Below are 121,896 nucleotides of genomic sequence, written 5' to 3'. Positions count from 1 at the left end.
TTGCTGGAGAGAATTCCACTGTGTGAATACACCATGGCTTATGCATTCCACTGTGCATAGACTTTTGATCTGTTTACATTTGGGGCTATCACACACAGTGGACATGAATGGGGTTAAGTTATGTATGCCTTCCTGTGGACTTCCTGGGGTCCAGGTGTGCAGGTGGTCAGACTCATGTAGATGCTGGTAAAAGGCTTTCGGGCATAGCTGTCCTGATTTATGCACGTGAGAGAGCTGCAGCTGTTTTGCATGTGCACTAATGCCGGTGCTGTCATATATTTTAATGTTCCCCATTCTTGCGTTAATGTGGTATACCTAATTGTGGGCTGGATTTGCATTTACTGATGATTAACGAGATGGAGCCATTTACACGTGATTGCTGGATCTCACTTTGGTAAGATGTCTCTTGTCCTCCACACCATAGCTTGCCTATGCGCTGGGTCTCAGGTGTCTGATGAGCAGAGTTTGTGAATTTAACTCTCAGTCCCAGAGTTTCTGTTATCTTCAATGCTGGGTGTGTCCTGTTGCTTAAAGCTTGGCCTCACCTAGGCCGGACAGAAACTCCCCCAGGGGATTTTCCCCGGGATGCTTTATTGCTATTGAGCTTTTTCCTTTAGGATGACATCTGCAGGCTTCCTAGAATGGACTTTTGAACATGAGGTGAGGTACAGGTTACAATACTCTTAAAATTGATATTTGATTTTTTTCAGGACAATTCACAGAAAAAAAAGTTTCTCATTATGTTTCAGTGTCAGATTTACCATAAATCAAGAGATCTCAGTGCTAACCTGTTTTTGTGTCATGCTCTGCTGACCTGTTTGTCTATTTTTATGCTAATATTGCATTGCCTTAGGTACTGTAGTTTCATAATCAGCCTGACATCTGGCGGTCTCAGTTGATTCTTTGCATTTACACACAAATTTGATCACCATCTTATTTGCCATAAAAGTCCCTTTGAGATTTTGATTGAAATCTGCATTGAATTTTTAAAATGTTATTTATTTATTTTTTGAGAAGCAGAGAGAGGGAGAAAAGGAGAATAAATAGAGAGACAGAGCTGTCATCCACTGGTTCACTCTCCAAATTGTCCACAAGACTGGGGCCAAAGACAGGAAGCAGGAAGTTAATCCAGGTCTCCTTGTGGATGGCCGGAACACAATCACCCAAGTATCAGCACACAGCTGTTTCTGGAGCCAGGTATTTTGAGCCTGTGAGAGGCCAGAGGCAGGCCATGACAGGCTTCTCTCAAGACAAAGGAACTGGCTAGGCCCAGGATGCTTCTTTGAAGATGAAACCTGACACTGGGCAGTCCTTGGTCTGGTAGGGCCAGGTGGGAGCAACCAATGAGGTGGGCCGTCCTTGGTCCGGCAGGACCAGGGGAAAGAAGGAATGTGGACATAATACTTGTTTGCCCATGGACTATAAAAACCCTGGGGAACAAAGAGAAGGGGGTCTTGGTCTCCCAGCACTGCATTGCATAGAAGGCCAGGCCCCAGCATGCTGGACCTATAAACAAAGTCCCTTTGTTCTTTGCATTTTGGTGTGTCTCCTGGTGCTTTCTATATGGGTGATCTGGAACACAAGCCTAGGTACTCCCACATAAAACCTGGACATTTAACCTGCTATGCTAAGAGCCCACTCCTATTATTCTAATTCTACATACCTTGTCAACAAAACAAGGAGTTATCACTGGAGAAAAAGCCATGGTCCTTGTCTTCATGCAAGAAAGAATTCAGGTGTGAGACAGAGAGCAGTGAAAAGCAAAGTGGCAAGGTTTATTAGGGTAGGACAACCACAAGAATGGACAGGCGACTCTGCAGACAGAACCTGAGAGAGTGCCCAGCTTACATTTCCTGGCATCTTTAAGGGGATATGTCTTGCCTTCCTGCCTTTTCTCCCCACCCCCCTTCTTCTCCTCCAGAACAAAGGGTGAAAACAAGATAAATTCCTTTCCAAGTTTTCTGCTGAGGTTGTCAGACAGAGGGAGCCTGGCTGGCATGGGTCAAGGGGCTTCTCTCTAGGGTGCCCACCTTAGAGGAAAGATGTTTATTAGGCCAGGTGGAAGGGGATGGACCCCCTGGATGGTCATCAGGATCTGGGCAGGACTTTGAAGTGCTAAGTGCTGGCCTGCACCTGGAAGGTTCCCAGGGTGACTTCGAAATGCAGATGCAGGTGCAGATGCTGGGCTGCTGTAGATGTCAGTTTCCTTAGGCCCTTCTCACACACACAGCTAATTTCCAACTTCCTGCCTAACCGTTGCTATGGTTATCAGCAGTCAGTAATCATTTGTGCTTATCCTTATATTTATTTTTTCTGTGTCTCTATTTCTTCCTCTCTCTTTCTTTCTGGGAATTCTTTTTCCTACCAGAAGAATCCTGTTAGGACTTCCTTTCACATTTGTTCTCCCAGTGATAAACATCACCCTGACTTTTTGGAGGAAGACCAAACACATATGAGGGTCTTCAAAACCGTCATGGAAAACCGTACCATGAAGAAACATGGATTGCAAAGAAGCCATACATAAAAAACTTTTGCATCCAAATAACTTATCTCTCTTTTCTTTAAAGATTTATGTATTTGAGAGGTAGAGTCACAGACAGAGAGAAGGAGAGACAGAGACAAAGTCTTCCATCTGCCAGGTCACTCCCCAAATGGCTGCAATGGCCAGAGCTGGGCTGATCCAAAACCAGGAGCCAGGAGCTTCTTCTGGGTCTCCCACATGGGTGCAAGGACCCAAACACTTCCACTGCTTTTCCAGGCCAACAGCAGGGAGCTGGATCCAGCTGAAACACAAACAACGTTCTATATGGGATGCCAGCACCACAGGCAGAAGCTTAACCTACTGTGCCAGCCCCTATAAACTTCTGACTTCTGGTTTTTTTTTTTTTTTTTTTTTTTTTTTTTTTTTTTTTTTACTTGACAAGCAGAGTTAGTGAGAGAGAGAGAGACAGAGAGAAAGGTCTTCCTTCCATTGGTTCACCCCCAAATGGCCGCTACAGCCGGCGTGCTGCACTGATCTGAAGCCAGGAGCCAGGTGCTTCCTCCTGGTCTCCCATGCGGATGCAGGGCCCAAGGACTTGGGCCATCCTTTACTGCCTTCCGGGGCCACAGCAGAGAGCTAGACTGGAAGAGGAGCAACCAGGACTAGAACCCAGTGCCCATATGGGATGCTGGCACCACAGACCAAGGATTAACCAAGTGAGCCAAGGCACAGGCCCCTAAACTTCTGTTTTAATTCAATTTCCTCAGAAGCTTTTTCAAGTCCCTCCTGTCTGCACACTGTTTTTCCCTCTCTAAGGGACAAAGCATTCTAGGCCAGCACTTTCTCCTTTTTTCTCTGGCCTCCAGCCCTCCTGCTGAAGTTACTTCTTAACTCTAGTGTTTTGCCTTTGAATGATACATGCTTTCCTGCCCTCTGGCTGATTTTTGGTTTCCTTTGGTTTTCAGAAGTTCTACTACAGCACCTTTAGTTGTAGGCTTGTTTGAATTTCTCATGCTTGGGTTTTTAGAATTGCTGAATCCATGAGTTGTTGTCCTTTGTCAGATTTGGTAAAATTTTAGCCACTCTCCCTTTCATTCCCTTTTATGTATCTATGTGTATTTAGAATTTTTTTTAAAAACTGTGGTCTTGGGGCTGGCTCTGTGGCACAGCATGTTAACATCCTGGCCTGAAGTGCTGGCATCCAATATGGGCGCAGGTTGGAGACCCTGCAGTTCCACTTCCAATCCAGCTGTCTTCTATGGCCTGGGACAGCAGGCCCATATCCTTGGGCCCCTACACCCTCCTGGGAGACCCGGAAGAAGCTCCTGGCTCCTGGCTTTGGATTGGCACAGCTCTGGCTGTTACGCCAAATTGGGGAGTGAACTAGCAGATGGAAGACCTCTCTATCTCTCTCTCTCTGCCTCTCTCTGTGTGTAACTCTTTCAAATAAATGAATAAATCTTAAAAAAAAAAAAACCTGTGGGTCTTTAGATCCCTTAGGATCTCCATAATATTTTTCATTTTTAAAAAATCTACTTGATTCAATGTATTTTCCTTTTACACACTGATCATATCTTTGTTTTTTTCTTTGTCCAATGCTCAAATCACCCATAGGACCATTTTCATATCAGTTATGTTTCTATTTTGTTTTATATTATTTTAATGTCCACGTTTCATAATATTCATCCTTGCCAAACTATGAACAACATTTGAGAGCACTTTGAGATTCACAACAAAATGACAGAGAACGTCCATCTGTCCACTGTCCCACGTGTGCGTAGCCTCTGCAGGTGTCAGCATTCAGCACGGGGTAGTACATGGTGAGAGCTGATGAGCACACAGTGATGCCTCCTCACATAAGGTTTCACTCTTGTGGGGCTGGCACTGGGGCGTATTGGTAAAGCCGCCACCGCTTTCAGTGCTGGCATCCCATATGGGCGCTAGTTCGAGTCCCAGCTGCTCCACTTCTGATCCAGCTCTCTGCTATGGCCTGGGAAAACAGCAGAAGATGGCCCATGTCCTTGGGCCCCTGCACCTGTGTGGGAGACCCAGAAGAAGCTTTTGGCACCTGGCTTCAGATCAGCACAGCTTGGGCCATTGCAGCCAATTGGGAAGTAAACCAGCAGATGGAAGACATACCTCTCCCCTCTCTCTCTCTGCCTCTCTTTTTCTGTGTAACTCTGACTTTCAAATAAATAAATAAATCTTAAAAAAAAAAAAGAGAAAGCTTTCACTCTTGGTGTTGGACCTGCTGTGATTTCACAAATGTATAATGTGTATAATGACATGTGCCTTAGTTTGTACTGCTATTCAAAAATAACTGAACAGAAATTTATTGCATTAGAATGCTCTGTTGTCTGCTGAGAGCCATACTCTTTCCTTTTTTTTTTTAATGATTTTTTTTTTAATTTCAAAGAGAGATAGAAAGGAGAGAGAGAGAGAGAGAGAGAGAGAGATCTTCCATCTGCTGGTTCACTCCCCAGGTGGCTGCAACAGCCAGGACTGAGCCAGACCAAAGCCAGGAGCCAGGAGCTTCATCTGGGTCTCCCACGTGGGAGCAGCAGGGACATGAACCAGCACCTATCGGGGATGCTGCCATTGCAGGTGGTGGGTTTACCTGCTATGCCATAGTGCTGGCCCTGCCATGCTGTCTTTCCAAGATGCCATCTTGCTGACTCATTCTCCAGAGGAGAGTGACCATATATCTTCACACGGCAGAGGGCAGACTGGCAAGAGAGCGAAACGCTGCATAAGCCCTCTTTGAAATGGGCTTAAATCCACTCCCAGCTGTAGGGAGTTTCACGACCTGGTCACCTCTTAAAGGCTGTCTTAGTTATATCACGTTGGCCATTGAATCTCAACATCTGAAATGCTGGAGGGCACACATTCAAAGCACAGCAAGGTCTGTGTCCCCTCCCAGCATTAGGGAATCATAAGGAGTCGCTGCGTAGCCCCAAATCCTCCTGGTACTCCCAACCCATGGAAACCACTTCTCTTTTTGGTCTCCATAGTTCTGCCTTTTTCAGAATGCCATAAAGGTCACAACACTTTAGGACTAGCCTCCTCCACTTAGCGATATGCGTGTAAGATTCTCCCTTATCTGCCTGTGGCTTGATAGCTCATTTCTTTGTAGTACTGAATAATGTCTCATTGTCTGGAGGTGCTACAGCTAATTTATCCTTTCACCCACTGAAGAATATCTTGATGCTTGCAAGTCCCAGAAATTATGAATAAAGCTGCTTGGAACATCCATGTGCAGACTTATTTGTGTGAATTTCTCCCTCATTTGGGTAAATACCAAGGAGCACAATTACTGGATTGTATGACTGTGTTTGTTTTGTCAGAAATGGTCAGAGTGTCAGACTGTCTTCCAAAGTGGCTGTGGCTGTGGTCAACAGATCCAAGTTCCTATTTCTCCATATTTGGTGCTGTTGCTGCCTTTGTATTTTGGTCATTCTAAGAGGTATGCAATACTGCTATTGTTATTTTTCAAAGATTTCTTTCTTTGGAAGGCAGAGTGATGGGGTGGGGGAGTGGGGAGGTATCTTCCATCTGCTGGTTCACCCTCCAAATGTCTGTAACAGCCAGGGCCAGGGCAGGCTGTAGCCAGGAGCCAGGAACTCCATCCTGATGGCCCACATAGATGGCAGCACCCAAGCCCTTGGACCATTTTTTTTTTTTTTTTTTTTTTTTTTTGCTGTTTTTCAGGCACTTTGTCGGGAAGTTTGATCAGAAGTGGAGCAACTGGGACTGGAACTGATTCTCTGATGTGGGATGCAGCATCATGAGCTGTGGCTTGATCTCTTGCCCCTCAACATCAGTTCCATCATGCTTTTTTTAGTTTGTAATTCCTTAATGAGGCATGATGAAGAAAATGACATTTCATATGCTTATTTGCCTGCCACTCCTATATCTTCTTTGGTGAGGTGTCTTCAGGTATTCTGCCCCATATTAATTGGGTTGTTCATTCTTATTGTTGAATTTTTGTTTTATAAATTTTGTAAAGATATATTTTATTTATTTGAAAGGGAGAGAGAGAGAAGAGAAGAGAAGAGAAGAGAAGAGAAGAGAAGAGAAGAGAAGAGAAGAGAAGAGAAGAGAAGAGAAGAGAAGGATCATCCATTTGTTGGTTCACTCCCAAAATATCTGCAAGAGTCAGGGCTGGGCCAGACAAAAGCCAAGGGCATGGAACTTCATCTGGGTTGCCCACATGGTTGCAGGGGCCCAAGGACTTGGACCACCTTCAGCTGGCTTCTCAGGTGCATGAGCAGGGAGCCAGATTAGAAGCAGAGCAACCATGACTCAAACTGTTCCTCATATGGGATGCTGGCATTACTGGAAGTACCCCAACCCTTATTGTTGAATTTTTAAAATTTTATTTATTTTTGCTTATCTAAAAGGCAGAGTGACAGAATGAGACAGACAGAGAGAGAGAGAGAGAGAGAGAGAGAGAGACCATCTTCTTGTTCACACTCCCAAATGCCCGCAATAGCCTGGCTGAGCTCTAGCCATTGCAGTCATTTGGAGAGTGAACTGGTGGACATAGGTAGATCTTCTCCCCTCCCCTCCTTTCCTCCCCTGCCCTCCTCATCTCTCCCTTCTTCTCCTTTCCTTTTTCTTTTCTCTTCTCTCTCCCTCCCTCTCCTCTCTCTGTAACTCTTTCAAATAAATCAATCTCTTTTGTAAAATTCTTAATATTTTGTTGAAGATTTTTGGATCTATGTTCATGAGAAATACTGGTCTGCAGTTTCATTTTCTTATAATGACTTTGGTTTTGGTATCAGAATAATGCTGGCATTATAAATAAGGGAGCATTTTCTTTGCTTCTGTTTTCTGGAAGATCTTGTAGGTATTGGGGTAATTTTCCTATACATACTTGGGAGGGATACATCTGTTTCTATTGACTGCTTATTGATTATTGACTCAAATTCCATTTTAAAAAATTTACTTATATTTTGAAAGGCAGAGCTCACAAAGAGTGGGAGAGACAGAGAGAGAGAGAGATAGATCTTCCATCAGCTTGTTCACTCCCCAAATGGCTGCAATAGCTACAGCTGGGCCAATCCAAAGCCAGGAGCCTGGAGCTTCTTCTGGGGGTCCCAAGTGGGTACAGAGGCCCAATCACTTGGGGCTATTTTCCATTGCTTTTCCAGGCATATTAGCAGGGAGCTGGACTGGAAATGGAGCTGCTGGGAGTCAAACTGGTGACCATATGGGATGCTGGCATCACAGGTGGTGGCTTTACCCACTGTGCCAAAATGCCAGCCTCAATTTAAATTCTTTAGTAGATGTAGGTCTACTTTTTCTTGTGTGAATCTTGAAATTTGTGTCTTCCAAGAATCTGATCTATTTCGTCTAGGGTTATCAAATTTGTTTATATAAATTGTTCACAGTATCTTTTTATTTTGTTTTTCATGTCTATAAAATCTTTAGTTGTATACCTTCTTTCATTTCTGATATTAGTCATTTCTACCTTCTTCCTTTTTTTCTTAGTTAGCTTAATAGAGGCTTATTGATTTTATTCATCTTTCAAAGAACAAATTTGTTGTTTCACCGATATTCTTTATGAATTCCTGGCTATTTAAAAAAATTATTTATTTGAAAGGTAGAGTTACAGAAAGAGGAAAGAGAGAGAGAGAGAGAGAGAGAGAGAGAGATATCTTATATCAGTTGGTTCCACTTCCCAAATGGGCACAACGGCCAGGGCTGGGCCAGGCCAAAATAGAGCCTGGAACTTCATCCAGGTCTCCCACAAGGGTGCAGAGGCCAGAGATCTTGGGCTTTCTTCCACTGCTTTTCCCAGGTGTGTCAGCAGAGAGTTGGATTGGAAGTGGAGCATCCAGGACTTGAACGGGTGCCCATATGGGATGCCAATGTCACAGGTGGTGGCTAAAGCTGCTGCACTACAATACCAGCCCTGACCTTCTGTTTTTGAATGCATTGATTACTGCTTTAATTTTTGTTATTTCTTTCCCTCTGTTTGCTTTGGATTTAATTTGTTGTTCTTTTTCCTGTTTCCTTAGGTGGAAGCACTGATGACTCACTTATGAACATTTTTTCTAAAGTAGTCATTCAATGCTAACAATTTCTCTCAGAGCAGTGCTTTTGATTCATGTTGCAAATTCTGAAAAGTTGCATTTTCAGTCCATTTATTTAAACATATTTCTTTTCTTTTCTTTTCTTTTGACAGGCAGAGTGGACAGTGAGAGAGAGAGAGACAGAGAGAAAGGTCTTCCTTTTGCCGTTGGTTCACTCTCAAATGGCCGCGGCGGCCAGCACGCTGCAGCCAGCGCACCGTGCTGATCCGAAGGCAGGAACCAGGTACTTATCCTGGTCTCTCATGGGGTGCAGGGCCCAAGTACTTGGGCCATCCTCCACCACACTCCCTGGCCACAGCAGAGAGCTGGCCTGGAAGAGGGGCAAGTGGGACAGAATCCGGCGCCCCAACCAGGACTAGAACCTGGTGTGCCGGTGCCGCAAGGTGGAGGATTAGCCTAGTGAGCCGCGGCGCCGGCCCAGTTAAACATATTTCTAAATATTTCTTTTGATCCCTTCATTGATCTATATGTGTTAGAAATGCGTTGTTTAATCTCCAAGTAAGTTTGATATATAGATGTGAATAATTTATTCAGGAGGAAAACATACTAACTTATAGAATTTTACCCTTGGTTATCAGAAAATATATATACTTTTCAAGTACAAATGTTAACATTCCCAAAATTGATCATGCACTAGGATACAAAGGAAGCATCAGTACATTCTAAAAAAGTTATCATCATGAAAATTATGTTCTATGACCATAATGCAATACAGGAAGAAATTCAAGTATTGGGGGATGTACCAGATATCTTTTGGTCACCAACTAACACTTTAGTTCCATTTGGTCTGCAATCAAATATTGTATGATTTCCACTTTTTTAAAAGTCTTCCCAAGAAAGTGGGCTATGTTAGTGAATGGTCCCCCAGACTTGAGAAGAGTGTGTGTTCTAATTTGGTTGGATGCAATAATCTATACATGTGAACTACATCCAGTTGATTAATGGGGGTGTTGAGTTCAGCTGATTGTCCTGATTTTCTACCTACAGGACCTGGCCCTTATAGATAATGGGATTTTGAAGTTCCAGATATAATAGCGGACTCATGACTTGGAGTTCTATCAGTTTTCATTTCACGTATTTTGATGTTTTGTTTTTAGGTGCACACACAGTAAGGAGCGCTATTTCTTAATTCAAGTCTACCCACTTTCCAGTGACCCTCTTGATCCCTGATAATTTTCCTTGCTCTGAAATCTATACAACCTGAGATTAATGTAGTTTCTCCCTTTTTCTTTTATTAATATAAAGCTTTTCTATCTTTCTCCATTTCATCATCATTGATCTATATCTGTCAGATACATTTTTAATCTATAATTATTTTAAACATTTACAACTAATTCAGTCCATTTCCAAATAAAAGACTTCATAAATAGAGCAAATACCTTATAATAACAAAGTAGTCCTATTTCTTCCTTCTCATTCTTTGTATCACTGTTGTCATTCCTTCCATTTATAAAAGCTATAATCATTGAAAACATTGTAGCTCTTATTATTTTGAATCAATTGTTACTCATTAGATCAATTACAAGTAAGAAAAATGAAAAGTGTTTATTTTACCTCTGCCTGTTCCTTCTCCCATGATCCTTCATTGTTTGTGTAGTCTGAGGTCTGACAACATCTTCCCTCTCTCTGAAAACTTATTTTAACATTTCATGCAAGGCAGGTTTACTGGCAACAAATTCCCCCAGTTGTTTTTTGTCTCAGAAAGTTTTATTTCTCCTTCACTGTTGAAGGGTAATTCTGTAGCGCACGGTATTCGAGTTGGGTGTTTGTTTTCTCTCAACACTTTAAATAATTCACCCTTTGGCTGGATGGCTTGGCTTCCGAGGCAGCACAGTCAGATGCGATGTTTATCTCTGCTCCTCTGCATTCTCCTCTCTGGCTTCCTTCAGGATTTGTTCTTTATCTTTGATTTTCTGCATTGGAATATGATGCTTCTAGTTGCCCTCCTTTTGGATTGAGGGGGGAATGTTGTCCTTTTCTGTATTCTTTGAACTTCCTGGCTGTGTGGCTTGGTGTCTGACATTAATTCGGGGAGGTTCTTCTTCATGACAGCTCTAAACAGCTCTTTTGTTTTGTGTATATTTCCCCCCATTACCTATCTGTTACACCTTTTGTGGTTATCTGACAGTTCCTGGATATTATGCTCCATTGTTTCAGTCTTTTTTTTTTTCTCTTTGCTTTTCACTTTTGGAAGTTCCTGTTGCCACAGCCTCTTTTTCTCAGCTACATCCAGGTAACCCATGATCTCATCAAAAGCAGTCTTCATTTCTGCTACCCTATGTTTTGTCCCCATTAGTTTCTGTCAAGACTGTCAACATTGTCATATCTCTGCTTACTTTCTCCTATTTATACATGTTATCAACTTTTAAAAATATGCATTTATTTATATATTTGAAAGGTAGAATGACAAAGCAAGATGGAGAGAGAGAGAGTCTTCATCCACTGGGTCACTCTCCAAATGGCTGTAATACCCAGGGGTGGAATAGGCTAAGGCCAGGAGCCAGGGACTCCATCTGGTTTCCCATGTGGGTGGCAGGAAGCTAGATCAAAAGTGGAGCAGCAGGGATTCACATTGTGACACAGCGGGTTAAGCTGCCACTTGAGACTCTGACATCCCATATGAGCACAAGTTTGAGTACTGGCTGCTTTGTGTCCAATCCAGCTCCCTGCTAATGCATCTAGGAAAGCAGTAGATGGTGGCCCAAGTGCTTGGGTCCCTGTTACCTATGTGGGAGGCATGCATGGAGTTTCTGGCTGCTGGTTTTGGTTGGGATCATCCCAGCCTTTGTGGCCATTTGGGGAAGTGAACGAGCAGATGGAAGATTCACTCTCTTTCTCTGTCTCCCTATCTCTCTGTGTAATTCTGCTTTTCAAATATATAATTTTTAAAACAACCACACCCACAACCAAAAAAAAGGAAGCAGAGCAGCCAGAGCTCAAACCAGCGCTCTAGTATGGAACACCAGGGTTACAGGTGGTGGCTTTACTCAATGTGCCACAATGCCAGCCCCTACAATATCTAGTTTTGTGTATTTATCTTGGTTGTTTCAAGTCCCTGGGCTGGTAATTCCAAGATCCCTGACATCCATCAATCTTACTCCAGAGCTTGCCCTGTCTCTTCAAACTGTGTTTTCAGTGGGTAGTATGTCCTGTGATTTTTCTGTTGCAAACCCGACCGAATGTACTCAGTAAGGGAATGAGATGAGCATGCCTTTAGCAGCGTGGCTGTAGGTGTGGGGACAGGGAGGCATTCTGCAGTCCTATGGTCAGGTTCCATCTCTTCCTGAGCCTGTGCTCCTGGACTTCGGACTTCACAGATGCTTCTCAGTTCCCACGCTGCCATCCCAGTTGGAACAATATGGGGAGTGGGGGTGGTACCATGGCGCAGTAGGTAGAGCCTCTGCCTGCATTGCCAGCATCCCATATGGGCAACGGTTCGAGTTCCATGTGCTCCACTTCCAATCCAGCTCCCTGCTGATGGCCTGGGAAAGCAGTGGAAGATGGCCCAAGTCCTTGGGCCCCTGCACCCACATGGGAGACCCAGAAGCAGCTCCTGGCTCCTGGCTTCAGCCTGGCCCAGCTCTGGCCTTTGTGGCCATGTGGGGAGTGAACCAGTGGATGGAAGACCTCTCTCTCTGTCTCTCTGTAACTCTGCCTCTCCAGTACATAAATAATTTAAAAAAATATATGTATGGTGAGAGGGGAGCTAGAGCTGGATATTTCCTTTCCCCCAGGTTAGTTAGGCTCTGAGGGAAAAAACAAAAAACCCACAAAAGCTTAGGCTTTGTGAAGAACAAAATGCTTTGTGGGGTTTTAAACGGTTGCTTTCCCCCTCCCATTGCCAGAACCCATTCGGGGAGTTTCCTCCAAGACTCACTTGGAGAACGCAGCAGTGAGACGGTGTCACTAGTCAGGGTTAGGGGCCTGGAACTCTTTCCTCTCCTGCAGTGGAAGGCTATGTCTTTAACTGTCAGTGTGATACACCCGCCTTCCCAGAATGCACCTGTCACATCCGGGTCCTGGATGCGTGCTCGCACCCCACAGGTTCCTAGAGCCAATCAGAGGGCGCACCAGCCGGAAGGAGCTGCACCTCCAGCGCGGATGAAGGCTGCTGTTTTCTCTTTTTCTCCGCGGAGCGCTCCACGCGCGGAGTGCTCCACGCGCAGAGCCAGGGACCGCTTGTGCGTGCTTTTCCCCGCGCAGAGCCGTCCACCTTGGTGCTTTCCTGCTCTCTATCTCCGACGCGTGCACGGACACCCCAACTGTAGGTACCATTTTCGTTTTTTTCTCTCTTGCCCACGGGCAGTTCTTTGGCCCGCTCATGTTGAGCATTTCTCTGTGAGGGGCGGCCCACACTCAGGCCTGAATGTGTGTTTGTTTCCCGGGTGCTACGTAACCTCCGTTCCTATTTGTGCGTGGGACCGGTCTGCGTTTTGTATTTCTGTCTCGGAAGTAGACAAGAGCCTGCACCAAAATTAATACATTTGGGGTTCTGGTTGGAGTCTCGGCTGCTCCACTTCCTATCCAGCTCCCTGCTAGTGCCCCTGGGAAAGCAGCAGAGGATGGCCCTGGTACCTGGGCCGCTGCACCCATATGGGAGACCTGGATGGAGTTCGAGGCTCCTGGCTTCGCCCTTGCCCCTGGCCTGGATATTCTGGCCATCTGGGGAGTGAACCAGCAGGTGGAAGACCTTTCTCTCTGTCTCTCCCTCTCTAACCACAACTTTCAAATAAAGAAATAAATATTTAAAATTATTAATATGTTCATGCCCACATAGTAGAACTCTGGGAAGTAAGCTCATGAAGAGTGAGGAGACTTTTCCTGTCCCGCTCCTCTCCAGAGCCCCTAATGGAGGTTGGGATTCTCTGCCCCTGCTGCTTTGTTTATAATTTTGTTTGGTGGGTTTTACCCTGTGAGCTCCTTTCTCTGACCAGGTTAGGAAGAGTTTTTCTGTTTTTTGAGTTTGTCCAGTGTTTTTACTTGTTATGTGTATGAACTGATGATCTACCAGCTCCTTAGTGTGCTGGACTAGATGCCAGCGAGTTTATTTTATTTTCATGCCTGGTAATATTTTATTGAAAGTTGGACATTGTATTAAAAAAGTATGAAGGCTCAGAATGATAATCTCATTGCCCAGAGATAATTCACTCTATCATCGACCAGGCAAATAGCATGAGGGTCATAACTCAATCTTTCGGGGTGGACCTGGCTTGAGTCTGCATTTCCTTTCTTAGAAGAGTCTGGCTTCGTCTCCACTCCTAGGCTGTGGACCTCCAGGGATCCCAAGTGAAAATCAGCGACATTTACCAACACCTCCTGATGGCTGATTCTCAGAACCCTAAGTCGGCCTCTTACTAAAATGACCAAACCCTGCACTTTTTCCCATTCTTTCTTCCCCTCTACTTCTTAGTCTTTTTAACCTAATGTTGTAGTAGGAAAACTGGCATCTGGTCTGCTTGTGTTTTACTGTGACCTGCTGTTCTCCGGGATTTTGGTCCCTCAAGGTCTAGATGCTAGAAACTGGCAGTTCGCCTAGTGGCTCAGATGCCCACATCCCACGTCACGGTATCTAGTTTTGATTGCTGGCTCTGGCTCCTGGATTCAGCTTCCGTTCAAGGCAGACCCAGGGAGGCAGCAATCATGGCTCAAATAATTTTTTTTTCCATTCACAAGGGAGACTTGGATGAAGATATTGGTTCCTAGCTTCATCCTTGGCTGCTGTGGACATTTGGTGAATAAGCCAATGGATGGGAGTTCTCCCAGCTCCCTGAAATAAATAAACATACACCATTAAGAAGATCTGGATGTTTTCATTGTCCCAAACTCCACCTTTTGTTCCCCTGGTTCTGATATGTGGAAAGCTCTGCCTGGGTAATGATCTTCCCTTGGCTTCTGGTCCATTCTCTGGCTGGCTTCTCAGCTCCTTGCTGCAGACCAAAGTGGCTACTGCCAGTGGGAAGCACCTCATACCATTCTCCACAGGACTGTGGCCCTCAACTCCTGGATCTTTCAGTAGCTCCCAAATAACTTGCAACCAGATGCTTTTGTTTTATGCAGTTTTTCTGGTTGTTGTTCTTGGAAATGTTGGTCTTAGTAGAAACAGAAGACCCGGGGCAACTTGCTTATGAGAAGTAAAGTTGCAGACAGGTGCTCCTAGCAACTGTGAGATAAACAGAAGTGGTATAAAGAGCCCAGAGGGCAGTGTTGGCCATCCAAGTAATGAGATGACCCCTGGCTATAATTGAGGTTGTGTTTCTCTGTCCATCAGAATTGTTGGCATTCCCTTGTGTCTAGAGATGACACTACTGCCTCCTTTACCCAGAGTCATCCCTGGGAGAGAAAAGGAGGCAGCTTTCTAACAGATCATGGTCAGGTGGCCTCTTGGGCATGGGCTAGTAAGGAATTCTTAGGAAAGGGCCAAGGCAGGGCTTAACCTGTGGCCCAGGGTAGCTCCAGTGTCAGTGCTGGAACCTGCTCCTAACAACTCACAAGAGCCTATGGTGTGTTTATGTGTGGTCACTTTAGTACATTGTACGGGCCACGTACACCATGGAGATCCACAGGCACTATAAACCAGGGCTTTGTTTTACACAGATGCTGGTTGTAAAACTTGAATCAGGGAACGGCCACCCAGGAGGGATGTGTGGCAGTGGGGGTGGGGCCAGATTCAAGCCCTTTGGGTCAATAGATACTGGGGGCTGACTCAATAATGATTGTCTCTGTGTTCATTTGTGTGTGTGTGTGTGTGTGTTTTATCATTTAGTTCTCACTACACCATGAAATCAGATGGTAGAGACTAGGAGATTCTCTTTTCCCTGCTTAAGTCCACATTGCAACCCGGGTTGCTCTGACCCCCTTCATCTTCATCCTTAACCACAGCACCTGTAGCAGTGTAGGGTGGGGGGACTGAGCCCAGGCTAGTTTCTGGTCGCTGAGTGCACACTGACCTATAGTCAGTGTGGCGGAGTCCAAGGACCGTGTGGCCCTGAGCACACACTCGGCCCATATAAGAAATGCAAACAGGATTCTGAGCCCAAGCAGCATGGAGAGAACAGAGAGGGATTTGAGAAAAAATTGTCCTTGGTTGCTTATTGTTCTTGCACCTTGTTGTCATGCCCCTGTCCTGGACAAACCCCACCACCTGTTTTCTCCATTTCTATACCAAGACAGTGCAGCACAGGTAATGAAAGCTGGAACAACAGAGCAGATTGCCGCATTCTAAATTCCTGATCACCAATCTCCAAGACAGCAGGGGTCCTACCAGAACTTGTGGGCTGACTTTTCCTTTACTATCCCTAGAAAGTTTTCACACTTTTAATGTGCGGAAGCATGCCTCTTCTCCCTCACTCAGTAATTCTAAAGTCAAACTTTCCTGTTTATTTTGCAGTATCTATAAATTCATGTAATGGGGTGAGACACAGTACAGAGAGGGTCCCTGGACCCTGTATCCAGTCTCCTGCAGAACCAGCATCTTGCAGAGTTACAGTACAGTTCCAAAGCCAGGAGGCCACAATGGGCACAGCCAAGGGAGAGAATGTTTTGGACCTCACAAGACTTCATGTCACCCTCATAGAGCCACACCCATTTCCTCTGACAGGCTGCAGTCTGTCCCACAGCTCCATGACTGAGTCACATCCTGAATGTAATTTGTGTGCAGTCACACAGAGTAGGTGCCCTGGGGACTGGGTTTTATCAGTCAGCATGGTTCTCTGGAGATTCCTATAGGTCACTGTGCATACCCATAGTTCCTATAGGTCACCGTGCGTACCCATAGTTTCTGTAGGTCACTGTGTGTACCCATAGTTCCTATAGGTCAGTGTGAATATCCATAGCTCCTATAGTCACTGTGCGTACTCATAGTTCCTATAGGTCACTGTGTGTACCCATAGTTCCTATAGGTCACTGTGCGTACCCATAGTTCCTATAGTTCACCATGCATACCCATTGTTTCTATAGGTCACCATGCATACCCGTAGTTCCTATAGGTCACTGTGCATTCCCATAGCTCTTATAGTCACTCTGCGTGCCCATAGCTCCTATAGGTCACTGTGCGTACCCATAGTTCCATCCTTTGTATTAACATCTGTGGGATGGATGGTCTGGTATTACCCACTAAGGTCCATCAGGGTTGATTCCAGTTCTTGCCTATTAAAAATTAAGCTGCTATAGATATGAAGTATTTTATATGAATGTAGGAATTAATTTTCGAGGGATAAAAACCTCTGGCACTTTCATTTAATTTATTATTAATTTAGTGTTGAGAGACTACCAAGCTGGTTGCCCATGTAGCTGTACCATTTCATAGTCTCATTAGCAAGGTAGAGTTGATCCAGTTTCTCCACATCCTTGCTAACATTGCATATTTTAAGTGATTTTTATTTGAGCCAATTTGATAGGTATATACTGATGTCCCAGGTGGTTTTTATTTGCATTTCCCTCATGGAGAATGATATTATCATGGGCTTATTTCCCAACTGCATACTTCTTAGGTGGAATGCATGTTTCCTATCTGGATTCTTATTTTAGTGTTCAGTTGTGAGAGCTTTTTACATTTTCTAGATAGTCCTTTGTCATCTGTGTCTCTTTGTAAATACATGTCTTAAAGTATTTACCTCATTCTTTTAAATTTTTTTTTTAAATTTATTTGACAGGTAGAGTTATAGACAGTGAGAGAGAGAGACAGAGAGAAAGGTCTTCCTTCCATTGGTTCACCCCCCAAATGGCCGCTATGGCCGGCGCTGCACTGATCCGAAGCCAGGAGCCAGGTGCTTCCTCCTGGTCTCCCATGTGGGTGCAGGCACCCAAGCACTTGGGCCATCCTCCACTGCCCTCCCAGGCCACAGTAGAGAGCTGGACTGGAAGAGGAGCAACCGGGACTAGAACCCAGAGCCCATACAGGATGCCAGTGCTGCAGGCAGAGGATTAACCAAGTGAGACATGGCGCTGGCCTCTATCTCATTATTTACTGCTTTATAGTTTTATGGACATTTTGTCATTTTATATTTAAGTTTGTGATTCATTTTGAGCTCCATTTTAAACAAGCTGTGAGACTTAGGTTGAGTTTAATTGTTTTCCTCTGGGTAGCCTATTCCTCCAGGACTATTTGTTAAAAATCTTACCTTTATCACTTCTTGGCCTTTTTGCTGAGATCAAGTGTAAAAAGTCTACCTTTCTGCTGTCGACTTGCTCTTCACTATTGTCAAAAGAAGTTGAACATCTTTGCTTTGTTTTTTAGTTCCCTATTCTCTTCTCATTGTCTATTTGTGTACCCATCTACAAATATCACACAGATCTCTTAAGCTATTTCTTCCTATTTATTTATTTATTTATTTATTTATTTTTAAAGATTTATTTGAGAGGCAGAGTTACAGACAGAGAGGTCCTCCATCTGCTGGTTCACTCCGCAAATGATCGCCATGGGTGGAGCTGGGCTGATCAGAAGGCAGAAGCCAGGAGCTTCCTCTGGGTCTCCCATGTGGGTGTAGGGACCCAAGCACCTGGCCTATCCTCTACTGTTTTCCTAGGTCATCAGCAGCGAGCTGGATCAGAAGTGGAGCAGCTGGGATTCGAACTGGTGCCCATATGGGATGCGGGCACTGCAGGGAGACTTAATGTACTATGCCACAGCACCTAAACTGACAGATTTATTTATTGCACTTTTTCTTCAAAGTTGTTTTAGTTATTCTAGTTATTTGCCTTTTCATATACATTATAGACTAATCTCACCCCTATCTCTAAGATTCTTATAAATTTAGTTGCAATTGCATTAAGCTTGTATCTCAATTTGGGGATAATTGACATAGTTACTATATTATGAACATAGGATATCTCTCTAATTAGATGTTATTTGATTTATTTTGTGAATATTTTGTGGATTTTTAGCATACTAAAGTTTATCATTTTTAAAATTAATGATACTTTATTTTAAATTATTGTATTCATGTGCTCACTGATAGTACATTCAGAATTTGTTGGTTTTTTGTGTATATTGACCTTGTATCCTGCAACCTTACTAAATTCAGGTAAAATGTATAAAAAGTATTTTTGGAGGCAAGGGGTAGATTTCCTGAGATTTTCTATGTAGAAAATTATGGCATCTGGACATAGGGACAGTTTTGTTTCTTCCTTTGCAACCTGTATGCTTTATTTTCTTGTCTTATGCTAGATTGAAATCCAAGACTGTATTGAATAGGATTGCTGAGAGTGGAGGTTTTTGCATTCCTGTTGCTTCTTTGGATTTATTTTGCTCTGCTCCCCTCAGGCTTTTGAGATGGGAGCCTATATTATTGTATTAATTATGTATAATTACTTTTCTTATATATATGTGTATATTTAGTAATATACATTTTCTTCTTAGCACTGCTATAGCAGTGTACCACAAATTTTGATTTTGCAATTTGGAGATTTTTAAAAAATTTCCCTAGAAACTTTGTCTTTCATCTATGGATTATTTCCAACTGTGTTGCTTATTTTCCGAGTGTTTTGATGCTCTCCCCATTTTATTCCTGTTACTGATGTCCAGTTTGATTCCATTGTGGCAGAAGAATATACTCTTCATGACTTTAACTCTTTTAAATTGGTTGGGGATGATTTTAGAGCCTGGAATCTGATGTAACTTTGTGAATATTTTGTGAGCATTTGATAAAAAATGTAATCTGCAGTTGGATGAGGTGTTCTAGAAACATTGATTAGATGCTATTGACTGATAAAGTTGTTGATTCTTCTATCCTTGCTGATATTTTTGCTATTTTTTTCTGTTGTTTGTTGGGAGTGGGGTGTTGAAGTCACCAACTGTAATTATAGGTTTTTCCATTTTCCCTTTTACTTTATCATTTCTGCTTCACATATTTTGCAGTTTTGTTGTTTGGTATACACAAATACACATTCAGAAATGTTGCAGCTTCTTGGTATATTGAACCTTTTGAAATATGTAACTCTAAGCCAGGTACTCTGGTATGGGGTGTGGGTGTTCCAAGTGGCATCCTAACCACTGTGCCAAACACCCAAACCGATGGTGTTTTTGGATAAATCTCTGTGCTTAGCTTGCTAGTGTTTCCTCCAGATACTACATTATACACACATAACTTCTCACTTTCTACAAGAGTTTTCCTCTTAACACTTACAGTGAAATATTGGGCTGCTTCCCTTTCTACACTTTTACCTTTCCTTTCTATAGTAAAATTACCTTAAGTGTTTTCTTTAAACATCTTTACAATCACATAAAGATGTGTTTAATTCTTCCTTCAACCATGAAGCATAATTTAGTAAAATCAGTGAGGAATGCTTATTTGTTTACTCATATTTTTTCTCCCTGTATTCTTCCTTGCTTCCTGATCTTCCAAGATTCCTTCCTTGTTCTTTCTGTTTAGAGAATTTCCTTTATCCATCTTTTAGGATCAATCTGCTGGTGACAGATTCCCTGTTTTCATTTGTCCCAGACCGTTTTCATGTCCCTTCTTTTGATGAAGTATATTTTCACTGAATAGAGAATTCTGGGATGGCATTTAACACTTGAAAAATGTCATTATTTACCATTTATTTTTATTTTTATTTTTTTGACAGGCAGAGTGGACAGTGAGAGAGAGAGACAGAGAGAAAGGTCTTCCTTTTGCCATTGGTTCACCCTCCAATGGCTGCCGCAGCCAGCGCGCTGCGGCCAGTGCACCGCGCTGATCCGAAGCCAGGAGCCAGGTGCTTCTCCTGGTCTCCCATGGGATGCAGGGCCAAAGCACTTGGGCCATACTCCACTGCACTCCCTGGCCACAGCAGAGAGCTGGCCTGGAAGAGGAGCAACTGGGACAGAATCCGGTGCCCTGACCAGGAGTAGAACCCAGTGTGCCAGCACCGCAAGGTGGAGGATTAGCCTAGTGAGCCGTGGCGCTGGCCCATTATTTACTTTTCAAAGCATTTTAAAACTTTATTTTAAGATGTAACAATGTTTTGGCTGGTGCTGCAGCTCACTAGGCTAATCTTCCACTTGCAGCGCTGGCACACTGGGTTCTAGTCCCAGTTGGGGCACCGGATTCTATCCCGGTTGCCCCCCTTCCAGGCCAGTTCTCTACTGTGGCCCGGGAGTGCAGTGGAGGATGGCCCAGGTCCTTGGGCCCTGCACCCACATGGGAGACCAGGAATGGCACCTGGCTCCTGGCTTCAGATCAGCAGAGTGGTGTGCTGGCTGCAGTGGCCATTGGGGGGGTGAACCAATGGAAAAAGGAAGACTTTTCTCTCTGTCTCTCTCTCTCACTGTCCACTCTGCCTGTCAAAAAAAAAAAAAAAAGAATATGTAACAATGTTTTAAAGGTTTATTTATTTGAAAGGCAAAGTTACAGGGGGCGGCGGGGGGAGAGATCTTCTATCCACTGGTTTACTCCCGAAATGGCTGCTGGGCCAGGCTAAACCAGGGGCCAGGAACTTCACCCAGGTCTCCCACTTGAGGAGCCAATCTTCTGCTGCTTTCCTAAGTGTATTAGCAGGGAGCTGGACCTGAAGTGGAGTAGCTGGCACTAAAACTGGTGCCCATATGGGATGCGGGCATCAGAGACAGTGGCTTAACCAATTACACCACAACAGCAACCCCAGATTTAGCAATTTTTAACATTTGTGCTGTTTTTGCTTCATATGTAGATATTCTACGCGTACACATATATATTATTTTTCTTGAATACAGGGATATTAATATCACACAATGTGGGATTCATGACTGGTTATAAAATGAAAAAGGAAGGGTATATTGTCATGTAGATGGCATAACTCAGAGGAGAAACACATAACTATATATACACTAAATAATATGACATCCATATCATTTTCATTTTTATACTCTTTCTATATAGTAGCTTCCACAGTAAGATAAAATGTGGTATTTGCCATTCTGTGTCTGGCTTATGTCACTTACCATAATGACCTCCAGCTTCAGTGATTTTGTTGCAAACATCAGGATTTCATTTTTTTTTAATGGCTGAGTAATATTTTGTTGTGTATATATACCACATTTTCTTTATCCAGTCATCGGTTGATGGGCATCTAGGTTAATTCCATATTTTTGCTATGGTGAATTGGGCTGCTGTAAACTTGGGAGTGCAGTGTCAGCCTCCCCGTTTTCTTTGAAGGATTTGCTGTTATTGTAATTATTGTTCCTTTATAGGTAAGATGCTTTGCTTTCAAGATATTTTCTGTGTATTTAGTTTCCAGATATGTGAATACAATGTGTCTTCCATGGCTTTCTTTAGGTTTATCCTGTTTTGGTTTCACTCAGCATCTTGCATCAGTTTTATGTCTTTCATGGAATTTTAAAAGCTTCTAACTATTACTTTATGAGTACTTATTTTTATTCCTGCCTTCTTTCTCTTCTTTCTGGGACTCTGATATCATGCATGTCAGATGTTTTTGTAATGTCCCACTGACACCTGAGGCTCTGTTTGTTTTTAAAATCCATTTTATATTTTCATTTTTCAGATGATCTAATACTAATTGCTCTGTCTTTAAGTCCACTGATTCTTTCCTCTGTGTTCTTCAGTTTGCTTTTGAGCCCATTCTGTTTTTACTCTTTTTTCCTCACAGTTGTATTATTCACTTCCAAAATTTGTGTTTGATTATTATTTATGTTTTCTGTTTCCTTACTGAGACTTTATATTTTGAGTTCCCCCCAGTCTTTTGTTTCAAGTATGTTCCTAATCATTTGTTGATTACTTTTATGATAGCTGCTTTAAAGACCTTGTCAGATTAATTCTGACATTGATGTTATCTCCATGTTGACATCTGTCAATCATCTTACTTTACACCTTTTTAAATCTTCCTAGTTCTTGTTATGATGAAGGATGTTAATTGAAATCCGAACATTTGGGGTATTATGCTAGGAGATGCTGGATTTTTTTTTTTTAATTTAACAGGTAGAGTTATAGAGAGAGAGAGAGACAGAAAGGTCTTCCTTCCATTGGTTCGCTCCCCTAATGGCCGCTATGGCTGGCATGCGCCGATCCGGAGCCAGGAGCTTGGGTACTTCCTCCTGGTCTCCCATGGGGGTGCAGGGACCCAAGCACTTGGGCCGTTCTCTGCTGCCATCCTGGGCCACAGCAGAGAGCAGGACTGGAATAAGAGCAACCAGACTAGTATTCGGAGCCCCAACTGGGACTAGAAACTGGGGTGCCGGCACCACAGGCAGAGGATTAGCCAAGTGAGCCACGGCGCTGACCAATGCTGGATACTTTTAACATTTGTGCCTTTTTTCCCATTTATTAAGAGGCAGAGCAAGAGAAGGAGGGAAGAGAGGAGGGAGAAACAGATTGAAAGAGATCTTCTATCTGCTGGCTCACTCTCCAGATGGTGGCAATAATCAGGATTAGGCTGGGCCAGGTCATGGTCATGGAACTGGAACTCCACCCTGGTCTCTTTACAAGGGTCCAGGCACCTGAGCTGTGATCCTTGAGCCAGGCTGCATTAGGAAGCTGGACTGGAGGTGCAGGTGGCAGAACGCAAGCCTGCCCTCTTATATGGGGTGGCTGTGTCCCTAGCGGCGCCTTAACCCACTGTGTGACAAATGTGCCCTGGATTTTATGAAATCCTCTGTGTGGTTGACCTCTCTGCTCTGGTAGGAAAAGGTGTAGATGCTGCCTGGTTACTGCCACATAAGGAGTAGAGATCCACATTCCCCGCTTAGCCTCCATTGAGATCCAAAATTGAATTCTTTGTTACTTCTGCTTGGACATGGCAGTTCCAGCTCCTCACTGGGTCCTCACAGATACCACGATGGGGGTGGGGGTTGCTCATTACCCATGATGGGTAGTCATAAAAGTCTGGTTTCCCACCACAATGCCTCTGATACTGCCCTGGCAGTTATGGATGGAGAGGGCTGATTTTCATCCTTCCCTTCTCTGTGAGCGCCTTAGTTGGAGACAAGCCTCACTCGAGTGCCACAAAGATGGACGTCTAAGCTTGCCTCTTGGTTTCTGTTGGTGCAGGTGAGGGTGGGTCATGTCCTTTCTCTGTAATTTTTGCTGTAGTGAAACAGTTATTACCCAGTTTTCTGTCTTGCAAAACTGCATGTTTCCTAGCACTTTGGAGACAGAGAATAGTACTCTGCTGCTGGGGCTGCTTTGTGCCCCTTGGTGTTGCCCAGTTGTGTGCTTCTTCAGCTCCGAGTCCAGGGTATAAGAGAGAAATAGGAAACCTGGGGGATTCATCCGACATATTGTTCCTCACAGCCCAAGGTCCAGCCAGTCTGCTGCCATCTCTCCACCTTCCAGAGTCTTCTTCTATTTTTCCTATGTGATATCCAGGGCTCCAAGTTGTCATTGGTGGGGGGGTGGGGAAAGAAAGGCACATCTACTCTGCCATGTAGAAGCAAAAGTCCTGGCTCAAGTCATTTTATTCCAGATCCATTTCACAGGAAAAAACCATGTTGAAATAATAGCTTCCATGTAATAATTTGCTTGTCTTCCCAGATCTGCCAGTGACTTGCATCTGCATTCTCTCTCTCTCTTTCTCTCTCTTTCCTTGTAATATAGGAGACCCCTCTCGCAGGAGCTAAGGCCACAGCTCATATTGAATAATAGATTCTATTCAGTTCTGCTTCCTTGGGAGCATTGGAACACATTAATTATATGTACTCTCTCTTATTCATAGCTTCATCCTGTTAACTAGATTTTCCTATTGGCTTTTTAAATTGTGTTCAAGCTCTTCCATTAAGTACAAGTCAAATCCTAGCCACAAATTCCTTCTAGCTATTGCAGTGTCTCCCTTCTTCGTTCATTGAACTTCTTAAAATGTTTTCATTTATTTATCCACCATTCATCCCTCAACCACTCCAGTGTGGTTTTGGTTCCCATAATTTCACATCCAGTTAACTCTACTGAAGAGTGATATTTCTTAGTGCCCTCTTTCTTCTATTAAATGTTAAAAAATGTAGATTTTCCATTTGCTGGTTCACTCCCCTAAATATCTACAACAGCCAGGGCTGGAGCTGGGTTAGGCCAAGTCCAGGATTCAGCTGGGTCTCCCTTGCGGGGGGGAGCAGGGGCTCAAGTACATGACCCATCATGTGCCACATCCCAGGGTGTGGGTGTGTGTTAGCAGGGAGCTGGGTGGGATGTGGAATCGTCAGACTTGCACCAGGCACTCAGGTACAGCACACAGGAGCCTGAAGAAGTGCCTTGACCAGCCCATAAAACACCCACCCGCTCTGCTTCTCAAACTCTCAGCAACATCTTTGTTAACAGTGATCACTCCTGGTTCTCAAAGCACTCTTACCTTGGCTTCCACACGACAGCATTTTCCTGGTATTTCCTCTACTTCTCTGGACACATCTTCTCTGTTTATTCACTGAACTCCTTTCTACGCAGCAAGCGGACGTTGGCATTCTCAGAATTCAGTCACAGCTCTCATTTCCCAACTCACTCAGATTTTTCTTCCTGGACATTCTCTTACACACAATGACTTTTGGTTATCATCGATACACAGACAGCATACACATTTGTACGCAACCTCATCTCTCTCTGAGTTTCAGACTTGAAATACATATCTCCTCTTAGAAGCCTGCAAGTCCCTGCAAACCAATCTGTCCATAACTAAGATCAAGATCTCCTGAGTAGACCTCCACCCTCCTCTCCATCACATACCCTTCCCCTGCTCTCTGAGTCAGTGCATGGCTGCATCACCCACTGAATTACAAGAGGAGGAATCTGTGTAGGGATCTGATTCAAAGTCCTCCTCTCTGTTGTCTCCCATGGTCAACACATCATTGCATACGGTTGACTTCTTCTAAATAACTTACCAGCCTGTTGCCTTGTCTCTCGTCCCAGCACACTGACTCAAGAGATCATCCCCCTCTCCTACCATGGACATTGACATAGCTGCCTCAGCTTCCCCTGCACCTGCCCTTGCTCCTCGCCAAGCTGGCTGCCACTCTGCAGCCAAAATATTTTTTTTTTCAGAATTCAGATCTCTCTTTCTCTCTCTCCCCCTCCTTCCCTCTTTCTGTCTTACCAATATTCTTAGAACAGAGGCAGTTCCTTTCTGTGGGCTAGGCTCTGCATGAACTACTTGGCTCTAAATTCCCAGTCTCATTTTGTACAATTTCACTGCAATTTCTGCTCCAGCCACTCTGGCCTTTCCATGACCATGATGCCCCATGATACTCCTGCTCCAGGGCAGGGTTCTCTGTGTGAGACCGTTATCTTCTTGTACTCAACTCTTCATCTTTTTCTCATCCTATAATTCTTGACTCAGTCATCTTTTTTTCTGGATATCTTCTGGCAATTTTTCACTTATTTGATGGTTATCTTACCCAGGTCCATGCCCCTGTATTAAATTTTAAGAGCCATAAGGGCAGGCAAAGCCGTGCATTGCTTATTTGGATGTCTCCCATGTGTAACACTATGGCTCACATAATGCATGGTGCCCCTGGAGCTGTGCATCACTGCAGCTGGGATTATTTACTTCACATGGAGGGAACTTTAAATCAGTATTCTAGAATGAACAAGTGAATGAGATCAGGTCAGTGGGACTTTATATTGATTACACAGATGTAGGAAAATAATGCATAAGAAGGGTTAAAATGAGTCTTACATTTCTACCTTGGGATATTTGATTGACAGTAACCTTAGTAACTAAAACAAAAATTATTTTTTCAAACAACCTGCTTGAAGAGGAAGAGACTGGGCTTATGTTTTGACACCTACTTTCTGTTTGGTAAGTGCAAAAATACCTAGTAGTCAGTTATGATCTGGACTTGGGAAATTGGGTTCAGAATCATCAGGGTGTAGATGGCCTTTGCTTTCGTGCACTCCTACGTGGATAAAATCTACTCAATGGAGGAGGGGGGTAGGTGGAGTGAGAAGAGAGTCAAAGAGAAGTTCCTGAGAAGCTTCCCAAATATTAGCAGTGTGTCCTCCCAGAAGCCAAGGGAGGAGGGGGTGGGGGAGACATTTGGTGTAGTGGCCAAGACGCTGCTTGCAATGCCTTAATCCCAGTTCTGAGTGCCTGAGTTGGAGTCGTTGCTCTGCTCCTGATTCTAACTTTCTACTAATGTCACCCTGGGAGGCAGCACTGATGGCTAAGTGTTGGATCCCTCATACGCATATTAGAGACCCAGGCCTGGTCTGGCTGTGGCAGGTGTTTGGGAAGAGAACCAGCAGATGGGAGATGTCTCTGTCTCTCAAATAATAAATTAATGAATTTTCTAAGGGAGAAACTTCAGATTTTCACTGTGATGAGCTGTGGGGTAGGAACTGAAGACTTAATGTTTCCAGAGGACTCATACAAAGAATGCTAGGAACTCAAGAGATAATGGCACAGTTGCTGATAAACATGACCCTATGGACACTTAACCATGATGTCCATTTTAGCTTTGGGCAAAGTGTGGTCCAGCTAATGATGAGGAAATGTGAACTCTAGCCAACAGGTGAAGACAGAGGGAAGGCACAGGGATTTCCAGAGGGAAGTGGAAGGTGTTCATGCTTAATGTTCCCAGTGACACAAACCACGTGTCCACCAACTGGGAGGAGGAGAATGAGGCCGGGGCCTGGTCGGGGAGCCTGAGGCCAAGACAAAACTGGAACTCATCCCTGTGGGGGGAGTGTGGGAAAGGGAGACCACAGGGAAACCTCAAGGCTTTCTGAGCGAGACTGAGAGCTCACAGAAGGCTGCACGCAAATGCGTGGCATGGATTTGGTCCAGCAGCCTCTGCCTGCCTGGGGCAGCAAAGGGAAAAACAGGTTGCCGTGTTAATCCAGGCCTGGACACATGAGAGCCTGTGCAAGAAAAAGAGTTGGGGGCCGGTGCAGTGGAGAGAGCTGGTAAACATGTCATTAAAATGATTGACAACAGCAGCTGGGCTGACAGGCAGGACGTGAAGGACTGTGGAGAAAAGGGCAAGCCTGTGAGGCTGCAGCGATCCACACGGCTCACACTAAGGCAGCCGGGAGGAACCTGAGCCGGACGCTGAACCGTTAACTTAGAGACACTGGAGAAGGAAAGGGAATGCGAGATCGATGAACGTGCACTCCACGATGTCAGGCACACCTGTGGATGAGTCCTGTCTTTTTAGTTATTAGCTGTGTGAACTTGGAGCTCAGTGGCTTAATCGGTAAAGCAAAGGTAATGATAGCTCCCATGTCAAAAGCTTGTGGTGTGAATTACACGTGAAAATGCGCAGAAAGCACTCGGCACGGTGTAGAATGGCTCTTGGCGGAGCAGATGGGTACTTACACTCTCATCCTTGGGGTCATCATTTCAAGACCTCAGGGTATGGCCATGACTGTGGGAGGATGAAAATGTGCATGACTGTAGGATTTTGGAATAGAGGTGATTTGGAGCTGAGACCAGCGTATAGGAAACACTGTTCGTATGGCTGTTTTTGGCAGGCACCGATACTGTTTTGTCTGTTACTGAGTCAGGTGGCATGATTGTTCTCCAGAGATGGTCCTGTTGCCTCCTCTGGCCCCAACACTGGCACCTGGCTTAGGCAGCCCAGGTTGGGACTTTCCTATGGCTGGGTGTACATGTGCACCTGTGTTCAGTTTTGTTTGGTCAGAGAATATCCCAGGATGTTACATTGCTTCATCTGCATGAAAGGATGCCCAGGTTTTAGTAACGAGGCCTTTTTGATTGTTTGGTTTCTGCACATAAATTAGTTTGGAGTCATCCAAATATGCTTACAATTAGGAGACAAACAGCAGAGGCCAGTCAGTGGCATTTCCCTTTTGCTTATTTAGATAGTTTTCTTACTTGGAGTCAAGCCATATTGATTCTGAGAAGTTTCATTCAATCAGGCCCCACGTGTGCAGTCAGTGCTGTGAAATCAGTGGGGACTCAGGTGGGCTTGGGGGTGACTCCAGAAGCTTCCCAGGGGCGTTGGGTCAATATGTGTCCCACACAGGTTAGAGGGACTCTGGCTGCTGCAACATGGCACTCATGCTGTCCCTGTGAGCGCCAACCACACCCACACCCGCAGGGCCACAATAGGCCTGGAAACCTATTAAAGCTCACAAAATCTCAGCCCGAAAGACCTAGAATAAAAAGTCATGGCTCCTAGCTTCAGAGAATGAAGGAAGCCGGCAGTCAGTAAGCACCTACTGTGTGAACACACTGTATGTTCTAAGCTGTTACTGAGAATAAATCATTAACCCTAATTCCCTCTCACAGCAAAAGGAAGCGGCTCAAAGAAGCAAATGTCTTATCTAAAAAACACACCAAGGAGCGGGCTTTTGGCCAGGATGCCCATGTCCCACATCAGGGTTCAGTTCCTGGCTCTGGCTTGACCCCAGCTTCCTGCTAATGCAGACCCTGGGAGACAGCAGTGATGGCTTCAGTCTTTGGTCACTGTCACTCAGTCAGCTCTAGCTGTTGTAGGCATTTGGAGAGTGGGACAGCAGCTGATCACTCACTGTGTCTCTTTGTCTCTCAAATAAATATTAAAAAAAATCATACTAAATTATAAGGACCCAGGCATTAGGGAATCTAAGGCCTGCATGATCCATGGTCTGCTAGTGTGTTTTCCTAAACATTTTGAAATTCATGTGTGTGTATGTGTGCATGTGTGTATGATCACATACACTTGTGTCTGTTCTCTAGGTTTTATTCTCCCAGGGGTTATTAGGAAATTTGAATAAGTTCCATAAAGGATTATATATTTATGCCCCGAAATAGCACCTCTGCTTGCACTATCCAGGACAAGGTGAGGCTGTGACCTGCAAGAGCTGAACACTGGGTATTCAGGGCCATGGCTGTTGAAAAGCCGCTGACGTATAGCACCAAGGCTGAAGGCCTCCCGGGTCTGAAATATTTCTATGAAGAGGAGCCACAAGGAGCATAAGACCCCTTTGGGGTAAATTTCAGGATGGCAGATGTGAGATCATTCAGTGTTTGTCTCTCTGTTCCTGCCCAGTTTATTTCTTGTAGCACAGTGTCCTCCAGGTTCACCTGTATTGTCATAAATGATGGGATTTCTTTCTTTTTCAAGGCTGAATAGTATTCTAAAGAGTTCTATAGCTTATCATTCATTCCTTCCTACAGCAGTTATACCTTAGCAAAGTTAGTAAGGCTGTGTGGGGTAAGTTTCAAGATCCAAGAGCAAGTTCTATCAGCCTTGGGCCCAGCAGAGATTGCCACATAGCGTAGGTGCAGTCATGCACCTCTGTAGCTTCAGCAAGCTGAAATTTAATGAAAAGACTGGTGAGGAGCAAGAAGACACAGGGATGCTGTCAGGATGGAGTGCACAAGAGTCACAGACTTTCTGGGTAGAAGAATTTCATTGGGAAAACACATACAGCCAAAGGGATGCCCCATCTGCAGGGAAAAAAAAATCAAGAAGGAAAAATAGTAAAATCCTAGAGTGGGAATTTATGGTGATCAATGATCTGTGTTTGCCCAGGACTCTCTGGGGTTTTAGCATGGAAAGGCCTACTTCAGAGAAATCCCTCGAAACAGAATGATTTGGGGACAGGTCATCAACTCGGGGTCCATGATAGACTCTGGACAAGGGCCAGGGCAGACGGCAGGGCAACTGAGTGCTTCTCCTTGTGATCAACCAACCCTCGCAGCCCCAGTGGCCTGTCTTTTGTGGGTGTGTGGTCATGTGGGAAATAAGCCTTGGAGGAAAAGGGACAAGGATGTGAAACCATGGAGCTTTTTCTCTGAACCCCTCACTGTAGAGATTAAACATACAAATTACGGGGATTTTAGGTCACTTTTCCCAAGGTGGAAAGTTGTGGAGTGGCATTTGCAGACCGAGTAACAGGGGCAGGGGTTAGAGGCAGCTGGGAATCTCCTTGCCAGTGGGCTTATCTCCCCTGCCCCCAGAGTCTCCTCTGTCTGGATGAATGGCCCAGGAGGCAGTGACCTCAGTTTGAAGCATCTGAGCCGTGGAAGCAAAATGATTCTCAGAAGAACTGACCCTCCTGACCTCGGCATTCTTTTTCTTTTTTTGAAAAGGAAAATATCCACTCTAGATTTCTGTTAGGGAGCGAGTTGACCACTGCAAGCACACAGGCAGAGATAAGATGGAATGGGTCCTGCGTTGTCAGGCCCGAGAGTCCTTGCCAGGGATTTGTTCCACCTGACATGAAAGAGGAGAATCAGCCCAAGAAAGAGAAGGCTCCATGGGGGATAAAAATCTGTATTTTGAGAAGAAGCCTCTAGTCCAAGGGCAGACATACATCTTAGAGTCCACCATGGCCCATGAGCCACATGCCCCGCTGAGAAAGTAGTCATTTCTAGCAGAATTAGCAAGGAACGGCTCTTTCCAGAGCCAGCTCCACAGGAACTGCAGAACCACATGCCCATGGGAGGGCCATGGGTCAGGCTCTTGGAACATCATGAAGGCCTGCAGCTACCATATTACCTTTATTTAAAAATTTTAAATTATTTTTTGTCTATTAGAGAGAGAGAGAGAGAGAGCACTATCATCCTCTGGTTCACTTCTCAAATGCCTATAACACCTGGTGCTGGGCCAGGAACTCAATCTGGGCCTCCCACTTAGACGGCAGGAACTCAATTACTCAAGTCATCATTGATGTCTTCCAGAGTCTACCTCAGCAGGAAGCTGTTGTCAGGAGCTGGGCCTCCAACCAGACACTCCAGTGTGGGACGCAGATGTCCTGACCACTAGGCCAAGCACCTACTCCTACATCTTGCCTTTGGTGCGAGTAGATTCAGCCAGACTGGCCTTGTCACCTAGCACCCCCCTATACCCAGGACACTGCAAAAGGAAAAAATGACTTGTAGCTGCTGAATTCTGAAATGTTAATTTCCTAATTCTTAATAATTAGCTTTTAATATCTTTAACTGTGGAATAAGGGTAGATAGTTCTAGGGGCCAGCTCTGTGGCCCAGCAGGTTAAGGCCTTGGCATGCAGTGCCCACAACCCATATGGGCGCTGGTTTGAGTCCTGGCTGCTTCACTTCTGATCCAGCTCTCTGCTATGGCCTGGGAAAGCAGTGGAAGATGGCTCAAGTCCTTGGGCCCCTGTATCCACGTGGGAGACAGAAAAGAAGTTCCTGACTCCTGGCTTTGGATCAGCTCAGTTCTGGCTGTTGTGGCCATCTAGGGAGTAAACCAGCAGATGGAAGACCTCTCTTTCTCTTGGCTCTGCCTCTCTCTGTAACTCTGTCTTTTAAGTAAATAAATCTTATATATTAAAAAAGGAAGATAGTTCTATACAAAACAATGACAGTCAGTGCAGAATTAGAAGATCACCAATCTGGGGACAGCATTGTGAAGCAGCCAGTTAACCCACTGCTTAAAATAAATAAATAAAAACAAAAACAACTTGAAACTCTCCATATAAATACTCATTCAAGGAAATATTAGCAATGGTTACAAAAACCTTTGGGTGAATTCTTTTTGAGGAAAAATAAACCCAGGGAAATCACACAGTGAATAATATCACTGCTTGATTACTTACCAGGCATAAAGGAGAAAATACTTTCTTAAAATGGGAGATGGTGATAAACACATTAAGCCAAAATATCGTATCCAAAACTGGTGACATATACAAGATCTGGAAAACTGTCTCACAACTACACACAATTGATATTTGTAGAAAATTTCATCTCAAAACTACAGAATATTGACTATTTTCAAAATAGTCAATATTTTCAATATTCCAGAATAATCATTATTTTCATAGGGACCAGTCACCAAGATAAACTAATATTCTGGGTCATGAACCAAGTTTCAATCAAGAGAAAACAACTGATTCATGCAGAATACATTGCCCCACTGCAAGTTTCAAATTAGAAATCAATAACATCCAAACACAGAGAAAATCCCCCAATATTTGACAATTTAGTAATAACTTTTTAAATAACCCAGTTCAGAAGACAATCTAAAAGTATTTCAAACTAAGGAATGATGAAAACATAAAACATCTAAATGTGTGGGTTGTAGCCTGAGAAGTTCTTTGAAGGAATTAAACACCTTCAAACAATTTTATTAGAAGTAATACATTAACAAAGAAAGAAGAACTGAAGCCACTTGTCTTTGCTTTCACCTTAAGAAGAAGGCACTGTGACATAGCAGGTAAAGCCACCACCTGCAGTTCTGGTTCTAGTCCCAGCTGCTCCACTTCCCATCCAGGTCCCTGCTAATGCCCCTGGGAAAGCAGTGGAAGATGGCCCAAGTCCTGTGGGCCCCTGCACCCATGTAGGAGACTTTGAAGAAGCTCCTGACTCCTGACTTCCAATCAGTCCAGCTCCAGCCATTGGGGCTACTTGGGGAGTGAACCAGTGGAAGAAAGAAAGACCTCTCTTTCTCTCTGCCTCTGCATCTCTAACTCTGCCTTTCAAATAAATAACTCTTAAAAGAGGGGGGCATTGTGGCTCAGTGATGAAGATGCTGTTTGAGACACCCACACCCACAGTCACAGTGCCTGGGCTCAAGTCCATGTTTTGCTTCCGACTACATGTTCCTGCTAATGTGCACATCCTGGGAGGCAGCAGTTGATGGCTGAAGTGCTTGGGCCCCTGCCACCCACACAGGAAGCCTGGATGGAGGTCTGGACTCCTGGCTTTGTCTTGACCCAGTTTAGGCTGTTGCAAGCATTTAGGGAGTGAAACAGTGTCTCTCTTTCTCACTCACTCTTGCTCTTTCAAATAAATAAAAATTTCATTAAAAAATTTCAAGAATGTTTTAAAATCCCAATATCTATTGAAAATTTAATTCATGGTAATGAAGTTTTTTTTTGTGTGTGGAAACACACAGAAAATTCCAGGCTCAGATGACTTCATAACAATTCAATGAACTTTAACAGAGGAAACCACAAATCCTACACAATCCTTCCAGAATTAAAAAGAACGTTTCTACACAAACATTTTAAGAAAAAAAGAAGGGGACTATTCCTAACATATTTTATGAAACAGACAAAATACTGATACAATCTCACAAAGATTTCAAGAGAAAAACACTCACAAATCAATAACCCTCATGAACATGGAAATAAAACCCTTAATAAAATATTACTGAACATTTCTCAGCAATGGATGATAAAAAGAATGATAAATCATGACCAAATACAGTATCTCAGGAATGCAAGATTACATTAACATTTGAATACTGGGCATTTGGGAGCCACATCCTGGCACAGTGGATTAAGCCGCCGCCTGTGATGCCAGCATCTCATATAGGCATAGGTTTGAGTCCCTGCTCCTCCACTTCTGATCCAGCTCTCTGCTAATGTGCCTGGGCAAGTAGCAAAAGATGGTCTAAATTCTTGGGTCCCTACCACCCACGTGGGAGGCCAGGATGCATTCTAGGCTCTCAACTTTAGCCTGGCCTAGCCCCAGCCTTTGCAGCTATTTGGAGAGTGACCCAGGGGATGGAACATCTTTGTCTCTCCTTTTGTCTTTCTCCCTCTCTCTGTAATGCTGCTTCCTAAATAAAGAACTCTTCCTTAAAAATCAAGCAAGGTAACACCCCACATCAACAAAATAAAAAGAAAAAAGCATCATCTTGGTTAAAGCAGAAAGCATTTGATTAACCTTACAACCTCTTTATGCCAATAGTCTTGTGGTTCTCAGTTTCCAGGGAAACACAAGAAAAATTCCTTATTCTTAAAAAGGACATTTGTAAAATGCAGAAATAAAAACACTATAGTTAACATCATGCTTAATGGTGAAATACTGAATGCTTTTCCACTAACAGCAAGAAGAAGGTAAAAATATCTACTTTCCTAATTTGTATTGAACAATGTTTTAGCGAAAAAAAGAGGGGTTGGGAAGAAGGGAGGAAGAGAAAAGATGAACCTGTTAACTGTTACTGTTTGCTGGTAAGGATTGTGTATGTAGAAACCCCGATGGAATCTGCCAGAAAACTATCAGAAATAAAATACAGATTCAGTAGGTTCACAGGAGGCAATGCCAATCTACAGGGACCGAGTACATTTCCAACGTTAACAAGGAAGAATTGGCAAGTGAAATGTAGAAAACAATAATGCCATCCACAATCTACCAGAAAATGGGAAAGATGAACAAATAATATGCAAGACTTGTGCATTGAAAACCATAAAAGTATTCCATTTAGTGGCTGTTATAGGAATTACAGGAAAAATCTTCCAAAGGAAAAGTTCATATTACATTACTTTACCATGAGTATAAGAACTTTGCCATGGTATTTCATTTGTCCTTGTACTTTCTCACTATTATTGCATGAGAAGTTGCAACTCTTAAAGAAATTAAGAGAAGAAAAATTACATAGGCTTTTATATTTCCCCCTATGTTGTATTACTTTCTTGGCTTTTCATTTCTTCCTGTTTATCTGAATCTCCATGTATTGTCAATTCCTTGCAGTCAGAAGCAATTTCTTTAGCTTTTTGTAGAAAAGAGATGTGGAGACAGATCCTCTCAATTGTTCCCCTTAAAATATCGCTATATGCTTCTTATTTTGAAGAATAGCTTCTCTGGATATAACTGTGTGTGCACATGTGTAGACACATGTGTGTATGTACATATATAGACATGCATGTGAGTGTTTCCCAGCACTTCTTTAGAGATGATATTTTACCATCTTACAGCCTCTCTGGTTCCTTCTGGTAAGTCAGCTGTCATTCAAATTGATGTAGCCCCTATCTATGTAGTCTACAGTTATCTCTGGCTACTTTACATGTTCATTTTCTCTCTCTCTCTCTCTCTCTCTCATTCTGCCATTCAACTAACTAAATGAATCCTAAAATGGAATCCTTCAGGGGTTGGCATTGTGGAACAGCAGGTTTAAGCTGCATCTGTGGTGCTGGTGTCCCATATGGGCACTGGTTCAAGTCCTGGCTACTTACTTCCCATCTAGCTTCCTACTATTGGCCTGGGAAAGTACTTGGGCCCCTGTACCCACGTGGGAGAATGGGGAGAAGCTCCAGGTTCTGCCTGGCCCAGCCCTGGGACACTGCAGCAATCTGGGAGTGAACTAGCAGATGGAAGATATCTCTCTCTTTGTCTACCACACCCCCACCTTTGTTAACTCTGCCTTTCAAATAAATAAATAAATCTTTTAAAAATATATCATAGAAGATACTGTAACCCTTGTATAACATTGTATCAGCAGATAAAATGTCATAGTGTTCCACTATAAATGTTGCTAATTTTTGCTTAGAATTGATTGTAAAAATATCCAATTACAGTTTATCTTAGTTCTTTCTTTTTTAAAAAAGATTTATTTATTTATTTGAAAGGCAGAGAGTGACAGAGAGGCAGAGGCAGAGAGAGAGAGAGAGAGAGAGTGAGAGAGGAGGGAGAGAGAGGAAGAGAGAGAATCTTTTATCCTCTGGTTCACTCTCCAGAGGGCCGCAATGGCCAGAGCTGTGCCCATCTGAAGCCAGGAGCCAGGAATTTCCTCTGGGTCTCCCACATAGGTGCAGGGGCCCAAGGACTTGGGTCATCTACTGCTTTCCCAAGCCATAGAGAGAGCTGGATCAGAAGTAGAACAGCCAGGACTCGAACTGGTGCCTATATGGGATACCGGCACTGCAGGCGGTGGCTTTACCCACTATGCCACAGCGCTGGCCCCTAGTTCTTTTTTTTTTTAAGACTTATTTTATTTATTTTAAAGACAGTTACAGAAAGACATGGAAACACACACACACACACACACACACACACAGAAAGAGAGCGAGCAAATGAGAGAGAGAGGTCTTCCATCCACTGGTTCACTCCCGAAATGGCCCTACCAGCCAGGGCTGGATGAGGCCGAAGCCAGGAACCAAGAACTTCATATACGTCTCCTATGTGGGTGCAGTGTGCCCCGCTGCCTTCCCAGTCACATGAACAGGGAAACAGGGAACTAGATTGGAGTGGAGCAGCCAGGACTGATATCCTCTCCCACATGGGATACATGTGCTGCACCACAATCTGGCCCCTCTCTCTTAGTTCTTTGGCTCCTGTCCTCAGCCATTTGGTTGTTGACAGCCTGGCTGGCCCTTCCTACCCCTGCTGGTGCAGGGTGCTAGCCTTGTATACCTAGGGGAGGGCCCTGCGCCTCTGTGGGACCTCTCAGCAGTGGCGGTGTGTGCAGCCTTTGGAGCACCCAGTGAAGGTCCATGGAAAGACGAGGTGGGTGGTGCAGACTTATTCTGTGCCTAGAGAACTCAGAATTTCAGACTAGCTCGCGGGCCTGCACATGGCTGTGGAAAACTTATTAGAAGTTTCTATTCTCTCTTCTAAAACACAGCCATGATGGAGTTTTCCTCTTTACATCTCTGTATAAGTCACCAGACTCTTTCATCCTGTAGTGTGTTTATCCTTGCCTTTGACTTAGTCCATATGTATTTTTACATTTCTGATAGGTTTTAAAAAATCCATAATTTTTTCTTGACAAGCATGTTTTGGTTGATTGTCCATACAATGGTTTTTGTTCAACTTTCTGAATACTAACAGGAAGAGAAGATTGTTTTGTTTTGTTTTGTTTTGCTGTTGTTTGTTTGTTTTGGGGATTACTTTTTAAAGCCTGTTTTTGAATATGTGAAACATTTACTTTTAAATCAATTGTTTATAAAAACTATGCTGTGAGAAATTTATTGCAATTATTTTCTTCTGAAAATAACAGTTGTGCATGACGTCTTGTTTATTTTTTGTGCTTCATTTTTTAAATATAAGTGTGTGTGTGTGAGTGTAGGTAGGCAACATAGGAAGCAACATTCCAACAACTGTTTGGTGCCTTGTCTCATTATAAATGTATTCTCTCATGCAGAAAGTGCACAAATGATAAGTATATCGCCTCGTGTGTAATTTTAGATGAGCAAATTGGTGTGATCACTACATTTTCCAAGAAATGAGATGTAACTAGAAACCCATAATCCTCATGTCCCCTCTCAAGCATGGCATTCTGCTCTCTCCTCAGATAGAAGCACAGTGCGTTGTCAGCCATTAGTCCTGCCATCTTTTGAAATTTTACAGGTTAAATTACACAGGCTGCCTTCTGTGTCTGGTTTTATTTACTCAAGAATTATTGATGACATTCAACTGTGTTTTTATGTAAAGTCTTACTTCATTCCTTGTTTAGAGCTGTTTAATACGGTATTGTGTGAGTATCATGAAATGATACTTGGAATTCTACTCTTCATGGGTAGTTGCCATTGAAAATTGTACTTTTAAACTCATATCATCTACAAACAATTAGAGTTTTATGTATTACTTTTTAAAAAAGTTATATATTTATTTGAAAGGAGAGGAAGGGAGGGAAGGGAAGAAAGGAGGGAGAGAACCATCTCTCTTTTTTTCAAGGTTTATTTATTTATAAATTTATTTATAAATAAAACCTTGCAGAGCAGCCTCTGGCACAAGTCTGGGGATACAAACCATACTCAAAACCTAGCAGAATAGATAACAACACTGTGGTATGGGTTTATGGTAACTGTGCCCACCATATTGCTAGAACTCCTGGTTGTCAGCTCCCTCTGTAAGTCAGACTGGAATTTGATTCTTGCATTTCAAGTCAGGTAGTGAGGGGGACAGTACTCATCTGGGTACTGTGGTAATGTAACAATGCTTTTGGATGATCAGGAAATAAGATGAAATGGATCAACTGTGAACACAAATTTTATTCTCTTTGCAAAATGGATGGCATAGAAAAATACTACTCCTGAGACAGCATGGCTATCAAACAAATTGTAACAAAAATGTGCCCGTGGAATTGAGCATAAATAAATTAGAACATGAAATTATTCTTTTTGGTGCTGCAAATGCATGTGAGAGCGGAGGTTGAAAATAAGTCCACTCTGGGGGTTGGGGGAAATCAAGCCCATCAGCACTTACTGGATTTTAGTGAATTTGGCTTTACCTATCCATAATTTAGAGTGTCTCAAAGTTTGTAATTAAAAGCTACAACTGAACAGTGGCTGAACACTGACTCATTAGAAGGGAGTTTCAAAAGCTCAACCAAAACCACCTAAATTACAGACCTCAGCTGTTCACAAAGCTTCTTCTGTGTTAGCAAGTCAATGTTTTTAAAGGATAAGTGTGTGTTTGGGGATGAGAGTGCGTATTTATTGATTAGTACTGTGTGTTTATTTATATCGGTCTTTTATTGAATCCCAGATATAGACATGTGCCTTAATAGAATTTCACCATTCAACCATCCAGTGCAAAATCCTTTTAGTCCTTTTTACCTACCCATCCCTAATTCTGTTTTGTTCTCCCACGACAGTGACCACAATGTGTAAAATCTACATGGTTTGGTTATCTAGATATTCTTAAAAAGAGAATTTTACACACCACAGTGGTTAATATTGATGTCTTGTCCCCTATCTTAACTTCCTTGTATGCTGGCCAGTGACACTGCCTTTGTCCCTTCTCTTGTCTGCAGTAGAGACCCCCTCCCCTGCCCTACCTTGGTTGTTGCTTTGCTCATTATTTTTGCAAGAAAAACTCTCTTCCAAGAAACCTTCTTTCAGGCTGTCCTTTTAGAGAATGCAAACAAAGACACAAGTTTGTTATAGAAATTAACAAATTGACTCATATATGTGAATGATAAAAACTCAAGAAATAGAATAATTTGAAAAATGAGGATTAAGGGGAGGGTAACTCTTTTTAAAAATATTTACTTATTTGAGAGGTGGGAGGAAGCTCCCATCTGCTGGTTTACTCCCCAAATGACTGCAATGATCCCAGCCAGGAACTCAGTCCAGGTCTCCCACATGGGCCAGAAGCCAACATTAACCACCACCTTTGCCTTCCTAGGATTCTTGTTAACAAGAAGATTGAATCAGGAGCTAGAGCTAGGACTTGAACCCACGTGCTTTAGACCTGGGATGTAGGTGTTGTGATAAGTGTCTTATCTGCTAGTCCAAATGCCTACAGTGAGTTTTTTTGATACCATGACTAAGTAAACATGGCATTGTAGGTTTGAGTTTGTTAGTCACAGAGATATCAACTTAAATAAGGGAACATAATGGAGACCCAAGATGAGATTCAAGAATAATATTTTGGCTGGCGCCACGGCTCACTAGGCTAATCCTCTGCCTTGCGGCACTGGCACACCGGGTTCTAGTTCTGGTCAGGGCACTGGATTCTGTCCTGGTTGCCCCTCTTCCAGGCCAGCTCTCTGCTGTGGCCAGGGAGTGCAGTGGAGGATGGCCCAAGTGCTTGGGCCCTGCACCCCGTGGGAGACCAGGAGAAGCACCTGGCTCCTGCCATCGGATCAGCGTGGTGCACTGGCCGCAGCGTGCTGGCCGCGGCGGCCACTGGAGGGTGAACCAACGGCAAAGGAAGACCTTTCTCTCGTCTCTCTCTCTCTCTCACTGTCCACTCTGCCTGTCAAAAAAAAATAATAATATTTTATCATTGACATATAACTAGTTCTTAGAACAGAGTCGACTATGTGATAGAGAGCTAAAGCGTGTTGAATGAGTGAAAAAATGATATGTGACAGCATTGCCATCACAAATGAGTTAGGAAGAAAGGATTATTCCATAAAAGTTTCTGGAGAAATGCTTTATTCATATGAAAAATAAATATTGGACCCCATGTTCATACTATTAAAACAAATCAGTTCCATGTAATTAAAGGTCTGTGAATGTGAAATGTAAATTTTTTTTAACTTTTATTTAATGAATATAAATTTCCAAAGTACGACTTATGGATTACAATGGCTTCCCCCCCATACCGTCCCTCCCTCCCACAACCCTCCCCTTTCCCACTCCCTCTCCCCTTCCATTCACATCAAGATTCATTTTCGATTATCTTAATATACAGATGATCAGCTTAGTATACATTAAGTAAGGATTTCAACAGTTTGCTCCCACACAGAAACATAAAGTGAAAAATAATAGATGATTTTTTTTAAATGATGATGAAATCAGATCAGACCTATTGTCATGTTTAATCCCAGTGAGAGTCAAGTTGGGAATTGCTAATTTTTTTTTTTTTACAGAGGATCAGTTTAGTATGCATTAAGTAAAGATTTCAACAGTTTGCACCCCCATAGAAACACAAAGTGAAATATATTGTTTGAGTACTCGTTATAGCATTAAATCTCAATGCACAGCACATTAAGGACAGAGATCCTACATGAGGAGTAAGTGCACAGTGACTCCTTTTGTTGACTTTACAAATTGACACTCCTGTCTATGGCATCAGTAATCTCCCTATGCTCCAGTCATGAGTTTCCAAGGCTATGGAAGCCCTCTGAGTTCTCCGACTCCTATCTTGTTTAGACAAGGTCATAGTCAAAGGGGAGGTTCTCTCCTCCCTTCAGAGAAAGGTACCTCCTTCTTTGAAGACCTGTTCTTTCCACTGGGATCTCACTCACAGAGATCTTTTGCCAGAGTGTCTTGGCTTTCCATGCCTGAAATACTCTCTTGGGCTTTTCAGCCAGATCTGAATGCCTTTAGGGCTGATTCTGAGGCCAGAGTGCTATTTAGGACATCTGCCATTCTATGAGTCTGCTGAGTATCTCACTTCCCATGTTGGATCACTCTCCCCTTTATTTATTCTATCGGTTAGTGTTAGCAGGTACTAGACTTGTTTATGTGCTCCCTTTGACTCTTAGTCTTTTCATTATGATCAATTGTGAACTGAAATTGATCACTTGGAATAGTGAGATGGCATTGGTACATGCCACCTTGATGGGATTGAATTGGAATCCCCTGGTATGTTTCTAACTCTACCATTTGGGGCAAGTCAGCTTGAGCATGTCCCAAATTGTACATCTCTTCCCTCTCTTATTCCCACTCTTATGTTTAACAGGGATCACATTTCAGTTAATTTTCAACACTTAAGAATAACTGTGTATTAATTACAGAATTAAACCAGTCATATTAAGTACAACAGACAAAAAAACTACTAAGAGGGATAATATATTAAGTTGTTCAAAATTTTAACATGTTTAGCACAAAATATAGCCAATTCTTATGACTTTGATATTGGAGAATTCTTAAATATTTCAAGAAAAATGTGAACAGTAAAGAAAAGGTGAATTTTAAATTTTTAATTAACATAAGCAGATTGAACAGGTAACCTACAGGAAAGATATTTGCAATACACAAAGCTTTCTCCTTTCCCCTCTGCCCTTCCTTCCTTCTTGATTGTATAGCTTCCTTCTTCAGTCAGTTTCTTGCTTGTCTACTGGGGTAAACAGGAACACAGAGATCAATAAGACAACATTTTAAAATGGCCCTGAAGAAGTTCCACTAATGTGAGAGCAGACAAGGAACCAGCCATTACAGCATAGTGTGACAAGGGCTGTGAGAGAAGAGTAAGCACAGCGTTGAAGCAGCCCTCAACTGAAAAAAAGTGCAGGTGATAACTGACCTGCGCATGAAAGCATAGACAGAAGTGAGCATGCTTTCCAGAGAGAGTTCAAGAGCACTCGGGAAGGTCAGGGTGCCCTTTTCAAGGCCTAGAGGCAGGGGATTGAACAGCCGGTTCTGCCGCTCTGGTGCAGTTCCTAGTTCAGCTTTGTTGGGAAACAGAGAGGGAATGGGAGGTGCTGAGCGCTGAGTCAGAGAGTTGTCAGGGGGTCTAGTTGGGGGAGACCCTCAGCTCTGGCACAGAGATAGAATTTTGGCTCAAACACAAGAGGAGCCATGAATGTATTTTGAGGAGTGGAGAGGTATGGTGGGACCCTTGGGCAAGACAAATAACCATGATTACTGTGTCAAAAGTCCTGCAAGGGGCATCGAATACTGAAGCCAAGAAAGAGTCAAGGGGTGAGAATCCTAACCTCATGAGATGTAGGTTGTGACTGACATTGGAGAGTAGTATAGTGTTCAAGAGAGTTGGGTGGAAAAAAGAGTTTAGTAACTGGCAGAGTGTGAAATGGAGGTGGCACCTGGGTTTTGGCTCGGATGACTGCATAGATAATTAAAACAGAAACAGTTGGAGAAGAATAGCAGAGAAGCATTCATATTTTTATTTTAAGACATTTTTGAAAATATAAGTACAGGAGACTGGGAGGAAGTTGGTTCTAAAACTGAAATTCAGGAGAGAGATTTACCCTGGAGGTAATGATTCTTAATTGGGTCTTCAGGAGTGAACAAGTTGCTCAGAGACTGTATAGAGTAGGAAGACCAATGCTGCAATGAAGGGTGAAACAATAGGAGCTGACAGCGGAGTCTGCGGAGGCACAACCAAGAAAGGAATGAAAACTGGAATATGAATACGAAGTCACAGGAGCCAATGGAATGGAGATTTTAAGTGCTGAGAAGATAAAACTCAAAATGGAAAAGAAAAAGCTCATTAGAGTTGACATTGAACAGTTCATTCATTCCTTTTTGGAATGTGACTTATGGAGACATGAAAAAGCATCAGATGACATGGGTGGAGAAGGACATAGAAAGCAAGAAACCGGAGATAATACTAGCAGATAGCCTTCCGTAAGGGAGGAAAGCACAGAACTCCAGTGTTTATTTGAAGAGGAGTCTCCCCAGCCCCTCCACCAAATTGGGAAAGACTGATGATGTATAAATGCTGTATGGGAAAAACTTGCAGAGAGAAATACTCTGAAAGTGATAAAGTAATAACAATGAGAGAAGCAGTTGGTAGGATGAGATCCCGAGGGAGCAGGAGCAGGCCTGCAGGAGAAGCATCCCAGCAGAGAACAATGATGCTGGGTGGAGCTACGTTGTCTGCAGGCATAGCAGGGACAAGTTCTGGTAGCTCTCCCACGACACCTCCTGTTTCATTAGTGGTTAAGTCTCAATTGTTGAGAACAAGCAGGTGGTAGGGACAGATATTTAAGAAAACTGGAGAAGGTTGAAAGTCACGGCCATGGAGGAAGATCTCCCAGGAAGATATAGCACTGATACTGAGTAGTGCCATGCAACTCCTCGAAACTAGAGAATGAGTGACCATCCCCCAAGGACCTGCTTATGCTGTGTGTGATGTTGCAGTAGGAGGACAGTTGAATGGCTACACACTTTTCAGCTGATGTGCAAATAGGGACAAGAGAGGCAAGAGAGTGGAGAAAATGATCAACCAGGAAACCCAGCTGGCTGTGGGGGAAGGAAAAATGCTCCACAGGAGTGGAGTCACAGGAGATGGAGATTAAGTGACACTGAGTGACAGGAGAAGAAAGAAAGGTTACTACTTGGAGAGTGAATATTTTACTGTATTATTTTAAAAGATTTATTTTATTTGGAAGGCAGAGTGACAGAGAACGAGCGAGAGACAGAAGGAGAGAGAGATATATATCTTCCATCCACTGATTCACTGCCCAAATGGCCACAACAGCTGGGTCTTGGCCAGGTTGAAGCCAGGAACCAGGAACTCCTTCCAGGTCTCCCATGTGGGTGGCACTGGGGTGATCACTGCTGCTTTCCCAGGTGCCTTAGCAGGAAGCTGGATTGGAATCAGAGCAGCTGGGATGTAAATGAGCACTCCAATGTGGGATGCTGGTGGCAACATGTGGTGGTTGAGCCTGTTAGGCTACAACACCAGCCCCAAGTGTTTATGCTAGTATGTCATAAAGAGTCCATATCTGTTTAATGATGGGTGAGTCTACATGCCCATAAGTACACATAAACTTTCTCCTGTTGCCCGCACAGATTGCTTTTATTTTCAATGTGTTTTTGAAATCATCAATACAGTAGAATAGATTTTTGTCTGACAGTGTACAGTTCTATCCCTTTTTAAATTAATGGACCACTTTCCAGAGCAGCTTTGCTTCACAGACAGAGCAGAAAGTAGAATGTTTCCATCATTGTTTTCTAAACCCTGCACACAGCTAACACCTCACATTAATGTGTATTTGCTGTATTGATGAATAAATATGGGTGTATCATCATCAATTAAATTTCATACTTCCCAAAGGACTCACTGTGTGTTATATAGTTTTATGGATTTCAGCAAATGCAAATATTATATATCTGCCATCATAGTGGTATCATACAAAACATTCCATGCCTTTTTAAAAAAGGTTTCTTTATTTATTTATTTGAAAGTTGGAATTACACAGATAGAGAAGGAGAGAGAGAGAGGTCTTCCGTCTGCTGGTTCACTCCCTAATTGGCTGCAAAAGCTGGAGCTGCGCCGATCTGAAGCCAGGATCCAGGAGCTTCTTCCAGGTCTCCCACGCAGGTGCAGGGGCCCAAGGACTTGGGCCATCTTCCACTGCTTTCCCAGGCCATAGTAGAGAGCTGGATCAGAAGTGGAGCAGCTGGGACTCAAACCAAATGGGATGCTGGCACTGCAGGCGGTGGCTTTACCCACTATGCCACAGCTCCAGCCCCATCATTTCATGCCTTAAAAATCCCCTGTGCTCCATCCATCCATCTCTGCCTCCTCCTTCTCATTCCTTAGCAACTATTCATCTTTTCATTGTCTCTATAGTTTTGCCTAATTACTAAATTCATAGTTTAAATTATAGGAGGGGATCTTCAAAAATTCATTGAAAATGCAAATTGTAGAAAAACTATGCATGCATTTTTCAAAAATTTTAGCACCAAAAATAAGCCTGTTTTTTAACTCTCTTTTTTTAAAAAAATCTGTACTTAGTAATTCGCATTTAAGCTTCCTCCATGTTTTTGTGGTTTGATAGTTCATTTGTGTTTAGTATGAATAATATACCATTTTATAGATACATCAGTTTACCTGTTGAAGAATGTCTTAGTTGATTCCAAAATTTGACAGTTATGAACAAAGCTGCTATAAACATTGATGTACAGATTTGAGTGGAACATTAGTTTTTAGTTCATTTGGGTAAATTCATTTGGTGATTGCTGGATTGTATGAAAAGACTATGTTCTTCTCTGTAAGAAGTTGTCAGACTGTCTTCAAAATGCCCAAACCATTTTACATTCCCACTGTCCATGAGTGGAGTTCCTGTTGCTCCACATCCTCATCAGCATTTGATGTTGTCAGAACTTTGGATTTTAGCTAACAGATTTTTGACAGATTTGTTTTATCACGTGTTTGCTTTTGTTATTTTAATCTGAAATTATCTAATATCATATTTTTCTGAGTATCTTTTCAAATGCTCACTTGTCCCCTGTATGTCTTTGGTGAATGTTATCTTCAGATCTTTTTCCATTTTAATTGTTTGCTTTGTGAGTTTTAAGAGTCCTCTGTATGCTCTGAATGTTAGCATTTGGATATTTTCTCTCACTTTATGGCTTGTCTTTCCATCCTCTTAACAGGTCTTTCACAGAGCAGAAATTGTTTTAATGAAATCTAGCTTATCCATTTTTTCTTCCATGGATTGTGCTTATGTGTTATATCTAAAAAGGGCATCACCGAAAACTCATAGCTCCCTAGAATTTCTCCTGTGTTATCTTCCAGGAATTTTATAGCTTTGTGTTAGGTTTAGGTTTATGATCCATTTCTACTTAGTGTTTGTGAAAAGTGTAAAGTCTACATCAAGATTCATCTCTGTCTCTCTCTGTGTGTGTGTGTGTGTGTGTGTATCCAGGTTATTTCTGCACCCTTTAATGGAGAGCCTGTCCTTTCTTCACTGAGTTGCCTCTGCTCCTTTGTCAAAGATCGGTAAACTAGATTCATTTGTGTTATATTGGACTCTCTATCTTGCTCCATTGATTGTCTTTCTGCCAGTGTCAGATGGGTCTTTATTACTGTCAAATCTATGAATTATAATGCATGTATGGCTTTATGTGACTACCACCATAACCAGCCTACAGAATTCCAGCACCCCAAAACTCCCTCACTCTGTCTCTGTATACTTGTACCTCCCACTCAGACACAACCTCCAGCTACTGATAATGCTTCCTGACACAGTAAAGTTGCCTTTTGTGGAATGCCAAATGAGTGAAATTTCTATGACATGTAACCATTTGAGATTGGTTTCCAGCAATGAGTGTCCTATTTTCCTTGCATCAGCACTTTGTATTTTTCAGCACACTTGACTTTTTTTTTAGACAGTTTTCATTGGCACTATTGTAAATGGTTTTTGGCTTGTTTAAATTTCTAATTTTATGTAGAAAAAAGTTTGTTTTTCTGTATTGTATTTTACGACCTTGCTTACTTTACTGTTTTTAGAAGTTCTGAATGCTTATTTTGTTTTTTATTTCCTAATAATTTCTATGCAGGCAGTCATGTTGCCTATGAATATGGGCAATTTTGTCATTCATTACTAGTCTATTTTTTAAAAATAATTTCTGTTTCTTCCCAATTACATTGTCTGAAACTTCCAGTATTATGTTGAATAGGAGTATTGAGAATGGAATTCTTATTTATCCTAATCTTTTTTTTTATTTAGTAAATATAAATTTTCAAAGTACAGTTAATGGATTACAATGGCTTCCCCCCCATAATTTCCCTCCCAATCGCACCCCTCCCATCTCCTGCTCCCTCTCCTATTCCATTCACATCAAGATTCATTTTCAATTATCTTTATATACAGAAGATCAATTCAGTATATATTAAGTAAAGATTTCATCAGTTTGCACCCACACAGAAACACAAAGTGTAAAATACCGTTTCAGTACTAGTTAGAGCATTACTTCACATTGGACAACACACTAAGTTCAGATCCCACATGAGAAGTAAGTACACAGTGACTCCTGTTGTTGACTTAACAATTTGACACTCTTGTTTATGGCGTCAGAAATCTCCCTAGGCTCTAGTCATGAGTTGCCAAGGCTATGGAAGCCTTTTGAGTTGGCCAACTTTGATCTTATTCCGACAGGGTCATAGTCAAAGTGGAAGTTCTCTCCTCCCTTCAGAGAAAGGTACCTCCTTCTTTGATGGCCCCGTTCTTTCCACTGGGATCTCACTCGCAGAGATCTTCCATTTAGTTCTTTTTTTTTTTTTTTTCCCAGGGTGTCTTACTCTCATGGGCTCTTCAGCCATATCTGGATGCCTTAAGGGCTGAATCTGAGGCCAGAGGGCTATTTAGGAGATCTGCCATTCTATGAGTCTACTGTGTATCCCACTTCCCATGATGGATCATTCTCTCCCTTTTTGTTTCTATCAGCTAGTATTAGCAGACACTAGACTTGTTTGTGTGATCCCTTTGACTCTTAGACCTATCACTGTGATCAATTGTGAACTGAAATTGATCACTTGGACTAGTGAGATGGCATTGGTACATGCCACCTTGATGGGATTATATTGGGATCCCCTGGCATGATTCTAATTCCACCATTTGGGGCAAGTCTGATTGAGCATGTCCCAAATTGTACATCTCCTCCCTCTCTTATTCCCACTCTTATATTTAACAGGGATCACTTTTCAGTTAAAATTTAAACACCTAAGAGTAATTGTGTGTTAATCACAGAGTTCAACCAATAGTACTAGAACAAAACAAAGAGAAAATATAAAAATGGGTAAAATATTACATTGTACGTCAACAGTGCAAATGGCCAACAGACACATGAAAAAATGTTCAAGATCACTAGCAATCAGGGAAATGCAAATCAAAACCACAATGAGGTTCACCTCACCCTGGTTAGAATGGCTCACATTCATAAATCTACCAACAACAGATGCTGGCGAGGATGTGGGGAAAAAGGGACACTAACCCACTGTTGGTGGGAATGCAAATTGGTTAAGCCACCATGGAAGTCAGTCTGCAGATTTCTCAGAAACCTGAATATAACCCTACCATTCAACCCAGCCATACCACTCCTTGGAATTTACCCAAAGGAAATTAAATTGGCAAGCAAACAAGCTGTCTGCACATTAATATTTATTGCAGCTCAATTCACAATAGCTAAGACCTGGAACCAACCCAAATGCCCATCAACAGTAGACTGGATAAAGAAATTATGGACATGTACTCTATAGAATACTATACAGCAGTCAAAAACAATGAAATCCGGTCATTTGCAACAAGATGGAGGAATCTGGAAAACATTATGCTGAGTGAATTAAGCCAATCCCAAAGAGACAAATATCATATGTTCTCCCTGATCGGCGACAACTAACTGAGCACCAAAGGGGAAACCTGTTGAAGTGAAATGGACATTATTTATCCCAATCTTAAGAAAGCATTGAATCTTCCATTGTTACATATAATAATAGTTGTAGGTGATAATTGTAGATGCGTTTTATCATACTGAGGAAGTTTCCCTCTCTGCCTTGTTTTTGAAGAGTTTTTTTTTTTTATTAAAAAAGTGCTGTGGCCCAAGAGTGTAGTGGAGGATGGCCCAAGTCCTTGGGCCCTGCACCCACATGGGAGACCAGGAGACGCACCTGGCTCCTAGCTTCAGATCAGCATGGTGCACCGGCCGCAGCAGCCATTGGAGGGTGATCCAATGGTAAAGGAAGACCTTTCTCTCTGTCTCTCTCTCTCACTGTCCACTCTGCCTATCAAAAAAAAGTTATAAACAGATGCTGAATTTGTAAAATTATTTTCCTTCACCTGTTGATTTATAATGTATTTTATTCTCCAATGGTATTTCACATTGATTGCTTTTCAAACACTGAACCAGCCATATTCTGTTGCGATAAGTCCCATCTGGTTTGCTATGATGATTATGGTTGTATCACTTCATGTAATATGTTTTTTGATGGTTTTTGTAAGTTTTAACAAAGGGTATTGCTCTATTGGTTTCCTTTCTCTATTGTGTTTGTGTAGTTTTGGCACAGAGTGGGAGAAAATCATTTAGAAAGTGTTTCTCTTAGTTTCAGAAAGACAGTGTGTATAATTGTTGTCATTTCCTTAAATATTTGGCATAATTCACCTCTAAAACCATCAGGGAATAGAGTTATTTTTCAGAAGATTTTGCCAAACTAAAAATTCTATTTCATTGATATTTGTAAGAATCGTCAATTTATTTCATCTTGTTTGAGCTTATAGTTTATAGCTTTCAGGGAAATGCATTATTTCAGATAGAGTATTGAGTACATAAAGCTCAGCAGAATTTTAGCTTACTATCTTTTCTTAAAAATATTTATTTATTTATTAGAAAGAGTTACAGAAAGATCTTCCATGTGCTGATTTACTCACCAGATGGCCACAATGGCCAGGGCTGGATCAGGCTTGAGCCAGGAGTTTCCTCTGGGTCTCCCACATGGGTGCAGAGATGCAAGCACTTGGGCCATCTTCTACTGCTTTCCCAGGCCATAGCATAGAGCTGGATCAGAAGAGGAGCAGCTGGGACCCAAACCATCACCTATATGGAATGCCAGTGTTGCAGGCAGCTTTACCTGCTTCACCACAGTGCTGGCCCCCACTTATTATCCTTCTGATGTGTGTGTGTGGTGTGTGGCACCTCCATAATTTGTCTTCTCTCATTTTTCTTTATCATTTCAGTAACGATATATCAGTTTTGCTGACGCAGTTTTTGTGTTCACTGGTTTTTTGTTTTGTTTTCAATTTTATTCTGTTTCACTCTTTGACTTATTGGTTTCTCCCTTATGCTTGGCTTAGTCTATTTTGCTGTTTTTTTTTTTTTATTTTTTTAAACTAAGAATCATTGTTGAATGGACAGCCTTCTTTTCTAATAAACACACTTATTGCTATGAATTTTACTCTAAATACTGCTTAAATTGCATCTGTATAACTCTTTGATACATCTGCATTTTAAATTTTTTAAAGTTATATCCTTTTCTAATTTATCTTGAGACTTCCTCTTTGACTTAGGGATTTAGAAGTGTATTGTGGGGCCAGTTCTGTGGCTGTGGCACAGTGGATAAAGCTGCCACCTGCAGTGCCGGCATCCTATATGGGCACCACTTTGAGTCCCAACTGCTCCATTTCCTATCCAGTGCTCTGCTATGGCCTGGGAAAGCAGTAGAAGATGGCCCAAGTGCTTGGGCCCCTGCACAGCATGGGAGACCTGGAAGAAGCTCCTGACTTCCTTGAATAAATTGGTTTTCCTTTTTGGGAAACCAGGTTTATTTTCCTGACACACAGAGGGAAAAGGTCTTCCTTTTGCTGTTGGTTCACCCTCCAGTGGTGGCTGCGGCCAGCGCGCTGCGGCCAGCGCATCGCACTGATCCGAAGCCAGGAGCTAGGTGCTTCTCCTGGTCTCCCATGGGGTGTAGGGCCCAAGCACATGGGCCATCCTTCATTGCACTCCTGGGCCAAAGCAGAGAGCTGGCCTGCAAGAGGGGCAACAGGGACAGAATCCGGCGCCCCGACCGGGACTAGAACCCGGGGTGCCAGCACCACAGGTGGAGGATTAGCCTATTGAGCTGCAGCGCTGGCCCTGTGCCACTGTCTTGACCAAGTCATTTTAACATCTGTGTTATCTTGGCATCTGTATCTGTTAATAGCAGTCTTTTCCCATTCAAGTTGAGAGTTTCCTGATTTTCCAATGCTGCACAATCCAGTATTGTTTCCTGAATATTATGAATATTATATTTTGTACTCTGGGTCATTTTTTAAAGGCAGATCACCAGGCTACATTTCTACCACAAGCTTCAACTTATTTTCTTTGGACTGTGATTCAGATTTGGCCCACATGTGTGCCACCTTGTGGTCAGTCTGAGACTTGGGCAATGATTCGTTGGTTGATTTAGTTCTAAATCTCTTGTACACTCAGCAGAATCAGATCCCTTCATGGCCAGCTTGAAGGTGAGTCCATGAGTTGCTGAATAATTTTATGGAGTTTCTTTTCTTCCTATTTGCTCAATTCATGGTCTCTCAGATACAGTATATACATTTTTAAATTCATTTATTTTATTTATTTGTGAAATAGGGAGGGAGAGAGAGAGGAGAGAAACAGGCAGACATACAGAGAAAAAGCTCCCATCTGCTGCTTCACTCCCCAAATGTCCACAGCAGCCAGGGCTGTGCCAGCCTGAAGCTGGGGGCCGGGAACCCCATCCAGGTCAGCCACATGAGTGGCAGGGACTCAGCTGCTTTGAGCCACCACCCACTCCCTTCAGGATGGACATCAGCGAGGAACTGGCATTGGAGTAGAACTTGCACTCAGACCCAGGCACTCTGAATAGGGGTGTGGACATCCCAAGCAGCATCTTCACCTTTGTACCAATAGTGCACTTCTGTTTTGCATTTTTAAAACTTTTTAAAAATTTTGAGCTAATTTAAAACCCTTTAAAGTGGCAAAAATCACATAGGAATTTTACATGTGTGCCTCATGCAGCTTTTCCCAGCAACACCTTATATCCCCGAGCGTATTTTCGAAGTCAGGAAATGGGCAGTGGTTAAACTGTAGCACTTGTTTGGTTTTCACCAGTTTTTGTTGCTGCTGGTGTGTAATACTGTGGGGTTTCTCCACAGGTGTAAATCAGTGTTGAGACCTCCACAATCAAGACACAAAACTCTCCATCACTGCAAAGGAACTCTTTAAGTCAACCTCTGTATAATGACACCTTCCCCCTGTCCCTAACTCTGGCAACCACTGGTCTGTTCTCCATCATTAAAATTTTATCATTTCAAGTCTGTTCTAAAAATGGAATCACAAGTAGATCCATTAGTTTTGAACAGAACCCAGTTTTTGGCCCCATGCGTTTTGTTGTTGTATGGCATTCAGACATCTAGCCAACATGCCTTTGCTGGAACAAAAACTGTGAAATGCTTTCCCTCCCCTCCAGTTCTTTGAACAAATGCATACATTTTAAAAAGAGGCATTATAGCCAGGGTGTATGTAGTGATGGTGCTAAAGGCCTCCCCCGCCCCATTGTTGTCCACTTCCAAGAGCCAGACTACTGGCCTGTGGCAGAAAGAGTGAAGTCAGCTTCACCTGGACAAGTCATGGCTCCAGGTCACAAACAAAGGCAAGGGGACCGAGTGCCTCCTCCTTGGCCCCAGCACGGTCCCTGTCTGCCTCCATGTGAGGATTGGAAAACAATATGCTGGCACCACCGAGTGAAGCTATGCCAGAAAGGGCCCATTTAAACACACCTATTATCCCTGCGGCTTTGTCAACAAAATATTTCAAACCCTGATGAATCTCTCTGTGTTCCTAGATTTATTTTTAGGTGTAGCACAACAGATTGTTTCTTTGTTTGTGTTTCTGTTTGCTCATGGTTATTACTTCCTTCTGAGTGGTTCATCATAGCTGCAGTCATAGAGTGATCCTCTGGCAGCATGAGTGTATTATTATTTATTATGTATTGAGTGTCATAAAGGCTTATAAAACTCATCAGGTGCCCTTGAGAATCCAAGCCATTGGCTGCCATACACACAGACATGCTGAGGGACTTACTGGGGCCCGGACCTGGAGCCACAAAGACAGAATGGCAGTTTGGGAGAGCAATTAGTCCCTTCCAGCTTCCTCCTAGCAGGGGAAGTGGCTGCAGAGCGCAGGAAGCTCCAGGAAATAAGGAAATGGAGAAGAGAACGGACAGACCATGCACTCCTGATGCAGGTTTAGTAGGTGAAGGTGGCATGGGGTGGTGTGGCTCCTTCACTTAGGAGAACTCAACTCTGAATTTCACATTTTCTGAAATGAGATGCTCTAGTCATGAGAGAGGCTGGGGGCTGATAACAGGAGGTCAAAGGAACTTTACATTCATTGATTATCTATGTGTGCCAGCATTGTTCTGGGCCTTGAGGACTAGCAGACTGGACTTTACAGTGTGGTATAAGAAACACAGAAGGCTGGCATTGTGGCACCAGGGTTTAAACCACCTTCTGCAGTGCCAGTATCCCATAAGGGCAGTTTGAGTCCCGGCTGCTCTACCTCCTATCCAGCTCCCTGCTAATGTGCCTGGAAAGGCAGAGGGGAGGGCCCAAATGCTTGCACCACTGCACGCATGTGGGAGACCCTGAAGAAGCCCCTGGCTCCTGGCTTCAGCCTGGCTCAGCCCTGGCTGTCTTGGCTGGTTAGGGAGTGAACCAGCAGATGGATGATCTCTCTCTGTCATTCCCCCTCTATCTGTAATTCTGACTTTCAAATAAATAAGTAAATCTTTTTATAAAAAATTATTTAAGTTATACAAATTTTGTGTGTTTCCTAGATACAGATTTAGGAACATAGTGACACTTCGCCCCCTACCTTCCTCTTGCCCATGCTCCAACCCTTCCTCCTCCTCCCTCTCACATTCCCACTCTTAATTTTTACAAAGGTCTATTTTCAGTTTACTTAATTATTAAACAAACAAAAATTGGTGTCTTTTAAATTTTTTTAAAAGATTTATTTGTTCACTTGAAAGCCAGAGTTAGAGAGGAGAGAGATAGAGAGAGAGAGAGAGGTTTTACATCCACTGATTCACTCCCTAGATGGCTGCAACAGCCAGAGCTGCCGCAGTCTGTAGCAAGGAACCAAGAGCTTCTTCTGGGTCTCCCACGTGGGTGCAGGGGCCCAAGGATTTGGACCACAGCAGAGAGCTGGATCGGAAGTGGAGCAGCTGGGACTTCAACTGGCGCCCATGTGGGATGCTGGCACTGCAGGCAGTGGCTTTACCCACTACACCATAGCACCGGCTCCATATTTTTTTTTTTTTTAGATTAGGAAACAAAAGGAATTCAGAAGGAGGCAAATCAGGGCTATTTTCCATCGAACCTCTCATAAAATCGCCTTCTTTGATGAGAGGAATGAGTAGGAACTTTGTCATCATAGAAGATTCTCTTGTAAAGCTTCCTGGGCATTTTTCTGCTAACCTTTTGGGTGACTTTCTCAAAACAGCCTTGTAAGAAGATGTTACCGGGCCGGTAAAAAAAAAAAAAAAAAAAAGATGTTACCTTGATTTATTCCCCAAACAGTCAACAGCACAGTGCCTTGAGCACCTCCAAAACTGTTGCCATGATCTTTGCTTTTGATAAGTTCACTTGTTTTTCTAAATCTCATGTTTTTAATATTCACTTTTTAGCCTTCTTTCTATAGGAAGTAATGTTCCATTAGTGCAGAATTACTTTGGGTTATATAATGTATTCAAGTATTCTTTTCCATTTTTGCTCAAGAAATCATATGTGTGAAGTTCTGTTTCAGTACCTTGGAAGGGAGGAGGAAAATCTCACAAATTATGAATTTTTTTTTCAGTAAACTAACTCACTGGTGTCCTCTTTTAGAGTTAATAGGTGAACACATGAATAGAAAAGTTGAGAGTCGCTGCCTTTACATACACAACCTCTCCTTTCATGGCTAATATAGCCTTAATTGGCAATTCTGTACCAGTTTTAAATGTTTATATAATTTTGGTGAATGTAAATAAAGGAAGCTAGTGATCTTGTATCACCAATTGTGTTGGACATCGAAGAGTTACTGGTTTTTATCATGCTGTCATTCAGATGAATCCCCTGAGATGTTATTACACACATGTAATCAGTTGTCTATAAATGATGCATGTAAATGTTCTGTACTTGTCATATCCTATGAAGGATCCCTTCATCAACTGTGAGCCTGAAGACACCATATCATCTGTTCACACTCTGGCCCTTGTCTATATGTGTATGTACATATACACATATATATATCACTTTGTTTTTGTTTTTAAATATTTATTTATGTATTTGAAAGTCAGAGTTACAGAAAGAGAATGAAAGACAGAGAGAGAGAGATCTTTCATCTTCTGGTTCACTCCCCAGATGACCACAATGGCCAGGGCTGGGTCAAGCTGAAGCTAGGAGCCAGGAGCTTCATCTGGGTCTCCCACATGGGTGGCAGGGGCCCAAGCACTGGGGCCATCTGCTGCTGCTTTTCCTAGGCACATTAACAGGGAGCAGGATCAGAAGTGGAGCAGTGGGGACTTGAGCTTGTGCCCATATGGGATGCCGGGGTTGAAGGCAGTGACTTTACCTGCTGTGCCACAATTCCAGCCCCACCACCTTGGTTATAAGGAAGAGTAAATGGAGATTTTGGCTTGTAATAATCACCTTGAGATGCAAAAATGTAATGTTTTGGTGTGTGCTGTATGTAATCAAACACAAATGAAACAGAATCAGCTATAACTAAAAAATTGGGAAAATCTAGATCACTTTCATTACATCAATCTATGTATTTTAAAGATCATATTTATGTTCTTAGATTTAATCTTTTCAGCATTTTCCCAAGTTCACTTCGTATGTAGATATCCTATACATGCATACTATTTTTTCTTGAAAACAAGGATATTGATATCACATGATGCAGGATTCATAAAAGTTGTCACAAGTGAGGAAATAATGGTGTATTATTTCTTTTAAAAGTATTTATTTATTTACTTGAAAGGCAGAGTTATAGAGAGGCAGAGGCAGAGAGAGAGAGAAAGAGAGAGAGATCTTCTATCTGCAGGTTCACTCCGCAGATGGCCACAATGGCTGGAGCTGTGCCGATCCAAAGCCAGGAGCCAGGAGCTTCCTCTGGGTCTCCCATGTGAGTGCAGGGGCCCAAGGACTTAGGCCATCTTCCACTGCTTTCCCATGCCATAGCAGAGAGCTGGATCAGAAGTGGAGCAGCCAGGTCTCAAACTGGCACCCATATGAGATGCTGGCACTACAGGTGGTGGCTTTAACTGCTGCACCACAGCTCCAGCCCCAATATGGTATGTTATTAAATTGTAGAGATTATAATTTAATGGAGTTATAACTATGGACCAAACAATATGATATCCATGCACTTTTCTTTCTTTTATATGTGTGTGTGTATTAACCTTTACGTATGAGAGGAAACATGATATTTGTCTTTCTGGGCTGCATTATTTCCCTTTGCATAGTGATCTCCAGTTCCACCCAGAAGTTGGCATATGAAAGCACTCCCATGTTTATTGTAGATCAATTCACAATAGCAAAGCAATGGACTCAACCAAGATGTCCATCAACTGATGACTGGAAATAGAAAACGTGGTTGGCTGGTGCCGCAGCTCGATAGGCTAATCCTCTGTCTGCGGCGCCAGCACACAGGGTTCTAGTCCTGGTCAGAGTGCTGGATTCTGTCCCAGTTGCCCCTCTTCCAGTCCAGCTCTCTGCTTTGGCCCAGGAGTGCAGTGGAGGATGGCACATGTGCTTGGGCCCTGCTCCCCATGGGAGACCAAGAGAAGCACCTGGCTCCTGCCTTTGGATCAGCACGGTGCGCTGGTCGTAGCGGGCCAGCTGTGGCAGCTGTTGGAGGGTGAACCAATGGCACAAGGAAGACCTTTCTCTCTGTCTCTCTCTCACTGTCCACTCTGCCTGTCAAAAAAAAAAAAAAAAAAAGAAAAGAAAAAAAAAACAAAACATGGTCATGTGCAAGGTGGACTGTTAGATACGGAATACACTGCTCCCTTTTGCTTTGACTGGACCACGTCCACCTCTTGGTAGCCACTTCTCTAGCTGTGCTTTGTCTTCAGAGTCCTTCAGGTAAAGCCAGGTTTCATCTCCTGTTATAACTCTTCAAAGAAATGCTTCGGAATCTTGGTGTCGCTTATTTAAAGTTTCCACTGAAAGTTCTGCTCTTGTCTGCAGCCGAGTTGGATGCCACATTCTGGCACCTGTTGAGTGGAAAGTTTGCTGCACTTTCTTTTTGGGGCCACAGCTGTTTAAGCTGAACTAGTTGAGGTGTCTGTGGTGTTGGCTGCTGGTTCTGCTGTCATTTGTGTTTCTTCATCAAGTAGGGCTTGAATAAGTTTAATTGCTTCTTTGCAGATTGATGTGCATAGTCTTCTGCTGCAGGCTTATCTTCAACATCCTCTTGTCCCTTTTTGAAATAATTTACCCATTTGTAAATTGCTAATTCCACTGGAGCATTGTCTTAATTTCAGCATTCTCCCCAACCTTCCTAAGTTTGGTGTTTTCTCTTGCCTCAATTTTAGCAGAATCCATGCTGCTCTGATTGGGCGCCTGATTCAAAGTGATGTTTGATCTGAGTACAATCTTTCGAACTAGATTGTACTCAGACACAGTATAATAAGTTAGTATGATTTTGGTGCAAATAAATTTTGCAGCTTATGCATAGTTTTTCCTTGAAACTTACTTTCCATGTCCATGAAAATTTTGAAGACCCCTTGAATATCTCACTACAAACTACTGGGCAGTTACTTATGTCTGTGCCTCAGTCTGCCTGTCTGAATTGAATTACATCACTGGTAGTCCCTATGGAGTGTGTGCTGGCTGGGGGTCCTCCTTGCTGGTGCTGCTGTTCACTGCCTGTACAGACTATTTTCTCCAAGTTCATGGCCCTGGGGGTGCATAGTACAGAAAAGAAACAGAACAGGAGAGCTGCCTCTAGCTGTTCCTGCCTCCTAGGCTTGCCTCTCTCTGTGGTGGTAAGGGGCACGTACTCCAGCCTCATGAGGGCAGTTGCGCTTCATTTCTGGGCATGGGGGCTTTCTTTACCCTTCTCCCTCTGGTGTGAGGCTCAGGACAGCATCTTACAGCTGCTTCCCTATTGGTGCTCTTTCTCTTGGAGTCTGCAAATCCCAGGCAGCCAAGATGTTGTCAACACACTCTGTGAAGTTTGTTTACAAGCTAATGCTCTATCAGCCACGTGATGCCCCTGTGCAGTTGCAGGCTTGCCTCTTTATTTTCCCCTCAATGACAATAAGATGTAGCTTGTAAATCTCTGAAGTTGATTTTTCACTTTTGATTGCAACCCAGGGCTGATGAAAATTTTCTGCATGTTTATGACCCATCAATCCTTCTAATGGAATTAATGGAGAGAAAGGCATTCGACCCCTGTGCTCAAGTCAGTATCCCACTCAAACTCCTATGCAGGACAGAAATTTGTTATGCATTTTAAATGATATGGAGCTCATATACACCCTAGATAAAACTTGATGTCTCTGGTTAAGTCTTCCTGTTTAAATTTATCTGTCTTCCCAGAGCTGGCTCCAGTGAACCCTGAAGCTTGAGGAAAGCAGCAGAGCACTTTCCTTGGGAAAGCAGGGGTGATGCCCTAGTGTTCACCTTCCCCTGACCTAACTCTGGACCTGCCCCATGGTGTCCAGCAGCTGTCTGCCGTGGGCATCACTCCTGATGGTCACACACTTGGGACATCTGTACCTGTGCAGCCACTCACTTCCCAGGGCTGGAGAGTGTAAATTCTGTGAATACAGGTATGGGCACAGCTAGTCTGCTGCTGCTTCTCTCATAGCCACATCGGTGTTTAACACATGATGAATCCTCAGTATTCCCTGAAAATGAATGATTGCAATGAGTAATGGAGATTTTGTCTACTCACAACTACCACACGCTGTAGCAAATATTTAAATATAAATAAATAAGATAAATTTATAAATAACTATATAAAGAAATAAAGAGTTTAAATTAAGAAACTTCTGGCCTGGTGTTGTGGTATGGTAGATTAAGCCATTGCCTGCAATGCTGGCATCATATGTGGATGCTGGTTCAAGTCCTGGATGCTCTGTTTCCCATCTAGTTTCCTGTTTTTTTTTTTTTTTTAAGATTTTATTTTATTTGAGTGGTAAAGTTACAGACAGTGAGAGGAAGAGACAGAGAGAAAGGTCTTCCATCTGCTGGTTCACTCCCTAAATGGCTGCAACAGCTGGAGCTGTGCCAATCCAAAGCCAGGAGCCAGGAGCTTCTTCTTGATCTCCAATGCTGGTGCAGGGGCCCAAGCACTTGGGCATTCTTCTGCTTTCCCAGGCCATCGCAGAGAGCTGGTTTGGAAGAGGAGCAGCTGGGACTAGAAGTGGTGTCCATATGGGATGCTGGTGCCACAGGCAGAGGAGTAACCTACTGGGCCACGACATTGGCCCCTAGTTTCCTGTTAATGTGCCTGGGATAGAGTGGAAGATGGCCCAAGTCCTTGGGCCACTGCACCTAAATAGGAGACCCAGACAGAATTCCAGACTCCTGGCTTTGGTCTGGCCCAGTCTCAACCATTGCAGCCATTTGGGAAATGAACCAATGGATCGAAGATCTCTCTCTCTCTCTCTCTCTCTCTGTTTAACTCTGCCTTTCAAATAAGTAAATTTTTTAAAAAAATTAAGAATTTTCTTACTGTTGACTCAAGTTCTTATTGCTGGAATAGTTAGGAAACAACTAATGAATGCCAACTCCAGCCAAAGAAGATTCTCAGGGGTAGGGGTGAAAGGGAAGCATTCTTTCCTTCCTGTGAAGGTTCACTGAGAGGAACTGAAGATAGACAGATACAGAAGTTGTCACCTGCATGGAGACCATCATGGTGATGACCCACTATCCTGACATGATTTATCTGTCAGCTTTTCTTGACTACAGCAAGATACCGAGAGAAGCTCCTCATGAAGGAAGTAGGTTTATTTGGCTCCTGGTTTTGAAGATTCACAGTCCAAGACTGGGTGGGCTGTCAGGTAGAGCATGTGTTCAGGATAGTTCACATGTTGAGCTAGAATACAGTCAGCAGCACCCATGCCAAAGCTGGAGCCCTTTGCTGCCTTCCAATGGCGTCTGCAAATGGATCCACGTCTTGAAGTTTAGCCTTCCACACAGTATCAGGGTTGGGCACAGTGAGGCTACCAGGGGCCTTACTGCAGTTCCCTGCTGCATCTTCATTTCCTTCTGAAACCTCATCAGCACAGCTTTTGTTGTTCTTCCAGGCCCTTGTTAAAATTGCCCTGATCTCAGCTTTTAGCACTTGAGGCTTTCTCTGGTTGGCTCCCCCAAGCTCTTTTTATTTTTTTTAAATATTTATTTGTTTATTTGAAAGACAGAGAGAGAGAGAGAGAGAGAGAGATAGGTCCTCCATCCACTGGTTCACTCCCCAAATGACCACAATGGCCAGAGCTGTGCTGATCCGAAGCCAAGAGCCAGGAGCTTCCTCTAGGTCTCCCATGTGGGTGCAGGGGCCCAAGGACTTGGACCATCTTCTTCTGCTATCCCAGGCCATAGCAGAGAGCTGGATGGGAAGTGGAGCAGGTGGGACACAAACTGGCACCCATATGGGATGCCGGCACCACAGGCGGTGGCCTTACCCGCCACAGCACAATGCTGGCCCCTCCCCCAAACTCTTTTCCAGTAAACCTTTTCTTCCCCCAAACTTTTTCCAGTAAACCAATTCCAAAGCTTCCCCCAAGTTTTTGGGTTTTAGTTACAGTGATGACCCCACTCCCACTCTCAGTTTTCTCTACTGGTCATCTTATTACTAAAAGGAAAGGCAGCTGATTTCAGCTCACAGTCTCGGGTTGGCCATGTGTCAAGGCTGGGGATTCAAGATGGTGACACGGAGAAAGAGTCCATCACAAGGTGAACCAGGAAGCAGAGAGGGAGCAGGTAGGCCCAACCTGGCTTTTGTAGCCAGCACTCTCATGAAAACGACCTGAAGCATGCTCACAAGTGATCCAAGGATCCCCCAGCAGGCTCACCTCTCAGACACCTTAGTGGGGTCAGTCTTTTACTCTCTCAATACCATGAACTTACAACCATGGAGCTTACATGTCTGCATGAATCCTGGGAGCCCTGTCCCATCAAACCATAGCATTTCAGAAGCCTGTATATCCCTTGTCCCCAGGGGAGGAGGAGAATGGAGCAGATAGACAACTTAGAGGAGACTAGTAGATGAGTTTTAGGGAATTCATAGGGTTTGAAGACACACACAATTGCCTGGGACAAAGTCTACCCACCGAACCTGCAGAATAGACAAGGGGTAACACAAGATTCTTTGTGATACTGAATGGGCCCAAGTAGAGACAATGGAGTGTGACAAAAGTCACCTCAGATAGGTTGACAGACTTCACTCTTTCTTCCTGCCATATGAGTTTCAGTTGATGAAAACTCAGCAGAGGGACCAGAGGTAATTAGATTCTTCTTTGGGGGTCCAGAATTTAGCACAATAGGAAACATGAGAGGAAGTCTCTCCTGACACCCGCTCTGCTCTAGGTCCCTATAGTTTAAAATAGGCAGCAAACCAGGACACCATATTTAGGAGTGATAGTTTCTGGACTCCTTCTTGGGCACTGTATATAATGTTGCACTTCACGGGGATTATTCCAACACTGGGGAATGTTGACTCTGGGTTTATTCCTCCTCAGTCTCAGCCAGCTACTTCAGAACCTGAGTTCAGCCCAACCTCTGAAGTTTCATCTTTCAGTGATGTTAACTCCAGAAAATCATCGAGAAGTCCCTATGTCTGATTTCTCACTCTGCTATGGTGCTCAGTTTACTTTCATTTGGTTTCCCAGGCTTTCTCAGTAGGGATTGGATTATGCTTCAGAAAGTTCAGGGGTGCTCAGGGAGACCAGGGAACACATGGAATGTGAAACCAATTTGCTGCAGAGAATTATCAGAAAATGAAGTGACAACACATTTGGTTAAAGTCTTAACTGGTGTTAGACTCTAGAATTAGGCAGTCCTTCCTTCCTTCACACAGAGTGAGTTCTTGGGAGCTGATCAGAGGAGATTGGTATTGTAGACCAAGAAGGGCTGAAGAACATGGAAACCAAAACCAAAATGTGGCTTAAAGAACAGAAAGTGGATAAATATTGGATGATGATAAAAAATAAAAAGCGATTTGTTCTTTTTAATTTTTTAAAAGATTTACTTTTATTTATTTGTAAGGCAGAGTTAGAGAGAGGAAGAGACAGAGAGGGAGGTCTTCTATCCACTGGTTCACTCCCTAAATGGGCACAACAGCTGGGGCTGGGCAGGCCAAAGCCAGGAGCAAGGAGCTTCTTCTGGGTCTCCCACGTAGGTGGCAGGAGCCCAAGCACCAAGCACTGAGCTGTCCTCTGCTGCTTTCCCAGGCATATATGGGATGCTAGTGTTGCAGGCAATGGCTTAACCTGCTGTGCACCACACCAGCCTGCACTGTTTCTTTCAAAGCGACTTTCCTTGTAAAGTGGGGAAAAGGAGACAGAAAATAGAAAAATCAGGTAACTTGTTTTTGTAAAGGGTGAGGCATGCATAGGAAACTTTATTATCTTGCCAATTTCTTTTCAAATATTTATTTATTTGAAAGGAAGAGTTACAGAGAGAGGAGAGAGAGACAGAGAGATCTTCCATTGGTTCATTTACTTCCCAATTGGCTGCAACATCCAGGCCAGGCAAAAGCCAGGGATGCCAGCATCACGGGTTGTGGCTTAGTCTGTAGTGCCACAACCGTGGCCACTTATCTCGCTGATTGACACTGGACTGTGTGGGAAAGGTGGCTGTTAGCTCTCTTCCCTGCATGCTATGGTCTGGTTAGATGACCACTTAGCTTCACTTTGGTAATGTGGAACTTTAGTATGAGTGGCTCCACTGTGGTCTTCAGTCTGTTTTTCTGGGGGGACCCAGTGCAGGGGCTTCATCTAGAGACAATGATCTTTGGTAAGATGTTCCTGTGGGTGGACAGAATTCCTGGGACTGGCACTCAAGATTGCATGCCCACATCCCTAGAAGCTGTGACTAGTGAGAGGTATCATGCCCAGACTGGGTAAAGTGGCACGGTACAGTTGCCCTTGAAAATGAGAAATTATTTGGGTAGATCAGATCTAATCACACATCTTTGAATGAACAAACTTTCTGTGTGATGTGATAGTGACTGTTTTCTTGACCAGACCTTACTCAGGCTCCTGAAACTTCCCCCAGGCCCATCTATGCCCGTACTTGTCAAATCTGGTTTCAGCTAAGAACTCTGCTAAATCAGTTTAACCTGAAACCCCAGCTGCAGTCTCTGATCAGCCTCAGCATCTGATCAGATTCCTTACCCTCCATTGTGCCTAGGTGACATCTGGTCACCCTGTGCTGTTCACAAGATCCTGGGAGGGTGGTGTGGCCAGAGTCCCTTCCACTCCTGCTGTTGCCTCTTAGTGAGTTCTGGTGCAGATACACCCCTCACCATGCTCGTGCACTATAAACAGTCATACTGTTCTTACAGCTGAGTCCAGTCCTTGTCCTGCTGCAAAGTCCCACTGTGCTCTCTGCACCTGTTGCCATTGTGGGGTATGGTCTCAGCTGGACTTAGTGTGAGTTCTTGTGATGGAGCCCAGGACTAACAGCAGGCCAGGCTGGCTCCATCCTGCAGCTTCTTGCCTGCATGTACACACTAACAGAACGGGAGGGAAGCCCACTGTAACAAATACTTGCCAGTGGACCACAAGACTTTGGTTTTGACAGAGCAAGTTAGAAAAGGCTCCATTGAGACTGCCCCGCCTTCATAGCAGCCCATGTAGAACTACTACATTTTTTTCTCTTTGGAGATGATGTGTTAAAGATATAGAAATGCCCCTAGTCTGCGAGACCTCAGTGGCTCCGTCTCTCTTTACACCAGCCCCTCTGTTTGCTCAGAGCTTCTCCACTTCTACTCAAGTGAAACATTGCTGCGTCTCTTCTTTCCCTTGCGTCCGGTCTTGTAAATTGTCATTGACACCAGGACACTAACCTGGACTCATCTCACCAGTTTTCCCTCAACACTTGTCTGGACGTGAGAGATGAACTCAAAGCAGAGGCATAGATAAAGTGCAAGAATGGGAGAATTTAAAGTGATAGTACACATTCCGAGGTGCATGCTGGCAGCCTCATGAGGGTGAACTGTCCCTAGCCCAGTTTTGTCACCCCTCTATCAAGTAGGGTTGTGTCCTAAGTGAATATACAGTGGGGGTGGAGTTTGGGTGGGGTCTCTGGGAAGGTTTCATAATGCCTCCACGTAGAAGTCAGCACACATGTGTTCATCATGGCATCTCATACATGATGGGAGAGTGATCCCGGGGGCAACATGGGGAAGTGGGTATGCAGAGTAGGCTGGGAGTGGTCAGACTTTAGTGGTGCATGGCGAAGGCACAGAGACTGCTGGAGGCCTCTCAGTTTTCACTAAACAAGAAGCTCTTTATCTCTCTGGTGTCCTCTTGACAGTCCTGTGCTTTTCCAAGTGTCCTTGAGTAACGTTTTGTCTTCCAGAGGTAGTAGAAAAAGAAAACAGAAGGAAAGTCCAGTTGAGAAAAAGAAAGGCCTCAGTGCCCTGTTGCTGGTTTGGAGAGGGAGAGGACCCTAGGAGAAGGAACGCAGGTGGTTCCAGTCTCCAGGAGCACCGAGTGGTCCCCAGCCCACAGCCAGCCAGGAAATGAGGCCTTCAGTCCTGTAAGCACAGGAGGCAACTGGGGATGGATTCTTTCCCAGAACTTCCAAAACCAGAGCCCAGACTGGCCAGCCACAGTTTGACTTTGTCTCATGAGACCCAAAGTACCAACACCTTGCTGAGCTCTCCCTGTCTAGACTTCGGACTTAGAGGAGTAGAGCTAATTAGAAAAACAGAAGTTTTGTTTTAGGCTGCTAAGTCTAGTAATTTATTACAACAGCTATAGAAAACTAATTCTTCAACCTTCATGTGTAATTAAACTCTAAACAGAATAGGTAAATGGAGTCCAGAAATATCCTACTGGCAAATTAGAGGGTGGACTCATTTACCCAGAAAAGGATTCTTCACATTACAAAGGGGGAAAAAGGTCTCTTGAAGTAGCACTTATTTAAGTGTTTGTTTACACATCATTACTTGCTTAACAGAGGACGAAACTAAAAGCTCAATTGTTCCAAGCTATTGCTGATTAAACAGCAATCAGAAATGAAGATAAAGTGTAAGATTATAGTAACAAATGGACACTTATACATCCATTTTAAAAAATCTCATTTTATATAACCCAAAGGGAAAATTCCAGAATCTCCAGTTCTCTGCAGGACACCCAGCCTCTTATTCAAACCACATTTAGCTCACACAAGTAACTGTGTAGCTCTGAGCACCTGGGAAGTACGAGGAAGAGACAAGGGATTCTCATTCTTGGATTCTTGGCTCCACATTGCTGTGTCATTAATTCTCCCACTCTTTTGGCCAGCGGAGTCAGGAGGGAGCAGAAATAGCAGGAACTTCAGCAGTCCATGTAAAGGATCCCAATCACAGGAATCTTGATTCTGTGAATGGGAAAATGGGGTGACTGGGCAGGCCCATTGCTAAGGCCCCATCCAAGCCACTCTGTTTTCTCTTGCAATTCTGTGGCAGCAGCAGTTTTCCCTCTGTATGTCAGGAAAATAAACCTGGTTTCCAAAAAGGAAAAACCAATTTATTCAAGTTTACAAAGCACGCAAATGAAGGTCCAACTCTGTTGGGCTCCCAAGCCTATGACTTCCCCCTTACACATTCTGCCTCTTCAGACATAGCCCAAGGTGACAGGTGATGTTACGGGTCTAGGTCTCTTAATCTTTATTCCAGCTTCTTGATCCTACAGAGATAAGGATTTAAGTGTCATAAAGAGCCATCAATACAGTGCCCCAATGAGAGCAGAATTCATTTAACAGAGAGAGTGCATGTACATTCACAGGTGAGTGTGGTAACTCCACACAGAGAGATACCTGTTACGCAGAGAGCCGCCTATGAGGAGAGAGGGTGGGAGGAGTTCAGAGAGGACACAGGGGCATGGTCAAAGGGCTAACAGCAGCCCTCTCAATATCAGTGTCTTTCCCGAGATCGGGCTGGTGGAGTTTAGCTTGAATGAGGTCATCTGGGAGTTTGCTGGCACCTCCACATGTAGGTTAACTTCCACCTGGTCATCATAGTGTCTTCTCCTTCCTGGTTCTGGATGGGACACAGGTACATCCTGGGAAAGTGGGGTACAAGTTTGATAGGGACAGGGATGGAGTTACAGTGCAGGGCTGGCAGAAAGCCCCGCTCATATATTCCTCCATAATCTTACTGCCTAGTTCCCCCAAATCACACATAGAAAATGAGCAGATCTGCCTCTGTAAACATAATTTGAGGGCTCAGACTAGGTAGTAACAAATCCATGATTCAATTAAAAAGTTCCTAGGTGCTCTGACCCTGTTCCTTCTATATGCACAAACAGAATTGGTATTAGTCCTACTCATTAATATCAGGATTATCCTTAGGGGTCTGACTTAAGATTCAGTTAGCAGAGAGAAGTCAGACTTAAGCAGCCTGTGTTCAACCCAAGCCTAAGATAGAACTGAGTACCATTGATTGCTAGAATTTCCTACTACCTTGAACTCAAATTTTACCTTTAGGAGATCGCAAGTTGTAAAATATATTCAAATGAAGTAAATATTCTCTTACTTTCAAAATAATTACTGCCTGGTGAATACTGAGGTATTCATCATTTAAGCTCAGTCTTATTACACACTTCACCTGACATTAACTAGGCACACCATAAGTATGCCTGAAATTAATACAATTGGTCTCTAGACAACTCCAGTCTTTCCCCCAAAACCTCCTGGGTTCCATGAAACCATCAGTCATGTACTTAGCACTCTCTGACTTTTTAAATAAAACCCTTATGGTCAGGTTTGTTGCATTTGTATTCATTTCCCTCACTCTCTTGAGGGATTTCTTTGGGTAGTTTTAAAAAGAGATTGTATTTATTTGTTTATTTGAAATTTAGTGTGACAGAGATAGGAGAGACAGACAGAAAAAGGGGTCTGATTAACTGCCCAAATGGCCACAGCCACCAGGATTGAGCCAGGCTGAAACCAGGGGTGAGGAACTCCGTCTGGGTCTTTCACGTGGGTGGCAGGGACTGAAGTACTTGTGACATCTTCACAGCTTTTCCAGGCACATTAGCGGGGAGCTAGATCAGAAGTGGCCAGACTTGAACCAGAACTCCAATATGGGATGCAACATCACAAGCAGTGGCTTCACCCTCCGCGCCATTATTTATCTTTTTTGAAGTTTATATAAGGGTTCAGCATTTATTGAATGATTTCTATGTGGCAAATAAATTCTCAGAAAGTATTTACTAATTTTAATATTTGTATGCAAGATAATATATTTGGTGACAGCAGGATTCTAAGCATAACTGCAAACCACTCATACATTCATTCTTTCAATCATTCAGCAAATGTTTGTGTTCGCTGTTTGTGTCACACTAGGAATGAAAATACAGAGGTGATTGGCAAGCTTTCTGTCCCTTATAAACCTTCTAATAGGGTGTGAGAAAATGAGAAATTATTGATTATAAGAGAAGGAAATAGAAAGTGCATTGCTGTTGGCAAAGTCCACGGAAGAATACACAAAGACAGAACCGAACATGAGTGGAAGAAGGAGGTGCGAGAATGGAGAGAGGCTTTGGATGGGAATTGTGTGAGAAGTGACTTGGAATCAGCCAGGTGGACCAAGAAGAAAGGAAGGTAAAAGCACAAGCTTCTGAGACTTGATATTCCAGGGGCCAACGGAGAATCTCAAGTATGACTGAGTGACACCTGGAAATGAATCAGGAGACGGAGGTGGGAAGTGCGCCTTTCCCTGTGCCTCTGTCTGTGCGCACATGCGCTGAGCACACAGGGCCTGAGCAGCAGGGAACTGTGATACGCAGCATGGCCCTGGCAGAGCAGCAGAGCTGAGAGGTGCTGGCTCCTGTGTGAAGGACAGCACTGCTCTGCAAGGTGAGGCCAAGCTTGCAGGAAGCCAACCCCGGTAGCTGGCCTGAGAGGCCAGAGGGGGCAGTGCAGAACCCCAAGGCATCTGCCATCCATGGCTCACAGTGTGACTCGGGGACTAGATTCTCCTTGATTGCCACCATGATCAGGAGGCCCAACTGAGATGAAGAGGAAACTGGGATGAGGCCTCAACCAGTGCAGCCCAATGGCCAAAGAAAACGGAGACAAATCTAACAGCTGTGGCCTTGTTCCTGTGCAACCTGCAGGCCCCGTGGGGTCCTGAGGACCTGCATAGCAACCCAACCTCGCTTCTTTTTTGAGACAGACACTGGGGTTGGACATTTGAAGGGACAAAGGCTAGACTTTAGGGATGAATAAATCTGGCCCAGAAAATGGCTCCAGAAAAAAGAAACCCGAGTTATTTTTAGCAGAACGTCTAGTCTCAGTTTTCCAAGCTGCATACCAACCCCTATTGACCTCTGACCTGTTCCCACATTCATTTTCCTTTCCTGACCTGGAGTGTCTGACCTCTGGAAGAGAGTAGATAATGGAACTCTAGGAGGCTCCAGGCCAGTTCAGCAAAGGCCAGATGAAAAAAGTCCAAGGAAGATCAGTTGAAGGGATATGAGGGCAGCCAGGACAAAGTGGAGAAGGAGCTATGAAGAGTAGGTTCCATGTCAGAGGAAGATCAGGCAGGACGCAGTTATAAAAATATTTTAGGCTTTTGAGAGCCACATTCTATCTGCATCGCTTATTATTATTTGGTTTTCTTTTAAAAAGATTTTTATTATTTATTTATTTGAAAGGCAGAGTTAGAAAGAATCTTGCATTTACTGGCTCATCCCCCAAATGGCTGCCAAGGCCCAAGGCTGGGCCAGGCCAAAGGCAGGATCCTGGATGCCATTCAGGTCTTCCCATGGGTGCAGGGGCCCGAGCACTTGGGCCATCTTCCACTGCTTTCCCACGTGCATTAGCAGGGAGCTGGGTTGGAAGTGGAGCAGCAAAGGCTTGAGCTGGCACCCACATGGGATGCTGTGGCCGTAGGTGGCAGCTTACCCCGCTATGCCACAACCGTGGCCCCCAGATGTACATTTAAAGCCTGTGTTGTGTGCTGCATTAAATGAGACCACAGCAGGCCCTGTCTAGGGAATGTACCAGAAGAGCAGTCGGCCCAGGTTTGATTGTGCTTTCCCCCAAGTGTTCATGTGTTAGGAGTTTAGCTCCCAGGGTACGATGGAATTTTAACAGGTGAGGCTACATGGAAGGGCCTGGGGATGCTGGCTTTCTGGAGTGAGTCCTTGTGAGAATGAGTTGTCATTAAAGCCTGACATGACCTCTGACTCTCTCTCAGGCTTCCTGTCTCCTGAGGTGGTTTCTCCCTCTGCCAATCATTCCTGCCATTGTGATGCCATCTGCCACGAGACTCCCTGAAGCAAAGCCAGTGCTGCCACTGCCCCCTGGAACCTCAGAACCGTGAGTGCTTCTCTGTTCTCTGTAAGGTTCCTCAACCTCAGTGGTTCAGTATAGCAATGAGAAATGGGCTAATAGACAACCGAATGTTGTTAAGAATTTGGAAAGTTAAGGACCATGTACGTCACAGTCAGTTTGCTTCGTGATCATCAGAATTCTGATCAACGTAACTGCAGTTTTGGTCACATGGTCAAGAACCGAATCCACAGGGGGACAGTAGGTTCCTGTTGCCCCATGGGTTTCCTTCCTTGCTCCTTCCCTGACCCTCTTCATGTTTCCCCACCCTGGGTCCCTTCTGTTCTTCCCCTTTTAAGCTCAGTCGTGTCTCCCTGGGACATCTTCCTGCTGCATTTGTTCAAGGCCAAGGTGATGGGAACCATCTGAAAGCTTTCCTCTTACCTATTTCTCCATCAAAGGCTGTCAGTCACTTTGCTTGACAGCTGATGCTGCAGGTAGAAAGCCCTGACTTCCCTTCCTCCTAGGTCAGTGGCACAAAAGCAGAGCCTCCTAACATCTGGAAATGGGAAAACTTTTCAAAAATGACTCATCAGTTGCCGTAGGTGAGGGATTGCCTGGTAATGATGCCTGGGGGAGTGAGAGAGTAGATGTACCATGCCTCCCCTAAGTCTCCTAACAAAGGGATCCCTTTGCCTTCTCTCTGAGAGGGAAGAATAAGGAGGGAATAAGGAGGGAAAGGGAGCTCCCGTCCTTGCTGATACCTGGAGTGGGGCTCAAGGAGTCCAAATCCACTCGGAAACCTGTATTTTCACTCTTTATCCCAACTGTCATTTTACAGTTGGCTTTCTAGGTAAAGAATGGTTCTGCACATCTGCAAGACAATCTCTCTGCACATCTGTGCAGGAATCTTCTTCATCTGCAGCCTTGCGTACTCATGAGCTCATTTGATCCTTACAGCTGTCATACGTAATCTTTGCCATGATGATAAAAATCATTTAATTCTTACTGTGTTCCGCCGAGTATCCTAAGGGTTTTAGGCTGCCTAACTTAATCCATATGAATCCTAGAATGGAGATATCTGATTGTTCCCATTTTACAGACGCACAAGCTTAAAAGCTGGATAGTTTATCTCCCTTAGACAAAGACGGTCAGCTTTTCCAGGTCGCGTAGCTTTTTGATTACAGAGCTGGCATCAACAGTGAGGTGTGCTCTTAGCATCTCCCCAGTGTTCGTGTTAGGATGTTAGGCTCTTACACACTTATCTTACTGAGCAGTGTTTCTGAAACTAGCTTTTTGAAGATTTATTTATTTGAAGGGCAGAGTGATAGAGAGGAAGTTAAAGAGAAAGAGAGAGAGAGAGAGACAGACAGACAGCTCTTCTATCTGCTGGTTCACTCCCCAAATGGCCACAACACCCAGGGCTGGGCCAGGTTAAAACTAGGAGCTAGAACTCCATCTGTGTCTCCCACATGGATGAAAGGGGCTCAAGGACTTGGGCCATTCTCCACTGCCACCCCAGACACATTAGCAGGGAGCTGGAGTGGAAGCAGAGCAGCAGTGTTCTAACCGGCACTCTACTATAGGATGCAGGTGTCAAAGGCAGCGGCTTAACCCTCTGCACCTTACCACCACCTCCAATGTTTCTCAGACTTTAATGTGCACAGATTCACCTGTGAATCTTGGTAATTGCAGATTCATGCAGTAGGTCTGGGGTGAGGCCCATGAACTTGCATTTCAGTAGCTCCTGGGTGATCTTGATGCCATGGACCCAGGCTTGATGCTTCATATATTTTAGCTTTTAGGACATCACTTGGAGGTGCAACCCTTGTCTCATCAATGTCCATTTTGAGATTAAAGACCACTTTCAATAGAAGGTTTGTGTCACTGCCTCATCTTGGTAGCTCTGAACACGCTGCAAGCTACTGCTTTGAGTGATCAGGCGAGCTGACCATGTGAAGGCAGAGAGCAATCCCTGAGCCAGGTCCTGAAGAACCACAGAGAAGCCACATCATAGGGCCTCTAAACGCCTTTTTCTGAGAGCTGGGGAAAGCGTTGGCTGCAGAGGAAAGTCCACTCTGAGTGAGAGATGCACCAGGGGAGAGAGACCCAAGCCTTGTTCAAAGGATGTATGGTTTCCCCTCGGGTTATCAAAGCTTTGCACTTCCTTTACAAATCATTTGCAAGGTATATAAAATAACGGAAGAGCTTCTCAACTCACCAAACATTCAGAATCTAGCAAGAACCACTATTCACAACTTTTATGTATTTACAATGAGTTTTTAAGTGAGATGAAGACATCAACTGGGAGATAAAACAGTTGAGATCTCTGTGTGCTTTTAGATTCATGTCCTGGGATTTGTTTAAAATTCCATCAGCAACATCTTCCTGTGTTGTTAATGATTCTTTGTAAATGTCATTTTTGATGGGGCCATAATTTTTCAATCATTTATCCCCACTGTAATTTCTTTAACTATCTCCACATTGCTGTCCTTTCTAGTTACTTTCTGAGGTTTCACTGTTAAGATCAATGTTGAAATACATCTCCGTTTATGAGTTTTGTGATTTCCTTTCAGTAAGTCCTCAGCAGTGAAGTTAGGGGAGCAGTGGTTCCAGACATGTTTGAGAATTACTCCCTGCTGCCAACTTGCCTTCCAGAACAGCTCTTCTCTGGAAAGGACATTTATGGGCATCTTCTCCAACATGTGGTCCTGGGTCCTGAGACAGAATCCATGCTCTGGGCCTTCCTCCTCAGGGAACTTCAAAGGGTGTCCCAGCTATTTGCTTTGCAATTGTCTTCCCACTCATCCCTGCCTCTCATTATTGGGAAAGTGGCAGTGGAGGACCAATTTGGTTCTTAATGCACTTTTGCTAATTGCACCGTATGTTCCACATTTGGGTCACAGTTAGTCTTGGGTACTGTTTGTGTGTCTTCAAGGAGGGGGATGAAAATGAACCGATGGAGCAGACTGGTGGTGTGGGAAGCCCAACTCCCCAGTCAGGCATCTGGCTGCACCCTGCATCCCCGTGGGCCTTCAGGAGATGTGCACAAGAGGTCTGGTTGCAAAGACCCACCTGAGATCGCCTGCTATTCCATTTTGATGGACTGGCAATTTAATTGCAGTAAATTGACTTGCAGTTAAATTACTTATGATTTCATTGTGAGTGCCTCCCTGCCCACCAGGTTGTATTTTGCTGTTATTCAAAGTCACATGTCTGTGCTTGTGGACAAAATGACAGTGCTGTGGTTATCCAGAAGCCAGCATCCTGTATCCTATGAGAGCATTCTCTGTCATCCTGTCTGTACCTGGCGTATGTCAGGGCACAGCGCTAGGAACCCAGGCTGCCCCTGCTCTGCTGCCGTGGAGAAGGACACCTGCTGGAGGCAGTGGGCTCAGTGATAGATTGCCAGCTCAGAGCAGAGCGAGGAGGGGGCACAGCGAGGTAGAGCAACCCGAGATCACAGGACAGAGAGTCGGAGGAAGATGCTGAAGCATGAGGCTGATGAGCCCACTGTGTGAGCTGCACCTCACTTTAGACACAACCATACCCTAGACTAAGCATTGATCTTAGTCTCGAGTTGGCTCCCCAAGTCTTGACACAACCCATGTAAACTCTGACTCTGGCCATGGTTCAAGATGTTACCTGGCACCTATATGAGCCTGACCCTCTAGCCAAGAAAAATCCTGTTTATCTGTTCAAAGAATATGTATGCAATGCCTGCAGAATGCATGATTCTAGGTGAGTCACCAACTTTGGATCCTCATCACCTCTTCTCAGTAGCAGCGTGAGATTTGATGAGGTAGCACATGGCCAGGGTGGTTACTTCTGTACATAGCTGTGACCGCAGGTGCCCTCACCATCGCCTGACCCTTCTTGTCCCCTGCCCTGACTGGGGCAGAGGGAGGAGTAGTGATTTTTCTCAGCATGTAGACAGGGGCTCCTGTAAGGCTGTGCAGGGGCCTCGACAAGCCTCACCTCTGCTGGCCTTGCACGTGTGGCTCTCCGGGTCTCCATGCTGACACAGCCTGCACGGGTTCTCTGCTTGCTCTGTGCCCAGCCCACCTGCCCTGCCTGGGTCTTCTCAACCTCTTGTTCCCTTAGTTTGTGTCTACAGCAAAACAACCCCAAAGGATAAGCCTTCTAGGGGTGGCCTTTCTTCCTTAGCTTCCCTCCACATGCAATTTCCTCTCCTGAATTCACATGTTTTGAGCATAGAAAGGATCTATGACCTGTCTTGGCTCTAGAACTGGGTGTTCACTCACCTATTCTGAAGGCAGTGATGTTCTCCTTTGATGCTGGATGAAGCTCTGTATCCCCAACCTGTGGGTGGAGGTGGTCACCTACCAGGGACTCCAAATGACCATTCTGGATTCATTGATGATGGAGCCAGTGCTTGACTCTGAGTAGTGTCTGAGGGCCTGTGTTGTCATCAGCATGGCTTCCTCCTTCTAGTGGAAACACCTGGGTGTTCTGAACACTTCTGCTGTGCATGCTATCTGTCAATATGTATACTCCCACTAGCACCAGACTTCACAGAGAACAGGAGTTGTGCAGAGGTGACCGTGAAGTGCACATAAGCTCCGGCGCATCAGATCTCACTGGGAGTGCACCTGTAGGGATCAACAGACACGGATACACTGGTCTTTACCATACAGAGAACTGGGGCAGCAGAATGCACTGGAAGGGGGCCCCTTTGATGTTGGCACAAACTGACCCAGATTCAGAGATCAGCCATGGCGAGGAAGGGGTTACTGTCTTCTTCACATAACAGAATGGAAGGGTCACTTCCCTTTCTCTCTGATATAGCTGATTTAAGTGAATAGAATTATCCTCATTTGCCTGATTAGGAAACTGAAGCTCGGAGATGTCAAAGAACCTGCACAAGCTCATACAGTTCCTGACACAGCTGGGATCCAGAGGGACAATTTCTGCCTCCCAATGACCACACTGCGGCAGACAGAAAATCGCAAATCAGTGTTTGTGGAGCACAAGAGTGAACTACCCTTTTTATGTGCAAGTGATGTCTCATAACTAGGTGCTCCCTCCTCCCTCCAGCTTGAGATGTGCAGAATTTCAGAGCGAGATGGGATCACACAGGCACCCTAGATCAAGGACGGCAAACCAAGGTCAGGTTGCTGGTATGACATGCAGATTATCAGCAGGAAAGACTGTCCGGGATGGAGGCAATGTCATAGAAGAAGGGAAGAGAGCGCAGGTTTTGCAATAGACAAGTAGACAAATTTCTGAACCTCCTTCAAACCTCTCTGTTTCCCTTATTTGTAAAATGGGAGTCGTAATACCTGCCATCTGGGACCATGGAGAGAATTCAATGAGAAGTTCATTTCTGAAGCATCTGTCACTGTGCCATGGAGGTTTAAAGAAAGAAGGCTCCAATTGCAGTTAGCTAAAACCTAAAGACTTGGAACCCAGATCAAGCCACTCTGTCCTCCATCTCTGCTTCTCTCCACTCCTCCCTTGCCTGGACCTCCTTCCCTTGCCCCCTGGCCTGGGAGCCTGCCCACTGCTCCCCTCCATCTGTCTATTCCTCTAGGCTGGAACACATGACTCCTGTCCTACCTCCAGGTGCCCTCCACTCTCCCCTCCTCTCTGCACATCCAGACATTGTCCAGCCTCAGGGAGCATCTGTTTGGCTAGTAGTTCAGTGCCTACAGACCTCTTCCTCATCTTCTTCCTATTTCTTGTATCATTGTGGGCTCGCACATTGCTCTAAACCATACCTGGCAGATTCCAGCAGCTCTGGAGCTGTTTTGTCAGTGGGATTGTCAGGCCCTCAGTGCCAGAGCTCTTTTATTGTAAGTAGAGTTGAGTTCAGGCCTCAGTTTAGGAGCCCATCAGTGAGCATGTCCTTCTTGCTGGTGGTTCCAGGCTATAACTTTTTATTTATTTATTTATTTATTTATTTATTTATTTTGACAGGCAGAGTGCACATTGAGAGAGAGAGACAGAGAGAAAGGTCTTCCTTTTGCCATTGCTTCATCCTCCAATGGCCGCCGCGGCCGGCACGCTGTGGCCGGCACGCTGTGGCCAGCGCACTGCGCTGATCCAAAGGCAGGAGCCAGGTGCTTCTCCTGGTCTCCCATGGGGTGCAGGGCCCAAGCACTTGGGCCATCCTCCATTGCACTCCTGGGCCTTAGTAGAGAGCTGGCCTTGAAGAGGGGCAACCGGGACAGAATCCGGCACCCTGACCAGGACTAGAACCCGGTGTGCTGGTGCTGCAAGGCAGAGGATTAGCCTATTGAGCCACGGTGCCGGCCATGGCTATAACTTTCTGGAACAGAACATAGAATTTGGAAGAGAAAGGCAGCAGACACTTAGCATCTTCTGCTGCTCTAGTCCTTTTCTGGTTAATCTCCCAAACCCCAACACATAGACTAACTCATGTTTAGACATGCACACACGTACACACAACATGGTGCACAATATTGTACCCATTTGACCAAAGCAGCCTTGTCCCTGTTTTCTCCTTGTTATCACTATTGATATAAACTCCATTTTCACTCATGTCCTAATTTATCTGAACAATTCAGGCTAATTTTGTCATTGAGTGGCTACTCAAAGACATCAGCTAATTACTTAGTGCTCTTATCTCTGATGGGACGTTCTGTCTTCAGCTACAAGAGGTCTGCATGATGAAGAATGGGACATACAGCCACTGGTGCAGCAAGGTACAGCTCTCCTGAGAGCAGGGCACTGAGAGCAAAGGAAGCCTACACGCTTTCCAGAGGCTTCCAGAAGGCTTGCTCCACACACAAGCTTGTCCCAGAGCTGCACGTGAGGCATCTGACAGAGCACACATAATTTCCCCTGCCTGGAACTCTCTCTCTGTTGTTCCCAACTGCCTCAGAGACAATAGAAAAGGGAGTCAGAGCAAAATCAGATTACCTCTGATTTCATTTCTTTGTTTCTTGGATCATAGGTTTAGGTTATTTTAAGAACTGCTGCCAAAGGCCGGCGCTGTGGCTCACTAGGCTAATCCTCCACCTTGCGGCACCGGCACACCGGGTTCTAGTCCTGGTTGGGGTTCCGGATTCTGTCCCGGTTGCCCCTCTTCCAGGCCAGCTCTCTGCTGTGGCCAGGGAGTGCAGTGGAGGATGGCGCAAGTACTTGGGTCCTACACCCCATGGGAGACCAGGAGAAGCACCTGGTTCCTGCCTTTGGAACAGTGTGATGCGCCAGCTGCAGCGCGCCAGCCATGGTGGCCATTGGAGGGTGAACCAACGGCAAAAGGAAGACCTTTCTCTCTGTCTCTCTCTCTCTCTGTCCACTCTGCCTGTCAAAAAATAAAAAAAAAATAAAAGAACTGCTGCCAAAGAAGAAAAAGCAAGGAATTCAATAAAATAACAGCAGCAATGACACAATAGAACAGGACTGTGCAAACTCCTTCCATGTGCCTTCCTCTCTTCCCATCCTTCCTTCCAATCCCTAGACTAGGTACTGAGGGCAGGTTCCTAGGGAGTGACTGGGTGCTGGGGATAAGGAGATGCACAAGGTCAGGGCCGTTCTCCCAGTCCACAGGCAGAGGGGGAAGTGCAGGCTGGCACTGCAGCTCACTAGGCTAAACCTCCGCCTTGTGGCACTGGCACACCGGGTTCTAGTCCCGGTCTGGGCGCCAGATTCTGTCCCAGTTGCTCCTCTGCCTGTCAAAAACAAACAAACAAACAAACAAAAAAACCAGAGGGGACAGTGCAGGGCAGATCAGAGCTATGACAACAGCTGCAGGGTGATGGGAGGCATGCCGGCCTCCTAGTTAGACCTCAGCCTTCTCCCCTACTGTTTCTACTAAGTTCTCCTTCCCATTCAGTGCCAGTGAAAGATGAAGAGAGGAAGCTCAAGCAAGAGACAGGAGATTGCAGCAGGTGGGAGTGTAGCAGCTGAACTTGAGGATTCTTCAGCCTTCCTTCCCGTTTTGGTAATTAAGTAAAATTTTAAAAGTCTATTTGAGAGTTGGAAAGATGCCCTCAGAGAGAGAGAGAGAAAGAGAGAGATCCCCATCGCTGGTTCACTCTCCACATGTCTACAGTGGCTGGGGCAGGGCTGGAGTGGAGGTGGGGACTATGCAGCCCATGGGACAAATAAGGCCCATGACATCATTTGGTCTGATCCTGCCAAGGAAACCACAGGCAGGACTCAGAATTCAATGTATCTATGCTAGGCTGATTTTTTAAGTTGATAATGCTTGATGGCCTGTGAATGATGTTATAAATATCCAAATGGCTCTTGGCAGATAAAAGATTCCTCACCCTGATAAGCCCAAATCTGGAGCCAGAGATGCAATCTTGGTCTCCCATGTGAAGGGCAGGGATCCAGCTACTTGAGGCATCCCTGCTGCCTCTCAGGATCTGCACTAACAGGAGTCAGGAGCAAGAGCCAAATATCAAACCCACACACTGCAACGTGGGGTGTAAGCATGACAACGGGCATATTAACCGCTAGGTTAAATGCCTGCCCTGGTAATATTCATTTTTAATAGGCTTTCTTTTTGTATTCAAAATAAAAGCTCACCCTAGAAACATTATTAAAAAAAGATAATAGCTCACATTTCCTAAGTTCAGACTTGGTTGCTAGGCTCTGAGCAAAGCGAATTGCATATTCAAATTGCTGCTGGGATTTGGAGGAGTCCATACACCAGCAGAGCAAAGCAAGTAAGCAGCACGGCAGGTTTCTAACCAAAATGTGCTCCCTGCGAGATCTTAACTGGAACCTATCCTGCCCAGAGACAGAAGCGGGGCAGTTAATCCCATGGAAGGTCCTTTTGGGGTTAGTATATTCTCTCCTTTCTAATACTTACAGCCCTTATTTTGATCTCAACTACATTGGATCCCATTTCCAGACAGATATTCAATAACATTGACACCAACTTACCTTGTTTTAGATTTCCAAGTTTTTCTAAGCATGGACTTTTACTGGAATCTATTTCAGCAGTTTTTGGGGTTATTTTTGACCTACAAGTACTCTCAAGAATATCAATACATTTGTGAATGTTGCAGTTTCTGTAGGTTTCTAGTGAACGTGATGCCAGAGTGAGTAAGAGACAGATACAAGACTTCCTGCTTGGATCACACATTATAGGGAAGGAGGTAAGCAGCTGCCCTCCTAACAGAAGTAGATAGTACGTATGTAGATAAATACAATACTTAGAATTGAGGCTGGTGTCCCAAGGAGAATACATAGGATCCTGAGATAAAGAATAGAGGTATGGATCAGTTGTTACTTTCATGAGATCAGTGGTGGACTTGAGAAGCTGTTATCAGTATTAAGTTCAATGATGGCAAATTAGAAAGAGTTGGGCCTATGAAAGCTGAGGCTGATGAAATCCAGGAATCCTCAAATCTTAGAGTTTAAACAGTTTCTGGGAGATGATGGGGGTTGGCATTTGGCACAGCAGTTGAGACACTACTTGGGGACATATCCTTGTGCTGGGACTCAAGTCGTGCTTCTCTGTTTCCAATTCCAGCTTTTTGCTAACGGGCATACTGGGAGGCAACAGGTACTGGCTCAAGTAGCTGGGTCCCTGCCACCTGTAGGGGAGACCTAAACTGAGCCCTAGGCTGCTGGCTTTGGCCTGGCCCAGCCCAGCCAGATGTTGGGCTGAACCCCAGATGATGGAGTGAGCCAATGGATGGAAGGTTCTCTCTCTCTCTCTTCTTTCCAGTAAAATGAAAGTAAACAAATAAAATGCTGAAGTTTTAGGGCTCTAGGAAGCATCCTAAGGTTCCTAAGCAGACAAGAACCTGATCAGGACATGGCAGGTGAAGGCAAGCTCTCCTGTTGTGTACAGAAGGAAACCTCTGAAAGGATCCTTTTAAAATGGATATTTTAAGGACATAATAGACATATTGTTGTGTAAAACTGGGACTTCTGATAAAAGGTTAACTAGGACATGCAAGGAACTCCTACAACTCAACAACAAAACTTAATTAAAAAATGAGCAAAGGACCTCCATAGACATTTATCTGAAGAAGATATACAAATCACCAATAAACACATGAAAAGATATTCAACATCACTAATCACTAAAGGAAATACAAATCAAAACCACAGTGAGATACCTACCACTTCACACCCACTAGGGAAGCTATTATCATAGAAATAGAAACTAAGTCTTGGCAAACCATATGGAGAAACTGGAGGTTTGTTCATGCTAATGGGAATGTGAAGTGGTGCAACTGCTATTGAAAACAGTTTAGTGGGTACCAGAAAGGGAGGCTGAGTCCTTAGGTGAACCCCATCAAGGCCTGAGGCTTCTGCCAGGGGCACACTTTCCTGATTGCAGTGAGTGAGCTGAATTCCAAGAAGAGCAGAGCAGTATCATTGGGCAGAGGGGCCAGATATTGGGGCTGGAGGACACTATGTGCTGCAATTGAAGAGTCAGGCACTAGGCGGTCAGGAGCTGAGCAGAGGTTCCCTGACAAGTGTCTGTGAGTCCTTGATGAAGTACGAGGTTAGACAAGTTTAAAGTGAGACTTAGAAGATGAATCTGCTGTAGAGAGAGAATGGAACACACACTAGAGTTCAGGCACTGCTCCTGGGTGTCAGAGTCATCCAGTGGAGACACTTTGAGATCTGCCTTCTCAGGAAAGTATTGAACTCTAGAGGAAGACCCAGTTTGGACCTCTCTCACAAACACTGAAAGCAAACCCTAGAAAGAGGCCAAGCAGAAACAAAAGTGGGGAGATTGGGTCTTTCCAAGTAACAGAGGCTAGGGAAATATATTTGTCCTGCAACACATCTGCCATCATAAAACATAAACCAAATGAGTTCTAAAGTGAGCAGGTGGCAGAGCTCCTACCTGCAGGAACAGAAGACACGACACAATTCAGAGGAAGATGACAGAATCCAACCTAATACAGCAATGTTTATTATAAAACAAAGTATTACCAAACACAGGTGAAACTAGGAAATGTTAAGAGTGAAGATATCAGGAATCAACACAAGGAAGTGGAAACTGCCAAAGCAGTCAGTGAGGGGTACCCAGGCATTAAGCCCAGGAGTTAAGACACCTGTATTCCACATACAGGTGAGTAGGTTTGATCCCTGGCTCAGAATCCTGACTTCAACTTCTTGCTAATGCAGATCCCAGGGAGCCATGGTGATGACTCAAGTAATTGGGTTCCTGTAACCCACATGGGAGAGCTGGGTTGAATTCCCAGCTCCTGGTTTCAGTCCGGCCCAGTTCTGGCTGTTGTGAGCATTATGAGGTAAACCAGCTGATAAGTACACTGTTTTCTCTCTTTCTCTCAGATCAGCAGATGAACCCCCCCCCCGCCTTCTCTCTCTCAACCTGTGTCTTTCTCTCTCTGCATCTCAAACTGAATAGAAAGAAATAAAATTTTGGAATGTACTGGATTTAAAAAGTAATTATATCAAAAGATTGAAGACAGAAAAAAGAGAAGCATTCAATTAGACTCTAGATTCAAAGAAATCATCTGATTTGAAGAAGAGAAAATATAGAAAAAATTGAACAGACTCAAGGCTATGTGGGTCAATATCATACAATCTAATGTATAGGTAAATAGGGTTTCCAGAAAAAGAATAGACCATTAATGTTTTAGGAAAAGAAGGGTTTGTGATATACTAACTGAAAAGTTGCAAAATTTGATGAAAAACATTGACTTACAGATAAGAAGCTCAGTAAACTTCAAGCAGAATGAATGCAAGGGAAACTTCTCCCAGGTATATATAATAGTAGTCAAGCCACTGAAAAACAAAGATGAGGTGAACATTTTGAAAATGTTCAGTGCAAACCAATTACATTATGTACCTGGGGACAAAGGTGATACTGATCCCCAGCCTCCCATCAGGAAGGGATAGTTAGAACACAACAGAAGGGCACCCTGAAAGTGCTGGGGTTGTGGTGGGGTCAGCCAACTGAGAAGTCCACATAAAGTAAAAACATTCAAAAATGAAGGCTTCGTAGAGAATGTTCTCCCAATCAAAACTGACAAAACCTTCTTCTGGAACACCCACAATGGAAGACGTATATGTTCTTAAAGCCCAAGGCAAATGTTACCAGAAAGAAACTCAGATACATGGGAAGTCAAGGAGGCAAGAGAAACAGAAAAGAAACAGTCACACGTGGAAGAACGCATTATTTCTACTCATAATTTTTATGAATAGTAACTATTTTAAGCAAAAATAACATCATAAGGTAAAATTCGAAAAATTATTTTTAAAAATGATCCATTAGCACTAGAGAAGGGTATTGTGAACATACAATTATACTACTCTCTCTATTTTTTAAAGATGTATTTATTTGAAAGAGTTAGAGACAGAGAGGGAGAGACACAAAGAGAGATCTTCCATCTGCTGGTTTACTTCCTTAATGGCTGCAATAGCCAAAAGTCTGGGCCAGGCTGAAGCCAGAAGCCAGGAGCTTCTTCTGGGTCTCCCATGTGGGTGTTGGGGCCCAAGCCCTTGGGGCTATCCTCTGATAATTTCCCCAGCACATTAGCAGGGAGCTGGATTGGAAGTGGTATAGCTGGGACTCAAACTGGTGCCCATGTGGGATGCCGGTGCCACAGGCAGCAAAATAACCTCTTGTTCCACAGTGCCAGCCTCTATATTGCTCTTTATTAATTACATTTTTAGAGCAGTCTGTGGGAGGTGTGTAGAGTAAAGTGGAAAGATGTAACGTAGGAAGTGGTCCATTGTTAATCTAACCAGCTAACGGAAGTTTAAGATACCTTGGAGCAAGCACTGTAAAACAGCAAAAGACATGCTGAGAAATTAATTGAGAAGATAGATGATTATTGCATGTGACTAGTGCTCCTCAAAAAGAAAGTGAAAAATAAGAAAATGACAACAGAAGAACAAAACCAGAAAAGCACAGATGGAAAAACAATGATTCTGTGGCTGTAGCCCAATCATCGGAATAATCACATTGAATGTATGAGGAGTCTTCACAAAGTTCATGGAAAATGTAAATTTTGAGCAAGCTGTACATTGATTTTGGAGTTCTTTGCATCAAAATAAGCTTACTTCTCTATTTCATTTGTTCATGGACTTTCTGATGTATCCTATACATGAACTGAACATTCTCAGAGATTCATAGACTGAAAACAAAAATCTGAAGCAACTCCATTCTTTACAAAGAGATGAAGAAATTCTCCACCCATGTGGTTTCACCAGTGAATTCTACCAAGCATTCAATAAAGAATTGCAATGTTACGCAAATGCTTTATACCAATGCTTATAAGAAGGAACTTCAAAAAGCCCATAGAAAATGAAATTAGGAGGTAAGTTTACATTGGTATTTTGAAATCCATGCATAGATTTATTTATTTTTTTGACAGGCAGAGTGGACAGTGAGAGAGAGAGAGAAAAAGGTCTTTCTTTTCCATTGGTTCATACCCCAATGGCCACACTGATCTGAAGCCAGGAGCCAGGTGCTTCTCCTGGTCTCCCATGCGGGTGCAAGGCCCAAAGACTTGGGCCATCCTCCACTGCACTCCTGGACCACAGCAGAGAGCTGGACTGGAAGAGGAGCAATCCGGACAGAATCAGGCGCCCTGACCAGGACTAGAACCTGGGATACCTGTGCTGCAGGTGGAGGAGGATTAGCCTATTGAGCCATGGCACCAGCCCATGCATAGATTTTCAACAATTCATTTTTGCTCTGAACATTTTGAGGCCTCCCTCTATGCACAGATTTCTCAATTTTTTACCAAAATCAACATCTTTTAATTCCATTTTCCATGTAGTTTTTGAAGCACCTGTATACATCCTCAAAATTGAAAACTATAGACCAACATTCCTCATGGACATATTTATAAAAAGGAAAATATTAGTCAGTTGTATCTATAGTGGGGTCCACTTTCTCATTCCTAGTGCTGATGTATTTTCTCTTTTTGCCCCCTTACTTAAATTGATTGCAGTTTGTTTTATTGATGTTTACAAAGACATGTAAAGGTATTAACTCTAAGTTATGTTTTATTACAATTCCAGTTTTACATTGAATTTAGGTTCTCTATGTGTGTAAAACTCAATCTTATGTTTTATTTTCTTTTCAATACCCTGTGCTATTCAAAAAGATCATAGAGTACAAAATATATACATTAACTTTATTTATAACATCGTTCAGTTTCCTCAAAAAATATTTATTATTTTCTATTTGACCTGTGAAAGATTTAGAAAATTGACTTTGCATCCTAACTTGACTACAGTAGCATTGCTTTCTCTTTATTACACTAGTTGTTATATTTGCATTGATGGTGTGTTATAAAGCGTAAATATTTCATGTGTCTATTGAGATCAGTTATCATTATCAATAATGCTATTAATACTAAAAATGCTTCCCACTTACCTTAAATGTCCAGTTTGGGAAATACCCCCCTTAAGAAGCCTGGGCATGGTCCATTAGTCTCCTTTTTTATGTCCCCTCAGATCCCCATCTTAATTCTTTTATTTCATATACACAATTTTATTAATGCAATGCATCGAACGGGTTCTTCCTCACGAAATTGTGAACTGCATGAGAATGGAGCCCATGCCTTGTTTCCTTTCGAATTCCAATTCTCAGCACAGTTTTTGTACTTTGGGGAAGGGTTGAATAAATGTTTGTGGAATTGGACTGAAAGAAAAATAATGGGGGAAAAAATGAGGTATTTAGAAATAATTATAGCAGGGCTTGAAGAATGTGCTGGCTATGAGGTTGGAAAATGTGAAGAATTTGAAAACAAGGAGAAAACTGAAAGAAAGCTGCATCTTTCGATCCGCCTCACCTTACCCTACCCCAGCACCCCTCCTAAAGCTTTCTCTTGGCTGGGCCAATCCTTCAGCTGTGTCTCCTCCTGATCCCCTCCCTGCGTGTCCTCACCGTACCTTTCGGTCTGGCTTGGGCAGCGTAAGATGGCTTGTTGTGTGCATGGCAAGTCTCCAGGATAAAGCACTGTGTTTTGACAACTCGGGGGTATGAAATCATTCATTATAAGCTACCTCTTCCCCAGGTTCTACCTGACATGGGGAGAAGCAAACCAAGCTTTTGCTGGAAGCTCTGCAGAGGCGGGGTGAGGAGTTGGAGGGATGAGCCTACTGATTTCTTTGCCACACACCCCATGCCCGCAGTTCTAGGCATGCCCTTGGAGGGTGCAGTCAGCATAAAATCTGGGAGAATGCAGCATGTTAGTATCAGCCACAGCAGTTGCTAACTTTTGCCTTGTGGATTCCTAACACATCTTAAGCTATAGCTTCATCTGGGGCTCAGCTGAGGGGGAGATGACTCTCAAACTATTTCTACCATTATTTCTCCAGTCTTAAACTATTCCTTTCCCTCACTGCTCAATGTGTTCAGTCTTTGCACCTGGGCAGGACAAGGGCTCTGACTGTACTAGCACTTGCATTCTGTGGAAGTAGCACAGCCTGTCTTACACCTTCAGCCTGGACACTTGCTCTTCCCTCTACCTGGGATGTCCTCATCTGTTACTTCTCTTGCAGTTCTATCCATCTTTCAGGAACAAGTTCAAATGCCAGCTCCTCTGCGAAACCTTTCCTTTTACAAGGAATGTTGAAAATAATCTTCCCTGCACTTCCAATTTAACATGGCTATTTAGTCATCTCAATTTTTTATCAAATAGATAATAGTGAATGTTTAGGTTAAATTTGTTTTTGTTTAATCAGACTGTGGACTCCTTATAGACAGAACAGAATTTTATTCATCTTTTGCAATCTTAGGACCTATGGTTGTTAGCACACATTCAATAGAATTGTGGGTTTATTGGAATTGGAAAGGTAGATGCACTAACTGACTGCTAATGGGAGGTAAGGATGTTTAAGTTTGGAGGACTGGTCTTTTGGGAAATGCAGAAGCTATTTCTGATATCCAAAACCATGTCCGTAGAGCATGGAGCCTCACACTGACAATAAAGCTGCTTCCCCCTACTCATTTCTCAAGAACTGATAAGATCCTGGTGCTCATGGCTGGACTGGCATGGATTCTAGTTCCTCCAACATGCTAAAGCAACATCATCTGTGGGGAGTTAAGTTCTGCTTTAACCTTCCAATAGGCATTTTTTTTTTAAAGATTTGTTTATTTATTTGAAAAGCAGAGAGTTACAGAGTTACAGAGAGGCAGAGGTAGAGAAAGAGAGAGAGAGGGAGAGAGATATCTTCTATCCACTGGCTTACTCCCCAGATGGCCGCAACGGCCAGAGCTGCGCCGATCTGAAGCCAGGAGCCAGGAGCTTCCTCCAGGTCTCCCATGTAGGTGCAGATGCCCAAGGACCTGTACCATCCTTCACTGCTTTCGCAGGCCATAGCAGAGTACTGGATGGGAAGTGAAGTGAAGATTTGATCTGGTACCCCCATGGGATGCCGGCACTGCAGGCGGTGGCTTTACCTGCTACGTACGCCACAGCACCAGCCCTGAGGCATGGCTTTTGAGACAATTTATTCATTAGTAAAATACAGACATTAACACCTTCTTTCAACACAACCACCTGCCTGTGTTTTTTTATTATTATTATTATTTGAATATTCTTTATATGAAATCTAGTATGTGATTCATGGCATTCCTGGCTCCCCAGCATTTTGTGCAGATGAAAGGAGATGACACAGACCCCTGGTCAGATTGGCACTGGGGTTCAGGCTGTGAAGCTCCCTTTGTGCTAAACACAAGAGGAGCTTACACACAGGAGGGACCTCTCGGGGTCAGGGCAGAACTGCAGGCCTCCATGGAAGGCAGCAGCAGTCACAGGGCTGCTGCATTCTCCATCAGGCAGTGGCCAGAGCTGGAAGCAGGCATGTGTGTGGGTCACGGGAACCACCCCTTACCTCCACTGCTGCATGGCTGTGGCGGGGGTCCTGAGCCAGCACAGCATAGGAAACCAGGGAAAGGCAGGGGTCTTGTACCGGGGCAAGAAGGCTGAGGAATATGCTGTGTCCTGGAGCTTGGTGACTTTCATAAAGCTGTAGGCACCTGGCTGCAGAAATACTAAGAAGAGCTGCTCAGGTCTGGACCCAGTCCCGTGTTAACAGTGCGGGAGCTGCTGGCCATATTTACAAAATCACTGCAGGATGGAGCCCCAAGCATCAGTGCAGGGTCTCATTATGAACTGGCTAATGCTGGGCATATGGACGCTATGGTGAATTCTCTAGATTGCAAGGGGCGAGTACTGAGAGAAGACAAATACATGGAAAACAAAGAAAACCGCCTCTCCATCCTCTCCATCTGGGTCTGCCAAGGGCAATTGCAGGCAGCCTGAGATGTATGAAGAGTCGCACAGCAATGCTACCGTCCCTGCCTGTCTGTCCTGTCCCTTCCTGCTTTTTCTAATGCATGCTTGAGGAGCTGCCACATTTTCCTTCTAAGTCGTGTTTTCTCGATGGTCAGGTTTTCTCCAGGTCTCCCCTCCTGCCTACAGGGGCATGGACTCAAGCTCAGAGACGGTTTGCTTTGGGGAGGAATATGTGCCCACCAAATGTTATGCCTTTGTGGTGGAATCAGTACCAAGAGCTCAGTGGGCCTGAGCCGTGTCACTGTGAAAGGGAGCCAGAAACACTTCCTAGCCACCCCACCATTTCTGAAGACTGAACTGTGGCTCTGGGGAGCTTTTCCTATTTCTTAGAGCTAATAACATTTTCTACAAACACAGCCTCCGTGCCCAGGAATCCTGTGCACGGACGGAGCCTTTGCCACAGAGTGGGACAAGTCCCAGGCCAACAGCTGCCTGAGGCTCCAGGCTCATTAAGCACACTTCATCTTCCTTGCTGGCCGGTACTGAGTGTTCTCCCTACTGCCTTGTTGGATCTTTCTTACTTTCCCCTAATCTATTTTGCTCGCTTGGGCCGGCAGCTCTGTGTGTCCCAAAGTATGAAGAAGCCGGTAGCCTTCACAGCATAACAGTCTCCTTTTTGTTTGTCTCCTTCCGAGTGTTTGATTTGGTATTTTTTGTCAATTTGATATCGTTTGGTAGCACTCTATCCGTGCATATCCTGAGGCTAGAGTATCTTTCAGTGGAACTGACTCTGCCTCTGAAATTCTGTCCATGAGTTTTTGCTATTTTGATCCTGGTCTGTTAGTTCTCGTCTGTTCTCCTTTGTCTCTTGTTCACCCCTGGCGGCTCATCACTCTTCCTTTGTTCTTAAGTGCCTGGGTTTGAAGAAGAGACCTTTGTCTTGGCAAAGCAGTCCTTGTGTTGCCATCCCTCGAACTGATGCTTCTCACCTGCATTTTAATTTCAGGAGCCAGCAGTTACACGGTACTTATATCCACCATGTTGTTGGACTCACACAACTTTGAACTCATACGAACATGGAGAAGTCAAAATATAGGCAAGCAAGTGAGCGCTTGCAAGGTGGTTATTTTTGTGTATTTTTAAAAATTTATTTTAGAGACAGAGAAACAGGGAGGGAAAGAAAGAGATCTCCCATATGCTGATTCATTCCCCAAATGCCTACAACAGCTGGGCTTGGGCCAGGCTGAAATCAGGCGTTGGAAACTTGATTCAGATCTCCTTTGTGGGTAGCAGGGACCCACATACTTGAGCCATCACCTGCTGCTTTAGCAAGATGCTCATGAGCAGGAATCTGGAACCCGGAGCCCAGATTCAAACCCAGACACTCCAGTATGTGATGCCTGCATCCCAATCAGCCTCTTAAACACTAGGCCAACACTTGCCCCAGAGTGATTGCTTGTAACTCCAGTCTACACCTACCTGACTCCCAAATCTTTTCTTTCTCCATCCAACCACAATGACACCCTCTCTACCACCACCACACAGCTAGCCCCGTTTTCTTTTTCTCTCCACACCATGCACTGGGCTTCTTTCTGATATGTCCAGTCTATCTTGCTTAGATTGTCAGTCACAGTTGTTTTGAAAGAAGGATCTAAATCTTTTACCCAGACTGACATACTCATTGATTGCCCAGTTGTCAGTAATCTGATTCCACCTGACACTTGCATTGACATGACAGTCTTGACTCTTTCTCTTCAATCCAAGTTCTGGTTTGAAATATTTCCTCCTGTCTACCCATAGCTCTACTTTTCCCCAGTCTTCTTCCCTCCCTTCACATTGCTTCCTTTCTGGACTCAAGTCAGGGCACAGTTCTGAGAGCAAGCAGATGCGAAGACTGTAACAGTACCCCTTAGTGCTAATCATTTAGTGCCTTTACTTAGCTTCTATAGGAAGTTAAGCAAGATGTTCCTGAAAAAATCTATGTTGTCTCCCTATTTTCCAGGATATTTTTGAAGTCCCTTCATGAGACAAAGGAAACAACATCACTCATCATTGACTAGCATCTGCAGGTGACAGCATGTTTGTCTGTGGTCTTTGGCTAATGATGTGAAATGTAATTGTCAGCCCCATGTATGCATCACTGAGACTATTAGGGGAAGGAGAAAAGTAGAAGTCAATGATGGGTACATATTGATGTATGTAATGAAAACCTACATATCTACTAGAGTAGTAATTCTGTACCAAGTCCTGCGCTAGTTTCTTCTGAAGTCGTTTCAGGTTCTCTTTGCTCTTGGTCAGCACCTTATCAGGTTGAAATACTTTATCTAGCAGGGTAAGGGAAATTGTCCTCATGAAATTTCTGAGATCTAAGCAGTCTCACCTCTGTTGGACCTGCTCTTGGCTTCTGTTGACTTTTATTCTATAGACTGATGCTCCTGTCGAACCCCTGAGCTCCAGACATAGTCCTTAACTACTCCTGACTTAGTTTCCTGCCCATTTTATTTGGTAGAAGATTCTGAATTTTCATATGTTACTTGGTTTAAAAAAAAAAAAAAAGCCTGGTTAGAACAGCACCTTAATTATCTGCTCAGTAGCTCAGTGGCCTGAAGAACATAGAATGTCCGGGAAGCAAACTCAGCTTCCATTTCAATGTCATTGCTAGTGAGTGCCCTGTGGAAATATCTTTCCTTTGGAAACCAAGACCTGTAAATCCAGAGAACTCTGGGGCCTGCGCTGTGGCATAGTAGGCTAAGCCTGTACCTACAGCTCCCCTATCCCATATGGGCTTTGGTCCATGTCCAGGCTGCTCCTCTTCTGATCCAGCTCTCTGCTAACATACTGGGAAAGCAGTATAAGACAGCTCAAGTGCTTTGGCCCCTGCACCCATGAGAGTCCAGATGAAGCTCCTGGCTCCTGGCTTTAGATCAGCCCAGCTCTGGCCATTGCAGCCATTTTTGCAGTGAACCAGCAGATGGAAGACCTGTCTCTGGCTCCCACCCCTTCCCTCTGTAACTCTGCCTCTCAAATAAATAAAGCTTAAAAAAATCCAGAGAACTCCAATAGAAATGGATTATTAGGTGGTGAGTACCTGACCTGTGCAATGGGACAGTGGGAGACAGAGCAATGTGTATTGGCTGCAGGTCCAAAATGTATGTCACATCCTACAAGCAGTAGTCCTAACTCAGAGAGTATTGGCACTGTAACTAAGTCTTCAGTTAGGCATTCGGCCTTTGTATGACAGTAGGAGTTTCTGGATGTTGGAATGTATCATAGGATCACAGACATTCATGGGCATGAGTCCATTGGCAAACCTATCTTTCTGCTAAAAGAATTCCTTGGTAAGAAATTATGTTATGAAGGGATCATAAGACATAGTGAAAGGTTGTATTGGAAGAAGCATTTCAAACAGGACAGGCAAAAACCTATCTGGAATAAATATCTATTCCTGTGAAGATAAATCACTGTTCCTTCTATAATGGAAGGGATCCAATGAACTTGAATTGCTTGCAGATATTGAATGGTGCAAATCAGGGGCTCAGCAATGGGCAGTGCTGTTGGCACAGTGTATATTTAGCACACGCAGGAGTCAGGTCAGCACTGGCAGAGGGCAAATCCACATACGGACCAGGATTGCTTTCCTTTGATGGGTAGGGTGGGGGACCTAAGATGATCCGCCCTCGGGTTCCCCTTCTGCTTCTGGGTTCTCCAGCAAGGGCACCTTTCTTTTTCTGCCATCAGAGTTCTTGTTGATTGCCCTTGTGTTGTTTCTGCAGTTATAGTTCTTAGTGGGCAGAATCTGAGCAGCACTAGTTTGTGGCAACTCATCTTGATAAGAAATTCCCAAGAGAAGGAAAATATTTTTAGAATATGCCAATGCCAATTGTTTTGCACTGTTCCCAGGTTAAAACCTTTCAGAGGTGTAGGCATTTGGGGCAGAGGGGAAGTTACTGCTTGGAGAACCAACATCCCATATTGGAGTTCCTGGTTCAAATCCTGGCTACTCCACTTCCAACCCAGCTTCCTGATACTGTGCACTCCAGGAGGTGGCAGATGATGGCTCAAGTACTTGCGTCCCTACCACCCACCTTGTAGACTTGGATTGAGTTCTGGGCTCCTGGCTGTGACCCAGCAAAGCCTTAGCTGTTGTGGGTACTTGGAAAATAAGCAGCAGATGGAAAATCTCTTTCCATCTGTCTGTCTCTTTGTCTCTCAAATGAAATGAAAATAAACAGAAAATTAAAAGAAAAACACTTTAAATCTCCACATTCCAATATACAGCTAACTTCTATAAGGTCTGCCACACACTCCAACACAAATGTCAGAGAAGTTCACTCCTAAGAATAAAGGTGTGTGTGTGTGTGTGTGTGTGTGTGTGAGAGAGAGAGAGAGAGAGAGAGAGAGAGAAAGAGAGAGAGAGAGAGAGATGGTGAGAAATATCAAGATCAAATGAAGGTTTTTCATAGCAACATGCTATGATCTAGAAATAACATTTGTAGAAAGAAGTAACCCAGAAGTTACATAATGTCAGTGGTAGCTGAAACCAGAGCCAAAGGCCATCATGAGAATCTCAGTCTGCGATGTTTTTAAAAACCATCTCCAAGAAAGCTAAACCATCCACAAACTATAGACTAGTATTCTAGGTGAGATTGATAAGGTATCAAAGGCCAGGAGATACCAGTTGATAGGTGTGTTACCTGTGCATTTCCTTATCATTGCGTCAGGACTTGTGCTGATTCAAAGGTTAAAATTGCTCAGATGTTTTGAAATAAGTTTGAAATTTAGATAAAATGGCTCTGGAGTCATTGCAATCACCTCTGTGACATTTATGTTTTGGTTGCAAGGTGAAAAGCTGATGTAGGTTGTCCCTTTGATATTCTGAATTTTCAGAGGAATAAAACTCATTCTCATTTATCTGTTCATAACCTGTGCACATCTGTGAAGATTCAGGTCGCACAAAGATTTTTACCAGAAAGAGTATTCAATGTTTGGCTGGCAGCTGGCCCCATGATCACCATCGGGTTGTCAGGAGGACTTGAAGTTAGTGTCTGGGGAGAGACACGTCTAAGGGTCAGACAAAGGCAAAGGCCTAAAAATTGAGACTAACACAGAACAGAGAAACAATGGCAAGCAGATGGTGTCTTTCCTTCCCGAAGGAAAGATGGAAGGAAGGTCAGGACCACCCTTCTAGGGGTCAGTGTGGACACTCTCTCTGGCAGTAGGTCAGTTTCAGTGAGTCCTGGGACTGGAAGACAGATTGTATTGGGTGCATAGTGACCATGAGATGAGAAGTCTGAACTTTAAGGAAAGACAGCATTTCTAACTGAATTTTGCATTCCTGATAGTTCCCTGTAGAGAATATGGCACACAACAGATGGTTGACAATACTCCTGCTTGCCCCCTTGGAGTCTTAAGTTTCTCTCATTCCTCCAGGGAGCTGCTCTGGGCACTCCTCCTAGGAATGGCTGTTCCATTTCCTACAGTGGGCCTTGTGACTGTGCCTCCTGATGGGGCCTGGCATGCAACAGGGGGAGCTCTTGAAACTAAGCCATTAACCCCAGTTCTGCTCTGACTGACCCCAGCCTGCTTGCCAGTGAGGGCTTGCTGCCTACTCTCCCAGGGAGGCTCCAAAGTTCTCAGATAATTTCACAGAGGGATGACAATTCATCCATTGTAAGTGCAAATGTTGGAATAAAGGAAACACACTGTTCAACAGCTGTAGGTTTAAGAGACAGTTGCTGTCAGTCATGGTCTCTTGCTGGGTGAAGACATTTTTAATTAGCTGGTTTGGGAAAATAATCAAAGGAAGGACATTGTTCTCAAACTGATGAATCAGAATTGGATGATGTCCAAATTATACATTTTTCCCTCTGTGATGCTGACCACCTGATCAGCACAACCCACTGTTCTCTGCCATTTTTCATCTCAAAGTTCTCTCTCTCCTTGGGTGGAGCTGCAGCCTCAGCCTTGAGTGATGACCACTGATCTCACTACCCAATCTGCTCTGTCTGCTGTGGATAGATTGCAACTCCCTTGGGTCTTCTCCTTTGGCTGCATTCCCTTAAATTCAGTTGGGTCTTTCAGGGGGTGTTTGAAATAGTTGCGTGAGAGTGAGTCTCACATGCATCCTCTTTCAAAGGAAAAGGTTCTAAAATGCATTGAGTTCTCTGCTGTATGCTAAGCACTTCCACAAATATTATCTAATTTAGTCTTTATCACAACTCAATGGAGTATGTTTAATTACTCCATTTTAGAGATAAAGAAATCGAGTCTCAGCTAAGCAACCTGCCTATGATGACATTTCCAATTTGCAATAAAGCCATAATTTATATTCATGCCTGTCTTAGTGCATCACAATCCACAATGCAGCAAATTAAATCCATGTGATCATCCAGCTCCCTGTGGTGCTTGTTATTCCCTCTACCTGCAGTGGTCTTCCCTGTGGCTGAGTGCTTCCTTGCATTCAGGCACAAACTTTGTTAAAAGACAGAATTACAGGAAACCTTGTTTTACAGATTTAAATTGGCTTTCCTTGCAATTCTAGGCTCAGGCAGCAAAATGGTTCAGAATATTCCACTCTGCCACATGAGCAGGTTAGATGAGGGTGCTTTAAAAGGTTCATGGGAAACATGTAACATCCTTTAAATCCATTTCCCATGAGCTTTTTGATTTATAACCAGACCAAAGGAAGTCAGGTACAGAAAATGGAAGTGAGGGGGTGGGTGTTGTGGCATGCTCAGTTAAACTGCCACTCGGGATGCCTGCATCTTGTATCAGAGTGCCTGGAGTCAAGTCCCACAACAGCCTCTGATCCGATGTCTGCTAATGCATCTGGGAGGTGGCATGTGATGGTCCCAGTACTTGGGTTCCTGTCACCCACAGGGAAGGTCTAGATTGTTCCCCTGGCTCCTGGCTTCAGCCTGGCAGGCATCTGAAGATTGAATAACTGATGGAATAATCTCTCTGCCCTCTCCCACACCTGCTTTGTCTCTCATCATGTGTTTCCAATAAATAAAATAAATCAATCTTTTAAAACACAATAAAATGCAAGTGAGGGTCAGGCACTTGGCACAGGGGGTTAGGACGCTGCTTGGGGATGCCAGTTTTGGAGCATGTGGATTCAAGATCTGGCTCCACATTTAATTCCAGCTTCCTGCTAATGCACACCCTAAAAGGCAGTTGATGACTCCAATACCTGGGTACTGGCTTCCTAAGTAAGATTGAGTTCAGGCTCCTGGCTTCAGTCTGGCCCAACCTCATCTGTTGTAGGCATTTGGGGAATGAATCAGCAGATGGGTGGTCTCTCTGACTGTCTGTATCCCTGCCTTTCAAGTAAATGAAAACAAATGAAAACACAAAGAAAGAAAAGAAAATGAGATACAGACACAGTCTAATTGGTTATAGCTTGCTTCTCTTGTGGTTGGCCAGGACTCAGTTACTTGTTACAAAGTGGGTTACAGGCTGTTTACACATTAAGTTAGACTAGAGTTTACTAGACCTGGAGAAATCTTTAGACTACATTTATAATATGTTAATAGTTAGCTTTGAACTAAACATGATTCAATATAGCAACTCAAATATTCTCTCTTTTGAGAGCTTCTTAAAGCCACTTCTGACCTTTAGCACTCTCTGTCCCAATATGGTGGTTCTTGCTACTTGGCAGTTTATTATTTACTTGTCTTCTCTGTCTAGAATGAAACTTCTGTGAAACTATAACACTGGTCTGTCCTAGTCAAAACTACTGCTAATGTCTTTAGCAGTGTCTTAGTAATTGCTTGGTAAATCAAGGAAAAGGTGAATAAATAAACCATGAATTAGATTGATGACTGAATAAATGAGAAGAAATCTCTATTCTGTGAAAAATACTTTTTAAATTTTAACTTTTATAAACCAATGTAAAGCAATGAAGCATTCTTTTCAAAGTGATACTTGCTTAGTTTAGTTGGTTTAGAATAATGTATACAATTTGATTAAATGAAAGCCTATTGAAAAAAAAAATGAATGCTGAGTGGGATTTAAGAGGACTTGGGCTCTGTTACCAATTCAGCAATGCCTGGCTCTATAACTGCAGGTTAGTAGCTCTTTGTCAGACCAATTCTTGGTCTTTCTTGGTTAAAAATCTATATGTGTATATATTTGCCTGTTGTCTTCTGAGTCATAGTCCCTGCTAGCATTCAGAAGGTTGGACACTTACATTCCCTGAAAAGGAATAATTGCTGGAGATCACCAAACTTGGAAAAAGTAAATCAGTTTACATTCTGGGTGTGTGGATGTATTAGTTTCCAATTGCTATTGTAATATATTATCATAGTAGTGCCTTAAAATAGCATGCACTTATTCTCCTGTATTTCTGGAGGTTGGAAGTCAAAACCAGACTATGCTCCTTCTAGAGGCTCCTTGGGAGTGTCTCACTCCTTGTCTTTTCCAGCTTCTAGATGATTCCTTGAGCCTCGATGCTTTTATCTTCAAAGGAAGCCAACTAGTATCTTCAAATCTCTTTGCAACTCTGACATTCCTGCCTCTATCTTATACAGATTCTTGTGATTATAAAGGGCTCATACAGGTAACCCCATCTCAGGAGTCTAAAATTAATCATGTATACAAAGTTCCTTTGTGTAAGGTAGATATTTAAAAGTTGGGGAATTAGGAGGTGGGCATTTTTGAGGACTCATTATTCTGCTTGTCACAGAAGATGTGAAAATTCAGACTTAATTAAGAGACAAGGAAATAAATTACTTTCTCCCTGAACTAACATTCCTAAAAGCTCCATCGTGCACACGGTGCTATTGTGTGTTCAGTGGGTGTCCTGTGTCACCGGAAGAGGGTCTGAGGACTGTGCACCTTGAATTCACACCTGTCCAAACTCCACAGTCCCCCAAGGATCTGGATCAACATTGTTCTCTCCCTGTTTTCCTTTTCTTTTCCCTCTTGCTCTAATCCCTCTCTTCTAATGATATTCTGGTGCTATGTCCGAAAGTGATATTTTGGAACAGATGATGGAAGGATCTAGAGTCAAATGTGTTGATAATGTTCATTGACCTTAACTTTCAGCATGGCTCTATCAACTTGTGGCTTCTTGATTTTTGTACATGAAAATATGGGAATTGTCTCTTCTCCTTGTCTTCCATAGAACTAGACATACCTTAATCTCCTCTTCAGACTCCATGTTCTCAATGTTGTTGATGGTCCTTGGTCCTTTGCTTACTCTCTTCTCTCTTCTTGAGCAACAATGTCCATTCCCAGACTTAAGTTATTGATGCAGAAGACTTCAATGTGTCTCCAGCCCTGACCAAGCTCTGATGCAAGGCATTTGAAGTAAACAACTAATCTGAGGGTGAAAGAAGGCATCGTGAATGGAAACACTGGAACAACTGACATAAACCTGAACTTGGGATCCCTGAAGGTATAACTGATCCCCTCTCGATTTCTGCACTTGAATGTCCCTTAGATACCTTGAGTCAGTATCTCCAAAGTGTAAACTCACAGCTTTCCCTGCCAATGGCAGTCTTTTCCTTATTTCAGTAAATGGTGTAAATATTCAGTTGTATAAAGAAACGTAACAGTCATTCTCCACACCTGTTTCTCCCAGACACCAAACTTTTTCTCCATTTTCACTGTTGTGTACTTAGGTCAAGTTGGCATCAGGTTTGGGGTAGTCAGGACTTCATGCATATATTCTTGCTTTCCTGTGAACAATCATTTTAAATGCAAAAAGACCATGTCAAATCCTCTTTAATTCTACCTCCTCTAAAATCTTCATTATCACGGTGCTGGCTCCGCAGCTCACTAGGCTAATCCTCCGCCTTGCGGTGCCGGTACACTGGGTTCTAGTCCTGGTCAGGGTGCTGGATTCTGTCCTGGTTGCCCCTCTTCCAGGCCAGCTCTCTGCTGTGGCCAGGGAGTGCAGTGGAGGATGGCCCAAGTTCTTGGGCCCTGCACCCCATGGGAGACCAGGAGAAGCACCTGGCTCCTGCCTTCGGATCGGCGCGGTGCACCAGCCGCAGCACGCCAGCCGCGGCGGCCATTGGAGGGTGAACCAATGGCAAAAGGAAGACCTTTCTCTTTGTCTCTCTCTCTCACTGTCCACTCTGCCTGTCAAAAAAAAAAAAAATTCTTCATTATCACAATGAAAATCAAAGTTTGTAAATGTCTCCAAACCATTGGTTGATTCTTTCATTTAAGAGAGGTCTGTTGACTACTTGCCCTATCCATAGCACTAAATGTGCTATGGGAGGTACAGAAAAAAAAGCTCCTAATATCAGAGGTTGGAATTTAATGTAAAGACTGAAAGAAGTATGGAATAAACTAACTGAAATCATGTTGGGAGGTTTTAACACTCCTTTCTCAGTAACTAATGAAAGAAACAGGGGAAATGTCAGTAAGAATATAAAAAACATGAACAAAATGATTAGAAAATTGCCAGAACAGACAGTATATAGAATACCACACCCTACAAATGCAGACTAAACATCATTTTTAAGCACACATGGGATATCTGTCAACAGTGACAACAATGGCAAATGCTAGACCATAAAGGAAATCCAAAGGAGGCCCATTGATTGCGGCTATATTAAGCTGAAACTCAATTACAAAAGGGTAACTGGGAAACCCTCATTTGCCAGAAAGTTAGGAATCACAGTTGTAAATGCTGTGTACTAAACTACCTATTGTGTGACACCACCTGTGGCTCCAACATCCCACATCAGAGCATCTGTTTAAGGCCTTGATGCTTCCACTTCTGTTCCAGCCTTCTGCTAATGCATCTGGGAAGGCAGCAGAAGATGGCTCAGGTTACTTGGGCTTCTGCCACTCCTGTAGGAAACCAGAATGGAGGTATATGGAAAATATATGGAAGGCATGAAGCCTCATAACCATGTTAGGTTAATTCCAGGTAGCAGGGTTGTGTTGAAATTAGAAAATCAAATGATAGGATTTACCACACTAACATAATAAGGAAGAAAAAATTATATGGTCACTGAAAATTCTGCAAAGATGTTGATGAAATTTAATACAGATTCATCCTAACAAACTAGGAATAGAAGGAAAATGCTTGGATCTGACAAAGGATATCCAGAAAAAAATCCTGTTGCAAATATCATGCTGTTTATGGTGTCAGCGTGACTGATTCAGGGATATCCAGCAACTTGGGAAGGTGTTGTTCTGTGTGTCTGTGAGGGCGTTTGTAAATAAGGTTAACCTGTGAGTCTGAGAGCACTATGGGGAAACTCCAGTCTCCCTGTGTGTGGCAGCATCAATTAACTGGGGGTCTGAAGAGCTTAAATACAGAAAGCAAACTGATCTTTCTCTCTGAGAGCTGGGACACTGCCTTGGACATCAGGTGCTGGCCTGTGGACCCCAGAGCTTATACCAGTTGGGCCTCCCTTTTGGCCTCAGACTGAAAGTTGTATTTGTGGCTTCCTAGTTCTGAGGCCATTGGATTAGGACAGGGTGATGCTACAGGTACCCCGGGGTCTCCAGCCTTTAGAAGGCCTGTTGTGGGACTTCTCAGCTGCCATCATCACATGGGTCAATTACCGTAATCAATCTGTCCTCATATATCTGTATACATATCCTATCGATTCTTTATGGGAGCAGAGAAGTTGCTTATGAAGACAACTTTATAAAGAATTTTTTTTTCTACAAAAGGAAATTGAGCAGTATGGCAAATATTAAGGGAATTTGGCTCCCAATGGAGACTCTTTTAGATATGCGATGTCAGGGTGTGTTACAGACTAGTGGTAATTCTGCAAAAGAAATGAACATCATGAAGTTGACCTCAGAGAGAGCTGCAACAGTGGGAAACCCTTGAAGATGGTGGGAATGAGCTCTAGACCTAGGAGCTCCCCAGAGAAAGGATGCCCGAAGGAGGTCCAGACAGGGCACAAATTAGGACTTTGCATGTGTGAGCAGTAGAAGCTTTATCTTCCTGGGTGGGGTGCGGGTATCAGTACATCCTCAGGCTGCTCATCTAAGCTTCTAGAACCTTCTTTCAGTTCCTGTGGTGGATCCTGCTACCTGCTACCCAAGCGCCTCTCCTCATGCTATCTGCTGCTGCACTGATGGTTATACTTGCAGCTTGTCTCATTTGGTTAATACCTGCACATCCCACCAGACTCAGCTGAACCCACATCTGCAGGAACCTGTGTGCTGTCTCCCCAGGAAGCATCCTGGGTTGCCTCACTGCAGGCGCCTGTGATGTAATTGCATATTCATTTCATTTAGGCTGTCCTCCCCAGAAGACAGTCGGTGCTGTGCATTCTGACAGTATTTTTCCCCTGGGCCAACCCCGGGCATCTTGTGAGTACCATTTTTGAAGTCATGAATACACGAATTAGTGAAAATTGTGTAGAAATATTCTTAGAAATATTATTTGAAGATATGAGTTTGTTGGCAAGAAATGTTAGCAATGATGTTCTGTTCACTGATCAAACCCTCTAATATTGTTAACCCAGTAAATCGTATATGCACTTGGGCAGCCATTCATTAATAAACATGGTTAGTGAGGATCTTAGGCTGGGGGCTGGGAAAGGTGGCACCGTGGGAGAGAGCACACTCTCAGAAGCCATTCAGGGTTTGTGTGGTTAAAAGAATTCTGTGGAAATAGTCTCTGACTTTAAAGTGTGGGATTTGCTTAAATTCCAGTTGTTTTGCAAACTTGTGGATATTGCTCAAATCCTTTAAATTCTTCCAATTGTTATGTACTTATTAGCAAAATGAGACTCACCACATGTGGCCATTCAGCCTATGTGAAGATGTGTGGATGTCCAGGGCAGAGCTGTGTCCTTCCATTAGTTAGTGTCTAAGTGGGAAATGAGGCAGAGATATTGGGCCCTCAGTATGTACAGGCTCTGTGCATTAGCGGGGCTGGGGGACTGATGCTATAGGGAGTCTTGAGTTGATGCCTCTGGTGTCACAGCTGGAAAGGACTTAAAATTCATGTAGCCAGAAGCCCTTCATTATAGGGGAGGCCTCTAAGGCTCTGGGTGGGGAGGATGACTGGATCCAGGGCTTCCTCCGGGAGCCCAGGGGCCAGCCTGTATCTAAGAGACGGCATACTTCTTCCTGCCTTGCCTGTGGGGGCTCTCTGCTGGGCACTAACAGGCCAGCTATTTTGAGCCAAGAGTTGTATAAAGACAGGCTCACAGCAGTGCCCAGCCTTGGTCTTGCCATTGTGTTGGCCTCCCGCAATGTCTCCCCCCCCCTTCCAAGGCGCTTTGTGTCAGCAGGAATGTGAGGCAAATTGTGAAATTCAATTAATTCTACAGCCAGCCCCCACACCTCCCTCCAGGGCTGGCCCAGTCAGGACGAGGCAGCACTACCCACTCTAAGAAATGAGATTTTCCTAACCCATCCCCTTCCCTTCCACTAGCTCTTTCTTAGCTCTTCCCTAGCTCTCCACCAGGTCTTCAGAGAAGACAAAACTAATCCATAGGGATGTGGTATGATATCTAAGAGTGGTTGCACACTTTACGTTTATTCGGAATCTCTGCAAGTATAAATTATAACATTGCTTCTGATGATGTTGGGAGGGAGTGACTAGGATACTCCTTGAGGGTACTCTCTTGAGTTCTAATAGAGTCAAAGCAAAGAGCAACATGTTTCCAGGATGCACCTATAATCCTAAAATACAGAAGTTCCAGTTATCTTAAATCAAAGTAGAACCATCATGTCTCTTTCCCATGAAGGAGGGAGAAAGGGGCAGGGCCTTGCCCTGGCTTTTGTGTGGCAGAAGGGAAAACACAGAGTCCGTTGGCCTTGTATTGCAGCAGGTGTCAGGAAATGAGAGATCCAGGGGATCTTCAGATTCCACTTTGGAAGCAAATTCAGTGCTTTTTTGAGCCTAGTGAGCATCCTGAGTGCTAAACACAGGAGAAAATGCAAGAGTGCAGAGAGGAACTGCAACACTCACTGTGGTATTTTCTCCTCCAGGGGAGTGAAAGAAAAGTCCCCTTCCTGGGGGCAAAGGGAACAGAGGGACAGGCTGAATCTTCCCCAGAATATTTAAACTCAGATATGAATCCCTCACTCCAGGAAAGCTGGAACTGGACAGAATGGGTCATTAATTAAGTTAATTTTTTTTTATTTTTTATTTATTTTTTTGACAGGCAGAGTGGACAGTGAGAGAGAGAGACAGAGAGAAAGGTCTTTCTTTGCCGTTGGTTCACCCTCCAATGGCCGCTGCGGCTGGCGCGCTGCGGCTGGTGCACCGCGCCGATCCGAAGGCAGGAGCCAGGTGCTTCTCCTGGTCTCCCATGGGGTGCAGGGCCCAAGGACTTGGGCCATCCTCCACTGCACTCCCTGGCCACAGCAGAGAGCTGGCCTGGAAGAGGGGCAACCGGGACAGAATCCAGAGCCCCGACTGGGACTAGAACCCAGTGTGCCGGCGCCGCAAGGCGGAGGATTAGCCTAGTGAGCTGTGGCGCCGGCCAATTAAGTTAAATTTTAAGGTCAGATTTTTCCCTCACTGCGATTTGCCCATGGTTCTGTTTTTCATCCCACACCAACACTATCTATATGCCCAAAAGAATAAGAGGAAAAGTGCTGCAAGGAACAGTGTGTGATGGCAGCACCTCCCCAGCTAAGTCAGCATTCTTCACAACTCTTACATAGCCCACATTTGTGCCTAGCATGCTGGATAACACGAGAATCACAATAGTGGACACAAAGAACTTCTCATTTTTCTGGAGTGATTTTGTTCCTGGGACACAGTGCAAAGTGTAATCAGGACTGACATCACCATTGTCAATCAAAGATCATAGTGATCATAATGGAGACTTAATCCTGGGTAGAGACTCAGCAAGAGGAGAAAAATGAGTATGATAAAATGGTCTTTGTGTGGAGCCAGTGCTGTGATGTAGCGGGTAAAGCCACCACCCACAGTGCTGGCATCCCATATGGGCGCCAGTTCGAGTCCCAGCTGCTCTGCTTCTGATCCAGCTCTCTGTTATGGCCTGGGAAAGCAGCAGAAGTTGGCCCAAGTCCTTGTGTCTGCACCCAGGTGGGAGACTCAGAAGAAGCTCTTGGCTCCTGGCTTCAAATGGGTGCAGCTCTGGCTATTGTGGTCACCTGGGGAGTGAACTAGACACCTCCCTCCCACCCCGTAACTCTGCCTTTCAAATAGATAAATAAATCTTTAAAAAAAAGTCTTTGTTTCAGCATCACTAGAATGCCAGTTCTTCGGAGCCTATTCCTGTTATGTGTGGTCCATGAATTTCCCTGAATGGGAATAAATTGGCCAAGAATAGTTTAATCATGGTTTAGATTTTTCTCCTTTTAGTACCTCCTTGTGGTATAGTTAGGTTGTTTATTTGAAATATTTCCACTCTTCCAATGTGAGCATTTATTGCTATGAACTTCCCACTTAGTGCTGCTTACACTACATCCCATAAATTTTGGTATGTTCTGTTTCAAAGTATTTTCTAATTTACTTTCAGATTCTTTTCTCCATCAGTATTCAAAGTGTGTTGTGGAATTTCCAGATATTTGTTGTTTTTTGCATTTTTCGTCTGCTGTTGATTTCCAGTTTCATTCCATGGTGGTCAGAAAAGATACTTGGTATGATTGCCTTCTCCTTACATTTGTTTGGATCTGTTTTGTGATATAGCATGGGATCTCTCCTAGAGAAAGATCCACATGCAGCTAGAGAAGAATGTATATATTCTAGAATATTCTCTTCATGCCTGTAGGTCATGAGGCCTGTAGAATGATAAAGTTCTGTTTCCTTATTGAAATTCTGCCTGGAATTGGAGTTTTGGCATATCCTATTTTTTTTAAAGATTTATTTTATTTTATTTGAAAGGCAGCGTTAGAAAGAGAGAGAGGGAGATATACACAGAGAGAAGTCTTCCATCCACTAGTTCAGTCCCCCAAAAGCCTCAAAGGCCGAGACTGGGCTGGGCACTAAGAGCTTCTTCCAGGTCTCCCACAAAGATGCAGAGGACCAGGTTCTTGGTCCACATTCTGCTGCTTTCCTTGCTGCATTAGCAGGGAGCTTGATGGGAAGCAGAGCAGCTGGGACTCCAACCAGTGCCCATATGGGATGCAGGAGCTGCAGGTGCTGGCTTAACATACTCTGCCATGATGCTGGCCCTGACATATCCTATTTTCATATTTCTGTCCATTTCTTTCTTTGGTTCTGGTGGTGTGTGCCTTACATACTTAGGTGTCCTGGTGTTGGGTACACGTGTTTGTAATTGTTACATCTTGCTGGTGGATGGGTAAGCTCCAGAGTTCTGCTGTATGGCCCTGCTCCTGTAATCAGTGATTATGTGTTACATACTCAACAGTTGCTAACAGGGTAAATCTCATGTGAAGTGTTCTTATCAGGATAAAACACTTTAAAAAGTTTAATTTTGAAAATATGAATGAGACTTTCTTCACATGAAACACAATGAGCATTGTTCTGATTTTCTTTAAAAAGTATACTTATGAGATGATAGTGTTTTTGAAATATTTAGAACATTTTTGAGGTAACACTGCAAATCAATAGGTTTATCCTGACACTTCTTCACCTCACAGTTTCTATTTGCCTTATATCCATGGCATCTGAATGCGAACTCTGTCTAGTTCCCCCCATTTCTGCATCTACTAAGATAATTCACATTTTTGTTAAGAAACTCTCTGGTTGGGTTTTATTATTTTGTTTTTTATTGTCCCAAATTTCTGTCCTTATCTCTGTAAGAGATATCTTATCTCCATAATTCCTTATCTCCAATAAGATCTTAGAGCATTCACCCTAAGTCTTTAATTCTACCATAGCTCCTGAACTCCTGGATCTTTATCTGTGAAACCCTGTTTGAGAAATCCTGATCAGCCTAATGAATGGCCATAGAGTTCCACTTAATGGCCACTTTGATCCACAGTGGTTGCTGTGTGCTTGGCATGAAGACCTCATCAAAGGAAGCATAGGTACACCTGGCCAGCCAACAAATGAGAAAATTTCATTCTCTCACAAATACATGTTGGATATCTGTGAAATCACAGGCATCTCCAAATACCTACGTGCTTGAGAGACAGCAGTGAAAAAAGCAGCCAGACTATCCTGCCTTGATGGGGCTTACATCCCAACAATGTCCAAATAATCACATCAATATGTACATTATATTAAAATATAAAGACTATGAGGAAAATTGAAGAAAAGCAAAGGCGGTGGGTAGGACTTGAGAGCCATTTTAAATGTAGTCAGAGTATTACTGAAGAGGTGAGATTTGAGAACAAATGTGGATGCTCTCAGGAGAGATGGCTCAGACACACTCAGAAACAGACACTGTGGATAAGTAAGAGAGGTAAGCAAAGGCCAGAAGCAAGGTTGTTACAGCCTGACATGAGTAGCACAGTGACACATTACCCTAGAGGCTACTATTAGGTGCTAAATGTAAACCAAATCAACCACAGAGTAAGAAAGGGTGAATCATGGCAGGGAGAGGGCTAGAGCAAATAAGGAAATTGTCAGGGAACACGTGTTAGACATTGACTACCTGAGGGTCTGTGCTCCATGCAGGTGTCTCATTTCATGTACTCATAATTTGTGGGGATGAGCAGGTTCATCCCCATTTGGTGGCTTAGGAGAATGAGACACAGGATGGCTAAGTGACTTGTCCAGTTGTCCTATAACATCCTTCATGCAATTGTTCTCCCAGTCAGTATCTGATCCAGGACCACACATTGCAATTAACTGGCATCACTCTTTCATCTCTTTCAATCTGTAGTACTTCCTGAAGTTATCTTGTGTTTCTCAATCTGGTATTTTTCAAGAGCATAACACACTGTAGAATGCCAGTCAATTCATGTTTGAGACCCTCTCAAGATTGTATCCATTTTGCTACTATGATTTTTTGGCAGTAATAGAACAGGATTGCTATAGTATTCTTCCCAATACATCATATGAAAAGATTACATAATTCCAGATTCCCCAGTGTTAGTGATTTTCATGGATTGAGTGCATTGCCCAGATCTTTATATCTTAGAGCCTGTATTTCTCAGTGTAGCACATTTTGGGGGTGGGTCCTAGTGGGAGGGGTTTGGGACATGGAGGCAGAGCCTTCATGAATGCCTTTCTCAAAGAAGTTTGTCTCGTTTTTCTCTTTTCTTCACATGCTTATTTACCTTTCCACTTTTCTAAAACACGTAGATTTATGTGTGAACCTCACCAGTTGTGGTCACCCAATGTGGGATTTTTTTTAAACACAGAGAATAATGATAAATGTCTCTATTTATAAATTACCCAGTATCAGGTGTTCTATTATTTCAGAAAATAGACTAAGACAGTGACATTAACTTTGATCACTTGGTTAACATGGTATTCACCAAATTTCTCAACTGTGAAATTAGTATTTTTCCCTTTTGTAAGAAATAATTTGTGTAGAGATATTTTGAGACTATATAAATATCCTTTACCCCATGAAGCACTCATTCACTGTTTTAATATGAGTAGAGATTTTCTAACTTTATCCTTTTTATATGATCATGTGTCACTTATCAATGGGGATATATACTGAGAAATGCATCATTAGACAATTTCATCATTATGTGAACATCTCAGGGTGTACTGATACAAACCCACATGGTGTCAGTCAAATACTTGATGTGGACCCTTGAGGCAATCAAAAGATGTTGTAAACCTGAGATGTGTGAGTTTCTCCTTGGATAATAGGACACACTATTTCACAGCAAACTTTTAAAAAGATTTACTTACGGCCGGTGCCGCGGCTCACTAGGCTAATCCTCCGCCTTGCGGCACCGGCACACCGGGTTCTAGTCCCGGTCAGGGCGCCGGATTCTGTCCCGGTTGCCCCTCTTCCAGGCCAGCTCTCTGCTGTGGCCAGGGAGTGCAGTGGAGGATGGCCCAAGTCCTTGGGCCCTGCACCCCATGGGAGACCAGGATAAGTACCTGGCTCCTGCCATTGGATCAGCGCAGTGCGCAGGCTGCAGCGCACCAGCCGTGGTGGCCATTGGAGGGTGAACCAACGGCAAAAGGAAGACCTTTCTCTCTGTCTCTCTCACTGTCCACTCTGGCTGTCAAAAAAAGAAAAAAAGAAAAAAAAAGATTTACTTATTATATATTGAAAAGCAGGGGGAGAGGGAGAGAGAGAGAGAAAGAGAGAGATGTCTTCCATCTGCTGGCTCACTCCCCAGTTGCTTTGGGCCAGGCCAAAGCCAGGATCTCAAGTACTTGAGTACGGGTAGTAAAAACTCAAGTACTTGAGTGTGGTGGAATGAGAAGGCCATGCCAAAATGGCCACTGGCAAGCAAACATCTGTTACTAAGGAATGGCTTCCAAAACCACATGGCAACAGAGCCTGCCTGGCAACAGGCTGTAATTGGTTAGGGCATAAACCGTCCTTTGACTGGATTGGCTGCCTTGGCTATATAAGCTGCTGTTCCAACTGAAAAAATTGAGTCTGTGGGCTGCTTGCCTCTGGCCTGCTTTCACCCAACTCCCAGGGTCAGTGTGGTGACTTCGTGCCTCTTACCCCCACTGTGCTCCCCCTCTCAGAATGTATCCACAGCAACATTTGAATATCTGTCATCTGTTGCCTACCAGGTTCTTTACCAGGAAGCTGGACAAGAAGCAGAGATGGGACTCAGTGTCAAGCAACTTAACCCACTCCTTCACAGCACCCACCACAACATTTTAAATCAACAGGAGGACTACACTCTAAAGTAACAATAAAAAGTATAGTTTACCAAATACCAAGGCAGGGGTATAGTTGTTTATTACCATTATCAAGTACAATGCATTCCATGTGCGTGCATGTGCCATACTTTGATAGGATGAGAACACAGTTGATCTGATGACATGAACATCATAACAAATATATGACTAACGCATTGCACTTCAGTACTAGGCAGCAGGGATTTTGCAGCTCCGTTACAATCTATGGGATCAGGGCTATATGTGCATCTGCCATTGACCACAAGGTTCTTATGCACCACATGGTTGTATTTAGTTGTCAGGATCCTGTAGGCATCCCTATCAGAATTCCTACTGCCTCTTAAGACATGAAGATATAACCCTAAAATTCATATGGAAATGAAAGGACCAGAATATTTGAATAATATTGACACAGAACAAAGTTGGAAGACTTACACTTCTGGATGCTAAAACAAATAGCCATAATCAAGTTGGGTAGATGTATAGATCAAAGGAATAGGAGTGAGAATATTGATGCATTCATGGTCAATCATAACATAAAGAAGACGAACTTGCATCTCATTCTTGTCAGCATGTCTGCCATCTGTCTTCCTCATAGACTTTCTGTCTTCCTGTATTTAACCTTCTGTGGGATGGGCATGGTTTGCTCATGTCTTGTAGGTTTGGTCTCCAGTGTGGCAGTGTTGGGAGGTAGAAGGCATTCCTTTAGGAAATTACACCTAGTGCCAGGTTATTGGGTGATCAGAGAAATCACTTTTGACAGGGATATTTGTAGGGACCTGGTTAGTTCTGCTAGAATGAGTGGCTGTGAAAGAGTGAGCCTGTTCCTTTACCATTCTGTGGCTTCCTGTCTCCCCATGTGATCTCACCCTCTCACAGAGGCTCTTTCTGTGTCACCATCCATCAGGAGGTGACACAGCCATGGGTAGAGGGGAGGCTGCAAGGAGCCAGAGCAATACTGTTTGCACTTTCGCATCCAGAACTCCAAGCTAAATAAATATGCAGCCTCAGGTGTTTTGTTACAGTAATGGAAAATGGGTAGTAGATAATCCATGTCTCTTTTTAGAAACATGCATATATTAAATAGTATTGCATATGTACTTGCATGCACAAACATATATACATATGTATAATATATTTGTGTGCACACACACAAATACCTCCACTCAGGTTACCGTAACAAGAAAGCACAGACATCTCCCCACTTGGGTTACCATAAGAAGATAGCACAGACTGAGCAGTTTAAATTACCTAGAATTATTTTATCATGTTTTGGAGGGTGAAAGTCCAAGATCCAGTCACAGCTGGGTGATTTCTCATGCAATCTCTTTTTCTGGCCTGTGGCACATCTCAGTTGGGTTCTCGGCTGGCCATTCCTCTGTGGGTGCCATGAAGGGCTCACGCACACAGGTTGAAAGCACAATGCAGATTCTGCATTGGGCGCTGGGGTTAGAAGTGTGGAGAAAGTAAGCAGTATGCTCTTAAAAACTTACAGTTTAATGTAAAAATCAATTGTTTTGTTGTTGGCAAGAGTCAGGCCTGAAACAGTCATAAATGTAGGAGTTCTGCAGGAGCACTGATTAGATTGCCTGTCATGGATTACAGGTAGACAGTTGACTTGGAAAGCTTGTTGAAGAACTTGGTCAAGCCCAATGTCAGGGGCAAGGAGGGGCAGAACGTGCCTAGGAACTGAAAGAATGGAACACAATGTGAATGTAGATCCTGGAGGAGAGGAAGATTTGGGAAAAGATGCTCCTTTGCCAGAGAAGCTGGAATTTGTCTTGAAGCCCCTGGGGAGACTGTGATAGGTTTTCTTCAGGGCATTGAAACATTGATGTTTGTCCAAATGATTCTTGATACAGCATGGCATGGGTGAGCTTGGTTGGGTTTTTCCTGCAAAACCCCATGTAATGCAGTAAGTGGGCCTAATGCTCATGAGCTAAATATCCAAAGCTCCTGAGGTAGTGGGATTTTCAGAGTTTAGTAATGAGTTGGATTTGGTATGCAGTACAGGTATATAGGCAAGATATGATAGGTCATGTACTTGCTGGGAGCATTAGTAAGTTTAATCAATGAAACTTACAGTGGTTCTTAGTGACCCTGCTCCTGGCCTTGTAAGAACTAGAATCTAAAAACTTTACTTTCTTGGTCACACTAGTCACATTTTAACTGTTCTATAGTCACAAGTGGCTGGTACTACCAGACTGCTAAGTGTAACTCTAGATTAAAGGCCAGATCAATCATTTTCCTTGTGTGTGTGTGAGTGTTGCTTTCATAAGAGCTTTGGGAGTTGTGGTTTCCTAGTGTTATCATGAGCTCATTCAGTGGGATCTGGGATTGAAAAACCATTCTCCACTTGTTCAAGATGTGATCAATATCTGAAATTCCACTAGTCTGTCATATATCTTGTTTGAATCCTCTTTTCTTTGACTTCAGGCAAGACCTACCTCCCTTAACCTGTTTAATGGATACAGGTTAGGTATTCATGACTCTGAATGCCAGCTTGGATGTTGATCCCTGGCCCTAGCAAGACTCGCCTATCTTCAAGTTAGGGATGTTCTTTTCACAGCCTGTCAGTCAACAACAAAAAAGAATAACCAGACAAGTCAACAAGTCACTTTAACATTGAATACAGTCTTATCTTTTCTGTCCTTTTAACTGTTGCCCACAAAGAATTTATGCTGAGAGTTATTATGAATATAAATGAATCATAATGAAGCCAGCAGGATAAAGATCATGTCTCATGGGAAGGTGCTCAACCTGACACCTCATCTAGTGGCAGCACCATGCCTCTGATGGCTCACTAGGTTGCATTCCATACAGGTGGCAAACAGCTCTATCCAGAGTCTGTGGAATCTTCAAATTAACCAAAACTGTATGCCTCATTTTTCTGCAACTCTTTGTTATATTGTAAAACACACGCCTTTTAACCCCGTGTTGTTGAGGAGTTCTTCTTCCTCTAAAACTCCCAGGAGCATTGTTGAGCTACTTCTAGCACTGGAGCCTTAAAGATCCTGCTATTCATTAAACAAACACCTGTTCGTCATCAAAATCCTCAGGGAATCTTTCCTCTACCTGACGAAACTAAGTTTCCATATAGCCCATTGGTGATTTCTGGTAGTCATTTCAGCAGATGTTCATTTTAAGGTAGGAAAGCCACTTCAACCTCTTTTTACTCTTCAGTGTCTCTTCCAAACTATTTTTCCTCACTCAGATAAACCAAGTCCCTCATTTAAGGCAATGGTGAAGTACACACAACCGGAAGTCAGATTGCCTGAATGCAGATGCTGCTCTTCTAATTATGGAACAGCTATATTCTGTTGGCTTTTTTAGCCAAAGGGATGAGGGGAAGAGATAGAGAAACAGACAGAGAGAAGAAACTCCCACCCACGGGTTCACTCTCCAAATGTTTGCAATGGCCAGGACTGGTCTGGGATCAGGGCCAGGAATACACGGGAGGGCACCCATGTGGATAACAGGAAGCCAGTCACCTGAGTCATCACTCTTTCCTCCTGGGTGTGTGCTGACAAGAAGCTGAAGCTGGGAATCAGCTGTCACTCCAGTGTGAGATGTGGCCATGTTAATCACTAGGCTGACCCCTGGCTTCCTGGGCAGATATTTGACTTGTCTCAGTAGTGCTTATATGTAAACCAGGGAAATCCTGAGAATTAAATTACTATCACACGCATGCACATCTGCAGCACAGAAAGCACTTAATAACTGTTGGCAGTTACGGGAGTCATTGAAGTTCATGACGTCATACTATGAACGTTTCTGCTTCTTTCCTTCTACAGCTATGGTAACTCATCAGAATTTAAGTGCCTTGGGCTTTTGGTTCAGTCTTCTGCTGTAACCAAAACTTGATTTTTCTTCCAGTCACATGTAGAGATATTCACCTAATGTCTTGACACCTAGGTTCTTCCAACTTCTAGATTTTACCACTCTCTGAACTTTGAGTTCCTTGCCTCTAGTCTTCCAATTTATTAAGGCAATAAATCCTCACTTTTCTTCATTTTCTCATTCATCAATGTCTTCTTGGGGTTCCTCTCTTTTCTTTCTTTCTTTCTTTCTTTCTTTCTTTCTTTCTTTCTTTCTTTCTTTCTTTCTTTCTTTCTTTCTTTTAAAGGATTTATTTATTTGAAAGGCATAGTTACAGAGAGGCAGAGAGAGAGAGGTCTTCCGTCTGCTGGTTCACTCCCCAGATGACTGCAACGGCCAGAGCTGCACCCATCTGAAGCCAGGAGCCAGGAGCTTCTTCCAGGTCTCCCACATGGGTGCAGGGGCCCAAGCACTTGGATCATTTTCTTTTTTATTTTTGACAGGCAGAGTTAGACAATGAGAGACAGAGAGAGACAGAGAGAAAGAGAGAGAAAGGTCTTCCTTCCATTGGTTCAACCCCCAAATGGCCACTATGGCTGGCACACTGTGCCGATCTGAAGCCAGGAGCCAGGTGCCTCCTCCTGGTCTCCCATGCGGGTGCAGGACCCAAGCACTTGGGCCAACTTCCTCTGCCTTCCTGGGCCACAGCAGTGAGCTGGACTGGAGGAGGAGCAACCAGGACAGAATCTGGTGCCCTGACTGGGACTAGAACCCGGGGTGCCCGTGCCGCAGGTGGAGGATTAGCTTAGTGAGCTGCAGTGCTGGCCTTGGATAGTATTCTACTGCTTTCTCAGGCCATAGCTGGATGGGAAGTGGAGCAGGTGGAACTCGAACCAGCACTGTTATAGGATCCCAGCACTGCAGGTGGCAGTTTTACCTGCTACACCACAGTGCAGGCCCTTGTTTCTTTTCTTACAGGGTATTCATGCCAATACCCTCACCATTCTTTTCCATCTACTCTTTCATGATACCATGAGTCTGGATAAATACCGAGTTTGCCTTATTTTCTCTTGCCTTGGGACAGTTTTGTATATACTCTGTCTCAAGAATATTAGATATACCTGAAAACTGGTCTTATTTAGATTCATGGTTACCAGTACCTGGTGGGGCATTAATATTTCCTGGAAACCCTCTCATATGCCCTGCCTTATGTAATTTCTATTCACCTTTCCAGTGTTGTTTAAGAATGTGAGTATTCATGAGAAATTTTCCCTAATCCCAAGCTAATTGGTTATTCCTTCTCTATGGCACCCTAGCTTATCTTTCTCAAAGCTAACATAAAGCTGGATGATAGTTTATTCATTAATCTTTCTATCAGTAGATGATCTCTTTTAGATGAGTGTACTAGATTGCTAAGTCACTCACTCTACCAAGAACTCAGAATTCAATCTTACTAGGAAGTAGTGTCTTTATAGATATAATTAGTTCATCCAAACTTATATTGGATTAAGAGAGTCTCAATCCAATGATTGATGTTCTTAGAAGTAGGCCTTAAAAACAGAGACACACAGGAAGAAATGTATATGATGAGAGAGGCAAAGATTGGCATGATAGGGTACAGCACTGTGGTGCAGCAGGTTAATGCCTTGGCCTGCAGTGTCAGCATCCTATATGGGCACTGGTTCTAGTCCCGGCTGCTCTTCTTCCAGTCCAGCTCTCTGCTGTGACCTGAGAAACAGTAGAAGATGGCCCACATCCTTGGGGCCCTGCACCCATGTTGGAGACTTGGAAGAAGCTCTTGGCTCCTGACTTTGGATTGGCGCAGCTCTGGCCATTGTGGCCATTTGAGAAGTGAACTAGCAGATGGAAGACCAAGACCTCTCTCTTTCTCTCCTTCCCTCTCTCTCTCCCCCCATCTCTGTAACTCTGTCTTTAAAATAAATAAAAATAATTCTTAAAAAAAAAGAGATGGGCCTGATGTATTTGAAAGTGAAGGAACGCCACAGGCTGCCAGCAGCTACCAGAGCTAGGAGAGAGGCACAAAGCCTACTCTCCCTCAGAGCTTTCAGAAGGAACCAGCACTGATGATCCCTTGGCTTTGAACTTCTGGCCTCCAACACTGTGAGATTCAAATTTCTGTGTTTGAACACCCCCCAACTTGTGATATTTTCCCCCTCCCCCCAGCAGCCTAAATAACTAATGCAAGCTGAATTCCTGTCTTGATTCATATTCATGCATTTTGCTTCTAACTCAAAGCATGCCACAAAGTGAGTTCTCAAGAAATGATTGTTGAATGAATAGTCAGAGCAAGAGAGATATTTTCCAGAATCTTGGTTCTGGGACAAGGATTGGCTACCAGAGAGAAGGGACAGTTTTTAGTCTATTTGTTGAGTATAATACAGATTGAGGCCCAAAGGTTAATCATCAAGGGGACATGGCAGAGGCAGTTGTTGCCTAAACAAGCACATTCAGCTCATGAGGGATTTGGGAGGGTGGGAGAAGTGACTATATTAGTGTCATGGGGAGAGCTGGTGAAGAAAAAGATCCAGGGCATCATAACCGGGAACTGGGAAGTAACACAGCCAATGTTGGAGTTGGGAGAAGACCATAGAACCAGAGCATGAAGCCAAATGATAGGAGGAGAGATTAGGAGAGTCCTCTCCAACAGGGAGTGGGAGTCCATCTCAAGGAGAAGTAGAGGAAGCCAGTTCTGAGCCACATGGTGAACAGCTTTGAATACAGATAAAACAAATCATGCAGGCATCTGTAGGAAGAAGGGAAGCATTTGTTACTGGGTTCCCCATAATTCAGCAGCTGAAAGTAGAAGTTTCTGCTTCCATTGTTGGGACTTTACTGTCGCTCCCCCTCTTCATGGAGGAACAACACAGGACCCTGCGTTGTTCTTTTATCTGCTCGGCCCTTCCCAGGTTTGCTGCTGGTTCTTCCCGGGTTGGCTACCGTCCCTTCCACCTCCGTGGAAGGGCAGTTCCCCCTGCCACTTTCCCCACTTCTGCGGGGGAGCGGCACACCGCCGGCTGGCTCTCTTGGGGGCTGCTCAGGTGTTCCTTCAGATAGATGTTCCTGGTGCATGTTGTCTCTCTCCTCCTTTATAGTCCTCTTCCACCAATCCCAACTCTGCTACCCACACGCCGAGTACGCTGCTCTCCTCCAATCAGGAGCAGGTCCTACAGTTTATTGGTTGAACTGGAGGCAGCTGTGTAGAAGCTGTTTCCTCCTCTCCCAGCGCCATATTGTGGGAGAGCAGATGCATAGAATAAGTCTTAATTCCAGTAACTTAGTCTAGTCCGAGTTGCTCCCAGTTGCTCCCCACACTTTACCTTATTTTTTTGGGTGCCATTGGTGATTCAATTACCTACTCTCCAAGATCCACAGGGCTTGGAGTATAGATGAGATTGCATTTCTTGGCACTCAGGAGAATTTAAATCCTCTACTGTAGATGAGAATTTAGCTAAAAACACTTAGCTCACGGTCATCCTATTGTGGACTTGTTTCACCAGTCAATGTTATTACAGGGAAGCATTTGTAGAAAACTTTCCTACTCCTTTCATTTTCCTTGTCTTTTTTTTTTTTAAATGTATCCATGGGCTAGAAGCCATACTTGCTTTTCTTTTGCTAGGATCTTAAATCCAAAGTTATTGTTTGGCACATTCAGATGTGAAGCCATCTCAGTAATTGCTACAGCCAGTGGATGCAAGCCAAACAAGAGGACTGGTGGACTGTAAGCTGGGAGACATGTTGAAGATGACACTTTCCATAAACCTGTTGTTTTCTACCTTGGGGGCCAGTGGCAATAGAAACTCACTTATTTTCCTTGAGTCTTCACCAGTCCTATCTGGAGACCGAGATTCATCTGTATCATCTAATCTGTGGGTGGATTGTCTTCAGGACCATCCTAACAACCACCATGCTACATTTAGGCACAGATTTGGCAAATCAAGCATAGAGAAAGTCAGGAATTGAGGTAGGTTTGCCACCAAACAGGCTGAAATGGGGGGGGGGGGTCAATCAGACAAATTTAGAAAACAGCCAGGGGAGCAGGGAAGAGAAGGGAGTCAGAAATTCAAGCTGCTGGACAGTTCCCAAATTGCTCAAAACCAGGGGCTTACAGACATTGCTAAAAATGGAAAAGAGGCTGTGAATCACAGAGAGCTCTAGTGATGTTGTGATAATGGAGTTACGGTTGACTTGCATCTCTGCAGATGTTGCATCTGTGTATTCAACCAGTCCTAAGTGGAGAGTACACACATAAAATGAGTCACTACTAAACAGATAGAGACTTTCTCCTTGTCCTCTCTCCCTTTACGTTTATTAGGTATCACAAGTAATCTAGACATGATTTAAAGTATACAGGAACGGGCAGATGTTGTGGTGCAGCAGATAAACCCTGGGTACTCACATCCCATATTGAAGTACCTGAATCTGATTTGTTTCCATTCAGCTTCCTACTCACACACACCCTGGGAGGCAGTAGAGCTCAAGTAACTGGGTCCCTGCCACCTACATGGGAAACCCAAATAGAGTTCCTGGGTCCTAGCTCCTGGCTTCGGCCTGGCAAAGCCACGGCTTTTGCAGGCATGTGGGCATTTGGGGAGTGAACCAGAAAATGGAAGATTTCTTTCTCCTTTCATCTCTCTCCATCTATAAATCTTTCTCTCTGTAAATCTGCTTTCAAATAAATAAAAAAATAAATCCATAAACTTTAAATAAGAAAGTATGCAGCAAGATGTGGGTAGCTTGAACACAAATACTACCTAAGGGACTGAACATCTACAGATTTTGGTACTCACGAAGGGTCCTGGAATCAGTTCCTCACCACCACTACTGGGAACAACTTTGCTAAGACTGCAAAAATAAGACTGACAACACTTATCTGTTCTTACTCGACCTAAACACTGTTGTAAGTTTTTTACATGTATGGACTCATTTGATTGTCACCATAAGGCAGCCGAGGGCTATTACTTTCATTTACATTACAGACAAGGAAATTGAAGTAAGGTCACACAGCTGGAGAGTGACAGTTCTGAGACCCACACACCTGGCATAGCTCCAGAATCCATTCGCTTAACCTCAGATTCTATTCTCCGTTCTGGGTGCTTATTTGTATGTGTTTAGAGGGTCTCCACATTGACACAGTGATTTATCTTTGGCACCTGTAACTGCTAGTCCAAGGTCAGGAATCGAGGCGCGTGATATCCAGGTTGACCATATCATTACTGGATTTAAATTGTATCACATTGGAATATTTATATATTGATTAATAAGTTGGATTTATTTTACTGGTAGAAGTGCAAAAATGGTTATGTTCAGTGCTATTTTTAATAAATATCTTAAAATCAAAACAATAATGTCATTTAATGAACATTAAAGCAAAGTGAAGCAAACTTTATATTGATTATCTGAAATGAAAAAAATAACATTAACAAAATAATTTACCCTTAACACTCACTTATCCATCTTCATAGCTTTCTCTGTGCCTCAGGTACTTTTCTGAACATCTTATTTTTAACATGGGCTTATTCATTATTTTTAAAATAAAATTGTCTGAAAAGTTTCCAAAGTTGTATTTTATGGGTAATAAATTTCAAATTATTAACATTTTCAATTAATCTTTTTCTGTAAACTATCATTTTTCTAGATGAAAAATTACTGTCTCTGCAAGTGCTGATACTTGATAATTTCAGAGAAAATGGAGGTTACTCATACTTCCAATTTTTATGCAAAATTGATGTCTATTTTAGATCATATATTTCCAGAGAACTGTTATTTGCCTCAGTCAATTGTACTTTGCTTTGAAAAAATATTTTCACAACCAAAATTGTATTTATAATTAATTTGACTGTTTCACCAAATGTAGATGTTGAAAAACCAGAGACCATCTTGATTTTATTCTTTTCTGTTCCTAAATATTCATTTATGGACATAAAAATAGTGTCTCTATCAAAAGATCTTTCCCCCAAATTGACATATCTAAAAGGATAGTTACAAAATTTATAAATTAAATCAGGACCATCAGTAGAGTTCTGTTCAGTGTATTTGGTTTCCATTTTGCTTTTGCTGGATTAGTTTAAATGTCTTGCTCAAAAGTTTCAGTTTGCTTAATGCTCAAAAGCTGATTTATTTATTTATTTACTTGTATTGCTGAGAACTGATTAAAGATGTACAATTTATTTTTAATAAAATGTGAGCCAAATGTAGAAGATTTATTTAAAACAACGTTAAATATCCTTGTAGGATGTTGAAGTTGATTTACAGAGCAATTCTTCAAAGGCTCAAATGTTTCTGAAATTTTATTGATGTTAGGAAACACAATGGAAGCACATACTGCCAAGCTGAATTTTGGAGTCAACGTTTTTGTCCTACTAAACTGTCATTCAATTATTCTGTATATATGTGTATATATGTATATATAAACATGTATATTTGATGTATTTATTTATTTGAAAGAGTCACGGAGAGAGGGAAACGCACACACACAGAGCAAGAGAGAGAGAGAGATCCTCCATCTGCTGGGTTACTCTCCAAATGGCTGCAATAGCCAGGGCTGAGCCAGGCCAAAGCCAGAAGCCAAGTGCTCCATTGAGGTCTCCCACCTGGGTATCAGGGGCTAAAGCACTTAGGCTATCTTCTTCTGCTTTTCTCAGGCCATTAGCAGGGAGCTGGACTGGAAGTGAAGCAGTTGGGACTTGTATGGGGCCTATATGGAATGCAGGCACTGTAGGTGGTACAGTGCAGTACAGGACCTATATGGAATGCAGGCACTGTAGGTGGTACAGTGCAGTACAGGGCCTATATGAAATGCAGGCACTGTAGGTGGTACAGTGCAGTACAGGGCCTATATGGAATGTAGGCACTGTAGGTGGTACAGTGTAGTACAGGGCCTATATGGAATGCAGACACTGCAGATGGTGGTTTTACTCCACTGCGCCATAATGCTGACCACAACATTAATATATTTTGACTACAGTTTTTGCCTCCATCACTAGAAAATTAATGATTATTTTAAAAGCAGTTAGGAACTGTGTACATTTTTGTTCTGTAGGTCTATTAATTTAGTAAAAATATTCTTTTTACTAAAAACAAGAGCCTTGACTCACTAAAAATTTTGTTTGTATTTTTACTGTATGACAAGTTAATTCTCAAAATTGAATTCTTTAGCTGAATTTGCAGTTGCATTCACGATGACACTAGATGTTTCACCTTCAGTGTAATGAACCTCTAACCACATGTATAGATTCTTTAAATGGACTACAGTGTGACCCATTATTGTAATTAACTTGACTAATTTTCTCTTTGACGTACTCATAATCCTTATGAAAGTCTCGCTTCATTTAACTATTTGCAATATCTTTCAGCTATTACTAATAAGACAACTATTACCAACTTATCTGGACTCTGCATATTTACAGGAAAATTTGGAATCAAATATAAGTGAAGTTAATTTAGAAAATCGATGGTTGATCTAAGTGAAAAGCTGTGTTTCATTACGTAACTGTAACTTCTGCAGTGCACACATTAAATCATCATCTCCAGGCATCATTTTTTTTTAAATTGATAACAATTGAGGTTGCTGCTGAAGCTCAGTCAGATTTTGTCTTGCTTTTCAGTTTCATATGATCATTGTGCTATAAGAGCCAGACAGTGGGGAGCAAATCCAGTGCAAACACACAGGCCTGGCACGTGATGGAAGAGGTCTCTGGCATGCGACATTATTTTTTCCAAAATGAAAGATAGGTTGCTTGCATCCACAGAAAGAGAGGCTAAGTCATTTTGTGTGGGACATTTTGGGTTCTGGAGGCCACAGAGACAGCAATTGAGTATGTTTGGAATCCTTAACCCAGTAACCCACAACTCCTCCCGTTTCCAGAGAAACACAGAGCTAAAGAAATTCAGTGGCAGGTCTGGGCTCCTGTTTCACGACTTGTGTCCCACCATGCAACAAATCTACTGCAACTTAGAGGGTCTGTGAGCCTTGAGGATGCTGTATGGAGCTCCTGTCAGACCACGTTAGAACTGCAGCACAAAATCACTCTGATTGTGGAGCAAAAATGTACATGTTCTATAAATAACTTTTCCTCCTCTCTTTTTATAACTTTTAAGTTGAAATTCACGTAACATAAAACTCACCATTTAAAAGTGAACAGTTCCATGGCATTTTTGTTTGAGATTTATTTATTTACTTGAAAGTCAGAGTTATGGAGAGAGAATGAGAGTTAGAGAGAGAGAGGTCTTCTATCCACTGGTTCACTCCACAGTTGGCAGTGATGGCTGGAGCTGCACCAATCCAAAGCCAGGAGTTTCTTCCAGGTTTCCCACATGGGTGCAGGGGCCCAAGGACTTGGGCCATCTTCCACTGCTTTCCCAGGCCATAGCAGAGAGCTGGATCAGAAGTGGAGCAGCCAGGACTTGAACCGGCACCCATATGGGATGTTGGCACCACAGGCGGTGACCCTACCTGCTACACCACAGCACCGGCCCCTTCATGGCATTTAATTCATAATGCTGAATAGCTACTACCTCTGTTGCAGTGCTAAATGGTTATGTCTTATGGAGAGTGACTTGGAATTACAAGATTGAAGAATGAGTGACAAAACCTTCTGGGAAGGAGATCCTTGTGTGGATCTCTCAAAATCAGCACTGATGAGAGGGTAGCTGTTTTCTATGTGTGAATGCTCACTGAAGAGAATCCCTATACAGGAGCTTTCATTAATCAGGCCAAGAAGATGATAACATTGTGAAGATAGTGGATGCTTTTCCTCAGCCACAAAAGTACTTCTTTACAGATACCCAGAGCTGAAGTGGCCAGATCTGCAAGGATCAGGATACAGAGGGATGCCATAGCAAGGTTCTCCCTGATCCACTCTAACCTGGCCGTGTTTTCTTTTGTGTGTACGTGCCAATGACAGAGATCAATGCTGAGCCTCCAATACAGCAGTGGTCCACAGGGGAATCAGCCAGCTCCTCAGTATCAGGTTAATTACAATGACCCCATCCACCATGATTGGACCTTCCATCAGGGCTGTGTTTATAGTCACTGCAGAGCCTTTTGCCTTGTATATGGATTCACTTTAATATCCTAATGCTTCTGCCAGCATCACCATCCAAATGTTTATGAAATACCGTATTCACTATGCTTTTATCCCAAATAACACTTGTTTCTTACTGTAGGGCTCATTTATATACTTCTTTCCAAGGTTGTTTTATCAATATATGTTCCCACTGGGTGTGGATGAGAACCTCCATTGCTACACCTCCTCACCAAGGCTAGCTGTTGTTCAGCTCAATTTATGGAATTTCTAGTGAAAGTGAAAATGAAAATACCTATAGCTTAGCAACTCATTTCATCAGTAGAGACTCTAAACGCTCTGGAGGGAGTTCATGAGAAGATACACACACACAAATGTCCTTAATAGCAGCATTTGTATTAGCAAACAGATCTAAACAATCATAAGTGCATAAATAGTAGGATTGATAAATAAACATTGGTATACTCATGCAGTGCAATACTGGGCATTAGGGAAAATAAATTGGAGTTACACACTGCAGTCTGAGTAAATCTCAAGAACAATACTGAGCTAAAGAAATGGCTGAAAGAAAATAACTATACTATGATTCTGTTTATATAAAGTTCAAGGACAGAAAATCTAAGCACATTTTTAAGGAAATACAGACAAACGTTAGGACCTGTAAAAAAGGGGAAGAGAATTGTTAATGCAAAAATCCCAATAGAATTCCAATAAGAGGGTGATGGAGGGGGTAGGCACACACATGTTGTACAAGTCTGTTGTTAAAGCTGAGTGGTAGCTGTGCAAACATGTATTTCATTTCATTTCATTTCATTATTGACTCTGTGTTTGATCACAGACTGCCCCTTTTACGAGGGTTCCTGTTGATGTCCCAAATTCAGCAACCTCCTGATACAATTCTCCACTCCTTTTCTGAAAATTTCTCACCTGCCACTTTAACAATGGGTCTGATTATGTGCTTAAAGTTTCTGGTTTTTTTAAAATTATTTATTTATTTCAGAAGCAGAGTTACAGAGAGAGGGAGAGACAGAGAAAGAGAGAGAGATCTTCCATCTGCTGATTCACTCCCCAAATGGCCATAAGAGCCAGAGCTAGGCCCATCCAAAGCCAGGAGCCGGGAGCTTCTTCTGAGTCTCCCATATGGGTGCAGGGGTCTGTGCACTTGGGTCATCCTACACTGCTTTCCCAGGCCATAGCAGAGAGCTGGATTGAAAGTGGAGCAGCCTGGACAGGAACTGGTGCCCATATGGGATGCTGGCAAAAGCTTAACCTCCTACGCCACAGTGCCAGCCCCTAAAGTTTCTGTTTTCTTTGGAGAGTTGCTTAATTTAGCCCCACACAGGCACAGAAGGAATGCAGAACAGAGACTACAAGTCATGCATCCTGAGCACACACACACACACACACACACACACACTCTTCCAGAGTCCTAACCTGTAAAACAAGAGACCAGGGCATGGCTGTTTGAGGCACTAGTGCCCCTCAGAGTGAGGGAGCCACTGAGCAGGCAAAGATGGAACTGGGTCCATCCGGGTAAACTTTACCACAAATGGCCTGATTCAAATCCCTCCGATGAGAACTTGCCTTGTCTGCTTTCTCCATACTAGCTCTTCCCACACAGTTTATAAATCTCCCCCCAGACCCACGTCGGGGAATCAAATTTAGGTCTGACCCTCACACGGCACTGGTTGCTCCTACCAATAAAACCTCTTTATTTCCAAAAGACCAGTGTCCATGACTGAGCTCTGTATACACTGAGCTGAGAACCCGCCTTACCAGGTAACTCATTCACCAGAGCCTTTCCTCTTCTAAGATATACAGAGCTCAGCATTTCCCAGCCTCTCAACCATTGCAAGGACCCACAGCATCAGCTCCAGTCAGTGCACTGTGGGGGCAGGGAAGGTGTATCACCCCAGGGCTGGGACAACAAGCACTGCCATATGACCCATCTGTCATGCTTTGCCCCGTCCTGTTGGCTGGGCCAGCAAATGGAGAACATCCGGACTTCCTGAGTTACACTGCTGAAGTGAGTGACCCCAGAGAACTCTGCACCTGCTGTTGGCTTTGTGAGTGAAAATTGTCATTTGTGTGTTAAGCTACTGAGACATAGGCATGTGTTATGGCAACACAAACTAGCCTTTCCTGTCTAATACCATGGACTTAAGTGATTTATTTATTTATTCTTGTGCACATAGTCAGTTTTCCAGTTTAAAAAAGGAAGTTCATGCTCAGGAGACAGACCTGCAGAGAGAAGTTGTGGGTGGCAGAATCACACACCATCCATTCCCTCCCCAGGCAGCCTCCTTACTGGAGTAGCTTCATCCTAGGAGACTCAGTAGCTTCATTGAAAGTAGTGATGATGATGATGATGATGATTGTTATGGTAGCAGCAACTATATCTTCCTTACAGGGTCACTGGGACTTTAAATGTCTGAGTAAGATGCCAGCTATGCAGTGGGTGGTAAATACATATTACTTTTTGTCTCTTATTCCCAGAAAGGAAATAAGAGAAGGCATAGCAAGAACAGGTGAAAGGCCCTTGGTTAATTAGATTAAGACACTGTAGCATTTTTAAATTTGTTTTTGTTTGTTTGTTTATTTGAGAGGCAGAGAGAGTGAGAGTGAGAAAACCAGCTCCTCAAATGCTCACAATGGCTGAGACTGGGTTAGGAGTGAAGCCAGGAGCCAGGAATGCAATCCAGATCATTCACATGGGTGGCCAGGGTACAGTCACTGAGCTGTCACTGCATCCATCCAGGGTGTAGTCGTAGGAAGCTGCAGTGAGGAGCTGGAGCCAGGAACTGACCTGAGCAGTCTGATGTGGGGGGCAGGTATCTTAACCTTCAGTGTCTTGACTGAGCTAAGAACAAAGGAAATGTAGACAGAAAGAATGGGAACCTCACTCACCACCCTCTCTGGTTAATGTGTGTTGAGATGTAAGGGTCCCCACAAAGCTGACATAGGGTCACGGTTCACAATCCCCAAACCTAGGATCACCCAAATGCCAAGTTAGTCATTGTGACTTAGCACCAGACTGGCAGAGCTGCTCCTCTGGGCAGACTTACAGCTAATGGACTTCAGGGCAGGTGATCAGTCGGCAGTGTTGAGTTAGTTCTCAGATCCCAAGAGGTGGGTCCTTCCCTTCTTGGCTCTTGCCTTTCCCCATGCCAAGCAACCCCCCGAGTCTTGGGGGCTTTGCAAGGAACTAGGA

The 121,896-nt window shown here is 43.6% G+C and overlaps 2 long non-coding RNA genes across 3 annotated transcripts; one reads left to right on the top strand and one right to left on the bottom strand.

Annotated features, from left to right (window-relative positions):
- Nucleotides 1-2,546: 2,546 nt before the first annotated feature.
- LOC149122083 (uncharacterized) lies at nucleotides 2,547-24,948 on the bottom strand. The gene is made up of 2 exons (XR_016221360.1): nucleotides 24,826-24,948; nucleotides 2,547-2,783 (listed from the first exon to the last, which is right to left on the bottom strand). It is a non-coding gene; the product is annotated as an uncharacterized LOC149122083 (long non-coding RNA).
- Nucleotides 12,502-111,564, top strand: LOC138845407 (uncharacterized). Of its 2 annotated transcripts, XR_016221359.1 has the most exons (4): nucleotides 12,502-12,844; nucleotides 68,903-69,024; nucleotides 88,174-88,240; nucleotides 111,351-111,564. It is a non-coding gene; the product is annotated as an uncharacterized LOC138845407 (long non-coding RNA). The 2 variants fall into 2 exon arrangements; XR_011382502.2 differs by lacking the exon at nucleotides 88,174-88,240 and having other exon boundaries at nucleotides 12,504-12,844.
- Nucleotides 111,565-121,896: the final 10,332 nt, after the last annotated feature.

Source organism: Oryctolagus cuniculus, chromosome 15 (genome assembly GCF_051225735.1).
Source record: "Oryctolagus cuniculus isolate XC-2025 breed Fujian yellow rabbit chromosome 15, ASM5122573v1, whole genome shotgun sequence".
Taxonomy (NCBI): domain Eukaryota; kingdom Metazoa; phylum Chordata; class Mammalia; order Lagomorpha; family Leporidae; genus Oryctolagus; species Oryctolagus cuniculus.
The sequence above is the reverse complement of the archived record's forward strand: the minus strand, read 5'-3'. Positions and strand labels throughout refer to the sequence as shown.